This window comes from Chinchilla lanigera, unplaced genomic scaffold (assembly GCF_000276665.1).
Source record: "Chinchilla lanigera isolate Chin_1 unplaced genomic scaffold, ChiLan1.0 scaffold00088, whole genome shotgun sequence".
In the NCBI taxonomy this organism is placed as follows: domain Eukaryota; kingdom Metazoa; phylum Chordata; class Mammalia; order Rodentia; family Chinchillidae; genus Chinchilla; species Chinchilla lanigera.
In genome coordinates, this window is record NW_004955489.1 from 8,355,350 (window position 1) to 8,499,528 (window position 144,179).

At 40.5% G+C, this 144,179-nt stretch overlaps 2 protein-coding genes across 6 annotated transcripts; one reads left to right on the forward strand and one right to left on the reverse strand.

Annotated features, from left to right (window-relative positions):
- Positions 1–4,677: 4,677 nt before the first annotated feature.
- On the forward strand, positions 4,678–103,960 carry Arhgef6 (Rac/Cdc42 guanine nucleotide exchange factor (GEF) 6). 5 transcript variants are annotated; one of them, XM_013504491.1, is made up of 22 exons: positions 4,678–5,150; positions 6,342–6,425; positions 31,169–31,253; positions 33,412–33,536; positions 34,837–35,038; positions 43,668–43,738; positions 57,420–57,514; positions 61,112–61,207; positions 62,464–62,586; positions 80,778–80,916; positions 83,052–83,111; positions 85,137–85,283; positions 88,314–88,400; positions 89,187–89,265; positions 90,288–90,433; positions 91,503–91,628; positions 93,192–93,212; positions 94,386–94,479; positions 95,597–95,674; positions 98,138–98,237; positions 100,225–100,279; positions 101,592–103,960. In XM_013504491.1, the coding sequence occupies exons 1-22, from the start codon at positions 4,986–4,988 to the stop codon at positions 101,730–101,732; spliced, it is 2,319 nt and encodes a 772-aa protein (XP_013359945.1). In that variant the 5' UTR covers positions 4,678–4,985; the 3' UTR covers positions 101,733–103,960. The 5 variants fall into 5 exon arrangements, with proteins under 5 accessions (XP_013359945.1, XP_005404641.2, XP_005404640.2 ...); XM_005404583.2 differs by lacking the exons at positions 4,678–5,150; positions 6,342–6,425 and adding an exon at positions 12,410–12,564; XM_013504492.1 differs by lacking the exons at positions 4,678–5,150; positions 6,342–6,425 and adding an exon at positions 13,141–13,238.
- A 6,261-nt stretch (positions 103,961–110,221) lies between these two features.
- Positions 110,222–122,365, reverse strand: Cd40lg (CD40 ligand). Its single transcript, XM_005404587.2, has 5 exons — positions 122,137–122,365; positions 120,206–120,337; positions 116,190–116,244; positions 114,014–114,076; positions 110,222–111,195 (listed from the first exon to the last, which is right to left on the reverse strand). Exons 1-5 carry the CDS (start codon positions 122,290–122,292, stop codon positions 110,819–110,821), a joined length of 783 nt encoding a protein of 260 aa, XP_005404644.1. The 5' UTR covers positions 122,293–122,365; the 3' UTR covers positions 110,222–110,818.
- Positions 122,366–144,179: the final 21,814 nt, after the last annotated feature.

Here is a 144,179-nt window from a genome sequence, read left to right on the forward strand (position 1 = left end):
TTGTAGCCATCCTAATGGAATGAAGCAGAGTCCCACTGTGGTTCTGATTTGCATTTCCCTGATTGCTCATGATGTTGAGTATATTTTTTGTGTGCTTATTGGCCATTTTTGTATCTTTTTGGGAGAAATATCTGTTCTTATAATTTGCTTACTTTTAGTTATTTATCTTTTTATTATTGCGTTACGAGTCCTTTCTACATATCCAAATGCAAATCCCTTTTCATAAGGTATACAATTTGAAAATATGTTTCTCATTCTCTGGGTTATATTTTCACTTTCTTGATGGTGCCCTTTAAATCACAAAAAGTTTAAGTTTTAATGAAGATCAATTTATCTATTTTTTCTTTTGTTCTTCGTGACATTAGTATGAAATCTAAAAAATCCTTGACTTACCCAGCTTCACATAAGCAGTCATTCTGACTTTGAGATGAAAAGCTACATGTGGCACCGTAGCAGGAGAGCAGAACTTGAGTCTCTGGCGACTATAAAGCTGCATGTTAGTTTTGCATGACTGAATTCTGGATGCATTATATGTAAGTGAGATAAAGTACCATATTTTTTAAAAATCAAGTTCTGTTTCTTACAATTCATCATAGAATGAAAAACAAGAGTATAAAAAGACATTTGCAAACATATATAACTGAGTTCAGTTCTGCATCCATAACATATAATAAACTTTCACAGATCTACAACAGAAAGACAACTCAGTAGAAAAGTGGGCAATAAAAATGAGTAAGTCTTTTATAGAAGAGAAAAGATAGTAAATGGGAAAGATGGTATGTTGTTTAGCTACTATAATGTTTGCACTCACGATTTAGGAGGCTGAGAAGTTTGTGTGATGACAAAGTCCAAGATGGAACCTTGCAAATGTCTTGCTAAGCTAGGGAGGATGTGTTATTTGAAGATAACAAGGTGTATCAGGACAGAGAAACGACGCAGTAGTTTGAACAGGAAACTTTAACGTAAAGAATTAATGATAAAAGAGGACTGGAGTGGTAGGAGATTGGCTAGCAATAAGTACAATGAATTGTAAAAGAATATAAGGGGAAAGTATATGTAGTACAGAGTAGCAGAAAATATCAAAACAATGTGTAACAGCCAATAGCCGTAGAGCGATGACAAGTTTCCTTTGTGCCCAGGGCTGAGATCCAGGCCTTACTGCAGAAGTTGCTGTGGTGCTGAGTCAGGCGAACTTGCTGGACATCTGCCCTCTGGAACTCACTGAAAATGTGCTAGAGTATCAGTTCAATGGGAGGTGTCTTACCAGAAATGTTGCTACAGAATCGTCCAGGGGTAGTGATAGGGGAAGCTGCTGCCCACTGTGTGTCAGGGTAGCTAATGTTGCAGAAAGTGGGCACCAGGAAAGGTGAGAACTCACCAAGAGCCCGTAGAACTCACCAAGAGCCCCCCAAGGGCATGCAGGAAACAGCAAGCAAAACACTTCTTCCCGCAATGTCTTTCCACTATTGCTTACTGATAAAATCTAATACTGTGGCAGCTGGCAAAGTAAAAGAATATTTCAGTCTCAGGTCCATTTTCACCAAAGTTGCACAAAGGCAGACTGAGAGGTAATGTGTCAGCTGCAGGTAGAGGAGCTCAGAGACGTGCGTGGCCATGATATTGGACTGTGGTTCCTGTGAACTAGGTGTGGGCAGAAACTGGAGTGGAGTAGAAGGTTAGAAACCAATTTGTTTCTTCAAGTGTGAGGGGATTTAATAACACAGACTCCCTTGCCCCATTGTTGATCTTCTAAACTAGGATATCTGGAAAGAGGGCCCCCAAATCTTCTTTGTAAGAAGTTCTCCAATAACTTTGAAATTTAAAACGAAATCACTTGTGAATATTTCAAACACATAAAAGAAAATAGTGTAAGAGGTCCCAGTGTTCCCAGCTTCCGGTTTTAATAAATATTCACACTTGCCTTATTTCCTGTAGGTCCTATTTGGAATAAAATGCTACCTATTCTAGCTCATGTTCCATTCTCTCATTTCTTTTTCCTCTTTTGCCCCCAGGACAAGAGTGTTATCAACATTCCTGTTTGTCAATCACTGCTTTAGGCAATAGGGAGACTCCGAGGTGTTTTTAAGCAGGGATATAAACATCAAGGATGTTTTTGGAAAACCAGCCATCAGTGCTCTCTGAGGGAGTTTATTAGCATGAGGGGAGGAGGTGCACAAGCCCTTGAGGAGCCACGTTCAGTAGCCTAGAAGGTGTGGGCCTAGACTTTTGCTCTCTTTACTCATGGTCTTGTGAGGAAGTCTTCTCTTTGTGTTCCTGTGACCTCAGGACCCATTCCCACCTCCCGGGCCCTTATTCCCCTAGTCATCAGCTCCTTTCTGTCTTCCCGGGCTTCTCTGGCCAGCTTGCTTTCTGTGATTGCTCATTTTACCTAGCTGCTTGCTGCTTGCTTTGGAGTTCCTAGCTTTCCTGACATTATACCATACTAATTGCACCTTCCAATCTTCATCTCAATAGGACTGTTTCTCTTGCCTTGAGGCAGTGGCCTTGCCTTTCCGGTTTTTCTTTATTGCTTATAGTAATTCACCATAGCCAGTGTCCAAAATGAGGCACATTGACATCCCAGTGAGTTCAGTGGGCTCAAGCCTATTTTAGACTAGGCTGGGTTCCTGAAATTACTCCAGCTTTGTTCTTCATCAGAAAGTACAAGTGATACCTCAATAATACTGCCAGATCTTGTTTGTCTGTAGAGGAAAATTTTGATGACCATTTGGGAAAAATGCCCAAATGACATAGAAAAATGTGCTTAAGTAGGTCAGATTTGGGAATTTATCAGCAAATGGACTCTGTTTTTGTTTCCATTACATAGATTTGGCATGGGGAAAAGTCAGTTAAAACTTTTGGTTAACTATATTTATTTTGCTTGTAAGTATACCAACCCAAACATATGGAGGTCAAACCCCTATTATAGAACTATGGATAGGCACAACAACATGGATAAATCTCAAAATGATAATGTCAAGAAAACACGTAAGTAAAGTACCATACTGTATACTTTTATTTATACGAGATTCTTAAAAATACAAACTAACTTAAAGACACTGAAAGGCGATTGTTGATTGCTTGAAATGGGTGGGGGCAGAGGGGAAGGAAGGGAGGAGGGGGTTGGAAGGGCACAGGGATACTTTTGAGAGTGATGGAAAAGTTTATCTAGATTGTGGGCATGATTGCATCAAATGGGTATACATATGTCAAAATTCATTAGATCATATACCCCAAGTATGTGCAATTTCTTATGTTGTCAGTTGTATCTTGATAAAGTTGTAAAAAGGAATTAGCAAGGAAAAGTATCTTACACCATTAAAACAAATACAAAGTTCTTGTTATAATCAGATAATGTCTATACCAGGGATACTCTCTGAATTCATTCATTCATTCCCTTGTTCATTCACTCTGCATGTTTGGACATCTATGGTGTGTACCAAGCACCGTGCTGCGGACAGAGTGTTAAACAAGACTCTAACCCTAGGAAGCTTACACTGTGGTGTAGGGGACAGGTCAACACAAAATAATAGTAAAGTGTGCTAAGTGTTACGATGGAGCAAGAAGAAAAAGTTTGAAAATGTTTATCAGGATTATCTAAGCTGATGATTTGGTAGTAGACGCCTGAAGCTGTGTTGAAAAGGATTCTGAGGCTTAGGAGGAAAGAGCTATGATTGACCAGATGTCTCTCCCATGCGGTGAGGGGGGTGGAAATGCCACACATTTGCCAACATAAGGCTATACTATTAAAGTTGGCTTTGCACTACATTTCTCAATCGTATGACTATTTTAACTGGTTCTGAAAATATTTGAGAATAATAGAGATCTCCTGGTACAGACTAACTTATTTTTTCAGAGCAGTATTTTAAATGCGGAGTGTTTCTTGTTGGGGAAACATGAACCTTCAAGTCTGTAGTGTAGACAGAGGACAAGTGCTCTTTTGTTCTCAGCATTCTGTTTTTAAGTGTATTTTACCCACTTATGGGACTGTGTCTGAGCCTTTGCTAAGGATACTGCAGCTGGACTGTGTAGTGGAACCAGGTCCAGAAAAAGAATTGCTAAAGAATGCAAGTAAACAGGATGTCAGATGTTATCCTTAGCTTATTTCCCTAAACATAGCTTTTTGGCTGCAAAGTAAAATGCCATTCTTCTAGCTTCTGCTTATACACAGAGATGGCTGACAGCAGGCACCGTCTTCATTCGCTTGGCACGTCGACACCATGAGACTCAACGCGTTTTGCCAAGAGTGATCGTGACACTGAGCATTTCTGTGAGATAGTATGAGGACACGGGGCTGTTTCGTAGAGGAATTTCTCAGCCTCCCTAACTCTTCGAGCTCTGTTGTGCCAGCACAGCTCCCCATAAGGCTTAGATCTGTCTGACCTAAGAGCCAGTTGGCACCTTCCTCCTAACAGAAGCTAGATTTCACTGGGACTAGACTATTTATTGACGGTGTTTTCCCAGACTGGCCCAGGAGCGTCTCATTTCCAAGGGCCCCTGAAGTGCTGGCTCACCTCTGTTCTCAAGCACTTGATTACTTTTTTCTCCTCCCTCCCTAGGGTCCTCCTCACTTCCTTTCCTTACAGCTTCTTGGACTGTTGGGTTTTGGGGGGAGGTTGTGTGTGTGTGTGTGTGTGTGTGTGTGTGTGTGTGCGCGCGCGCGCGCGCCGCGGCTGTGTACGTTTCTTCTTCCTTTTTTACCCTAATAAATTTGTTTTGCAGGTTTTACAAAAGAAAACCAGCGTCATCCAGGATTTCACATTAATCTTTATCTGTTTCCACATCTCTGTGTGATCTCTGTGGTTTTAAAATCCCACGTTTCCAGCGCATTCCACTATTGTCTAAGAAAAGTTGTTTTAAACCTTTGCTCTGCAAGCACCAGAGGAGAACTCATAAAAAGGAAGACAACAGCAGATGCAATCACGGATGTGGCTTAGTCCTTGCAGCGGCCCCAGAGAGCTGTTCAGAGTGTACCATCCGCAGTAATGAATCCAGAAGAGCGAATTGTGACATGGCTTATATCTCTTGGCGTTTTGGATTCTCCAAAAAAGACCATCTGCGATCCGGAGGAGTTCTTGAAGTCCTCGCTGAAAAATGGGGTAGTGCTATGCAAACTGATCAACAGACTTATGCCTGGCTCGGTGGAAAAGGTAGGGTCAATTTGCAGTATCTTCAGAGTTGCTTTACCACCAGAGAGCAGCAATAATATAACTCGAGCTTTCCTAGTGCCCAGTGCACGGGAATCTCCTACTCTAATATCTTGCTAAGAGTTAAGGCAGTCTTTCTGTTTTTGTAGGTTGAAAAAGTTGGAAAATGAAATGTTATGCTTTACTAACCCCCACCTCCAGTTAGCATGGTAAAAACCATCTGCACCACTGACAATAGGGGACAGGAAAACACCCATATCACAAGTTTGCTCTGTCCTGGAGATATTTGTTATACTTCGCAGTGTACCGGGGACATGTTTTGAACTTGGGGTACTTAGGAGTCTTTGGGAGAATGGAATGATTTATAACAGATCTTGATGATATTTGTTGAGAATCTGCCTAAAAATTGATATAAAATTCCTTTTCAGAACACACCTATTGGAGAAGGGACTATTTAGCAGCTAGGAAAACCAATCCGTACTGTCACATAAAGTTTGTAAAAATAAGAGAAACTGAATATATGTTTCGAAAGCAGCATGTCTTCAAAGTGAAACTAACTTGCCCTCTTAAAAAAACTGAAGGCGTCTTTTTATGCTGGAAGCCCACGATCATAATAATGAATAATTTCTAAAGCAGCCAGTTTAAATAAGCATAAAGGTAGGGTCCTAAAATTATTTTGTTAAAATCCTCAGGGAACATGGCTGTGAGTATAGCTGTTTTGCCTTCTTGAGCCAGTTTGTATTTTTATTGAGCAAGTAGAATAACTAACACTTTGTTAAACTTATGAAACTGACAAAATATACAGAAATGTGACCAAATTTGGAGAACAGCTAAGGGGAAATATACTTTCAATAAGTTTTCGTGGAGGGGAATGAGGGAGGCTTAAAGTATCAGTTTCTTGCTTGAAAGCGATAACTGAACTGCACTTCCCAATGTGTCTTGGTCTCTCTCATTCGATCTCACCACCCTTGGCTCAAAGACCTGAGAGAACATTTGTGAGTAGAAACGGCTTGGTGACATTTGAAACAAAAACCAACCGTTTAGTGATTTGCATCACTTCCTTCAGTGGTTATTTCTCTTCCTGGATTCACAGCACTGTTACCTCCTGCCTTCTCTAATCATCAGCAGAGATGCATATGGCTTGCTGGGCATGGGATGACCATTCCCAAGTGACATTTGACTATGTTTTTCTAGTACTGTCTGGAGCCCCAAACGGAAGCCAGCTGCATCAGCAACATCAATGAGTTCCTGAAAGGATGCGCACCCCTTCAAGTGGAGGTAAGGCTCCCCACCTGACCTGCCTCATTGTCGTTAATTTTTCCTCTGCTAAGGAAGGTTGGTAGTAAAAGCACTTGGTTGATTTTCGTTGCCAGTAGCCACAAAGCTAAGCAGAGGTGACCTTTTATAGAAACCAGAGTTGAGACTGGTGGATTGTTGGTGTCTGTCCTTTTCAGAAACCAGCTCCAAACCAAACAAACCCAAATCATGACCCAAAAAAGGATGCCTTTGGCATATAGCATCTAAGTCCTACAAACAGGCTTCCAGCGGCAGAGCTTGCTGAGACAGACCTTTTGTGGGTGTACATCCTTACCGAGGAACCAAAAGTGGACCACTGGCTGCTTCAGAGCTCACTTTAATCCCCTTGAGTTGGGCAGAGAGGAAAGGCCATTGTCAGTCTTTCCCATCAACATCTGGGAACAGAGCACATGAAGAGCTGAGAGAACCTAAGCCTGAGGTAGAAAGAGCATATTAAATTCTGTTGCCTCATTTGTATTGTGGTATATCAGGCATAGGTGGTGTTGCTGGAAAGGTGGCTATACTTCTACACATGTGTCGTTTTGACTTCTCTGTGCCTCAGTGGTTCTGCCTGTAAAATGGACACAATACTAGCTACTTCATGAGGTTGTTTAACAAAGAGCAAAAGAGAAACTGCATAATAATTTAGGGCAAAGACTGCGAATGTACCCTTAGCATAGGGCCAGGAACAGAAATGTCCTGCACTAGTGGAGAAGCACAAGCAGCATTATGTGTGGACAGTCATAGCAGTTTGAGCATGAACTCCAGGGCTAGCCTTCTTCGGTTTAAATAGCAATTTTCACCCGTGGCTTTGTGACCTCTGGCATGTTACTTAACTGTGCCTCTATACCCAGGTCTTCCCACCTGTAAAATGGGAGTAATAGTGCCACCTGTCTCATAAGATTGGTATGACATTTCCCTTAATTCATGGACATTGGCTCCCAGGAAAGTGGCTAAAACACAGTAATTTTCTTGAGTTGGGAATTATTATTATTACCATGATTATTGGTCATACTAGCTTTGCCCCAGATAAACTTTTCCTTCAGATTTTTCCTAAATCTAACCCTAGCATCAAGCTACATCATCTATCTCAGAATATCTTATTCCAGTTTTCCCTATTGCTGAATTTGATTCCTCTCTCTCTCTCTCTCTCTCTCTCTCTCTCTCTCTCTCTCTCTCTGTCTTTTGAGGTAGATATGGCTTCAGCACTTTATATCCCTTATGGAATGATGTCTACTATGGAACAGATCACAGCGTTTTCTTTTTTTAATTTTTCAAATAAAAACCTGGTGAAGTTGCCAATGATTTCTGCACTCTGAAGCTGCCAGAAGGTATACTGAGTGTCTTTGCAGTTCTAAGAATACTAGATGATACAGAAACACCTCCTGGGTTTGGCATTGTCAGGGATTTTTCTGATAACTAGTGCTTACTCTTTTAAGCACAAGTGCTTAAAATATTTTTATTCACTTTGGGTAGAAGTCTTTTTTAAAAATATATAGCAATTTTTTGTCTTCCCAAAAGGCATTGGGCATATTTTTGTCTCCTTTTGATAATTCAGGATGACTGAACATGCTATGAGCATGTGATAAGGCAGTATCTGGCGTTGTGCGTAAGCATATGCCTTCTCTAGATTGATAGATGTGAGTTAAAGTCTTGGCTCAGTTACTGAGTGTGTGACGCTGAGAAGGTTACCTGCCATCCTTCTGCTCCTGTTTCCTCATCTCTGTAATGGCGACCATTAACACTGTCTACTGAAGATGATTGTTTCAAGGAGTAAATGAGCTAATGCATCGAACTTAATATTTCACAGCACATAAACATGCACACTCGCTGCCTCCCATAACGTGACCAGGTGTTCCTTGTATTGTTGTGGGAAGAATTCTGCCTGGAAAGGATCCTTAGGAGCCATATGGAGGCACTCCTAGAACTCGAAGACGACTCATAAAATCTATACATAGGGAACGAAACTGAAAGGTGAGGTGGGGAGCCCAAGGAGACAGGTATATTGACCATCCTGTCTCCAGCTTCCAGGTAGCTGGCAAACAGACCTACATGCAAAGACTTGTAAATGTCCCTAGATAAAGTGTCCCTCAGGCCCACAATGCCTAGTGCAGTGCTTGGCATGCCTAATGGATTTTTGTTCATGGCGCAAAATTGTAAACGTATAGAAAGTAAGAAGGGCAGGCCTTGACTCTTCCCCGAAACACACTGGTATGTATCCAAAGAAGGAATGCCAGCTTGAAATGGTCCATTTGGAAATGTAGAAAAAGGAAGCCAGAGATGTAGCAGGACACTGCCAGACTGAATACGGGGCTCCGGGGCACGGGAACCACACTAAAGAGCTACTGCCTATTGTTTTCCTTGATAGCCTCTTGGTCCCTCCAAGCAACCTCCACCTTTGTGTTTTTGTGGTCACAATGTCTCCGCACAGCCGGTAACTGATGAGCCAGGTCTGCTGAGACGCTGGGAACAAAATGCTTCCCTGAAGCCCTCTTCAATTTTCATACTGTTCTTTGAGATACAAGAATTTTTTGTAGTTTCGATGAAGTCAAATTCATCTATGTTTTGTTTTCTGTCTGAACTTTTAATAACGTATAAGAAAATTCCTGTTTTATCAAAAGTCATGAAGATTTATTCCTATTTTTTCTTCTAAGAGTTTTTAGTTTTATATTAGCTCTTTTATTAGGGCTTTGATCATTTTTTATTTTGTTTTGTTTCGTTTTGCAACAGAGTCTCACTATATAGTGCGAGCTGGAATTGAACTCACTTATGTAGCCCAGGCTGGCTTCAAACTCACCTCAATCCTCCTGCCTCAGCCTCCCGAGTGCTGGGATTAAAGGCCTGTGCCACCATGCCCAGTTTTTGACCCATTTTGAGTTAATTTCAGTATATGGTAGGAGGTAAGGTTCCAAATGAATGTTTTTGCATAAGCATGTACAGTTTTTCTTAGCACCATTTATTGAAATTCCTTCTTCTATTGAATTGATTTGTATAGCTTTGTAGTAAGTTATCCAATCAGAAGGTGTGAGTCCTCCAACTCACACCATCATTTTCAAAATTTTTTTGGCTGTTTTCTGATCCCTTCTGTTAAACACTGTGCTAGAGGTTTCTAGCTAGGCAAATTAAGAATGAAAATAAAACACATCCAGATTAGAAAGGAAAAAGTAAAACTGTCTTTATTCACAGATGATATAATCTGGGTTCCTTGCAGCTCCCTGTGAATTTTAGTATCAGCTTGTCCATTTCTGCACATGCAGGGATTGTGTTCACTCTGCAGAAGGCCTTGGGAAAATACTGTCACCTTCATAACGTATTTTGGATCCATAAACACAGGATATCTTTCTGTTTATTTAGATCTTTATTAGTTTCACTCAACAATGTTTTGTAGTTTTCAGTGTACATTTCTTGTACCTCCTTGGTTCAATTCATTTCAAAGTACAGTATTTTATTCTCCTTGATGCTATTTCAAATGGAATTGTGTTCTTAATTTTGAAAATGGATTTTTCACTGAAAGTATGTAGAAATACAATTGATTTCTTTCTACTTATATCCTTCAACTTTGCAGAAATTATTCATTAGTTCCAATAGGTTTTCTCTGATCCCTTATAGTTTTCTTATACAAGATTATGTCATTTATGAAAAGGGACAGTTTTACTTCTTCATTTGTACTCTAGATGCCTTTTATTTTCATTCCTAAATTGTCCAGCTAGAACCTTTAGCACAGTGTTTAATAGAAGGAGTCAGAACAACAGCCTTGTCTCTAGTCTTAAGGAGGAAAGCTTTCTGTCTTTTGCCAGTAAGTATGTGTGTGTTTTTCAGATGTCTTTCAGCAAGCTGAGAAAGTTCCCTGGTAGTCCTACTTTGGTGTGTGTGTGTGTGTGTGTGTGTGTGTGTGTGTGTATGTATTTAATTCATGAAAGAGTGCTGGGTTTTGTCAAATGCTTTTTCAGTTTTGGGTAAGATGATCATTTTGGTAATTTATTATATTTGTATATTGTATTATATTGATGGATTTTCATACATTAAATCAATTTTCCATTTCTGGGATAAATCTCAGTGATATATATTGTACATACACACAGAAATTTGTGCACATTTATGATTATTCTTGAAACATCTTTCTGTCTAGAAATGGAGTTCTTATGACAAATTTTGATAGATAATGTCAAATGCTCCTACAAAAAACCTATACCAAGTTACACACCCACTAATAATGGAGAAAGTATCTTTTTTCTCATGTCTCTGACCATATTAGATATTACTTATCTTTAATGTTTGCTAAACTGATGGATGAAAGTGACATTTAATTTTTTGTTGCAATTTGTATTTGATGTTTCCTAGTGAGTTGGACATCATTTCCTTCATTTACAGCACATTCATACTTTTTGGACCAAATGTACCTAATTCTCCTACAGAATGGAGAAGGCAGGGAGAATATTCAGGCCTTAACTAAAAACTTCCAGAATATGTGAAAACATTCTCATTCTAGGTAAGGTCACTAAAGTGACCAGAAAGTCCCTCAGCAACACAGATTCTAGCAATGGTACGGCTTTTTGCTTGTTGGCTTGATTTTTGTCTTTTGGTATGCTGTCTTTGGCCTCAGTGGGAGTCAGAACCATGTACCATCATTCTAATCATTTGAGAATGGCCTGGCTGGTGGTTCTCTGGCTGCATTTGTTCTAGAAGGGCCGTAGACCCACTGATATGTGAAAGCTATAGCCTTGTGGCTTTGCCCTCACCCAAGCCATTCCCCTGTCTCATCCTTAGCAGGTACTGCTGCTTTGTCCTCTATCACCACTCCTACCTACCCTTTGGGAGGGACATCCTAGTATGCCCTATTCCGCTACTGGGTGCAACTTCTTTGCAAAAAGGTATTTTGTTATTGAAGGATTTCATTGAATGAATATGAGGTTCAGTTACTCTCTATCTCTGTCTCCTTTTTTTCTCTCTCAATCTCTCTCTCTCCTTCTCCCTCTCCTTTCTTCCAACAGCAGCTGAGAGCAGTATTTTTCCCTACCCCCACTCCTTCGCTCCCTCCTGTCTCCCTGAGTCACTCCATATGCCTTGTCAGGGGACAGCCTGGGGGCCCTCCCCAAAGGGAGGGGTGGCCGATTTGCCTTTTCCACGGGGCTGCTCTTCATGGAGGCAGTCCTGCAGGCATGGCAGCTCTACTAATGACCGGGAGTGAATTTGACACCTGCCATTGGCCAGTTCCAGCTGTAGGACAACAGCAGCACCCTGCAGGGTAGGCACAAGGACAGGCAACGAACCGGTGGCCTTCCTTCAAGTCCTGACTCTGCCACCTGTGTGAAGTCATGGACCTCCTCTCTAGGCCTCAGTTGACTCATCCGGAAAGTGACGACTGCAGTAGGGGTTGGGTAATGTCTAATGGTTTGGCTCTGCTTTGAACTGGCTGCTTTCCATCCGCTTCCGCTGGGCAAAGCTCTGCATTTTTAGATGCTCAATTTGACTAGTTCGAGGACTAAAGAGGATTTTGGTAAGCCCCGCTCCCCCCTGCTGAGCAAATCTGACACACTTAATGGAATTTCCAAGAGTTAATTACATACCATCCATGACTGTGGCTATAGTAGTCTTTTACCAACTGAGTTGTATTTCTGTAAAAATTGGACTTGAAGTAAGGTTACACATATTTGCCATCTATCAGGAACCCTTTAATTCTGCCTCCAGGAGACTGTTTGATGTAGGGCCTGTTCTCAGAGCCCAGGAAGGGCATCCAGGATTGTTAGGGAAGGAAGGTCTGTGTGAGGCTACTGAGCACTTCTCTGCTTGGGGGGTCTCAGCGGCCTGGGAGACAGCTTGGGGTTCTGAGTTGCAATCTGGGGGCAGGGAAGACAACGGTCTGCCACTGGAAATGGCTAGTCCGTTAGTCCCGAGGATCTGGCAGGGGTCCGCGGCCGGCCAGGCGCCAGGAGCCCTGAGCTCAGGACAGAGCTGGGCGGCAGCAGCATGCGCAGTTTGGCCGCCACCGCTCCACCGCGGCTTTTGTTGCTGCCGCGGCTACCCGAGCTGCTGTTGCTGCTGCTGCTGTTACTGCTGCTGCTGCTGCTGCTGCTGCTGCCCTGCGCGGCTGTCACTTCCAGTTCCTACTTCTGCGATCCAGGTCCGGGTCACTGCTTCCCCGCCTCTGGCCCAGTCCCTTCAGGCCGCTGTCCCTCCCCGGCTGGGGCTCCAGGCTGGAGCGGGTCAGCACAGGCAGCCAAGCGGGGTCGGGAGGAGCCGGGCAGCTCCGGGGTAGCCGCTCCCTCCCGCCGCCGCCACCCCGCGCGTCCTCGCCTCCTAGCCACCAGCGCACCCCGCGGGGCGCGCCATCCGCACCCCTCGTTCGGCCCCGCGGTCCCCTTCCAGACGAGCCGCACAGCTCCGGCAGCAAGAACTTAAGGGCAAGAATCTGACTTCCTTTTAGATTAAAAAAAAAAAAAAGCATTAAAAAAAAATCCCTGGACTGGAGAGGTTGCGGGCGCGGCAAGGAGTTTGGAGACGGGCGCCCCCTCCTCCCCCGCGTCCAGGAGCAAAGTTGCAGCCGCCCCTCCCCGCTCGGGCGAGCCGAGCCCAGCTCTCCAGTTTCGCCCTGGTGACGACGGTGCTCAGGGCAGGGTCCCAGCTCCGGCTGGGTAGAACGGTTCCCGCAGCCTTGGCACAGGCTCGCCCGCCCGCTCGCCGGCCCCGTGACTCGGGAGGGTGAGCCGCGTCCAGGAGGCGGCGGCGGCGGCGGCGGCGGCGGCGCGGCTAGAGGGAGCAAGCAGCCGAAGGACAGGCGGGCAGCGACTGAGCCAGGTGACCTGCCTGGGGGCAAGGGGTCAGGGGAAGGGTAGCACCGAGGGCCCGGGGCTGGGTGCCAAGAGATCCCAGTTGGAGAGGAGCCGCCCTTCCTCTCATTGCCGGGGTTCCCAGCCCCTGTCGCGGGTCGCTTCTCTGCCAGGGCCTCGCTTGTGCACTGAGATCTGGGCGCTGGGGGTGGGGGCGAGGGCACAGAGCTAGGACGCGCCAAACTTAGGGACGAGTTGTCCAGCTCTGGCCGCAGGGTTTGCATCAGACCTGATTCTTTCTTCCCCCCCGAACCAGAGCAAGAGTCAACAGTACTATTTTTGATACTAATCTGATGCCCTCCCAACACCAGGCATCCGCATGTTTGGGGATGTTTTACACAGGTCTGTCGCAGGAACGGTTTATGGATGGACAGGACCTTTTCTCTACAAGGTGTTCCAAAGTGCCCGTAGTTAATTTCGAGTTTCCATTTTCCAGTCATTTAGGAACCCAACAGGTATTCGAGTTATTTCATTTCTTAGCTCTAGAGTGGAGAGCTCTCAACTTTATCTCTGTCTCTTCAAATATTTTATATTGTTATTTTTGCTTTGTTATTGCTACTGGGCATAGGGATGACTCACATGATTTTTGTCCCCTTTCTTAAGGTGCAGTGGGAGTAAAAATACAGTCAAGGAATTTTTTATATGCAACTAATGTATATTTTTGTCAACAAAAGCTTCACATAAAGCAAACAACTTAACAGAGTGGGATAAATTTCAGTTGATGCTTGGTAAAGCATTAATAATTTTTGAGACAGGAGTCTAGGTCCAAATTGCTCTTTTAACTTACATTTGCCTACAAGACCCACAGTTTGTCCTTGAACTTCCAATCTTAATTTTGACATTGGCCATAGTAAGAGGATCTTCGATGACATCATTTGCTCCAGCCACAGCTCCCTATTCTGTGACTCAGAGCACCTCTGTCCAAAATGTGAGGCCTGGGCCTGCCCTTGGACTTCAGCAGAGGCATTTCCTAGGATTTCTCTTAAGCAAAGTATTATGCTACATGCCAGGCAATGCTGCAGTCCCTTCTTACATAAGCAAGCTTCGGGCCAGTGTAGGCTCCTGGTGTGCTCAGAGCAGTTAAAACAAGAGAGTGTCTGTCTCAGTCTGGGGCGCCAGGGCAAGATGATTAGAGTTTTGAACAAAGTAAATTTCCAGTTAGTATTCTCATCTTGCATTTCTTTGGTGCTTAATTTTTTGGGGAATGCTTTCTATTTATCTTATCTCAAGCTCGCAGGGCCTTTATAAAGGATGTAGGAGGGATGGCGTCACTTTCATCTGACGAAGAAACAGAAAAGTTTGGTTATCCACAGTCACATAGCTCACCACTGGGAGTCAAAACTCTAATCCAGCTCTTCTGCTTTTAGTCCAGGTTTTGTTTTGTTCATTTGTTTTTGCTAAAACGTGACATTTTGGGCAAAATGATTTCATTTGGCACATTTTGTGGCCAGGTTGTCTTTCAAGCTATTGTTTTTCTATCCCTTCTACCAGCTCACAGTTGGGCCTTGTCTTTGGTGGCACAGGGCTGGTGCTGTTGTTAGGGGTGAGGCCAGGAGCCAAGTTTTGCGCAGGAGGGTCTGTGGTTTGTGTCCACCTGGGATTGGCCTCCTCTCCCATAACCCTCAGGGATAGCAGATGCTGGAGAGCATGAGAGGGCAGGCCGAGAAATTTCCAGTGTTCATCTGACATCATTAGTCTGAAGTATAATATTACTTCAGTCTTTAGAAACTCATTCAGGAAGAGAAATTGGAGAGCCTGAGTGCTGTTCATTTACTGCAACATGTTTAGCACCGTGCTTAGGAACTTAGGTAGAAGGGAGGAAGAGGAGTAGCTACCATTTCTCCAGAAACTGTGTTTCAGCCACTGTGTTAGGGCTTTAAGTATATTATCTTACAGTAAGACTAGGAGGCAGGCGGCACTGCGACCATTATACAGAATTGGAAACTGATGCTTGGGGATGATCCAGACAAATGCCTCACACTGCCAGTGCGAAGCAGAGCCAGGATGTCATCGTCGATGTAGCTCACTTGGGAACTCATTCCCTTTGCTGTGTGTCAGACTGTTGGCTCCAAGGAGCTATTGGGAAACACAGGAATGCCCTCACTTTGCAGACATGCTGTACATTAGAGTCATCTGGCGGTGCTTTTTAAAATACAAGAGTTGGAGTTTCATCACCGGGAGTCAATTCTGAGTTAATTCATCTATAGTGAGGCCTAGACACTATTTCATTTTTAAAAAAATGTTTTAGTCAACTTTATAGTGAGATATAAATACATTCATAGAATGGCACAAATTCTATGTATATATGTGTTTACTTATTTATTATTTTAAAGAGAAAAAACAAAAACAATTATATAAAATTTCAAGACAAGGTAGGAGAGTAACAATGAGTAATACACTGAGTATTGTTATCTTCAAAGTAGTTACTCAGATTACAAGGTATAGGCATGAAAAGTTGATCAAACAATATAAACACAAACTTTTCTTTTCAATGAACTAGTAGGAATTAGTAGTACAGCTATCTTAACTATCTTGTGTCTAAGTATTTAGTTTGGTGACTCCTTCTGAACTCACCCATATAATCTGCATTCAGATGAAGAAATAGAACAGTATGGGTACCTGGAGCCACTCTTGTGCTGCTCTGAGTCACATTAGCACTCTGGCTTCTAAGACAATAGATTCCCTTTTTTCTGCTTTACATGAATAGAATCATACAGTACACAGTCATTTGTATAAGGTTTCCTCTATTTAGCATATTTGTACTAGCCATCCCTGTTATTGCAGGTACCAGAAGTTTATTCTTTCTTGTTGCTGAATAGTATTTCATTATATGGATATACCATAATTTTTTTCTATTGACTTGTTGATGGGGATCTAGGCTGTTTTCCAGTTTTTGGTTGCTATGAACAGTGCTGTTATAGATATCCTTATGTGTGCCTCCTAATCAGCATATATCCACATTTTGTTGAATTTATACACAGCAATGGAACAGATAGGTCATAAGGTATACGTTCAGCTTTAGTGGGTACTCCTGGAAATTTTTTGGATTATCAATCTTCCTTTAAATTTCCTTTTTTTTTATACCGGGAGTCAAACTTAGGACCTTGCACTTTCCAGGCAGGAACTTATGCCACTCAGCTATATCCCTGGCCCTTGGCAATTTTCTAAAGTGACCAAGCCTTGTGATTCAATTTTTGAAAGCTCTGGAAATGATTCTGATGTATATCCAGAGTTGAGAATCACTTCCTGCATTTATCCAGAGTCCAGTATTCTAGCCACCTCAAGCATCTACCCCCTGGCTGAGAAAGGTAAAGAAAGAGATACTAAGCCTTCTTCTCAGCCTCAGAACTAGTCTCTGCTGGATTAGACAGTTTGTGTCCACTTCTAAAAATCCCTTGTGCCATGCTACCTTTATACTGATCATCCATTCTCGATATGGTTATGGCCATCTGTCAGCAATCTGTCTGCTAGTCTTGGAACTTCTCAAAGGCAGGAACCAAAATTTCACTATCCTTATCCTTATTTCACTATCCTTATCACTCAGGATAGAATATGGCACAGAGCACGCTCAGTAAATGCTTACACTGGTGCCTCAGTTCACGAACTCAGTTCTCTCCATGATTCTTGTTACAAACTGAACTGGACAAGAACTGAGTCAAATGTCCCCATAAAGTCAACATGGAACCTAACCATTGAATTTGATTTGGTTTTTATCCAACTCAGTTTGTGACCAGAATTGTGGAAAGAATCAAGTTTGGGAACCAAGGTACCACTATGTATTAAATAAATGGTTGCTAGAACAAATAATCAGAAAGGATCAGGCTGAAAGTGAAATATCCCCTCTGTGCACCAACACTTGCAGTTTATTCCTGGAAGACTGCCTCATTGAGAGACTGATGGTTTTTCCTTATCTAAGTATGTGTTGGCATTATGGGTAACCTGGTGGTTGTCCCAAAGCTGATGAGACATAGAAAATTACATGAGATGAGGTATGTGGGAATACTTTGTAGACTGGAACTCAGCATCTAAATAGAAGATTATGATAAAGGGAAAAGGAGTACTGTAGACACAGTTGCCAAGGCACAAAGTAGGAATCTGTCTATCCATCTATCCATCCATCTGTCGTGGAAGACATGATATCAGAAATACGTCAGCAAAGGAGACAGAAAAACTTTGAAAAGCAGACTCCTTTCTTCTCTGTCTGAGGCTGTTGGTTCAGGCATGCACTGTGTGCATCTAGTACCTGGAGTTTATTCCTTTCCCTGTCTTGGTCTGGCTTTGATTCCTGGCAGGGCAACCTGAAAGGTAGTATGGTAATGCAATGGGTAGCAGCTTGATCTTTAGACTTGGCCTGACTTGGTAACGGGTAGCTGCGAACCTGCTATGTGGTAGTGGTAGGTCATACCACATGTATGCCACCCCTAGAGTTAAATGAGAGGAAACAAGTTAAACAACAGTTCCTGGCACCAACTTTCAATGAAAACTAGTTTCTAATAGGAATTTTTAATGCATTTTAGTGGGCTGGTAGTCACAAATGGTATTGCGTTACCAAAAAAGTTCACTGAGTTCAGTTATATTAAGGTAATTCTGTTTCATAAGTCATTGCTGTTTAGAATAATTTCCTCTTGTAATCTTAACATTTAAACACATTGGATGCGGGGAGGGATACACTGTGGGACGTCCAAGGGCCCTGAGGTTTCACGTTAGTTGCACTGTGAACTGAGGTGGGGTAAAACTTGAAGTGGGAAGTCTCGAATCCAGTCATCTCGCGCCTCAGGTCCATACTCTGTTTGGCATAGACTGTTTATGTCTGGAAAAATGCTCTAAAAGGTCCCACATATTTAAAAATACTTAACCCACCTTTTCAGAAAACAAAACAAAGTTGACAGTTTCTGGGGCAGTTAGCTGAATGGTGATGGCCGGCGTAGCCCCTGCCCTCCTGCGCACCCTCAGGAATGAATCCATTCAGTGTCTTTCCCTTGCTAATTCAAGTGCCTTTTTCTCCTCGGAACTTACAATTCTCCATGCCTCTCATCACAGAAAAGAATTTGAATGTAAGTGTGTTGAGACATGTTTCAAATCATTTCTATGTCATATTTAATTTGTATATTTTATTTGGGAAGCTATGTGAAGACAATTTAAATGCCAGGGATACTCCAGCCCAGTGAGATCTATGGAGCACAGATTGGGATTTGTAACTGCATTTATGGACACTATATGTGTAATCTTAAGAGTTTTAAGAACTGGTTGTAATAGTGCTTGCTGTTTTGCTGCTGTTTTCAGCGCTTAGCAAGGCCAATTTTTTAACTGATTCAGACAGTTTGTATATGGTTTCCTCTATAACAACACAGGACTGGAAATTTATTTGGTGATCCAGTTGTAAAGAGGAACTGGAGAAGAGAAAGCAACCAAATTCTTCAGAGACTATGAATTATTCAGTCGTTAACCACAGTAACTTCTTTAGCTACCATTTTGTGTTCTAATAATAGCAACAGTTTGGATGGATTCCTGTTGGAGTTGAAAAATCAGGAAAGCTTTTCATTCCTTTCTCGTCTACATATAAACTGGAGGAATGTGGGAAAAGCATATTTTCAGTTTCTCATGTTTAATTGAATGAAATAGTTGAATGTCTGTGTCTTTTCCAACAGGTGTATTTATTTTATAATTAAAATATATCAAAAATTTAAAATATACCCCAGAGAAAGATTCTTATTGTTTTAATTAAATTAAACATTTCAGTGAATGGGCTTTTATTTTTGGTGATGACTGATAAAAACATTCCCCTTTGCACTCAGGAAATAAGTAATAAACCTGTTGAATTGGGCATAGTTGAGAGGGGAAATCAGAATCAATGCCTCTATTTTTTTTAAAAGCACAGTACATAATATCTAAAAAGGAAACGCATTGTTTCTGAGTTGGGTTGAATGTACCAAATACATATGAAAAAGAATGCATTTTGTTAGGAAATTTGATCTGCGGAATCTTCCAGACTGGAGATGTAAATTATCTTATTTTAAATCAAACTTGCTCTAATTCTGTTTTAATGTTGACTCTAATCCAGGCTGTTTCTGGGGGCAGCAGAGCACAATATGCCTCTTTATTAAAGCCACACAATCTTGGCCAGCTGTCCCCTACTCCAGCTCCATTCTAATTTGGTCATATGTGTCACTGAGGCGACCCCCAAGCATCAGTCTAAGAGTTGATGCGCTTTGCCAGCAGAGCAATTGCTGATGACATTTGGGCTTGGTACAAAAAGGAAATGCAGGGTCTGCGTTTTGAATTGCAAATGAAAGAATTGTAAAGGCACTTGCGAGTTTCTTAGGGCCCTTGCTTACCAACTTTTAGAGGGGTGTAATAGATTCAGTCAGGAGCTGCTCTGTACCTTCATTTTGACATTGATATGGCCCATTCCTCTGCTGTCACCCTCTGCCTGATTAGCTCCAGGCTTTGTCAGACCACAGCAAACTGGACCCTAACACAGGGAGACCAACAGGTCAGTGATGTGTCTCATCCAACACAGTATATGCCACACATCCTTTTCATTTGACTTCTGGCAGAAGATTTACTTTCCCACTTAGGTTCTGCTTAGACAAATAGAGGAAAATCCCCGTTTTATACTTTTTTTGGGACTTGGATATTATTACAGATAGCAGATATGTCAGTTGAGGGATTGGATAGTACAATAGGGAAAAGAAGGAAATTAAATTAAGGTGAGACCAAACGCAGCCCTTTGCAAGCAGCAAGTTAAGCTGCTATTGAGGACTTATCTCACCCTAGACAATAACAAAGATATTTTCTGCTCTTTGGAAATTTGTGGACATTAAGAGGCAGCTGTAAGGTGTCAAGCTCCTCACATCTTTTATGAAGACAAAAGCAGGCCCTAGCAGGCCTGAACACTAAGAAACATTCTGTCTTATGGTTGTTCTTTCTGGCTAGGTCAATAGCAAAATAGGGACATTTACCAATAATTTCTGAAAAATCTATGCAAACGAAGAGAATGTAATATTTTACTTACAAAAGAAATTTAATAACTTTTTTGGGAAAATGAGTAATTGTGATAGTGCAGATAAGCATTTACACTGTAACTTAATTAGTTTGTTCTTTCTGAGACAGGCTAGTATTTGGGAATGTGTTATATATTGAAAAAGATCCTGATTTGGGATTTTTAAAAAAATCACCTTCAAGGAAAGACAACTGAATGGAAACCAATGGTTTAAGGATTGGTGTACCTATGTGTGACTTCTTCATTTGCCAGATTTTATATAGTGTAGGGTTTTTTTACTTTTTCTTGGGAGACGGGGTCTCATTACGTACTGCAGGTTGGCCTTGAACTCATGGTGATCCTCCTGCCTCAGCCTTTTGAGTGCTGGGATTACTTAATTTTAAAATAAATTTATGTATGAGTGCCTGACATATACCAGGTGTTCAGTAAATATTTATTGAACAGATAATAGATTTTTGAATAGAAATAATTTTTAAAAATTTCCTGTTAGGCTGGCCACAGTGGTGCATATCTTTAATCTTAGCACTTGGAAGGCTGAGGCAGGAGAGTCATGATTTTGACTTTCACTTGGGCAACTTAGTGAGACACTGTCTTAAAAAAGAAACAAAACAAATTTCGGATGTACCTCAGTGTAAAATCCTGGGTTCAATTTCCAGTACTACAGTTTATTCTCTTTTAAATAGTTTGTATATATCACAGTCTACATGTCCATTACTAAGAGTTGAGTTTTATTCATAGAAATGACTCTTCAGTGAGTGTAAACATAAAAAGTGTTTTGAAAACAACTAGGTCTCCACTAACACAGCACTCATTACTCAGGTTCTTTGTGCCGAGCTAAAGTATCTGCTTTAAATTTTTTAAAAATTCAAAAAAGATGTCGGGGTGCAGTGGTGCACACCTGTAACCCCAGCACTCAGGAGGCTGGGGCACAAGGATTGACTTGAGTGTGAGGCCAGGTTGGGCTACACAGTGAGATCCTGTTTCAAAAAACAAAACAAAACAAAAAAACCAAAATAAAACAAAACATAACAAAACAAGAAGAACGAAGCAGAGGTGCGGGCGATCAGGTCTCATGCCATTTGAATGCTCTCCTTGGCTTTTCCAGTCCTCAGGCCGCTTCTTGTTTCTAATGTCACCCGAAGTTTCTTGATTTTGTTGGGCTCTCCAGGTGTGAGGTTCGCGCATTATGATTCCCTGGGACGATTTTCAAAGTGATCAGGCAGCAGCCTCACTCCCTTTTGGTGAGGTAAGTGTTTTGTCAGTATTTCTAGCTTCTCTCAATCATATTCTTTCAAAAGGAGTATTTATTTTATCAAGAGATGGAAAATATATGAGCCCAGATTTATCAAATTCTACTAGAAAAACTCTTTCACTTGTTTTTCCAGGAAAGGCATGCCAAAAGGACAGCTATTTCTGGTGGAAGAGGCATCTATTTGCATTTTGGATTAGGAGGAAAGGGTGACATTCAGCAAGTTCTTGTTTGTTGTCTATACAGCTAGTACTGTGTGGGCTCCTGTCTGTGACTACATGAAAGGGTGGAATTTAACAGTGTATGATTGCATACGGCTAGGTCACCAGTTAGTGGTTCCATGCTTTAAGGATTGGTGTTCCTATGAGCTCAAAAGCAGAGAAGACTATTGTGTAGTTGTACACGGAGTAGCACTGGGAGAAAGCCCCGCAGGTGGGAATGATTTGGGCTGGGCCCTGATGGACAGCCAGCATTCAGGTGGTTGAGGGAACCTTTATAAGAAGCAGAAACGTCAGAGAGAAGCACAGTGAAGAGAGCAGTGAGCCATGAGTATGTACGAGGACAGGACGGTGAGAAGTAATGCGCTTGCCAGGGTGGAGCCAGCTGGGGAGGAAATGTGGATGCTGGCCTAAGGAGGGCAGACTTGACCTTCTAGGTAGCTCTAGGCTGGGTTACATTCCTTATTTTGCTGGATGGAATTGCTGTTCTTTGACAGCTATGGGTGCCAACCAAAAGTGCCATTCTTGATGTCTCTGATAGCTGAGCTCCTGAATGCCCATCTCACAGCGTTTGGCTTGTTTTCAGGGTGCAGATACTATTTGTAATAAGTCAGAGTAAAATTGACTAGTCAATTAATTAACTAATTAATTAAATGGTGTCTGCTAGGCCCTGGTGGGTGTCTCTGAAAATGACATACTTTTGACAAGTGGCTCACGCAGAGCTATAAGTGAGGAGTGCCAAAAGTCACTGCCAAATTAATTACTGAAGGTGATCTGTAAAGAAAGGAAACTATAGGAACTGTGGCACATCTTTCCCACTCAGATTAGCTGGGGTTAGAAGGATTTGGGGCATGTGAGTTGTAGTCTTTCAAATTGCATGTTACCCCTTCTTGCTTCTGTGAGTTATTCTGCCATGTCCTACCGTGCCCTGGCTGAAACTTGAAGCCAGTTTTAGAGCATGGGTATGAAAAGTGGATGCAGGCTGTGGTGTTTGTCATTTATTCTGTTTCACCACAAAACAGTTAAAGATATAGCCAATTTTGGCAAAGCAGCAATATCCCACAGTCCTTTCCTGCTTCCCTTCTTTGTAAAACATAGGTCACAGTGTCTACGGGGGATTTAAAGGAACCTCTGTTGCCTGGGACAAGCCAGAAATTGTAGATGTTGCCCATGCATGTGGCTCAGAAAATCCAGAGCCACGGAGCTTGAAGCACCTCTTGTCCCTTCCTTGTCCCAGGGCTTAATTTTGCAGATGAGTACATGTGTATCTCATTGTAGATAATGGAGGTTTCCTGGAAAGTTGCATGGAAATTGATTTGTTTTTCTTTCCTGAGTGTTATTTCTTTGAGTTTATTATACTTCCATCAATGGTTTTTCTTATGATTAATTGCCTATTGGTGAGAATGTCTAACCTTTAATTAATCAAATATATAGTGAGCTCATATTATGTGACAGGCACTCTCTTAGGCACTAAGGACACAGAAGTGGAAACAAATTTATACTCATATCATGCAGCTTATTTTTTAGGCATAATCTACATATTAATCTCTTTGACAAAGGATCCTGTCAGTCAACTAGTGAATGATTATTTTTCAAGTATTTCCTATATGTTGAATACTGGGCTAGGATGGTAGATGAATTTGGACTTCACTGAGTTCGTTTTCTAATCAGAGGTCCAGGAATAATTTTAATACCCACAGAAGAAATAAAGACTGCCATGCTGGTAGACCTTTGAAGGGTTTGCTGGGCAGCATCACATAAGGCTGGAGCTGTTCAGAAGAAAGCAACATGAAGGTAGCGCAGTGGAAGACCATTGGAAACTACCAAAGCAGTTGCTACCTGAAGCAACCTACAGCAATTCCTTTGTTCATGGTCCTCCCCTCTCTCTGATGGGAGTGCTGTGCTCATCTACCAGCTGTCTCTCCTGGACTTGGAATTCGCAGTACAGTGATTGCTTCTGCTAGGATCCAGGACTCCAACCGTAGGTCATCAGAGGCTCCCAAAAATTAGAGACCCCTCTTCATAGGGTGACCCTCTTCCCTAACTGCCTGGACAGTTAAACAGGCTGGAAGGAGCTGCCAGGTACTGCCATTTCTGAGAATACTCTCATAGAACTCTTGTGTTTAACTTCACTCTCTCATCGCAGAGTTCTAAAATAAACAGTACTCTGAGTGTGCCAGGAGGACTATTACTCCAACAAATTTGCCAGAAATTTGTTTGTGTTATTGTTAGGAACACAGGAAACGTTTTCCCATAGAAACAAGGTTTTACATGTGATTCTGTTTTCTGGCTGGCCGGTGACAGCCTGTTTAATACTTAATGTGGCTAAACTATAGAACTCCCAGAGACTAAGTGGCAGATGTGATGCTATGTCTCTGGGAAAAATATGCTCCGCATTCCAATTTGAAACACTGGGAAGCCAGTCCCTTTTGTGAAGGGTAGGGGTGTTGGGGAGGGCACCCCCAAGTTTAGCATACAGACACTCCTGAAGCTGAGGCTTCACCCATCCACTCTTTAAAACTGGCAGCCCATGGGGCTCCCGCAAAAGCTCTGGTGACAGGAGCACAGGAGGAGGGGCAGGTTGAGCCACAGAGGCTGGCTGACTGAGGCAGCTGGTTCTATGGCCCCTGCTTCCTGTCTTTGGCTTGGCAAGCACTACTGATAGGCGAGATGTCGCCTTTCCTTTTCCTTCATGCCTCCTTTTGGTGAGATTATCCGAAAACAGTTGTTCTCTTTTGTGCTCTCTTTTTAATCCTGTGACAGTTCCCACCAAGATGCCTATAGCATTCCTCATTCATTTCTTTCTTTCCTGATCATTTAATACTCAACTGAAGATAAGTGTCTGTTGTGGAGAAAGCAGATCTTCCTGTACATGAGTGCTGACTAGGAAGAACGGAAGTCCTGAGGTGTAATATGGCCATGCTGAGGTAGCTATCAGGAAGTAGATTTGGTGAATTTGAAAGTTGGAGTGAAGAATGAGTTATTAAGCTTGGATCTTGGCTCCTGTCATAGGAGCTCTGTGGGGCTGCGCTTTCTGGCACTGGGTCCTAGGAGGTTCAGTTCATCTACGAGGCCGTATTAGTTATATAAAGTGACTCTGTCAAGATCCGCAGAAACAAAAGAACACAGAGGGTTAAAAATATCCACAAGCACAATCCAAATGCCACTGTGCAGTGGTAAAAAGATAGAGCGAGAATTTATAAATAGGTCATTTTAAAATGACATTTTGAAAAATCAGCTTATAAAGAAGAAGTAATTATGTTAGTCTGTAATACCCAGATTCCTTTGCTCTTGTACTGTACAACCCAATCCATTTTTAACTGTGATTTGGTTATTGTGTAGATTTCTGTCTGGAAAGAGAGCACTCTGGGTGTAAAATGTGGGTATCCAGTCCTCTTAGTAGTTCGTTTTAGCAAAAATCAAGAAATTGGCATTTTGGCTTATGCATTGGGTTTTGGTGAGCTTGACTAGTTTGAGTTCATTCATTCTCAAGAACCTTGAGACTGGAGGGCCAGATTCTGGGCCTGGGGAGCCAGCTAAGATGCTCCCTTTGAGAGCACCTATCCAGATGATGGACCAGCCAACCTGTCCCTACCTCCTTCAGTCAAAGACACTCTTCACTTTCCAGATGCGAAAGCCATAGGAAAGGAGTGTTGCCTCCCTAAGGTGTTGGAGGAACTAAGTGTTGCCTCCGTCGCACTAAGTGTTGCCTCCCTTACAACTGCTCAGCAGTGACAAAGCTGGGATTGGAATCGAGGTTTTCTGACCTCCACACCAGTGCTCTTTTCATTACACCTCATGTTGTTTCAGCTACAAGCACAAGTCAGAACTTGCTCCCTAAACTGCTGAAACACAGAGAAATGGAGCAAATGGAGTGCAGGGTTTGTTCTCTGAAGTTCACTCTTACATCAATAGGAGCCGTTATTATTTAAAGCCAGGCAGGGTACAAATGCCATCCACTGTATTCTAGTAAGTGGAATACCAGTGGGTAATGAGTCCAATTTTTGAGCTAAGAACATTATCTGTTGCTGACTTTACTACTTTTAGTAGGAGCTATGTGGAAGCATCCCAGCTTGCGTTCACAGAGCCAGGAGCAGTGCCACCCAGTGAAATATGACTAAGCAGCTCAGATTTGCTTGCTCCGTCACACTACGTAATGACATTTCCTCCAAAGTTCAGGGGTTAACAGAGGCAGTGTGCTCAGCTGTGAGAATTAGAGAATGTGATTCAAGAGGAGCTAAGTTAATTAAGACTTTGTTCAATAGGAGCAAGAACTTTCTGGGAAAACTGAAATGTTCCTAAATATGTGGAATCTTTTTTTAAAAACAGGTTCTTGAAACATAAGTTATATGTCCTTATGGTCCCACTGAGTCACTTGCTTCTCAGTTGATTAGATTTGTTAAAGTTGAGCGATGGAGCCTATTGTGATCACTCCAAATCCTAAATTGATTGGGTGTTACTGAAGCCCCAGTGACATTCCAGGCATTACTAGTTCTGAAGCACAACAGGGTATGGCTTCCCTTCTTAACCGAGATGTGGCTGGAATGCTGTGACCGGTTAACTCAGGTGACTAGAGCATGACGCCAAGAAAATCAGGAGGCTGATTGTCATGGTATGTGGCCCAGATCGTTTAGTTTGATTTCATAACCACGAGGTGGACACCTCCCCCTCAACTCGCACCTCACAAAATACAAATGGGGTTGAGTACCTGCTGAATTGGAGCTGTCTCCTGATGTAGGAAAGACAACACAGGAATTGGGCAAGGCCCCTTTCAATATGTGAGATTTTCTCTCTGCACAATTAGTTGCATTAGTCATTTTAGAGGTTGTAACAAACTTACTCCAGATGGTATAGCTGCTACTCATATTGACAGAAGCAAGGGATTTCTTTTTCTGTACAAGCCCATGGATTGCTTCTTGGTGTTTTGCTGTGTTTCATAGAAATTTAGAGTGTGCATGCAGGGTTACAATATCCCTCAGAACACTTGTCTATTTTTTTTTTATTATTAGTTCCGTCACTTTCTTGCTCTGTGATTGAACTTCTCTGGATGCTAATTTTATTCATCTAAGAAATGAAGGAAATAATTGTAACCCACATAGCAGGCTTCCTGGGAGAATCAAATGCATTAAAAAAAAACCATACTTATGTCTTAGTCCATGTGGGCTGCTATAACAAAATATCATAAGCTGGGTGCCCTATAAACAACAGAAATATATTTCATGGTTCTAGAGGCTGGAAAGTCCAAGATCAAGGCACCAACAGAATCAGTGTCTGGGAAGGGCATATTTACTGCATCCTCACATAGTAGAATAGGAAAAGCAGCTCGTAGGGTCCCTTTCATAAGGTTACTAATCCCATTACCACGACATTCAGCCTCCTGATTTTCTTGGCGTCGTGCTCTAGTCACCTGAGTTAAACGGTCACAGCATTCCAGCCACATCTCAGTTAAGAAGGGAAGCCATACCCTGTTGTGCTTCAGAACTAGTAATGCCTGGAATGTCACTGTGGCTTCAGTAACACCCAATCCATCACCAGGGATTAGGTTTCAATATGCGAATTGGAGTGGGGCACGTTTAAACCATATCAGTATATATGGAACATTAAGTATGGCACTGGGCGTGTGGCAGGGGCCCAGTAAACCGTAGTGGTAACTATCAGATAACTGTTAGTTTAGGCAACGTGTCATGAAATGGCATGTATTTTGAAACTGAGAGCTACTTCATAAAAATATTAATTTCTGCATAATTTATACTGGCAGATCTGTAGCAGTTCAGAATTAACACCTGGTGTTTAGTGGACAAAAAAATAGGTTTTGCTGTCACTGTGGATATCAAGAATGGAAAAATGTGGGAAAACATTTAAAAATTAAGTGTCTTGTCTGATTTCATCTGCTGGCACGAAACTGGACCTTAGGCTAGTTATCTGTGAAAAAAAATCTTCATCAAAATCTTTTTGAAATTTAATTCTTGCTTTTCTGTTGCTTATGTAGAGCAAATGTTTTCATTGTTAAACTTGAACCTTTCCTCATCTGACTGCAGGAGTGGTGTCTTGAAACCATCTATCAGTAATCTAAGAAGCAGTCCTCTTTTTCTTACCTGCATTACAGTAGTGGTAAAATGAATGGGATGTGGGGATCCTGCTGTTCATCTGACCTTCACAGATCCAACTGGAATGAACTCACTTATTTCTGGACCAAAATAGGCATAAATAAAGTTCAGCTAATCTGGGACTCAGTCACATACCAGAGTAAGGCTTGCAGAGGGTCCTAGAAGATAAATATCATCGTGACTTTGTTATGGTTTGACTTTGATTTGGAAAATTTTCTTTTGAAAGGGACTTTGGAAAATTATATATAGCATAAATATGCAAATTTACTTGACTTTTTTTTTTGGTTTTGGTTTTTCTCCGGTACGGGGAACCGAACTCACGACCTTGTGCTTGCCAGGCAGGCGCTTTTGCCGCTGAGCTAAATCCCCAGCCCCTTACTTGACTTTTTAATAGGGTGCAGAGCTTTGTTGACAGAAAGAGGAATTGGTTTTCCATTTTGTATGTATAAATGAGTGGCATTAGTCCTGTGCAAGTGACCTGTACTGTAATCTAGTTTGCCTTGTTTTTCTCACAGCTCTCCGTGTTGGGGATCTTTCTCTTGCTTTCCAGTTAGGTGCCAGAGCCACTCATCTTTCTGCACCTCATCATCTTTGCACTTGGCCTCACAGTTCTCATTCCCACTAAAGTAAAATGAGTGGTAATGGTTGAAACTGTTGTTCTTCCTCTGAGGACTATTTTCATTTTGTGGGAGACCAGCCTCAGTTTCATGGAAGGAAGGGCTGGGGAAGAATTTGAAGTATCAGTTTGTGGCTAGAAAGGTGGTAGGATAGCTGAAGTTGTTAGTTATAGCTGATCTGCCAGCACTCTGAAATCATAGCCCTCAGCACTGCCTTCTCTACTAGTCCTTAGAGGTCTCTTGCAGCCCTTTCCTGAATAGTTCTGAGTGCTACAGAATAGCCTTGCAGTGAGAATAGTAGTGTCTGTGGATACACTTGAGTATATTGGAGTTTTTCCAAAGGGGAACTGTATATAGTCCAGGCAACCTTTCTCAAGCAGGTGCAATAACTCTTGATGGATATTTCATGTTCTGATCACTTTTTATTTATTCTTTAATTCAGCCGAGTACTGGTTCAAGTGATTAATTCCAGCGTTAGTATGTAGGTAGACAGTTAACCTGGAAAAGGGATAATTAAAAGCGAGAGGCTTCTTATCATAGTTTTTGCTCTCAAGCCTTATTCTGCTAATATTTGCTCGTGAGAATTTATTTTAGACTCCACTGTCCTCCTCCACATTCACTTAATGCACATAGCCATCATACACACATATTTACATTTCCATTGGGAATCATGGACTAAAAACTAGTGAACCTTTTTGCTGACTATTTGGGCATAGATGTCATTAACACTTTCCCACTTGGCCAGTTCTCAGGGGGGTTTAAGAAGTCTGGAATCCTCTGGGATTCTGGATTCTCTCCTGAATTTACTGGATCTTGTTAACCTAGGATATGGCAAATTAAAATAGAACTCTTACCTGTTCTGGGAAAACTTTGCATTTTTTTATTGAAGCATTCAGAAATATATTTGGATCATAGTGTCATTCAACTATTTAGTAATATTAATATTACCCCTTTTACTAAAAGTATATTTGTGTCTCATTTTTCTATTTATGTATATAGCAGTGCTAGGGATCAAATCTAGGGCCTTCAACATGCTGTGCCACTGAGCTATACTCCTAGCCCCTTGTCTCATTTTCAGATACAACTGGATTCTTCAGTCATTTTAGCTTGGAATGCAAACCATTCATGGACTAGATGCCTAGGGGCTTGTGAGTCCTAGAACAGGTATACTTGTATGGGTCAATGTTTGCATGTGTCTGTATTGAGCTGCAAACCTGGAAGAAATGGATATTATATTTTTTCATTCTAGAGACAAATTTTGAGTCTTTGAGAATAAGTACAAAAAGGGTCTGGGGATGTAGCTCAGTGCTAGTGTTTGCTTAGCATGTGCGAGGCCCTGGGTCCAATCCCCAGCTCGGCAAAAACAAAATTTAAAAAAATCCTCTTACTTTAAGTACAAAGGGAAAATAAAAATTTGTCTTGATGTGGTTCCCAGAAAATATGCAGATTGAAAGTGGAACAAATGGCTCTACCTAATGGGAAGACAGACCCTTCCTTCCAATCAGTATTAATCATGTCCTAATTGCAAAGGTACATTTTACTCCTACTACCACACTTGGAGAAAAATGATGCAATCTGTTTTCTTCAAGAGGGTTCTAAAAATCTTGGGATGAAATGTTTTCAGAAGGAGCATTTTCACCCAGAAGGTGGGCATCTGGTTCTCCATAGGCAGGTTAGGTTACTGGTACTGTTGACTAGCAAATTAATAAATTGTTCCTGTACTTGAGAATACTTCTGGTTTCAAACATACATGTTCGAGACTGCAAGAAGTCTCGTTACATTTCAATATAATGCTTACATTTTAAAATTAACAGTCTTACTTTAAACAATTACCATATATTAATAATTACATTAGCAATTTTATATTAAAACACCAACAGCTGATCAGTATCTTCACTAGGGACAGTAGCATATGAGAATGGTGCTTGAGGTTTTCAAATTAAAATTTTTATATTTAAAGTTTTGTCGCTGCGAGATGAGTAGTAGCAGGAAGGCCAGAGGGCGTATCTGGAGAAGCCACCTAAGGCAAGGAAGAACCAGCAGGCTCAGGCCAGCAAGGGTTCACATGCTCTGAGTTCAAAGGTGAGCCGAGAAGGGTAAGGCCAAACAGCAAAAACCAGGAACTGAGGCTGAGGGCAAAAGGCAGACTGGGGCAGAAACCGCGGCAACCAACGAGGAGTTGGGGCTGCAGGCAGTTGGGGTCCAGTGGACGGCAGCAGGGAAGAGGACAGCAGATGGAAAGGCACTTGCGACAGCGCTTCTAGTAAGTACAGAAAATAAACAGTGAAGGTGAAAGCATGTCAGAAAGGCCCGCCTCGGTCTCGTGGACCGTAGGCGACTTTCTGTAGGTGGTGGGCCTCAATTGTAACCATGCGTGTGAGCTTCCTGTGACTGGCCTGTGAGTATTGATGTATTCAGATTAAAGAGTGGGTCTGAGCGTGCACCATGCATTTCCTGGTGGGCGCTGCCCTCTCAGCTTGACTCTCATTTCCCATTACTGCTTCGCTCTGACTCACTGATGGCCCGCCACATGTCATTAGGCGCTCGGCAGCTGCTTTCATTTCTCCCAAAGGTATACAGAGATTTGTGTCTTGGCTCTTACAGTTTTTTCTCCTGAGAGCTGGAGGAAGTGGCCTTCTCACAGTTTTGTTTGTTGAGTTGAATAGTTACAGTGTCTTACAGTTTCAATTTTCCTTTTCCACAGGTCTTTGATCCCGATGATCTTTACTCAGGGGTCAATTTCTCCAAAGTTCTCACTACTCTTTTAGCTGTCAACAAAGCAACAGAAGGTAAGCAGGGTTTGGGAATTATGAGTTCTGGGTGACATTTTTGAATCCATGAATTTCTGATTACCCTAGAAGCCAGCGATGGCCAGGGCTATTCAACTGGTGCAAATTTCACTCCTCCCTCCAAATAAACTCTAATGCGTGTCAGACACTTTCATCTTTCATGACTTAAGCATACCCATCACAGGATTTAAACATACCCATCACAGAGTTGTTCTAATGCCTTGAATATAAAAATAAGAACCAGAAAACTATTTTGTTCCAAACTCTTGAATAGCCAGCTAAATATAGCAAGACAGAAAATTAAAAGAAAAAAACTAGTTCCTTCTTTTTTATCCAGTTTACAAAATAAAACCATCACTTCCCTTTCCCCAGCAGAGACCTATTTTTCTCATTGTTTTTCGGATATCTTTGTCTCTATGAAGGAGCCCCTCAGGAGAGTTGCACTCACTATGAAACCTCTCGTTCATAGTGAGTGAAAAAAGAGTATGTTTTACTTAAATGTGTAACACCCACCACAGTGGATGTTATTAAATATAGATCCCAGTAATTAAGAAGCAAACAATGATAAACTTCTCATGGAGCTTCATGCCTTCTGCCTCTTCCCTACATGGGTAGGAATAATCAGTGTTCGAATGCTTTGAACCTTTTCCCTGGGTCAAGGCTGGCCTAAGAGTCCTAGGTGGTCTCATTCAGTATTTGAAACACATCTGGGTGTAGGTCTTCTTAGTAGTAGTTTTAGTTCCATAGTATAGATAAGGAAAGTGTACAGTTACCAAACTAGAAAGTAAATGGCCGAGCTGGGATTCAAATCCACGCCTCACTCCAGAGCCCTTATGGCCACACATGAGTCTTGTTGCTGCAAATGTAGGAGAGCCAAGCGGCTGTGCACCCAACACTGCCGGGTGCTACAAAGAAGTGGAAGACATGGTTCCCTCCCTTGAGCAAATTGCCGTCTATTTAGGCAGACTCAACTTACCCATGTGGAACAATTAGAGAACAAGAGCAGGCAATACAATCAAGTGCCAAATAAGATAGAGCATCTAGGAAGCTATCAAGTAATTATAGTTTTCATCAAAAGAGCTGTATATAATAGCAAGACATGTAAAAATACTTCGAAGTTGTTCTTTTGCTGTTTGAAAAAAAATGCTTTTGAGCTATTGTAAGGCTGTAGCAGAAAGTAAAGCTAATTCAAGTAACTATATATAACACACATGACAACTATCCAGCTCTGGGTAGGGAGGATCGGATAATTCTAACATTATGCCACGCAAATTACATGTTCTTTTGCCAAACTCTTCTAGCAAGTTTTACAGTCTCTTCCCTTGCCACAGATATTTATAAAAATACAAGGAGGTGAAAGTTAAAACCCACGGCATCAAGGAAATTACTTGGATACTGAGCTTGTCGCCTAGGGAATGTTTGGGCTTTAGACTTTTGCAGTTTATATCTTTTTAAAAATAAATGGAGAGGAAAAGAACCCTCATTTGAATTTGTCAAGAAGCCAGCTTCTCTCTTTAGTACACTCTCAGCATACTGAAAACATCCAGCTCAGCTCTGGCCTGATCAAATTTCACGAGGTTTCAAGGAAGCAAAGATTCCTGAGTTTGATTTTCAAAAACAAATTATTTTAGTATCGTGATAGCATCTTCCCAGACACACGTGTTCTCTCCCATGCTCGCCCTCCACCCCCAGCCCCCACCCAGGGAGATTTTTACATTATATATGCTTCACATACCTTTCTATGCAAGAAAAGGGTCATTGAGCTGTGGGCCAAAAACAAAGAGAGAAATTTGAAATATTTCAAAGTAATAAGAGCCACACACAGCTGTTTGATACCCGATATAGTTCTGCCTTGGATAACAGGGCATTCTGCTGCAACTGGTTCAGGAGGGAAGAGCTGGAGGGAAATGGATTGAAAGAAAATGTGGTTCTGTCACTGTTTTTCAGTCTACTGGAGATCAGGGGCCAGTAAGGTTAAGAACGCAGTGCCTACCCAAAAAAGAGGAAGGAAAAACTGAAATACACTTGGCATGTTCCTAACGATAATAGAATTACAGCTAAGATGCCTTTGATAGTAGCCCATGAGAGATAAGGGTATGTTGTAGATGGCATTTTGACATGAGCGGTTCCTTTATCATGCCTTTTCCTCCTTTTACAGATCAGCTATCAGAAAGACCATGTGGACATTCCTCTTCTCTTAGTGCTCCTAATAGTTCTCAGACAAGCCCACAGGGAGCAGTTTCTAGCGCAGCTCCAGGGCCGCAAAAGCAGGCAAAGCCAGTGGTAAGTATAGTCTCCAACCCCCCCGGCCTGTTTCAAAATCCACAGGATTGGATCAGTATCCCAGTTGCACTTCCACAAGTGGTGAGAGAGCCGTTCTATTTGTTTTGGGTATAACCAAATAAATTGGGTACCAGTTCAGGCTGGCCTGATGGAACAAATGAGGCATGTGGGACCCAGAGTCAGACAATCAGAGTGGAAGCCCCAGATCTGTTGCTTGCTCATTTGCATGCTGAGAATGCTATGTAATGTAAGTCACTGTGACTTCTCCTAATGACACTTTGCTGTTATTTTCCCTATTCCTAGACTTCTTAGAACTAAATAGTACTTGGTGCTTAATAGGCAGTGGGTAGTCATTGCTGTTCCATCATAATCGTCATCTTTATTTTTCTCTTTGAATTCCTGTTGAGAAAGACCCAATTTTAAATATTAGCCTATGATGAACTTCTATATTAGGAGCTCTCATTTGTCTTTGCATTTGGTTTTATTGGGAGCTTTTATTTGGGAGGAAATGCCGCATCTTCTGCTCTTTGGGTGAACCTTATTTTTCCAGTCAAAAGCCACACACTTACTATAAGACATCATAACCTATTACTTAAACATTCAAATGGTGGTCTTTAACCTTTCAGAGATTCTAGATTCCTTTGGGAAGTTGATGAGCTCTATGGCACCATACACCTGGACCCTTTTCAATTGTATATAAAAAAAAGCCCATGTGTTGGAGCTCATTTGGGCAAAGACCTTGTAGTTAGCAGATTCTCAAAAGGTCTGTGACCCTCGAAAAAGTTAAACCTAATCCACATGAGGCAGGGTAAGAACTTCAAATTTAGGTAACTATGGAATAATTGATCTTTGCTTATGGCCAAGTCTTAGCCAAATTAAGATATTCTTAGTGACTGGGAGGTGGGGACAGATCCTTATGAAAGAAAGTTAGTACCTAATATGAGGACTAAGTTTAAGTGTTGAGCAGAGGCAGTGTGGAATCATTTATTACTCCATTTTGTCACCTGGCAATGTGAAATAGGTACCTTTAGATCACTGGTGACAAGAAAAGGAAATGAAAGCTATGACCTATTTAAAAGAAAACAACAAGAAAACTCTGACAAATACAAAAGTTCCCATGTACTTTCAAGTGGTTTACTGATTCCTCCTGAAGCTCATTTACAGATTCCTAAGTTAAAAACTCAGGTGGACCGGGGGTTTTATCCTTGGTGTCCCCATTTTATTTGCATAAATCCCTATAATTTCCATCCCTGCCTCATTCAGATGGGTATTTAATCTGGTGTGATTTTTGTTTCTCTAGGAGATGACGGAAAATGGAAGTCATCAGTTGATAGTGAAGGCAAGATTCAACTTCAAGCAGACTAATGAAGACGAACTGTCAGTCTGCAAAGGGGACATCATTTATGTTACTCGCATTGAGGAAGGAGGCTGGTGGGAAGGCACACTCAATGGGAGAACAGGCTGGTTCCCTAGTAATTATGTCCGAGAAATCAAATCCAGTGGTAAGTGAAGCTCTTAAAAGCCTTTTTTGAATGTGACTTTCCTGGTGTTCCTACTGAAAATCTTGTAATTTTAATTGGTTAATAGAAACTGTTTATATTTATATGTATATGTCAAACATAAGATTAGAACACAACTGGGAAATTGTGGTTAGATGTTTTGAAACAAAGTTGTATTTAGATTACATCAAAGCAATAGAAATCTAAAAAAGTGAAGGAATCCAAAGCTCAACAACTGCTCCACCTTAACTATGTCCCTTTCTGTCTAGTAATTCTAGCCATGTAATACAGTACATAATACTCAAAAGATTACCATGGCAGAATACAATAATAAGAGAGGCCAAGTGCTAACTTCCTTTTTTTAGTTCCAAGTTCTTTAAGCAGACCTAAAATTAAGTGCCTGAGATGTGTGAGAGATAATCAGAGGGCTGCAGGAAGCCTTATGAACAAGATTGCTCTTAAGGCATTGCATGTCTCTAGCTGCTTACCCCTTTTCCTCATCATATCCAGAGAATGACTTCTATTTTTTTTTTTTTTTTGGGACCAGTTCTCGCTATGTAGTTCAGCCTGGCCTTGAACTCTCAGCAATCCTCTTGCCTCATCCCCTCAAGTGCTAGGATTATAGGCATGTTCCACTGTGCCTACTCAGAGAATGATTTCTGATTATTCTGCAGGAGTCTTTCTTAGAGTGTTTTTTGCTCACTCACTCTTCATTTTCAAATAAGAAAGAAACCTCTGCTTGTATTATTACAAAACCAAAACGACAGCAGCCCCCACCCCTGCTGCAACAAACTCTAAAACCCTGGTGTCATAAAAGCATGTTCCAGACAGCTCAAACATTATTCAGTAATTATTCTCTCTCTTCACTTCCTAATAATACTTACTCAAGGACTCCTCTATGTTAATAGCTCCTCAGTGCTTCTTTTGTACGTGCCATTGCCTTTGTGAATGCCTGAAAAGTGACACTATTAAGGAATAAAAGTATAGACTCACTGTAAAGAAAATGTTACAGAAATATAGATAAGTTTCTCCCTTTACTCTTTCACCCAGATACCCACCCAATGTTAGAAGCTATTCCCCTAAAACATTTAAGATAGTTTGCATACTTTCTGTCATCTGGGTTGGGTTACAAGGGGCATCTCCTTTAATGGAATGTGTTTATGAGCAGATTTATAATATTTATGTATGTTTAGACTTCTCAGCATTTTTATTTATTACAGTGCTAAGGATTTAACCCAGGGCTTTGTGCATGCTAAGCAAGCACTATACCACTCAGCTACAGCCCCAGCCCTCAATATTTTTAATTACCAGGAACAGAGATACTTCTGTCAAACCCTGAAGTATTTTCTCAGGTCTTGCCTGGAATTTCCTTGGTTTTGATGATTTTCACAGCTGATTTTTACCCCTTGCTGCATATTTCCATGGATACCATCTGGTTGCCAGGTCCTGTAGCCCATGTCCAGACTTCCTGTGATGTTTTTCCCTGACTCGGTGTCTTTCTCTGGTCATTGCCTTGTCCGGGACTGCCAAGCACTGCAGAGGGGAAGAGGGAGGGGGACAGCTCTCCTCACTTTGATGGCCCTCATTCCATTGTACCTCACTGTGATGCCTTGCCGCAGTCTGGCTACTCCTTTGTGGGTGGCCGCACACTGTTTGTTCTGATCTCCAAGGCCTTCCCTTCAAGTTCTTCCTTTTCTTTTTGGTTTAAGACTCAGGTAGGGCTCAAATGGCAAACTCTGCCTCTGAGTAAAGCACTTCAGTAATCTCCAGAAACATGTAACCCAGCCATCAAGGATTTGGGCTAAGGGGGCCGGGAAGCTTGGTATTCAGGGAGTTGGAGTGCAAATATATAGAATGACGTCTCTCATCTAGCTCCTGTTCTTGTCTTCTAATCTAGACTCGGTAGCTGGGGTGATTCTTTTAAAGTGTAACTTGGAACTGCTATGTGGAGCGCACCTGAAATCCAAGCACTCTGGGAAGCTGAGATAGAAGGATCACAAATTGAAGCCCAGTCTGCACAAATTAACAACTTAGGGAGACCTGCCTCAAAATAAAGTATAAAAAAGGTAGCTGGGGGTGTAGCTCAGTGCAGAGGTCCTGAGTTCAATCCCCAGTACCACACCACACACACTCACTCACACACACACATACACTCACATACATACACACACACACACACACACACACACACACACACACATCTTGGATCATGGCTCCTTATCTGAAAAAGGGTGAAGGCCAAGGTTATCACAGTAGCCTCCAAGGCCCTGCAGGATCGGGCCCCCATGGCCTCTGGCCTCCTCTCTGACCTCTATTCCCCTTACTCCTTCCACTCAGCCACACGGGCATCTAGGCTGCCCATGCTAGCCGGCTCCTCCCAGACTGGGGAGAATAAGCTTGAGGGATAGTGAAAAGGATTAGCACAGTGGAAGAAAAACACCTTTTGGGGAAGGTCACATGACCCGTAAATCTTTGTTAACCTGAATTCTTTTCCACCCCAACTCTTGTCATCTCCACAAAATAGTGAGTAAATCCAGACCTGTCTAGGGTGCTACTGTGGTTCATTTTAGATTTATTTTTCATGTTTGGTGTAGAATGTGCTGTCAGTTTTTCTTTCTTTCCATGAACTGAGTACTGATGGGTAAACTTAGAAAAGATTTCAAGGAGATTGAAAAAAATGACTCATAGATAAAATGCTTACTTCATAGAAACAAATCTTTCAGAGTTTTAAATCCCATTGCCATATTACCTCTTGGGCCATCGATGAAGTTGAATTAGCAATGGGACTGAAGAACTGCAGCAGCCTCTGTCCTCTTCCTACTTGGTCAAACGTCATCACTCAGATAGCAATTTTGACAAATTCGTGCATTCAACCCAGGGACACCCTTCAGCCTGATACTTCACATCCTTTTGCACTTTCCTAAAAGTAAAACAAAGCAAGCCCAGGGTGATATAACCTTCACCCTGCAGAGTGCCATGCCTGGGAGGGCTGTGCATTGTTTTCTTCCATTGAATTTGTTACTGACAAGAGCATTTTGTACTCTGGCAAAGTTGCCTTTGGGGAGTAGCATTTTAAGTTTTGGATTCCACTGCAGCTCTTGTCTAGAGATAACTGTGGCCACAGTCCTGGGGACAGCTTCTGCCCACTTTTTGACAGCAGGCTGATTTCAGAGGACATATAGGACAAAGAGCCATCCACTTCATACTATGGGTGGTTAAGAAATAGGATACTTGAGTATAAAATACACACACACACACACACACACACACACACACACACACACACACACATCCTTTCAGCAGAGCCTCAGGCTGATGGTAAAATTGGTCTTTGCGATCATAAGGGTAAGAACCCCTCACTAAGAATGGGATGTGGACAGGGGTGATATCAAGTCACCTTATTAACAGTTTTCCTTGACTAAGTCTTGATTATTTATTTTTTTTTGGGGGGGGTACCGGGAATCGAACTCATGACCTCAGGCTTGCCAGGCAAGCGCTTATTCCACTGAGTTACATCCCTGGCCCTTGATTATTTATTATATGAGGAAAAATAAGCCCTATTTTGAACAAAAATATATTTTTTCCAAGATCTCATGTCATAAAAAATATATGTATTTACAAGTATAAGCCACAGAAGATATATTAAGGGGTCTTGGCTCATTTAGTTTATTTAAGTCAGATACATAATAAGTAAGAAAGTCATTATATAATTTTCAGTTCTTTTTAAAATCATTGGTAACCTATAAACTAGTATGGTGCTTATCCATCAAAGTAATTTCTGCCAATGGATCAGTAACATAGCAAATTATGTATCATTTCTTTTTTGTCTTTGTTACCTAGAAAGGCTAAGGATTTAGTTAAGATTTTGCGTTGACTTTCCTGGCAAAATTTCCATGCCAAGAAACTATTGAGACAAGTGTGATTGGAAAAGATATTTTAAACAAATTCTATTTTCTCCAGAAGATGCTGTAAAGGGGTTACTAAATCCTTTTAAGTTTGTCTTATTAGCAAGCAAATATAGATGTCAATTGAGAGGATTATTAGGTACATGATTAATTAAATTTGTATTAAGATAGATTAAAGAATCACTCTTCCTCCTCATTATAAACCAAAGCTGGAACTGGGCATTATATTTAGACTTCCTGTTTTAATCCCCCAGGGGTATCACATACATGCTTTATATTCAGAGAAACTTTGTTGCTAGATTTCTTTTTGTCCCATCATCATCAGCAGGCAATAGGAATCTGGACATGGGCAAAAAAAGGAAAAGAAACAAAAGTGAATTGGGAAGGGATCTTTACATCAGGATTAGAAGGGTTTCTTCACCTCTGCCTGTGTAACACTATTGTTGTTCGCTACGTTATGTCAAACAAGCTCTTGGGATTTTTCTTTATACTGACTGATTCTTTTCACTGATTGAATTGCATTGATCAATCTTTTCATTTCCTTGGATATACTTCTGAAAATTATGTTTTTGTGTTAATTCTGAGCTTGTCTCCTCTGAACCTCCAGATATTTACTCCTCCTCTGGGTGTTACACAGCATGGGTTTCAGAGACCTTTGTGCACTGAGAGTTGTGGCAGGAGTTGGGGAGGGGAGCAAAGGAGGAACAAAAGGCTGGAAACTGTCATTGAGATGCTCTTCTATTTTGCATCCCCACCTTGATTTTTTTCATGAAGCCAGTTGTTTGCAAGGGCTACATTATCTTGACTCTCCAGGCTTGTCCTCCCAAATCAGTCTGCCTTCTGTTCCTCACGCTGATCCCCCCATTCTAGACTGAGCCTGCAGGGAGGGCAAGATCTTCAGCTCAGTGCTGTGTCAGGGGTGGCGAATGTGTGCGTTGTTCTTCCTGATTGCAGAGGGAAAGCCCGCAGCAGTCAGTCTCTCCCCATTATGTAAAATGCTAGCAGAAGGGCTTTGCAGATGCGCTTTCCTGAGTTCAAGAACTTTCTCTGGCCTAGTGTGTATAAGGTACTGGATTCACTCCTCAGCATACACATGGACACACACATGCATGTGTGCATGCATGCACATGTGCATACTTACATTTTATTTATTATTTTTCTTTTGAGATTTCTTGAATGGCTGTTGAATTTTGTCAAATGTCTTTTCTGCACTGATTAATATTAACATGTGATTTTTCCCTTTAGACTATTAATACCCTAGGTTACATTGATTGATTCTTTTGAATATTTAATCAACCTTGTGTTCTTAGGATGTGTCTCATGTCATACATTTCTTTTAAAATATTGCTGAATTCTCTTTGCCATTTTGTTTTGTTTTAAAGATAGGTTCTTGCTATGTAGTTCAGGCTGGCCTTGAACTCACGATGTAGTCCAGCCTGGCCTCAAATTCTCGATGATCTTCCTGCCTCAGCTTCCTGAGTGCTGAACTTACAGGCATATGCTACCATGCCTGGATGTTTTGCCAATATTTTGTTAATGTTTCCCTGCATCTATATTCATGAGGGGTATTTGTCTGCAGTTTTCTTTTTTGTGCTGTATTCTTATGGTTTTGGTGTCAGTGTACTAGTGATCGCATACAGTGAGTTGGGAAGTGGTCTCTTATTTTCCATAAGAGACTTATAGAATTGATTTTAATTCTTCCTTAAATATTTAATGGGCTTTCCCAGTGAAACTGTATGGACCTAGAGATTTCCTTTTCTAAAGTTCTGAATTTATGAATTCAATCCATGTAATAGTTGCACTACTACTAAATGATCTATTTCATTTTGGGCTAGTTGTTTTTGTTTTCTGAGGAACTAGTTTGTTTCACATCAAATCGACAAATTTATGTGTGTAGTGGTGTTCATAGTATTCTTGTATTTTTCTTTTGATATCTGCAGGGCCTGGTGTAATATCCAATTTCATCCGTAAAATTGGTAATGTGTGTCTTCCATCTTTTTTTCTCTGTGTCTTGCTAGAGGTTTGATAATTTTGTAGATCTTTTCAAAGCAGCAACTCTTTCTGCATCATAGCAGCCATACCAGAATCTCCAAGGCAGCCTCTTCTTTGTTTTCAATTTGTTTCTCCTCCATCCTACTTAACATACTGAACATTTTATTTCAATTGCAATTAGCCATTCCTGTGGCCTTTCCTTTCCTCTTTAGTGTCTTGGCAGTCATACCATTACTGTTTACCTTTCCTTTTGACTTTGATTCTGAAATGTGACCACCCCTTGCTGTTATCTCTAGAAAGTCTCATTTTTATCAGGGATGGTTTAAATAATAACTGTACAAAACAACTAAATTCTAATTAAGACCATTATATTATAGCTGCATTTAGGAAACTTGCCTAATAAAATACAAAGAATTTGATAATTGCCAATTTTGAACAAGACAGAGCCCAACACCATGGTGTATCGGGAAAACATCAGGTTCAACAATGGGACACACTGGTTCAGGTCCTGGCTCTGCCACTTACAGTGTGAAGCAATAGGCAGGTGACTGTGTTGTTCAGGTTTACCCCAGGGACACCTGGTGAAGCCACTAACAGATTGAGATGGATCCTGAAGCAGCCTAAGTTTTTCAGAAACTGGCCATATCTACTGTTACCCTTGGGGAGTGACAGAGTTGGCATTCTTTGCTGCTTTTTGGCCTTAGTACCACTCTGCCCAGCCTGGCCCAGCTGGAAGATTTACTGTCACAGTTCGGACATGCCTTGAGCATTGCTATTTCTGAAGCGGTGTTTCTGCAGTCCCTCCCACCTCAAAATCTCTTTGCTTTCTTCTCACCTGTCTATGTTCTAGCCACTTTTCAGTGCCAGGTGAAGTACCTCATGCCCAAAAAGGTCTTCTCTGGCCACCCCAGGTCAAACTAATGGCTGCTCTGAACCCCAGGCACAACCTCTGCTCCTGCCATCAACCAATCTTTTCAGTAGTTTGTCTCTGGGAATCATATTGATCAGGAGTACAAGCTGTTGTCAAGACATACCTGGGCTTTAATTCTGGCTTTGCTGTTACCTAGCTGTGTCACCTTAGGTAAGTGGCTTTACCTTCCTGAGCTTTAGTGGCCTCCTGTGTAAAATAAGGAGATGAGCACTGCTTGTTAGGGTAGATATGAAGATCAGATAACATATGTTAAAGCTATCTAGCACCAAATAAATGCCAGAGATATTTTAATACAACAATGGTTAAAATCAAGAATAAATGGGAAAATATTCATAAGATAATATTGTAATAGGAGAATTACAAGATTAAAGGTAAAGTGAAAAAGATCCATGTGTGCACATGTGCATTTGCACATGTGTGTGTTCACAAATGCATACATAAAAGGAATGGGAGGGCACACTTTAAGATGTTACTCTGGATGATCATTGGTTCTGGGTGATGGGCTCATCATTGCTTTTTATTTTCTTCTAGATATTTTGAATTTTTAGGCTAAGACTAAAAATTTAGGGTAAATAGATTTATAACTTAAAAATGCCATTTGTAAAAGAAGAATTAAGATCTGATGATATTGGCCATTTATACTCCATGAAACTTCAGAAAGGGTTTAAAGCAGCACACAACACAGCAAGATAAGATTGAAATATAAAACAAAAAAGTATAGGAGAAAATATAGGCAGGAAAGATGCTATGCAGTGACACTCTTAAGCATTTATGACTAGTTTGTGTTTTTTAAAAGAATGTCCTCTGCCATGAGTTTCATAGGAGAGACTAACTTTGTAAAAGGAAGGTAGCATTTTACATTATGATGATATTAGAATTACATAAAAGAGAAAAAATTTTTCTAATTCTTTTTACTGAGCTAGGCATTTTGAGTATTTATTGTTGGCATAGCTGAAGATGGTCCCAAGAAAGGTAGATGCTGAGGTCAGATGAAAGACTATGGTGGATATTTACATTTTAAAAATGTCTTTAATTGTGCTGTTGTGGCTGCCTCAATGTCCTCAATCAATTTAAAACATTTAGTCTTTATGGTCCCTCTGACTGTGGGGAAGAGCCAGAAGTCACATGGTGCCAAATCTGGTGAATAAGGTGGGTGAGGACACGCTGTCACGTTTTTTATGAGCCTGCCTTTTTGTGACATGGTGCTCAGCAACTGTTATTGACCAAATTTTTGATTGTACCTTGTAAAAATAGAACTTCCAGAACTGCCTCAGAAATTGGCAAGAATGATAGAATAAGTGTGTTCAAAGGAAGGGGCAGTATTTTGCAGGTGGTTAATGGAAATGTGTCTTTTATTATAATAATTTTTTAAAGAAAATGTAAGCAAGTATCATAGTTTCTTAACCCTTGAAGTTGCTCTTAGTTATATTATGTTTGTGTAGTATTTGCAAGTTACAGATATACATTTGCTTAGCATTCATTTTGCTTATCTATTTTGAATAAGTTGAATGGACAGGCAGACTAAAGAAACCCAAACCAGGACTGAAGTCCTTGCCCTGGCCCTGCCGGTGGTTAGCTATGTCTTTCTCCTTATTTCTCCCTAAGAAATTGAGGGGCCTGGAGAAGAAGAGCTAACTTTGGCCATTTCTAGTTTAGTAACATTGTATTTTTATTTGTTTAGGAATATATAATTCCCTTGGTCCTTCTACTTGGAATCATTATTAGTATGTTAATTGACCTGTGTTATAAAACTTTCATCAAGCAGTTATATGTTATTAACATAACTTGGATGTGTTTTTTACAGAGAGACCCCTCTCCCCCAAGGCTGTCAAAGGATTTGAAACTGCTCCACTTACCAAGAATTATTATACTGTGGTGAGTGTTCAGATCATGAACAAAACTTTTCTTGACTTTATGTGGAAACTTTTCACTTGTCAAACTACTGACACGTTGAGGTCACACAAAGGAAAGACTGGATAAAGTTGCACTGCTAGGTTCCAATGCCATTTGAGTTATAATGGAACGCTTTTCCCTGGAAGATTTTTACTGGTGCCTGTACATTTTCCATACACTGAAGTGAAAAATTCAAGGGTAGCGCAAAGATTCAGAACAAGGCCTATTAAACAGCAGTGAAAGAAAAATTGGTTAATATATAAACAATCTGATGAAATTCAGCTGTTAAATGTAGTTTTACCAGTATTTAGAAGAAGAATCCCCAAGTTCCTCTAATGCAATAAGTTTTAAGTGATTGTATTCTGTGATTTTACTTTAGAATAATTAATCCATTATATTCTCTGGAATATTTTCAACGTTATTCTTGAGGTGAACCCAAAAAGGAAGACGGCCCTTTGGCACAGAAGGAAGAATGAAATGGCCCTGGCTTGAACACAGATATGTCAAATTATATTAGCTATAAATAGAGCATGGGCAACACTCAAAATAATTTCCTGCTTGAAAGAGAAATCGCATCATTCTCCTTAATCTACTCTCTGCCTTCCTTCATGTCTCCTTTCCAGACTTGGCCCAGTCACTAATGAAAAGGTCACGTCATCATTACCTCTAAGCTGTCCTGTCTGGTAGCCTTGTGAGCTTGCCCCAGCTTTGCTGAAATACAGCTTGTTTTTCCCTAATGTTCTATGTGCGTTTGTACCGCGTGATCATTTCATTTTGTGCACGGCTAAGGAGTTTTTAATCAGTTCCATACAGCTATGTGAATGTCATTTGGCTTCCAAAAATTGAATTTCACTCTTCAGTGAATTTGTTCTATAATGTGACATAAGCAGTAGGTGATATGAAACATCAAGAAGGAACTTCATAGGTAACATGGACAATACTCAGAAGAGAACTATTTTGTTAATATTTTTCCTTTTGAATTCCTGAGGTTAAAATATATGACCCAGCAGAGTTAGGGCTCCTCCTCCCTCGTCTCCTTTCCTTTCTGTCCACTTTTAACTTCCCTGTGACATCTAATGATTTAGTGTTGAAAGAAATGGCATAGTTGAGTGACTGATTAAAATGCTACCATGATTTCTTCTTCCTGTGGATTAGGAACCTACTGTTTGCTCTGCTTTGGATATCACTCTCGGTCTGCTAATCTACCGATTAAAAATATGGTTGGGAGCTGTGTGTGTGTGTGTCTCAGTGGAAATAAACTTGCCTAGTATGTATGAAGTCCCGAGTTTGATCCCTATCATCTCACACACACACACACACACACACACACACACACAGAATGTTGTCGGGGTTATCGAAGGCACAGTAACGTTTATGATTCTTGTAGGCTTTGTATAAATCCCCCATATATTATATGTAAACTGTGGATATACTGCTGTCTGTATAACCCATCTTCCATTGGAAAACACGTGTGTTGTTTCTGTTTCCTTGCTATTTTAAACAATTCTGCAGTGAACACCAGTTAGAGATATTTTAACTAGATATAGATGGGAAGAGATCTTGGTTGGTTGGTTGAGTGTTGTTTTTCTTAATCCCTATTTCTTGAGCTTTGAGTAGTTAGACAAAATTTTAGTGTCAATCCAGAATTTGTTCAGAGTGTTCTTTTTCCCCCGTTTTGTGAGACAGGATCTCGCTATATAGTTCAAGCTGGCTTTAAATTCACTATGTAGTCCAGCTTGGCTTCAAACTTGTGGCAATATTCCTGCCTCAGCCTCCCAAGTACTGGAATTACAGGCATGTGCCACCACACCCACCTATGTTAAGAGTGTTCTGACTGTCCTCCTAATCTGTGTTGAATGCTTGAAGCAAGTAAAAAAATACTGTCCTACCCATAGGATGTGGAGAACTGGAAAATCAAATTCACTCACATGAAAAGAGTCTCCATCAGATTTTATACTAACTCTTCTCTGTAAGGATCATTAATTATATACATTTTCTGTTGCTAGATCTATATGAATACTAGTGACTGATTTTTTACTCAGTTTTAAAAAGAAATGTAAACATTTTCTGACTATATAATCATATAAATATTATTAAAATAAGACAAAAGAGAAAAGTATAGAGAAGAAAATATCACCTTTAATCTCACCACTTAGAAATTATCACTATTAACATGTGGGTGAACTTATGTGAAACTTTCTTTGAGAAAGTATATCTATGGACATATACATGCATGTATATATGATGGAACCCAACGTCTTAAACAAGCACTCTATCACTGAGGCCTAATTTTTAAATTTTTAAAAATAAAAATAGGAGCTATGTGTTCTTAATTATTTATCCTTCATGGAGATTTTTCTATTTCTATAGTCCAACCATACTTGTCTCTGACCAGTCCTATTCTTACGCTCTTTCATTTGGTGAATCCTTGCTAGTCCAACACTCCATTTTGGTCCTATGTATTAGTCTAGTTTCTAGATGTTAGAGAAGAGAGAGAGAGAGAGAGAGAGAGAGAGAGAGAGAGAGAGAGGGAGTTATGAAAAGAGAAGAAAAGAGAGACAGAGACAGAGACAGAGACAGAGACAGAGACAGACTGACTCTGGAGGCTGAGACATCTGCATCCTGAGGTCTGAAAGCTGGAGACCTCAGAAAGTCAGTTGTACAATTTTGTCTGAGTCCACCTTGTTTATAGGGCTTCAATGTATTTTTTTAGTACAATATACCTTGTTACACATTACTGTGTTTTTCTAATTGTACTGTACAGTACAGTACTATGAGTTTATGTTCAGTTATATATTACAGTATTGATGTAAAGGTTATGAAAAGCAAAGTAAAGCCATCAAGTTGGAGTTTCCATTGGTCATCTCTTTGTTCTGAATATGGTAATGTGCATACTGTATACGATTTCTCCTTTAGCAACCAGTACACTGAACATCCTAATCACAGGACTGGAAGTCGGTTGTTAAATGGGGAAGGTCTGTACTTAGATCCTGGCACCCATTGTCTCACCAGGAAGGCAGCACAGACATGAGCGCATCAGCCACATGGCCGAGAAAGTGAAAGTACAAAGTGTTATAAGGTGGGCGACTCGCAGAGTGCCTGGGGATCTTTCGAATTAGAAGCACCTGGGGAGCTGGTTAGAATTCCCAACATCTGGTACCCACAGCTACTTGCTGATTAGACTTTCCTGCTATAGATCCCAGGAAACAGCATTTTTTAAAAAAACCTTCCCTGCCCCTTCCTCGACCGCGTTCCCTCAACACACAGGTGCATGCGGTGCTCACTTAAACTGAAACCTGGGAACAAATAAGGGAATGTTGAATGGAGGAGGTAGAATGCAAGGCATGTTTTAGAAAAACGTCAGAACTCAGGCAAGCAGAGAAGAGCTGAAAGGGAATTATATGAGCAAATTTCTCCACACAACCATGGGCATGCCTTTAATTATGAGGTGGGATCAAAATATATAGTAAATGCTTAAATTTAAAATGCACAATAAAAGATACAGTGCCATTAATCTTCCTCAAAATACTCCCCCTTGCTTTGAATTCACTTATCCCATTGCTTTCGTCATTTTCTGAAACAGTGCTGGAAGTCCTTTTTCTTGAGTGTCTTTATGAGATATGATAAAAGAATACCAAGAATGCCACTGCTGAGTGCCATCCAACAGAAAGGCAGGCTCATAAAATTATTACACTGTGTCCTCATCTACCTTATTTACTGGATCTGGCACCATGAGACATTTCCAAGCTAAAATGACCATGAAAGTTAAATGTTTTGAATTGATTCAGAACATTAAGGCATCCAGGAGAGCACAACTGAAGACACTCATGAAAGAGGACTTCCAGAACTGCTTCCAAAAGTAGTAAGATTGATGGGATAAGTGTGTTCCAAGTGAGGGAGGTATTTTGAGGGGGATTGATAACTGCATCTTTTATTGTAATGATTTTTAAAATTTAAGCATTCCTTATATTCTTCTATCATACTTCATAGTCCTGTAGGTCATAAAATGGACTGTATTCTCTTTTGCTCCCATGAAAATGTGCCTTAGGAGATGGAATTCTTTGTTATCTGAAGCTATTATAGCAAACTATAAGAAAGCTGTCCTTTGTGCTGTCACAAATAGGCCCACCTCACACTAATCCTAATATCCAGCTTTGGGGATGAGCATCTGTCTGTAGAGTAGGACATGCTATTTCCCTATAGCTAAGTAAGAAGCTATATCACTAGTATCCAATATTATTTGGTGTGTTCTACCTTCTCCTGTATGTGACTTACAGTAGATGCCTAACGGGCATGTCTTACAGAATCCATATGCAGTAGAAAAGATGGGAGGAAAGTTTTAGCACGTTAAATCAGAAATCCCAGAAAGCCTTCTATAACCCTAGCTGTAGCCTTCTACCCCTTATCCTCATCGTCTCTCCTTCATCCCTCTGCCCACTTGCTCCCACCCTGAATTTCCCCTACCTTTCTAGTACTAACCCACACTTTTTAGCCCACCTGTGTAAATGGCCTTACACAACTCTCCATTGATTCTCTTCACCGTGTCTCCTATACTTTTTTTTAACCAAACCTCTTCCTGTCTCACCCCTCCATATTTCTTCCATAAGAGATGGAAGGAAGTACTTTCCATCAGTGTCGAGGTAGAAGAAATGAGAGGATTTTGTGGGGTTAGTGAGTCTATGTGTTGATATAGGGGGATAATGCTACTTGTTTTGTGACAACTGGGGGCCTTTGTGTGTGAAATAAATTGCTACCTTTGAAGGTAGACAGGTGGATTTCCTGGCATATGTATCAAATATGACAAACTGTAATAATATACTGCCTTTTTCCAGTTTCAAAGGACTTCACCAACATTAAATCATTTTTATAGGCATAATAATTATCTCAGAATTCCTACAATATAGTTTTACTTTGATTTAAGGTTTCCTGAGGCCATTATAGTCTTTTATCATTGGACATATTGTAAAACACGTCTATTTTCAAACATTGTTTATGCATTTTAATATCTTAAACCATTTTATTCATACTTATCAGACTCCTTCCCTTTAGAAAATGCAGTTATAGAGATGAACTCACTCTAAAGCCCTTTTAGGAAACGTAGGAAATTTATTTTACTGAAAGATCAATAGTGCAGAATGGAGGTTCAAAAAGCTTTTACCTCTTTTTCTGTGACTTCTCACCATCTGGTTTTCTTCTGAATTCAGGCAAAGGCTAGTTGAGCAAAGGGATGCTCAGATCTCCTTGTGAAGACAGAGTCAGGGGCAGTGAAGGCAGTGTCTGGACACAGCCTATTTTAGTAAGTTTGAATGGATTTCCTCTCGATCAAATTGTACTGTTTTGAAGTTGGTTGGCCTGCCAAACTCCTTGCCTTCTGACTCACCACTGAGGCCTTCTGTTTGGGAACACACAGCCTTCTCTGTCTGCTTCCCTCTTATCATTTTCTATTAAATGCCCTGTGGCCTGAAAAATAAAGAGCAAGTCTCAGAAGTTCATCAGTTAGTCTTTTGAGATTAAGGAAAGCAATAAAAGTCCAAGCGAATTTGGGAAAGAATGTCAAGCATCCACCCTGATAAAGAGTTCCCCTAATCAAACCACAGCAAGGGCAGTTCTTTGGAATATATTACCACTCAGATGTGGTTTGGGGGCATAATTTGATGAGAAAAACTTACTATCTGCCTTTATCACTTAAGCTTTGTGAAGTCAGCTTTCTGTCACCCTCAAAACTTGCGATAATATGAGTTTAATGTGCATTTCCATTTAGCCTTCCAGACCTCAGAGGCAAAGGGAATGTTGGTCTGTCCCCCTCCCCTTTGCCTTTGTCTGTCATATGCCAGTGGTCCCAGCAGAAATGGACCTCCTAGAAACTGTGCTGGCCAAAAAACCCATTGGCGCAGGAGAGTTCTTTCTTGCAAAATCTTAGTGATGTCATCTAAAAATCTCCCAGATTATAGCATTTTAAAAACAAAAATAATAAAGATATTTCAATGGCCAGAGGGAGGTTAAATCATATCAAACATGGGATTAAAGTAATATTTAAATTGTTTTTAAATCAGGCTTTGTGATACAAATAATATCTGCAATTTTTTTTCCAATTTAAAAATTGCCTTCAGGCAGTGATTCTTCTGTTTTTCTTTATTTCAGTGGGTATAATTTGAGGGGTGTGAAAGACACAGACAACAGCACTTGAAGGGCGAATGAGGATGTGTGGATTCTCACTACTATTGGTAGACCTGGCATTTTTAGAAAAATATGAATGTAAACATGATTATAATCTTTCATTCCCTCTGGAATATGAGGGAATTCATTATTATGCCATAGTATCTTTAGATTATCTCTCATTTAACTAGTTCTTTGATTTCTTTTAGGAGTATTTTTTTTTTTAGTAATACATAGTGGTTACACTCCTGGTGTGGAGTTGGTGTATGTGCATAACACATCTTCATTCATTTTTTTCAACCTCTTTTCTTCCTTCCTTCCCTCTCCATCTCTTGCTCTCCTTCCCAGTTGAGAAAGCTCTGTCTCCCTGCTTCTTATTATCTGTCTTTTATTTTGCTCTTTATTTACATTTTGGGCTTCTCACATAAGAGAAACCATGCGACATTTAAGCTTGTGTGTCTGACCTATTTCCCTTAACATTACAGTCTCAAGGTGCATCCATTTTCCTACAAATGACTCAAGTTTATCTTTCTTTCCATACGCCATCATTGTTGGCTCTCAATATAAATACTATAGACAAGTACCATGCTTAATAAATTAATCTGCATATTGGTCTTGTCTCTTCCTTGACTCTTAGTAAAATATGGTGCTGTTGAATTCTGCGGCAGTTCTCTCCATTTCTATGAATAAAAACCTGAGCATTATGGCTGAGGATGAGTTGAAGGGCTTACTTGAAGAACTAGAGTGAAAAAACAGCAGCTCCGCTGGGCAGAGCGCTCTGATGGTGAATGAGCTTGAGCCCCAGACATTCTACAATACTGAAGAAGGACTTGGAAGCGAGGAAGAACCAGAAAGATTTTGGGCGAATGAGAAATCTGTGCTTTGACTGATTTTTTTTTTTTTAAATAACAGCTACATTGATTTTAATTCACATATCATAAAGGTCACCATTTTAAAGTATGCAATTCACTGTTTTTAGTATGTTCACAGCTGTGCAATGTACACTATCTCCTTTAATATTATAACAGTGTCATCACCCAATAAGAAATGCTACAAACATTAGCAGTCTCCATTCCTTCCCATTCTCCGATAAACACTTATCTGCTTTCTATCTGCTTGGATTTCCATATTCTGGAAGTTTCATATAAATGGAATTATATATTATTACCACACATATTACATATGTGGTATTCTCTTTCTGGCTTCCTCTACTTAATACATAATATTTTCAAAGTTCATTCATGGTATAGTATATATCAGTATTTCTTTCTATGGCTGAACAATATTCCATTATATAGTATACCAAGTTTTGTTTATCTGTTGATGGACCTTTGGGTTGTTTCCACTTTGTGGTGATTATTAATAATTTTGCTGTGAACATTATGACAAAATTTTGTGGGAACATATGTTTTCATTTCTCTAGGAGTAGAATTGCTGGGTCATATAGTAACTTTTTGTTTTACTTTTTGGTAAGTGAGTGACTTATTTTACACAGTAGTTGCACCATTTGAGAGTCCTACCCACAATGTGTGGGAGTTCATTTCTCCATATCCTAATGGCATGGTGGAGACCAGAGCTCCTCTGAAGAAGGGAAAACTTCCTTCTTCTTTCCCTTTTTATTCTGTCCAGGCTACAAGTCTATTGGTTGGTGCCAATGCACCTGGGGTGATTCTTCCCTCCCCAGTTTGCAGCCTACATGTCAGTCATCCACAGACATGCCCAGAGCTTTACTGATTGCTACGCAGTTCTTCCTCAAGTAAAGCTGACACATCATATTAGTAATGATATCCTGTGCATCATTCCTATTTTTAGCAAGTTGAATATTCTCTCTTTTCTTGGTCAGTGTAGATAAGGTTTGTCAGTTTTGTTGATCTTTTCTAAGAACTAACTTTGGTTTCTTTGCTTTTCTCTTTTATTTTCCTGATGTCTATCTCATCAATTTCTGCTGTAATTTTAATTTTTCTTTTCTTCTATTCATCTTGGGTGTAGCCTGCTTTTCTCTTTCTAGTTTATTAAGGTAGAAGGTAAGGGTATTAATCTGAAATCTTCCTTCATTCATTAAAACAAGACTTTACTTTTTAGGGCCACAGCAAAAGTGAGTGGAAAGTACAGGGAATTCCCATGAAACTCGCTGCTTGTACACAAGTACGTCCTCCCCCACAATCAATATCCTGCACATCTGTGCTACATTTACTATAATTAGCGAACCTGCAATTACCTATCATCATCACCTAAATTTCACAGTTTATATATTAGGGTTCACTTTTGGTTTGTATAATCTGTGGGTTTTGACAAACCCAACACACACCTATCATTATAGTACCATACAGCATAGTTTTATTTTACTACCCTAGAATTCCTCTGTGTTTTGCTTATTCGTTCCTCCCTCCAACCTTTATCCCTGGACCTGTTGACCTTTTTTAGTCTTCATAATTTTGCCTTTCTTAGATTTGGTATAGCTGGAGTTATACAGCTTTTTCAGATTAGCTTTTTTCACTTTGTTAGTATGGTTTTCTTTTATTAGTATTATCATATCCCTTTCTCCATCCCTTAACTTTTAATCTATATGTGTATTTATGGTTAAAATGGGTTTCATCTAAACAGCATCTGTTTGGGCCATGTTTTTTGATCCACTCCAAAAATGCCTGTCATTTAATTGGTATACTTAATCTATGGACATTTAAAGTGGTTATCACTGTCTTCTACTTGTTGAAGAAAATATGTGATACTTATGTTATTCTTTGTTTTATTTTTTCTTCTACATTTTTCTTGTTTCTCTTGTTTTTATTGTTTTGGCTACGCAGTGGATGTGGTTCTCCTTTTCCTCCTTTCTCACCCTATCAATTATAATTTAAAATTTTCTTAGCGCTTGCCCTAGACTTTGCAATATACATTTACAACCAATCCAAGTTAATTTTCAAATAACACTATACAAAGGTATACACTTGTACTGACAGTTACACAAGTACTGTATAATAAAAAAATAGTCCAAATTACTTTTGGCCATCGCTTGTATCACTGATGTCATTTACTTCACTTAAACATAAGCACACCTATGTGCACACATACAGTAAAATGCACTGCTGCTATTATTATTTTGGATGAACTATTATCTGTGAGGTCAATTAAGAATAAGAAAACAATAAAAGATTTTTATTTTATTTGCTCTTGTCTCTTCACTCATATCCTCTGCTTTATGTAGATCCAATTTTTATTGGATTTATTTTCCTTGTCTCTGAAGAACTTTTATCATTTTGTGCAAAGTAGGCCTACTGGTGACAATTTTCCTCAGTTTTCTTTCTAAGAAATTTTTACTTCTCCTCTGATTTTTTTTGTTCTACATACCAAATAGGAGAGAAGATATGTGATACTTATCATTCTGAGTCTGGCTAATTTTCTTTAACATGATGTTCTTCAATTCCATCCATTTTCCTGAAAATTATATGGTTTCATTCTTATTTATGGCCAAATTTTATTATACATGGATATCTAGGCTGATTCCATAACTTGGCTATTGCGTATAGTTTCACAATAAACGTGGGCGTACAGGTATCTCTACTGGAGGCTGACTTTGATTCCTTTGAGTATATACCCAGGACTAGCCTGCATGATCATATGATAGTTTAGTTCTTTTGAGGAATCTCCATACTTATTTCCAAAATGGCTGTACCACGTTATGTCTCCACAAACAGTGGGGAAATGTTCTTTCTCCCCTCATGCTTCCTAGCATTTTTTTGTTGTTGTTGATAATAACCATCCTGACAGGGATGAGGTAGAAGCTCAATGTAGTTTTGATATGCATTTCATCAGTGGCTAAAGATGTTGAGCATTTTTTTTTTCATATAATTACTGGTCACTCATACTCCTTTTAAGAAGTGTCAAGTCAGCTCATTTGCCCATTTATTAATTCATTTACTTGTTGTTTTGATGTTCAAATTTTTGATACTTTTATATCTCCTTCACTTTGCAATAATCATTGGACAGGATACAGCATTCAAGGCTTGTGGAGTTTTTCCTCAGCAGTGTAAATATGCCATTACACTCTGTCCTTACTTGTGTGTTTTCTGAGAAGTCAGATGTAATTTTTATCTGATCTGCTACTTGTTTCCTCTATGTTCACTCAAGTTTTTAATCTTTGATTTTCTTGAGTTGGATATGATATTCACATTTTTTTGGTACTTTTCTCCTGTTGTTTTCTGAGATTCCTGGATGTGTGGTTTGGCATCCGACACGAATTTCGGAGCAACTCTTAGCCGTTATTGTGTTAGATATTTCTTCTGCTCATTTCTTACTTTCCTTTTCCTCTGTTTTTCCCATTACATTGATGGTATACCACTTGTAGTTGTCCACTGTTCTTGGACATTCTGTTCTGGGTATTTTCCTAGTCTTTCTTCTGTTTACTTTTGTTGTTTTGGCAGTTTTTCTTCAGATATCCTCAAGCTCAGAGATTTTTCCTCAGCTGTGTCAGAGTGTCACTGAGTCCTTCACAGGTATTCTTTATTTCCATTCAGCATTTTTGATACCTAGCATTTATTTGTGATTATTTCTTAGAATTTGTCTCTCTGTGCATCCAATTGGTCTGTTCTTATATATTGTCTATTTTTTTTTCCTGTTACAATCCTTAGCATCTTAATCATTGTTATTTTAAAATCCTGGTCTGATAATTCCAAATTCCTGTGATGTCTGACTATGGTTTTGGTGATTTCCCTCTCTCTTCAAACTGGTTTTGGCCTTTTTAGTATTCCTTTTCTTGAAAACCTGACATGAGGCACCAGACAGAAGGAACTATGGTGGACAGGCATTTAGTAATGCGGTGGGAACATGTGAAGGGAGGGGCACCTTCTGGACAACTGGAAGTCTGTCTTTTGCTGAACCTGTGCTCCTGAACTGTGAACTTCATGGTGCTTTTCAGTCCCCACTCTTGAGTGAGTGGGAATATCTAGAGGGGCCTGAGTTTGGTTATTTCCCTTCCTCCACACGAAGAGCTAGAAGTTGATCAGAGGTGAGTACTTCCCTTCCCCAGGTCATTAAGCTCTTATAAAACTCCTTATAGGGTATGTGCTGAGACTGCATTCTCTTCCTGGGGGAAGGCCTTACAAAAAGCAGATTGTTTCCAGCATGGTAATGGATGAACACCTGTAATCTCAGCACTCTTGGAGGATGAGGCAGAAGGACTGCAAGTTGAAGACCAGCCTGGACAACTTAATGACTTAGTGAAACTGTCTCAAAAGAACATAAAGGGCTGGGGATATAGCTCAGAGTGAAAGCCCTGGACTCAATACCCAGTACCACAAAAAAATGACAGTAATGAAAGAAAAAGAAAAGAAAGAAGAGTAAGAACAGAATGTTCTGATGTAATTCTAAATGGCTCCTTCCTCTCCCTGTCACCTGAAACACGAAACTTTTTTTTCTCTATTCTTCATTGGGACAACTAGTAGAGCTCCTAGAGGTAAAAATCACAAAAGTGTGAGTGAGCTCCCAGAATACTGGGCTGCCTGGAATTCCAGCTTTAAAACTTATCCATGAAAAACCCCCAGAAATTTGTCAGTTTCAGCTTAGGTTTTCCTACCCTAGTCTTGGTTCCTTTAGAGGCTTCTACGTGCCGGTCTCTGGCCTGGTGAGTTGTCATTCTCTGTATGAGCCTGCCTCTCACCTTTTGGGGTAGAAGTTATTCCTGTGACCTCACTTCACAAGTGTAAGAAAAGTTGTTACTGTTGTAGGAATAGTTTCTGAGAAGTAGAGGAACTGAAAGAAAATGGGGATGGATGAAAATAGGGGATACAATTTAACCTCTAAGATTTTGGAGTCATTCTGTGGCCTGTGTCCTTCTAAACCAGTGATTCTCAGTGTACCAGGCACCCCTTATAATACGGAATAATCTGATCTAAAGTGTCAATAGTGCTGCTGTTGAAAACCACTTTTTGAACCTCTTAAACTGGTCAGTGTTTCGCACTCACCCAGTGCCTACCTGCACAGTATCCCACCGCTGCTTCATAATGGCCTGTGAGATAGCTGAAATGTCACAGTGTGAACTGAGGTAGTTAAGAGCTGAAACTGAAGCAACCTGGAAGTCAGCGGCAGAGCCAGTACTACCATCTTCCAGTCCTGTTGTTTCCCAGAAAGCCCACAGTTACCTGGGCCTCCCCTTGCTTTGACCTCTTCATCCTTCCAAAGAAGACCATCATGCACTGTCTTGTGAGTATAGTTGCATTTTAGAATCATAAGGGATCAGTTCCAGGACCCCCTGCAGATAGCAAAGTCTGTGGATACTCAAAGCCCTTAGAGAAAATGGCATAGTATTTATATATAACCATACACATTCTATTTTACTTTAAATAGCCTTTAGGCTACCTATAATACCGAGTACAATGGGAATCGTTGTCAACCTGTATAATATAGAGAGTATTCACAAGAAAAAAGTTTGAACGTACTAAGAACAGATGTAGTTTTTCATAAACACTTTCAATTTGTAGTTGATTGAATTCCATGGCTGTGGAACCCCATGGATCCAGAACCCTGCACATATAGAACCCGCAGATGCAGGGAGCCACCTATATACGTGTGGCATTTTGCTAGATTTCTCTGCTTCTCCTAGCTAAGCATAGTTCATTCTGTTGTGTAATAATCTTCCCTACTGAATATGTCCTGCTTCAAAGAGAATGGAAACTTTCCCCAGGCGGCCCAGCAATTGGCATAAAGTAGGCCCTAAGTACAATTTTTGTTGAATTGTTAGAAGATAAGAAAGAATATGTACTAATAGATTGAGGTGGTCATCTATCTGAGTTTGTAATGAAGGTACTACCTGTCTCCAGAACAGGCTGGGACATGGGGTGTGACTCTCAGACTGGTGGAAAAAGAGAAATTGCAGGCCCACAATGGTTGTTTTGCTGACAGGATTTTGTGTTATCAATAATACTTAAAAGCACTGTGTTATTCCTTTTGTTAAATTTGACACAGTTCAACTTCTTTTCCCTTTAGATTGTGCATGCGTGTACCTTTTGAAAGATGTGATAGAACCTTGCTTAAAAATTCACTGTATCCTCAGATTTTATTCCCTGAAGATCTTATCCGATGCAACATGAACAAACTCTCTTGTAATGTTTGATATCACAGTTATCCTTAATTTATTCTGACATCAAATCTTTATGTCTTAAACTAGTCTCAATTTCTCATCTATAAAATGGAAATAACGAGCCTTTGCTAACTGAGGCTGTTCCTGAAGATGACATTATCTAAAGCACATGAAAACCTTTTGAACAATACTGTGTAAATGTTAAGGTTCCTCCAGTTAGGGGCAACTCTGAAAAATTATGTTTGTATGATTTATACAATATAGTCAGTTGTCATGCTGTTATTAAAGTTCGTAGCTATATTGAAAGAATGTGTTACTTAAGGTACTGGCCTGAATATATAAAATCATTTTGTTTTACTAGTAACTTGATTAAAACTATATTTGACATTGAGCTGTCTTGAAAATTACAATACCTCGACCTTTGTTTCTCTGTAGGTGTTACAGAGCATCTTGGATACTGAAAAAGAGTATGCTAAAGAACTTCAGTCTCTTCTTGTAACTTACTTAAGGCCACTGCAATCCAATAACAAGTAAGATTTAAATTTTATTGAAATATGTAATTGTTTATTTACTGTTTTTTTTGTTTTTTTTTTTTTTTTTTTTTTTTTTTACAAAGTCTTGCTGTGTAGTTCAGCCTGGCCTTGAACTCACTACATAGCTCAGACTAGCCTTGAACTTGTGGCAGTCCCCCTGCCTCAGCCTCCTAAGCGCTGGGATTATAAGCATGTGCTACGACGCTCGGCTAAGGTTTTTGTTTTTTTAAAAAATTTTAAACCCTTTACTAAATAAAGCAGGATAATGTCAGCATATGGAGTCATTACTCTTATGTCACTGAATAATTGATTTTGCCCTTTAGAAGAAATTCCACAGATTGTAAGTTGCCAAGAACATGGTCAGGGCAACAGAAATTATACAAGATGTTGCTTTTGGAGAGCTGGGCTTGCTTTCTGTGCAAGGAATGAACATATCTGCATTTCTATCTGTTACAGTTTTTATCTTGTATGTTTTTGCCTCTTTTTCATTTAAATTTTTTAGTTAAAAGTGTAACTGCCATGTAATCACCATACATATTTGTGGAGTAGAATGTGATCTGTCAGTGTATGTCTACACTACGTACTGATCATATCAGATGAAGTGGCATATCTATCACCTCAAAGGTTTCTCACTACTTTACATTGGGAACATTCAAAGCCTCCCTGCCCGCTATTCTGAAATATACAATTAATTGGCATCAAACACAGTTACCCTGCTGTGCTGCAGAATGTTCGAAGTCGTCCCTTCTATCCAGCTGCATCTGTTAACCATCCCCTCGCTCGCTGCCCCCCCGCTCACTTCTCAGGCTCTGGAAGCCATTGCTCTCCTCTCTCTACGTCTCGGAGATCCGCTTTGTTAGCTTCCACATTTCTCGCACAGTTTTATAGTCACGTGTCTACTTTTCCTTACAGAAAAGGGACTCCCTGGTGCTTTCATTCAGAAAGCACAGAAAATGGAAATTCTCATGCTCACTGTGACCTTTGCTTGCCAGGGCAGAGCTCTTCTTTCCCAGGCTCTGAGAGTGGAAGGAGTGTGGAATTTTGTGAATGTTCCTAAGAGGAATTCATGCCAGTATTTCACTCAGGCAAATGTGAATGATAATGAGATACTGAAGTGTTTTCTCATCTTTGTGTGTGTGCTGCATCCCCAGTCCTTTAAAAAAATGTTATTTTGCTATGAGATCTTCCTAAATTGTCCTGGCTAGCTTTGAAAATTGCAGTCCTCAGGCTTTAGCCTCCTGAGAAGCTGGGATTATGGGCGTGTGCAACTGCGCCTAGCTAAAGTGTACCTATTTTTGAATTTTCTGCTTTTACTTCCCCTTTTCCTTAAAGCGTTTTTAAAACAAAGCGTTCCAACCTTATTTTAGTTTTAGTAATCTGAAGTGATTGTCTAAGGCCTGAATTGAAAACTTAGTTTTCACACACACAAAAAAATTGACCATTTTTTAATGCTGGTAGGCACAGCACACTAAAAAATGTGACTATTTTTGAATATTTTTCCAATAAAAATGTGACTAACTGCATATATATGTGTTATTTTAAGTGAGTATATTTCTGTAGATATCATGAGCTCTAAGTCAAATAAAAAGTGAATCAGTCAGCCCACTTAATGGAGGACAAAACCTCCTCTTCTATGTCAGTGAGAGCTGACTGCTCCTCGACAGTTGCCTACTCATCAACTTCAGGCTTAAATGAGTTTCACATTCATGGATTCCTCCCCTTTTTCCAAATCGTGTTTGTTGAGCATAATACCTTGATGAATTTCTAACTTAGTCATTCTCATGGCACTATGGGAATCTTTCTTCATTGTGGAAGGATTTCACGCCTCCGAGTTATAAGAATTTACAAGTAATCGACAGCCAAGAGTTTATCGTTATTGCTATTGAGCTATTAAGTGTGCTGTGAATCACGGTTCTTAGAGCTGGATGGAACCTCAGTGCATGGTCAGGCCTAAGGCTCTAGACGAAGACATTGTCCCTGTTGCACAGACAGGAAACAGAGATAGGAAACAGGTCTACTGTCTTGCCAGTCACACAGCAGCAAGTGGCCATCATTATGCCTCTCACTATGGGGTGAAATGTCCCTCTGCGATCTGGGGATGCCAGAGGGCAGCTGAAGTGGTCACCCCGGGAGGGGAGATGGGAAGGTATCCAATGAGGACGAGACTGACTGGAAGTGGAGAAAGTGTGAAAGAAAAAGAAAGGAAGACAGCCAGGGCTGAGGAGGGAAGAGAACTGAGTCCGACCTGTGCTGTTCCTGAATGCATCCAGAATGCAGTTACAGAAGGTGCCCAGTTCTTCCCACTGGTCGTGTTGGCCTCAGATGATTTGAGCAAAGCACGTCGCTTACACTGTCTGATTCTGAATGGGCCTGATAGAGCCCCAGCTAGGCTTCGTGAGCTCCTGGGTGTTGGTGCCGCAAGGAGAAAGCCGGCTGGGAGGCTGCTGGCTGCTGGTTTCACTTTCCACACTTGCGGAGGGGCTTTCCAGCTCATGGCTCAGGAGGGCATTGTCGCAGAGGAACCAAGAGCTTTCTATACTCTTAGCAGTTACTGGTAATGTGTGTTTGGGTCTTCCCTTTTTGTTTTACTCAGCAAAAATTATTCTCTTGAAAATACTCTCCAAAGATTATTCTTAAGGGCATGGGGCGCACATTAGCCTTTAAAAAAGTGGGTTTTTTGGTTTGGTTGTTTTTTAGAAAAGATGTTCCAGAAAAAGAGATAAAGAGCATGCACCCTGGAGCTAGAATGTGGTTTGCTTCATTCCTTCTGTGACTTTCAATGACCCTTCTGGGTTTTGTCACTTATAAATTTAGACAGCAATAGTCCCTACCTCACAGTGTTATTACAAGGTTAAAGGGAGTTCTCATTTGCACAGGGCCCGCACATGTGCTCAATGCTGTATGAGGTGTGGCTGTTCTTATCACTTACTGTTTGGTAAAGGAAGAACGGACAAGAATCTTCTTCATGCAGAGCCCCCAGATAAAATTGTTTAGTTTGGCTTTATTTGACTCTAGTCCTGCCAAAATCAAACAAACAAACCACACAACATTAGCACTGGTTTTTTTTCCCCACCTACTGCCTTTTATAAAGATCTCTTTTAGTTGCTTTATGAGCACTTTAGCTCAGGAGTAAGCTCATTTTGTATTTGCTGTGCATTCTTTGAGCACGTATACCTTCCAGTTACTTTTCCAGTTCCTCTAGAGGAAGATGCATGAAAGTTTTTTTATTTATTTTCAGCCAATATTTATTTTTCATTTATTTTCATGCATTTTGTCTGTTTAAATACTAAGACATAATAAGTATGAAGCACTTAGTAATTTTTCTCATGAATTTGCAAAGTACTTAAATACTCCTTACGGCCACTCATTTTCCTTAAGATCAATACTCTTATTATAGAAACCAAAAAAAGAAGCTTAAGAAACTTGCCTGAGACCATAGAGTTCTTGTAAATTGAAAAGCAAAAGTTGAAATCGGGATTGCTCCCCTCATATTTGCAAGATGCTGTATTAACAATCTACCCGCTAACTGTACTGCAGGTGGGTTTCTACAGTGATCCTTAAGTTCTACCAACTGAATTACTTGTATTTTTCCAGTCTGAGTACTGTGGAGTTTACATCTCTCCTGGGAAACTTCGAGGAAATATGTACATTTCAACAGACACTCTGCCAAGCTTTGGAAGAATGTTCAAAGTAAGTGTGACATATTTGTTAGGACGACCAGCAACCCCCTTGTTGGGCATTTGTTTTCCTTTTAGCTGTTGTCTTAGATAAGGACAACTAGCAAATTATTTCTAATTTTAATTAAAAATCATCACTTTACTGCATGTCATCACTATAAGATATCCATAAAGTCCTAATTTACCATGGATGAGAGTTTTGATATTATTTTCTTTTGTACATTGCAAATTACTTGGAGAAGTCTTTAGATTATTTGGTTTCACAAGTCTATCCCCCACTCTCTGCCAAGATACTTGTGCATGCCAAGCAGGCTCTGTACCACTGAGCCACACGCCCAGCTCCAGTTTGTTTACTTTTAATCACTTCTGGTATTGTGTCTATTAAATTAAGAGTTGAAACACACAGAAACTGAGGAAGGAAGAGTATATGTGAATCGCAACACATTTTAGATGGCTAGCTGATTGCTAAGATGTGCAGCTTTTTGATTTCTGTAGAGAAATTGGGGGTGGCTCCATGTCTCCTGGGGCTTATGGTACATAGGTGGTTGTAGAGGGAGGAAGATAGAGAGATTCCACACTACAGACACCTGAGGACCTGCTTCAAATACCAGTAGGGATCTGGATAATTCATATGCACAGATGTTCACTGAAAAGAGTACTTTACAAGCTAAGCTTATAAATAATGTTATGGTTTCCATTTTATAGAAGAACATGTAGAAAGAGGCTCTTGGAATATGTCAAAAGTTACAGTAGATATCACCGAATGATGTGATTCTGAGTAATTTTTTTATGTTTTTCTAATTGTTCTAGAAATGAAAACAGGTAATATATAATTTAAAATAATTTTTTAAAAATTGAAGTCACCTGCCTAGTATCCACTGGGCCAAGAAGACTACACAATATTTTCTTTTTGTGAGGTGTTGCTTTTGGATTACATTGGGTTATTTTGCCTGTACTTAAAATTTCCTCACTAAGAATACTCTTAGCATGTCAAGCTAAATTTGAATATAAATTTTAAAAACAAACAGCTCTACTTACTAATTCTGGGTAAGTATCTGACTCTACAATATTAGGGCTGTTTGGTGTCTAGAGTTTAAAGCAGTGGTCAAAAACGTCATTTCGTGGACAAAATGGACTCTTACATACTTTCCTTTTTAACTGTGATGCAACGTTCAAAATGTTTACATGCTGCCAGCTTTAACTGGAATCATTTTCCTTTACCTTCTGTTTCCTGTTTTACAATCTGTGTTTCACCTGTATTGCTTACAGGTTTCCAGAAAATCAACACAAAGTGGGAGGTTGTCTACTGAATCTCATGCCTCACTTTAAATCGATGTATCTGGCTTACTGTGCAAATCATCCTTCAGCTGTAAATGTGCTCACCCAGCACAGGTAAATCATTAACATTTCTTCAACTGGGAGGTTTTGCAATGAGATACTTTGTTAAAACCACATCACTGGAAATTGAAGGTCTCTGGTTGAATTTTATTATCCCTGGTTTTGATGCCAAGAATTTATTCATTGTTACATGGATCGATCACCCATTAATCTAACAAATAATTTATTGACCTCCTACTATGTGCAAGTTCCTGTACTAGCTGATGAGGATATAAGAGTGAACAAGGAAGAGAAGGCCCCTTCCCTCACGGAACACAGAATCTTGAGCTTAATACAGATATTAAGTTAAACATTGTGAACATGTTGTATTACAAAAGCATAATTAAAAGGATGCCAGAGGACTTTACAATGTAGTATCAACTTAGTAGGGTGAGGGGATGGAGAAGTATCAGGAAAGGCCTTACAGAACCAAAATTCTGTCTAGATCCAAAGCTTTAGACTTCCATGTGCCAGTGAATATTTTACCTGAGCTGTTTAATGGGTAGAAGATATCTTCAGAAACGACATGGCTGAAAGACAGGTGTTGGTAAGGAAGGGCAGAAGGAAACCAGTACTTGCCATGAGTGATGACAGGACCTTCACACAAACAGTTCTGATAACTTCTGTGGATGTACTAAATCGTTTCAGGTTCATGGAGAACAAAATAATAGCTTCTCGTTTAAGAATGAGAGTCTTTTCAAGGGATCCAGATGAGTGCCACATTTCTCCTGTCTGCCCTTAACCTCTTGCTGCTCATTCCTTACATGTTCATCTGGGCCATGCTCGAAAGCACACTTTGAAGTCATATGTCGGATATCTAGGTGGGAAAATGGCAAGGCCAACAGAGGTGGCTTAACCTTTAACTCAGAGATTAAATGCAGACCACACTGGACTGTGGATACCGCACAAGACTGAAAACAGTACTCTGCTCTTACCTGGCCTACATTTGAAATCTCAGAGTCAAACTAGAAAATTCATTGACTCCAGCCTTCAGAGGTGACATAAATTTTGTTCTTTTTTTTTCCTTGTTGGGAGCTTTATTGGCATTATAAAGCTATCATGTAAGGACATTTTGCAAGTTTGAGTCAATAGGTCCCACTCGAAAGTCAATTTTATCCCCCGATCTAAGTTTTGAACTCCTACAGAATAACAAATATGGAGGTTACAGTTTAAAACAAGAGAGGCCATGACTTTGAATTTTTCAGACGAGTGGTTTAACCACTTACAGCTAACATTAGCTAATAACAGACGGACAGTGTGCCAGGCACATGATATAAAATCCTATGAAGGAGTTACTTTCCTCTGCTTTACAGATAAGACCCTGGAACGTGTAGGTTAAGTAATCTGCCTGAGAGTTCGTAGCTGAGAAGAGGTTGAGCCAGAATCCAGGTCTATTAGACTTCTAAAAAGTATCTTCATTAAGATATGTATTTTACCCACAAGGAATAACCTAAATGCTAATTTAACTATTATAATAAAATGAGCATCCAGGTGCCCACTGCCCAGCTTGAATAATAGAACATTATCTTTCCTTTTTTATACAAGAGCTTTATTGAGATATAGTTCACAAAGCGCACAATTCAACTATTAAAGTGTACAGAGCATTGATTTTCAGAATGTTTGCAACTGTCACGATAATCAATTTGAGAACATTTCCATCACTCCCAAACAAACGTATGTCTACTTGCAGCCACTCTATATTTCCCCTTAATCCTGCCAGCCTAAGATAACTACACTAGCTACACTTAATATCACTATGGATTTGATTACACTGGACATTTTCTTTATGTACAATTATATAACATGCGGCCTCTTGTGACGGGCTTTTTCACTTAGCATAAAGTTTTTAAGGTCCACCCACATTGCAGCATATATCAGCACATCATTTTTAAAATTGCTAAATAATATTCTACTTTATGGATGCCACATATTGCTTTTCCATTTCCCAGTTGATGGATTATAAATAATGCTGCGTTTAAAATTCATACACATGAGGCCAAGGATATAGCTCAGCAGCTCAGCGCCTGCCTGGCAAGTGCAAGGACCTGAGTTCGATTCCAAGTACCAAAAAAATCCCCAAACAAAACAAAACAAAACAAAAATTCATATACAAGTATTTGAGTAGGCATTTGTTTTCATTTCTCTTAGGCAGGTAACCAGGAGTAAAACTGCTGGATCCCATGGTGATGGTGTGTTTCACTGTTTTCCAAAGTAAATGCAGGAGTTTATTTCCCACCAGCAGCGAATGATAGTTCCATTTCCTCTATACCCTCACCAGCATTTGCTGTTGTCAGCCTGTCTTGTTTTATTTTATTTTATTTTTTTTGGTTTTTCTCCGGTACCGGGAACCGAACTCACGACCTTGCGCTTGCCAAGCAGGCGCTTTTGCCGCTGAGCTAAATCCCCAGCCCCGTCAGCCTGTCTTGTATGACAGCCCTATGAGTGGATGAGAAATAGCTTCTTACTGTGATTTGACTTGCAGTTTCTTAGTAAATACTATGCTGAGCACCATTCATGTGCTTATTGGCAATTTGTACACATTTGTTTGGAAAAATGTCTGTTGAGATCTTTGCTTATTGTATCTTTTCTTAATTTGTCTTTGATACGTGTGTACATTATCTCATTTTAACCAGTTTTACATTATCTATCCTCTCAAACACTTATCATGCTTTTATTGTGAAAACTTTCAAATTCTTCTAGCTATTTGGAATGCAGCCTGCGTTACTGTTGTGCGTAGTCACTCCATGGTCCAGTAGCACACCGGAGCATCATACTTCTTTCTACCTCACTGAGCCCCACTGATCAAGTTTCCCTATCCCTCCCCACCGCATTCCTTCCAACCCTGAGTAACCACCATTCCACCCAGAACTTCCTATAACATCAGCAAGTATAGATTCCACACATGAGTGAGGTCATATAATATGTTTCTTTCTGTACCTTGATTACTTCATTTAACATAATAGTCTCCATTTCTATCCATGTTAACAATGAGACGATTGCATCCTTTAAAAAAAAAATTTTACTTTATTCATACACAGGTACAGTGCATACTGCTTACATCCTGTGTGGAGCTGGTGCAAGCACATAACACATCTTCAGTCCCTTTTTCATCCCCTTTCCTTCCCTCCCTCCTCTGCCTCCCGTCTCTTGATCTCCAGGCCTGTTTAGGGTACATGTTTTCATACATTATGTTCATACTCCTTGTGCGGTTTTGGTATATGTGTGCAATCCATCCCGATTCTCTTTTCATCTCCTATTCTTCCTCTGCCTTCCTTCCCTCCATCTCTTGATCCGTTTCCTCTTTAAGAAAAATCTTTCTCCTTACTTCCTACCATCTATCTTTTCTTTTGCTCTTTACTTTTCACTCTGGGTTTCTCATGTAAGAGAAACCATGTGATAATTAAGCATCCTCCACATGGCTGGCCATTAGAAAATGCAAATTCAAACCATCCTGAGACTTCATTTTACCCCAGAAGGAATGAGTATCATCAAGAAATCAAATAATAACAAAAGCTGGAGAGGTCACAGGGGACAAAGGAGCCCCTCTGCACTGTTGTTGGGAGTGTAAACTAGTACAACCACTATGGAAAGCAGATGGTCGTTCCTCAAAAAACAAAAACTACAAATTCCATTTGATCCAGCTATTCTCCTTCTGGGTATCTTTTTTTGGGGGGGCGGGTACCGGAAACTGAACTCAGGACCTTGCACTTGCCAGGCAGGTGTTGTGTCACTGAGCTATACCCCTGGCCCCTCCTTCTGGAAATCTTCACAAAAGAGTTAAAGACATCATATTACAGTGCTGTATGCATACATGTGCTTATAGCAGCAAAATTCATAATAGCTAAGTCTTAGAAGCCACCCTTATGCCTATCAACAGGTGAATAGGTAAAGAAAATATGGTATGGTATTTACACACAGCAGAATATTACTCTGCTTATTTGTAGGAAAATGGATGCAACTTGACACCATAATGTGGAGTGAAATAAACCATACTTTTTAGTGGCTTAATACTGTTCCATTCTGCATTATGCCACATTTTCATTGTCCATTCACTGGTTGACAGACACATTGTTCCAACATCTTGGCAACTGTGAATAGTGTTGTGATAAATGTGAGCATGCAGATGTCTCCTTGATATATTGAGTTCATTTCCTTTGTATATACATCCAGTAGTGAGATTGCTGTATCATATAGTAACTCTATTTTTAAGTTTTTGAGTAACCTCCATACTATTTTTATTGTTTTTATTGTAAAGAGAATTTAAAAAAAGAATAATAGCAAAATGCCACTAACATAGACAAAAACAAAACAAAACAAAAACAATAAGAATGAGACAGGGATATAGGGATTAACAGCGGTTGTTATATTACATATTTTTATCTTCATCAAAGTTGGTCAGATTACCAGATGTAAGAATGCAAGATTAATCAAACCATTAAAGAGAATAAAAAATAAACAAAAGAAGGATAGCTGGGATAACTGTACTGCTGATGTCTGACGGTGTATTGAAAGGGACAGTTAGTGCTTAAAATTTTTTATGTTCTGACCTATTTTGCATGCATATATCTGTTAATCTGAACAACTAATTTAAAGACAACAATATGCAATATAACAACCATTGCTGAATTCCTATCCTACTATTTTTGTAGTGGCTCTCCTAATTTCCTTTCCCATGATAAGTGTTGCAAGGGTTCCCTTTTCTGCACATCCTCACCAGCATTCATTCTTTCATTCTTTTGGTAAGAGCAATTCTTAGCAGAGTGAAGTGGTATTTCATCACAGTTTTAATCTGCATTTCCATGATTAGTGACATGAAGCATCTTTTTCTTTTTTTTTTTTTTTTTTTTTTTTGGTTTTTTCTCCGGTACCGGGAACCGAACTCACGACCTTGCGCTTGCCAGGCAGGCGCTTTTGCCGCTGAGCTAAATCCCCAGCCCCTGAAGCATCTTTTTCATATACCTGTTGACCATTCATACGTCTTCTTTTGAGAAATGTGTATTTAGGTCTGTTGCTCATGTTTTTAACAGGAAATTTTTTTCTATTCAGTTTTTTGAGTTTCTTTTATATTCTGGCTTTTAATCCCTTGCGAATTGCATAGCCTGAAAATATTTTCCGCTATTCTATAGGCTATTTCTTGACTCTTTGTTTTCTTTGCTATATATAAACTTTATAGTTTGAGATAATACCACTTGTGTAGTTTTGCTTTTGTTTTTTGTAATCTTGGGGTCTTACCCCTAAAATTGTTGCTCCTTCTAATATCCTAAAGCATTTACTCTGTGTTTTCTTCTTGTAGGCTCATAGCTGTAATTGTGACATTTAAGTCTGGAGTCCACTTTATGTTGATTTTTGTAAGTGTTGAGAGGTAGGGATCTAGCTTCATTTTTATGTTGGTGAATATCCAAATTTTTCAGTGGGATTTGCTGAAAAGACTGTCCTTTCTCCAGTCCTTTTTGACTACCTTTGTTGAGAATCAGCTGGCTGAAGATGTACGTATTTACTTCCAGGCTCTCCATGCTATTGGTTTGTATATCTGTATTCATGCACAGACCAAGCTGTTTCAGTTACTACAAGTTTGTAGTATATTTTGAAATCAGGTCATGTAATACATCCTGCTTTGTTCCTTTTGCCCAAGATTGATTTGACGACTTGGGCCTTTTTGAGGTGCTATATAGATTTTAGGATTGTTTTTTCTAGTTCTGTGAAGAATGTCATTGGGATCTTGATAAAGATTGTATTGAGTCTGTAGATCCTTTGGGGTAGTATAGACATTGTAAAAATATTAATTCTTTTAAACCATAAACATGAGATGCCTTTCCATTTTTTGTGTTTTGTTCACTTTCTTTGGGCAGTGTTCCATAATTGTCACGGTCCAATTCTTTTACCTATTTGGTTAAATTTATTCTTGGGTATTTTATTTTCTGTAGCTATAGATAATTCACTCTTGATGTATAGCAATGTTACTGATTTCTGTATGTTGATTTTGTATCTATAGCTTTGCTCAATTTGTCTATTAGTTCTAATAATTTCTTGGTGGCATCTTTAGGGTCTTCTATATAATATCATGTCATCTGCAGGCCATAGCAGTTTATCTTTCTCTTTTCCAGTTTGAGTAGAAACTGGATCTTTACCTATTCTTTCTTTCTTTTGCATGATTCCTCTGGCTAAGATTTCACATACCAGGTTGAATAAATATGATAAAATTGGGCTTCCTTGTTTTCTTCCAGATTTTGGCTGTCAGCTTATTATATAATGCTTATTATGACAAGGTACATTTCTTCCTGATTTGTGCAGTGTTTTTACCATGAAAGATGTTGAATTTTATCAAATGCCTTCTCTGCATCTATTAAAACGGTCATATGATTTTTGTCCTTCACTGTATTGATGTGGTAAATCATGTTTTTTGGTTTGCACATGGTGAACCAACCTTGCGCACCCAGTCACTTGGTCATAGTGAATAATCTTTTTTATGTGCTGATAATTCAGTTTGCTAATATTTTTTGAGGATTTTTACATTGGTGTTAATCATATGTATTCCTTGTAGTTTTCTTTTTTGTTGTGTTTTGTCTGGCTTAGGTATTAGAGTAATGTTGGTCTGGTAAAAATTCCTTCCTCTTCAACTTTTTGGCATAATTTAAGAAGAAATGGTAGTTGTTCTTCTGTAAATATTTTGTAGAATTGAGCAAGAAAGTCTTCTGCTCCTGGGCATTTTTTTAAATAGAAGGGTTTTTTTAAATTAATGTTTCAATCTCATTACTTGTTATTGGTTTGTCGAGGTTTTCTATTTCTTAACATGGTAAGGTGGATATATGCAGGAATTTGTCAATTTGTTCTATACTATCACATTTGTTGGCATTGTTCATAACAATTGTTAATGATTTTTGTATTTCTGTGGTATCAGTAGTATTATCTCCTTTTTCATCTTTGATTTTTTTTTTTTTTTGGAAATGACATCTCTCTGTGTAGTTCAGACTGGCCTTGAACTCAGTATGTAGCCCAGGTTGGCTTCAAGCTTACAGTGATCCTTCTGCTTCAGCCTCCTCAATGTTGGGGTTATAGGCATGCCCTACCACACCCAGTGACTGAATTAGAAATATTTTTATGCTTTTTATTAGTACATGTTTGTAGTACATGATGTTTATGTATCTTGTGGGGAATTGGTATATGTACATAAAACATTTTAATTGTTTGTGTCATCTTCCTTTCTTCCTCACCATCCATCCCTTCACGCCCTTTCCTTTTTTTGCACATGTTTTCAATACATGTGTTATGGTTTGGGTCTAGATATCCCCCCAAAGCCTCATACAGTCATGGGGTGGGCTTCTAGAGTTTGTGTTGATTCATGGTCCACAGGTGGGATTAAGGGTGTGAGTGCTACACCTGCCCTGGTGTGGGTAGCAGGCATATAAGGCCAAAAAGAAGCTTTCTCTCTCTCTTTGTCTCTCTCTGTCTCTGTGTCTCTGTTTCTCTGTCTCTGTCTGTCTCTGTCTCTCTCTCTCTGTCTTCCTTTGCTTGCTTTTGCTGTGTTCCATAAACAATTGCCCATTCCATGTAATTCATGAACATTGCCCCTCTGCCATGTGCCACCCTGCCTTGGAGCCAGCCAACTATAGACTGAATCCTCTGCAAACTGTGAGCTAAATAAACCTTTCCCCCTTTAATTTTGGGTGTTGGGTATTTTTGTCTTGGCAGTGAGAAAAGTAATAAGACAGCATGTTTGCATTCATTGTGGAGCTGGTACATGTAACATGTCCAAATTCCATTTTTGCCCCTTTTCCTTGCCCTCTCCCCTCCTCACGCCATCTCTTGATCCCCTTGCCTTGGAGAAAGATCTATATCCCTACTTGCCGTTATCTATCTTATTTTGCTCTTTCTTTATACTTTGGGTTTTTCATATAAGAGAAACCATGTGCTATTTAAGCTTTGTGTCTGATTGATTTCACTTAACATTATGGTCTCAAAGTGCATCCATTTTCCTACAAATGACTCAAATTTATCTTTCTTTATGGCTGAGTAGTACACCAAATGCCACATTGTCTTTATCCATTCATCTATTGATGGGCATTCAGGTTGCTTCCAAGATTTAGCTATTGTGAGCTGTGCTGCTATAAACATGGGTATGCATGTATCACTGTAATGTAGTGTCTTTAACTCTCACTCAAAACGAACTTCTGGTTTCATCTCTGGTTTTATTTATATGAATCTACTCTGTTTTTATTACTCAACGTAACTAAGGATTTGTCAATTTTGTTTATCTTTTGAAGAAACATCTCTTCATTTCATTGATTTTTAAATTTTTTTTTCTGTATTTTGCTTATTTCTGCTCTGGTCTTTATTGTTTCTTTCATTCTACTAATTTTGAATTTGATTTTTTTCTTGTTTGTCTAGTTCCTTGTGCCACAGCCATAAGTTGAGATCTTTCTACTTTTTTGATGCAGACATTGATTACTATAAATTTCCCTCTTACTATTGCTTTTCTTGTATCTTCTAGATTTTGTTGTTGTATATTCATTTTCATTTCTTTCATTAAACTTTTCAGTTTCCTTCTTGAATTCTTCATCAATTCATTAGTTGTTCAGGTGCAAGTTGCTTACTTTCCGTGTATTTCTATAGTTTCCAAAGTTTTTCCTCTTTCTGATTTCTAGTTTTGTTGTATCAGGATAAGAAAAGATATTCAGTATGATTATAGTTCTTTCAGATTTCTTGAGACTTGTTTTGTGCCTGTCATATGATTTATCCTACAGAATGTTCTGTGTGCTAGTGAGAAGAATGTGTGTTTTACATCTGTTGCATGGAGTGTTATATAGATGCATGTTAAGTCCATTTAGAGTGGAGTGCAGTTTAGCTCTGCTGTTTTTTTGTTAATTTTCTGTCTTGATGATCTGTACGTTGCTGAAAGTAGACTGTTAAGAGTCCTGATTCTTGTTGTATTAGAATCTGTTTCTCCCATTAGATCTATTAATACTTGCTTTGTATATTTGAGTGCTCTGATACTAGGTACATATATATTTAGAATTGTTATTTTTTTCTTGCTGAATTAACTTCTTTTCTTTATATAATGACTTTCTTGTCTATTTACTGCTTTTGATTTAAAAGCTTCTTTATCTAAAATAAGTATGGCTGCTCTGCTTTCTTTCAGATTCCATTTGGATGGAGTATCTTATTTTTACTGTAGCCATTTTCTAACTTGTTTTCTAGTTTTATTGCAGTTCATCACTTTTTTTGTTTGTTTGTCTCTCATAGTCTTCTTTTGTGGCCAAATGATTTGTCCTAGTAGTGTGTTTTGATTCCTTACTTATTATTTTTTGCTTGTCTAGTATAGGTTTTTGCTTTGCGGTTGCCTTGAAAGTTACAAAAATATCTTTGGACAATAGCAGGCTATTTTGCAATGGTAGTAACTATCTTTCTACTTTCCCATGCTTTCTTCTTACTCATTAATATCTTTTTCAGTTGAAAAAGTTACTTTAGCGTTTCTAGTAGATCAGGTGGAGATAAATTCTTTACATAATTTTGCTATGTACATTTGCTTTTATACCAATTAAGAGAAGAAGCAAGCATGTATATGTTTCATGACTGCCTAATTACCTTCGTTGGTGCTTTTTGTTTTTATGGGTAAACTTAAATGTATATCTGGATTTATTTGTTTTCAGCCTGAAGGACTTCCTTCAGTATTTATTGTAAGGTAAGTTTTCTAGCAAAAGATGTCTCAGTTTTTGTTTGTCTGGGAATGTTTTCATTCCACCATCAATTTTTAAAGATAGTTTGGGTAGATATAGCACTGCTGGTTGGAAGTTTTCTTTCAATAATTTGGGTATGATATCCCACTGTCTTCTGGCACCCACAGTTCAGAAGAAAAGTCAGCTGTTAATATTATCTAGGCTCCCTAGCCCATTACGGTTTCCTTATTTCTTGCTACTTCCAAGATTTTGTTTGTCTTCTGGTATCTTTTAATTTATCTGAATGTGCATTTCTTTGCATTTATCCTATTTGGAATTTATTAAACTTCTTGGTTGTATAGGTTAATATTTTCCTCAAGTCAGAATTTTTTAGTTCTTTGTTTCTTTGAGTATTTCTTCTGCTCCATTTTCTCTCTTCTTTTGCTATGCCCTTTATACATATGTTGTTGTGCTTAAAGATGTCCCATATTTCGCTAAGGTTCTGTTTACTTATTCTCTGTTTTTCAGGTTGTGCAATTTCTATCACTATATCTTTGGGTTCACTGTTTTTCTCTTTTTCCAGTTCAGATCTACTGCAGGGATTCTCTACTTATAATTTAAATGTAAATTTCAGTTACTATACTTTGAATTCCAAATTTTTCATTTGTTTCTTCTTCATAATTTCTCTTTATTGATATTCTTTATTAAAGAGACATTGTTACCATAGTTGCCTTTACATCTTTAGGCTTCCTTTGATTCTTTGAACATATTTAATGGATACTTTGAAGTCTGTTAAATATGGTCTTTGGTTCCTCTCATAGACAATTTCTGTTGTCTTTTGTTTTTTACCTAGTGTATTGATTATACATTTTTGTATCTTTGTATGCCACTCATTTTTAATTGAAAAAGAGATATTTTAGGCTATTTTAGGTTTTGTAGCTCTGGATATTGACTCTATTACTCCTTTTTGGGGGCTTTTTATTGTTGTTTGCTCAGCTTTTGGTTTAGTAATGTAATTGGCCTATTTTAATGAAGTCTGCTTCCCCACACTACCCAGCTTCTGGAAAGACAGTCATTTTAGCAGGACTCTTTTTGTCCCTCTCTCTTCCTAATCTCTCTGTTGACTCCAATTTAACCCCCCCCCAGATGTTGGGATCCACTAATTTCCAGCTGATTGGCTTTAATATTTTGACATTTCTCTGAGAGCATAAATTGTTCTGCCGTCTGATCTAATTAAGTTTCTAATTAAGTTTCAGGTAGTTTTAGAAACCAGACTTCAAGATTTGGTCTGACTCTTCCTAGCTGTCTCTTTCCCCGGGTCTCGTTAGTGACTCAGCTGGCCCACAGTACAGGTTATTGCTATTAAGTAAGAGGAGCTATCGCTCTCCTTTTATTTGCTTACTAGGAAAGTCTCCACTGGTTTTGCAAGATCCCTTAGGCTAGAATTTCTCCCACTCTCCTTCTCTAAATAAAACCAGTTTCTTGGCAGAACTCAATTTCCCTACCTGTTGCCCCTTGGCAAAAATCTCTGAGTCACTACTCTAGGCAGTAAGCAGAGTGGCGGCTTCTGGTCCTCTTAACTTCTCTCACCCAGCACAGAACCTCTGTCCTTCAAGTTTGCTTGAGTGAAGGAGGTTGGGCCCTGGTATTTTCTGTCCTGGTTAGAGCCTTAACACTGTGTGCTGTGCTCCATGAAGGGAATGTCCTTCATACCTCTCAGCCACTCTCTGTGAATTTAGTTTTTTTTCTCAGAGTCGAAGCAGACAGGATGTGCCAGTGGCAGTGTCCTTTTGGTGAGAAATACCTATTGATTTGGAGCTGAGTGATAAAGAGACCTATTTTCTTGACCGTACTAGCCTGCAGTGGAGCATCTGTCAAGCTGGTGTGGGAGGAAGGGAGAGAATAATAGAGCAGGTTGTGGCTCAAATGCCAAACATTCTCCTTGTTCTTTATGAGCTTTAGTACATTTTCTTGAATAAATATTTATCATATGCCTCTACAGCAATTTCTAGAAATTTTAAGTGTTGCTTTTATTGTTCCCATCAGTCACACTGCTGTGGAGCGGGTCCCATGAGCACCTCATGCCACCATCCCCAAAATGGCGCTCTTCATTTCTTTTGAAGTCCTTATATGCCCTTATGTGATCTGAGCCTAAGGTTTTACCACTTTCACATTGTCTCAATTTTAAATCCTGCCTCTTAGAAGCTGTATTACCCAAGGTAATTCACTTAGCTTCTAAGCTTTAGTTTTCTTAATTGCAAAATGAAGATAAAGTCATCTACCCTGCAACGTTGATATGAGGATTAATTGAAGTAATAAGTACAAAGTACCCAGATGGCTGGCATAGTGCCTTATATCAACTTTATTCAGCTTCTACCTGCCAGGCACCAGGTACTTCTCAGGGAAAAAGTGTGAAATAATTCAGGTATACAAAGAACAGAAAACATAGTGTATGTACCCACCATGCAGCTTTAGAAAGCAAGCAGAGATGCAATTCAAGTCCTGTGTATACTGTACAATATTCCTCATTCCTCTCTCCCTCTCAATAGGCAATCAGGGCTGGGGGTGTAGCACAGTAGTAGAGCACTTGCCTGGAATGCACAAGATGCTGGGGCCCAACTTTAGCGATGGAAAAAAAAAAGAGTTTAAGAGAGAACAGAGTCCTAAGCTTGTGTGCTTTATAAAATGTTTGTCAGGAATGTATGAATACTTTGCTACAAATCTACAATACAGAAAAACTCATTCAGAGGCGTTTCCCTCAATGAATACGTAAATGTTCTGTTTGTATAAGGACATATCCCTTCATGCTAGTAAAGTGAATTTCCTTTTGTATTAGACAATTATATGAGTGTATCTTTTTTTCCCTCTGATATGAGAATAAGTCTGGATGAATACTGGAAAGAGATGGTACCTCAAATGGTGGACATTCTGTGTTGTTTATACAGGTTTCTATCTTAACTCTATGAGCAAAAACATTACTATGTTTAACTATATTAGGAATTTGACTTTATACATAATAGTACAGAGGCATTCAACTATTATGATTCAAAATTTGTTACACAACTGAGTTGAAAATTCTCAACTATTTGGGGAATTATAATACCCTATTGACTTGATTTTAGTTAATGTTGTCTCTTTATTTTATTTTATTTTTAGATTTTTTTATTTTATGGGAAAGATAAAAGAAAATTTCAAAATGAAATAACATGAGAATAACAAGTTAGTACATTATGTATTATTATTTTCAAAGAAGTTACTCAGAGTACAAAATATAGGGATAAAAATTCTCCAAATGGCATCAGCACAAATCTTTCTTTTCAATCAATTAAGAGAAACTAGTACTATAAGTATTTTGTATTTTTTTTCTTTTCCCTTCATTCCTTTCCCATTTCTCCCACCCTAGTTCCTCTTTCCTTTGAACAGTTTCTTCCCATTTCACAATATCCCCATGGTTTTTTTTTTTTTTTTTTTTCGGTACCAGGAATCAGACTCAGGACTTTGCACTTGCCAGGCAGGTACTTGTGCTGCTGAGCTGTATCCCCGGCCCCCATTTCACAATATCTATTGAACATTTTGGGCCTTATTCACTCCTTCAGTTTCTCACACTAGGGAGACAATATGATGTTTACACATGTGAGTCTGATTTATTTTTCTTTTGAATATGGTCTCAAGTTGTATCCATGTACCTATCTCAAGTCCATCCTTCTTTATGCCTGAGTAGTACTCCATTGTATAAAAATACCATATCTTTTTTATCCATTCCTCGGTTGATGGGCATTTGGGTTGTTTCCAAGATTTAGCTATTACAAATTGTTCTGCTGTAAACGTGGGCGCACATGTATCACTGTTATATGATGTTTTTAATTCTTCTGGAAAGATACCCAGAAGGGGAATAGCTGGGTTGAATATGACCTCTAATTCTAGTTTTTTAAGGAATCTCCATACTGATTTCCAATGGTCACACCAGTCTACACTCGCACCAACAGTGGAGAAAGGATCCTTTTTCCCCACAGCCCCTCCAACATCTTTTATTCGTTGCTTTCTTGATGATAGCCATTCTTTCGGGGGTGAGATGGAATCTCAGTGTTTTAATTTGCATCTCTCAAATGACCAATGATGTTGAACATTTTTTTTCATGTATTTATTTGCCATTTGTGTTGCTTTATCTGAGAAGTGCATATTCATCTCATATGTTCATTTTTCGATTGGGCCTTTGAATTTGGGGGGGCTGATGTTTTTCAATTCTTTATATGTTCTAGATAGAAGTCCTTTGCCTGAGGGACAACTGGCTAAACTTTTTTCCCCACATTGCGGGTTGTCTTTTTAATCTGTTGGTGATTTCTTTTGTTGTGCAAAAGCTTTTTAATAAGATGAGATCCCAGTTGTTGATTCTTTGTAGTATTTCTTATGTGATCTGGGTTTTGTTCATGAAGTCTCTGCCTATATCTATGTCGTCAAGACTCTATTTATTTTCTCTTCCAGTAAATTTAGTGTTTCTGTTTTAATATTTATATCTTTGACCCATTTTGACTTTAGTTTAGTGCATGGTAATAGACATGGTTCTAGTTTTAGCCTTTGACATGTGGAAAGCCAGTTTTTCTAGCACCATTTATTAGAGAGACTGTGTTTCTTCCAGTGAATATGTTTAGCCCCTTTGTCAAAGATAAGGTGGCTGAGTGTGTCCATATCTTCTAATCTGTTCCCTTGAAATGATGATAAACTCCTAGGAGTCTTCATCCCATAGTACTCAATTTCTAGCTTCTGAATTATTTACTTGTAAAGAATAAAACTTAAATGACAAACCTTAGAGTTTTTCTCATGTGTGTGCTTCTAGTATAATCTCTGCTAATTTGCATGCATTTCTTAGTAATTTAGGCAAGCAATAGTTGAATGAGATTCACAGAAAATTCAGTTTACAATCTTTTTTTCATGAAGGTTCTGCTGAAATGGAGACAGTAGTAGATTTCTGTTCTGCTCACTCTGTAACGCTCAGGTGAACATCTTCGTTTCGTCTGTAGGTGGCAATATCAAACAAGAAATGCTTGCCACAGTTGGCCATGAGAAGGCCCCCAGCCTTAAAAATGTATGAATGCGTACAGGTGCCTTTTTAAAACTGCAGAACCGTATTCATGTTGCCTATACTTGAGGATATAATCAGAAACCACCCTTGGCGTATCACCATATTTACATACATTCGAGTGGCTGCTCTAGTCTATTTGCTATCTCCTGGGTGAGCTCTTTTGGGATTTCCCCTTTCTCTCCCCTGCTGACTTGCTAAGTAAGGTAGCTTCTGTCTCTTCCTGGGAATAACTTCTAACTTACAGAAATACCCACTTCTTCCCCATGCTTTGGTGTATTGTCCTTCCTTTGCACAAGGGAAAAGGGTTGAGAGCTGGGAGAAGAGGAAAGAGTTGGCACTAAGACAGATCTGGAACTCACTTCAGTCTTTTGCAGTGACTGCCACAAACACCCTGTGTACTTTTCTTCTTTTTAGCTTTAGTTACCCTCTGTATTGCTTTTATTGCACTTGGGTTGTTTTATAAATGTCTGTGTGTTTGTTAATATGGTTTCATTCTTTTATCTTTAAAATTAAAAAATAATAAAGAAAAAAAAGAAAAGTCCAGAAAGCTGTGTATTTGCTTCAGGGCAAAGAGGCGTAAGAAAAATTCTGAGCCTTGATTCTGGATTTTTTCCCCCTGTCTTAGAGGAACTAGCAAAAAGAGTGAGATCAATCACAAATAAAAAGAGCTGACCGCTTAAACTTGGGAACTGGATAAATCATAAAGGGAAAATAGGGACCCACCCAATCCAGTATATGGGGTGCTCCTGAGATTTTTCCACTGGCTGGAGGCTGAGGCCTCCCAGCTCCTTTTGCATCATCTCCTCTTCCCAGGCGCAGCAGCTCCCAAGAAAGTCTTGGGTGAGGAAGATATAAGGTAGATAGGAGGAACCTTTGACTCTCTGGCAGATTCTTCATTATTCCAATTAGGAGTCTATCAAAAGATTTAACAGGAACACTTACATGAGATGATTAAACTCTGTAGTGTTACTGTGATATGCAATGATTTTCTCTAGATTTCTAGCCCAACTGAGAACATACCAGAGCCTTATCCACCAGGTATTCTGCAAGATAAATAAATATATGTTGAGTTTCAAATAAGCCTGCTCCTGTTGTATCACATGACATATACAGAACACATTAAATTGGAACAGTAAGTCTTAACCCACTGCTTTTCAAACAGGCTGTTTAAAATTAAAAATGAACTTTTAAGAAAGATTGGTATGCAATTTGGCACTAAACTTGTGTGTAACGATATTAGTTTGTGTGTTAAACTTGTTTGGCTAAGTACCAAGTTAGCCTTTAGGAAAAAACTCAAAATATTTAATAAGCCTTAAGGTTTGAGTGCTGCATGAAAAACAGTAACAAAGTACCCAAAGCATTAACTCTTAATTGCTGTAACTCAGGCATTAATTAGAATAGCATGTTAAAAATGCAGTCAGCATTTAGTCGTGGAAATAAAATGTAAGATTTGTTTACCAAATTGAAAAGAAATTAGGAAAGTGATTTTTCTGCCAGTAATATTTCTACACAAATACACACTCCAAATCCAAGTTATTTTCCTAATTATATTTTATATGTGATGGATTTTTCAAACAATTTATGCATTTTATGCTCACAGTGGGAAATTAAACATCAATCAAATTTCCATTAAGTTGGAAATCACGCGTGCTGGTAGTTTTTAAAAGATGAGATTCTAGCAAGGTATTTGTCTTATCTCAGAATAATAATAATATGATGGTGATGTATTTATTGACTGCTTTAAAGTTTACAAATTCCTTTCCTGTAGAGAGCAAGGGGGATGTCTCATTGAAAATCCTGAGGCTTTGGCTTCAAACCTGGTATGAACCCCACCTGAGCTGCTTTCTACTTGTCCCTCCTGAGCCTCACATTTCTCATCTGTAAAATGGATCCTAGCACAAAATAATAACCTTACAAATTCTGCTAATTTAATCCGCATGGTTTTATTAGAGAGTAGGTTTTATGTCTTTTACATTTAAGGTTCAGGCAACTCATCCAGGGTCACCGAATCTGTTTTATGACTCCAAAGTCCAGGGCATTTCCTTCCCCTCAGCTGCTTCTGGAACAGAACTGTGAAAACTGATAAATACACAGCAGCAATGGTTCCAGTAAGAGAGTTATTCCCAGCCCCTTTCTTCCTGTGACGTAGGTGTGTGGCCACATGACTGAAGGCTGCTGGGATGTTAATTGAAACCCCATCCTTTCCTCCTGCTGCTCACAGAAGCCCAAGGACAGAGAGTGTTTATTACTAAAAGAGATCACCTGCACCCCACGCTCTTCCCCATCCCCAGTACTTGATTACTAATAGTGAGTTCCTTTGAACACACTCCACAACCTATGGCAACACACCACAGCTTGGAACCACTGCACAAAATGCACTCTTGGAAGAATAAGGAGGCCACTTTTTAGTAGGGTTCTCCTGTTGGGAGTGGGGAGGAAGGGTGGTGAGGTCCATAGGAGTCTAAAAAGTTAAGATTTCAGAGGCATTCAAAAGTTTTAGTAAGAAAGCAATTGAACTGGAGTGATGGTCTGCAGGCCCGTCTACAGGCAAGAGAGTCTGGAAGCCTGGAAAGCAGTTGGCCTATTGAGGTGAGCCCGATGGGATGCACTGAAGGCCTGGACTTAGGGGGCAGCAGAATAAACAGATCAGAGGAGGCTTGGAACCGGCTGGATGTGCATGAGCAACCAAGAAGGTCAAGGGGCCAAGGAAGCAAACAAAAGTTTCAAAATATGTTGTCTGTTAGAGATTAGGCTTCTTAGGTTTCTTTCTCAAATTATATTTCCCTTAAATGATTGTTATAATGACCTTGAGGTCTTAACACCCCTTGGTCGAGAAAAGACAATCTCCAGGAGTATTAAAGGGCAGAAAAAACAGCAGCTGAGGATTAGACATTACAGGACATAGTTGACAAACTATTAGACTCTTTCCCAAGTTGTTGCCTTCTGGAAATATTTATGTAGCCTGCAGCACTGAATTCAGATCTTAGGCCAAGTGACTTTGTGGTTAGGCTTGCAAACCTGTTACTACGTGAAGGAATGACTTTATTGAAGATAATTACAAGTGAGTGCTCAGTGACAGCATTAAGAAAATAGATTTTTTAAACCATAACTTATATTAGCTGGTAGACTGTACATACCATCCTCCTGGGTGCAGGATCCTTAAAGGTAGATTTTTTTCTTTTGTTCACTGCTATACCTCCATCAGAGAAAAGAACATGTCATTTAGTAGGTGCTTAATGAGTAAGTGTCGAATGAGTAAATGATCACAGGGATCACGAATGCTGGGTACAGGGCTGATGCTCAAGGAGTGCTGCGTACAGGCTGGTTGCATTGAGTTGGAATAAATTCAACAGCATTTGGAACAGTTAATGCGCTTTTTGTTTTTGTATTGTAAATGGTACGATAAAATGTTAGATGGATAATTCTGTACATGGGGCATTCAGCACTAACAAAACCACTCACTTTTTTGCTAGTGATGAGCTGGAACAGTTTATGGAAAGCCAAGGTGCATCCAGCCCAGGTATCCTCATTTTAACCACAAGTCTCAGCAAACCATTCATGCGACTAGAGAAGTACGTTACTCTCTTGCAAGAGCTGGAACGGCATATGGAGGTAAGAGCAGGCAAATTTTCCAACCTCCCCTACTGAGTCTGGGACTCTGCTCTAGGGGCAGAAGCCAATCTGCCTCCGAGCAAGCCTTGCTAAGGATTCAGAAACTGTCTTGGCTTCGAAGTGTGCTTGACCTGACCCTCCCTCTTCCCAGGCTTCTAGTTTCCCTCTGTGTGCTACAAAACAAGATTTCCCTTCTTGCCTATCAAATATTCACCATCCTTCATCGTTTCCCCTCTTCTGTTTCAAGCCTCGGTCACGCTGCTTCCCTCACGTCAGTGTTTACTTGTTGACTTAGGTTTGCTTTTACATTCGCATCTAGATGAAATGAGCTGGTGGTTTAGTCCAAATCAGACCTTTAGAAACCTCTGTCTTTCTGATATACTAGCCAGTGTTATTGTGAGAGGGAAAGCAAACCGACATGAACAAATACGAAGAGCCTGTTCACTCTGCACGTGAATATTTACCTCTAGACCACGGTGATTGGTTGGCTTTCTGATGCTGGATCACAATGGAAGGTTTTGGTATTCCTTAAAGATTAACAAACGGATCCAATGTCATTGTATCTCTCTACATATCATTGTCCCCCGTTTATGAACTTACAGCTTATTTGTAACAGTTGCAGTGGGACTATAATCTTTCCTAAATATTAGGATTTGCAAAGAGGCCTGATAATTGCATTTTTTCATTAAGAACCCAAATCCTCTTGTGATTAAAAACCAGTCAGCAGGGAAGGCGCCTTGAGCCGTCTTTTTGCGATTTGTGCGTGGGCTCTGCAAGTGTGGGTGCAAGAGGAGGGCCCGCTGAGGGAGGCGGCATTCACCCCAGTTGCTCTTCCTGTGTCTGGGGAAAGGTTTTGAGGTTTGAAAAGGGTTGATTATCTTTAAAGAAAAAGGTTGCACACTGCCAGGCTTGTCAGCGTTTGTAAGGATCGAAAAGCATGCACTCCGAGCAAAACCACATTCTCAGGGTATTCGCCCTACCTGAGAGCTGGAGGCAGTGAGGAGCGGGTGAGCACAGCCTGTCGGAATGAAATTTCAGTTAGGGCTCTGGAAGGTGTCGACCCGTGGATGCCTTTCCATAAGCTCAACCAGTTTGCCCAACCGTTTGAGGTTTGCCCCTCCTTGCTTATCACGAAAATCCAGAAACTAGTGGCCTCGGTTTCTGTTACTCCTCAGTGCCGAAGTACAAGTATGCATTCAATCTGAAGAAGTAAAAAAAAAAAAAAAACCAGAAAACACAGGCAGTAGATGTTCTGCCAGCCACGGTCCTCTGTCTCAGCCTTCGTCGTGGTGGAGCTTTGCCTCCAGCCCTGCCTCCGCTTGGTCACACTGTCTTTGGGTGCCTTCCATTGCCATCACCAATAGTCCACCGTCTTCATGCTGGTTCACCACTGGCCAAGAGGATCTCTCCAGGTTTCTGGTTATGCGGCGTGATTGCAGATAGTGGTAGATTGGAAGCTGGAACTCTCAGCTGTCAGCTGATTGGGGTAGGGATAAATTTGACTGTGAAGGAATGCTTGCTTGCTTTGCATTGCCAATACCATTCTTGGCTTGGAACAGACTGCTATTCTGCTCAGTTGTGTGTTTGCTCCCCCGCCTGGTTGAGCAAATTTGGTTTTCTCATTTCTCCAGCTGAGTTCCAGATACCCCCAAAGTCATGCCCTTATACACCCCATGTACCTCTGTGCTACATGACCTAAGGATCTCCCCCCGAACAATTATTTAATCACTGTGTTTGCTATTAAGTAGTTATTATCAAACTACAACAGAAATCCGGAAATGAGAACTCTTCTCTCAACAACCACACCTACAGTGTTGCTACTATGGTGTATCACCAACTGTCTGAAAGGTCAATTGCATGACAATTTAAGGATTAAAAAACAGACCCACATTTGGAATACAGTACCTCTAATTATTAGGTGATTAAGAAATTTTCTTTCGGTTTACAGTTCTATGAAATTTAACAGAGGTATAATTTCATGTTGTCACCACAATTGAGATACAAAACAATTCCATCATACCCCCAAATTCTCTCTTGCTAGCCTTTTGTGACCACACAGTTCTCCCACCCCTATCCCCTGGCAACTGATGATCCTCTCTCCTCTAATATTGTTTTCAAATGTATTCCTTTGACAGGATACTCATCCAGATCATCAGGATGTTCTGAAAGCAATCGTAGCTTTCAAAACTCTCATGGTACGTGATGTTAAAAAACTATCATTCTCCAATTTGTGTAGTACTTTGTTCATGAAAGAGTGATTCGTGTGTAGTGTATCTTTCCTTATACAAAGGTCTTTAGAATGGAAACAGTAAGCTTTCCTGACAGCATGGCTGTGATTGCTTCATTTAATTTTGTCCTCCAAAAATCATGCTTGCCTGTGAAAGGTTGCCAGGCTGAGGGTATAAAGCAATCACATTTGAAGTCTTGGCCACATTAAGCATTGGTGTGTAGGTGGGGGGTTTCCTTTCGTCTCTTTATCTTTACCCCTGTTGCTTACCCTCTGTCTGTGTAATTCGTCATTCACTGATTGGCATCAATACTGGATTCAACTATTTATGTCAAAAGACCTAAGTTTATTCTTTGCATATGAAAAAAATCCTTTACAAAAGGAAAAAAATGACATAATCAAAATACAATTGCTTTATATAGATTGCTACCAAAGGTATCTGAAATCTTAAATCTTGAGTATCATGGTTAATATGTCTTCTTGAACCCACTGGTGTAAAACCACTTGCTGCTGTTTTAGAAGGTGGTAAAACTTTATTTTGGGGTGATGGATTAAGCTTAGCTCCATTTTTTGACATTTCTGTAGCATCCTCAGTGACTTGGAACAATGCTTAGTTATTGATCACTGCTGTAAGCTTGTGATGGAGAATTCACCATCTCCTCATTTTTAGTTCTGTTGAAAGATCAGCAACTGATGTGTCTATCGGTAAAAAGCAAGTTGAAGACCAGGGTAAGGTGTTAGATTAAAATGACTACTGTTGTGAGCCAAAACAGTCAAATACTGGTAGATTTAGATGGCTTGACCTAACAGAACAGTTCACCAAAACCCTTGGCATTTATTATGGTTTGTGTCTGTTCTATTTTTCCTATGTAAATGGAATTTAAAATCCCTCTTTAAAAAACTATATTTCTGATCATGTTGTAAAACTTGCTTTGATGACTGAAGTAAATTTATTCCCACTTATTGGTGCTTAAAATATCTATATAATGAATTTATGTCTCCAAGCTTCCATTTAGCTGAATGAAGCAGCAGAGTTTTTATAGAAAAAGCACTTCCAAAATACTATGACAGTACATTCATTTGGAAACAGTAACATAACTAACCATATGCTTATTTCTGTATTTAATTTGGAATGAATGTTAAATGACTCTAAGAGAACTTCACACGTTCTGAAGCAGAGAGTTAAATTATATATAGTGTTCCCACTCCACATAGTATTGGCAAACTAAATTATTTCTTGGTTTGAATTTTCAGTTTAGCATCATCAATTCAGCTTTATCTCTTTGCTCCAGTCATTTTAGGAATAAGAATTAATTTAGTATTTTTATAGCACTCTATTGTTACTCCTGAAACAGAGTAAAGGGTAGTGCATATGTCTCATTATAAGCTCACTTTGATTCACTGGGGCATAAAGAAAGAATTTATATTCTTTTTGCCAGTTTCTTTTTTTTTATAACTCTTGAAGTCTTTTTTCTCCCCCTTTGGGTTTTGTAGTTGGTATGGTGCTTGCCTTATTGGAAAATGGGCATGTGTTGGAAAAATGAAATTATTTTGCAAGTAAACCTATATTTACCCAAAGATAGACAAGGTGGAGAGGAGCTAGGGCCGAGATACCAGCTAGCAAATCCAAATGTACCAATTATGCTCCTGGCCCTGCATGATGTGATGATTCAACTGCTTATCTTCCAAGATTTCTTACAGACAGGGAAAAACAAACCGTTTCTATCATTTCATCTTGATGCTCTGGTACAATGAAAAAGAGCCCTTTCTTATACAACTTTTAAGGGTGCAGAGCTAGAAATGGGGAGTAGTAGATCTTTTTGTCTGTCAGGATAGGGCCTGGTCATGAGATTCAGGATGAGCAGTAGGGAAACTCAGTGGGAATCTGAGAGTTAAAAGCATATCTTACTTTGATCTTGTTTTCGGTCTCCTAACCATCACAGGTCTGTTTCATAAGCATTCCTGTTTCGTTATGTTCCCTTGGGTCCTGTAGGGGCAGTGCCAAGATCTGAGAAAGAGAAAACAGCTGGAGTTGCAGATACTTTCCGATCCTATTCAGGCATGGGAAGGGGAGGATATTAAAACCTTGGGAAACGTGATCTTTATGTCACAAGTAATGGTGCAGTATGGAACATCTGAGGTAAGGTATTTCAGATCAACACTGTTTCTTCTATCTTTCATAGTTTTTTTCCTTTACTTGTCTGTTTATCAAGGTCAAGTGCTTGAGCATTCAACTCAGAAACTGAACACCTTTTCTTTGGCCAACATGGTGGTAGGTGCTATGGGAGAAGGGAAAGAATAAGCCACAATCCCCACTCTCAGAGAACTCATTAAAAACAAATTAAACACAAGCCCCCTGTGGAAAACAACCAGAAAGTCAGTGTTAGATTGTACAGCCTCAATAGTGTATGCGTAGAAACACAGAGAAGGGAGAGACCAAGAAGGCTTTACGGTGACAGAATTGAGGAGCAGGGGGGCCACAGAAAGTAAAGGGGAGGATAAGGAAGGTAGACAACATTTCTGTCTCAGGAGAACAAGAATGTGGCTTTTTTCCCCATAAGACACTAAAGAACCTAGACGGTTGGGATCAGAGGAAGCATTTTTGGCATAGTGAAAGAAAAGGTTGAAATAGGTTAGGAGAATCCTTAGCCATACATCGGGCTAGAGGAGTTCAGATTGACACAGCAGATGATGGAGAACAGTGAAAGAGCCATAAGCGGCAGAGAATCATGACACGTAACCTGACAACCGTATGTGTCAGAATGAGACCAGAAGCAGGAAGGAAAGCTGGCGTGGGAAGTGAGGAGTACCCCAGGCATCGGGGAGACAGAGGGAACAGAGCAGAGAGGGCGTCTCTGGGGCATATTTAGTTGGGAAAGTAGCAGGAAGGGATGGCCCATGGGTTCCAGGAGATGACACATGCCATTTTCTGCCTGCTTTCATGGAACTGTAGATAACCAGGTGGAGGTATCCTGTAGGTCACTGTGAAAGTGGTATGGAAATGTAAGGGAGACGCAGACATTTCGATGTCCATGACAGATGTGCCTCCCTGTGAAGGAAATACCCAAAGAAAAGCAAAGGGCTGAAGATGGATTATTTCTCTTAGGAAAGGGCCAGGGCAAGTGAGAAAGGTTGATTATGTCACCTAGTATGATTTATCAGGTGTTAGAATTGTCCCCCTCTCCCAAACAATCTTCCTATAGTCCATGGCATGCCTCTGGCAGAGATTCATTACTTTGGGTTAACAAGCAATCTCATTAGAAATCCGCATATCCTGGGGAATGTTAATGCACTGAGTCTACTAGTCATTCACATGCTTGAGTTAAACCCCTTGGGTGAAAGGAGAGGAATCAGGGCCAGAAAAAAAAGACAAAAGGGCAGTAGAAGAGAATCAAGGGATTGTGGTGTCCTGGAAATTCCTGGAGGAGCACTTGAAAGTGGTCAGCGAGCTGAGTGCTGCAGGAGGTTCATAGGTCAAGGAGCATGAGGGCCAAGAAGAAGCCATTGACTTTTGCTAGAAGGCTGTTATTGATGGTTTTGGGAGAGTGGTGGGGAGTGCGGTTAGGGAAGGATCAATGGGGAGACGATGAAGGCAGTGAGCAATCTGACAATAAAATGTCAAGAAACATGATATTACCTATAAGGAACCATATGGGGTGAGCAAGGCCTTTTAGGACAGAAGATGTGCATATGTTAAAGGCAAAAGAGGAAAAGCTGGTAAGATAGGAGAAGCTGCTGATGGAAGGAGGAGGGGAGATGTCGGTAGAAGAAAACTAGACAAGAGAAAGATTCCGGAGTGCCGAGCACTTGTTAGAACAGTTATTCCTCTCAAATGGGAGGAAGGAGCTGGGACAGGAATGAGGATCTGAGCATGGATGCCAAACGGAGTTTTTCATCTACTAATTGCATGTCTATTTAAGGGCTCCGGAGCAGCCCTCGTGTGTTAAAGTTCCTTCTGTAAGATATAGTTAGCACTAATGCACCGTGTATCTCAAAAGAGCTAGAAGATTTTGCATGTACTCACCATACACAAATGATCAGTGCTTAAGATGGTGGACATGCTCATTATGCAGACTGGATCATTACACAGTACATACACGGATTGAAATGTCATCTTTTGCCCTATAGATGGGTATAATTATTATGTGTCCATCAAAAAAACCCCATGAAATTAGGCTAGGGATATAGCTTGAGTGAAGAGTGTGTGCTTAGTATGCTCAGGGCCCTTCGTCTGACCCCCAGTGCCACACACATGTGCACACAAACACACACACAATCACACAAAGTTTTAAATTAGTGTGTATTTGTGTTACATAATAGTTACATTCATACTGAGGAATTGCTACATAGATGATCTTGATCATTTTGGTTCCCTTATCCTGCTCTGTGTCCTCCTTCCTCCCCCTCCTCCTGATCCCTTCTCCTCACCAAAAAGTCTGCCTTTTTGTTTACTATAATCTCTCCTTTATTTTACTCTTTTTTTTACTTACCTTTTAGGTTTCTCATGAAATATTTAACTTTTTGTATCTGACTTCTTCCACTTAACATTATGGTCTCAAGTTCCATTCATTTTATTGCAAATGACATGATGTCATCCTTTATGACTGAATAATATCCCATTGTTGCAGAAAATATTAAAATGCATTTCACTTCTTTGTTTGACATGAATATAACAATTATCTTATTCTTAATTATTAAAAATAATTTTATGAATGAAAATGTAACATAGAGCACAATAATAATTAAATGGAGTATTAGTATGAATATTAGTAACTTAGAGCATAATCAATGTTCTACCACTTGAAAACTGCTTCATTTTGCTACTTTTCAAGTAAAATTATATTTCTGTTTTGTGAACCTAGAGATTTATTTTGTGCCCGTGACTAGCACAGCACACTGGTGCATAAACTGTGTGACTGTTTGGCTTACATACTTTGCAAACAAGCCTGGCTGTTTGTGTTTAACTGTTATGTGTAGGAAAGAGAAAAGTATTGCAGATATATGTTTATGTCAAAGTGAAATTTAACTAGTTTTCGGCTCTAAGTTGGATAACTTAAAAAAATCACCATTAATATCTCAGTTGGTTCTGTAAGACCTGTATTGGAAAGTAGTGATTCCAGAAACTCTTAGCAAAAATAGTCTCTGTTTAATATTTTTTATTCTACTTCAGGACAAAGAGGAACGGTACCTTATGTTGTTTTCAAATGTCCTGATAATGTTATCTGCAAGTCCTCGGATGAGTGGCTTCATCTATCAGGTGAGCTGATTTCATATAAAACAAGTAACAGGGCTCAAAAGCAGGCTTCTGTGCAGATATCATATCTTTACTACAGCACTAAAAGCTCAAGCCAGCAAAGGCGAATGTTTTGACCCTTCCTTATAATTAAACAGCTTATAAGAACAGATGTTCCTTAGATCAAAGACCTTTGTGCTACAATAATGAGTTTGTCCTGAATATCCACTGCTCTGGTTACAAGCTAGGTTTTGAATACATAAATAGAAATTTAAGTCTATGACTTGATAAATCAGCAGTAACATCGTACGGGCCCATATCATTATAACTGAGAAAATACAAAGCTGGCACCTGCCTCCATGCTTGTCTTATTGCAATCACATCACATGCTTCAGGTTTCTAAGATACAAGTCATTAAATTCCTTTGAAAATTAACCTTCCTTCAGTCTGTTCCCAAGATACAGAGTATAAGTTATTGCTGCCTGGTGTACCCTGGCCTGGCTATCAGATTTTCATAAAATTTGACCCTTTATTTCATTTATTGATTCATGTGAAAATATACTAGAAAAATAAACTCTTTTATAAATCCTGACCTTATGATTTAGGATGTGTTAGGCAAAGACAACCCGCTTGCCTGCTGTTTTCTTGCCTGATTAAAATTTAGAACAGGGAAACATTATCTATTGGCAGACTGGAGAGATATGTCTAGCCATCATTTAACAATGATTCCTGAGGGGAGCAGAAATTCTAAGAGAAATGCATAGGTATAACTACAGAATTGATGAGAATGTTCTCTTTTTTTTCTGGTAGGGAAAAATACCAATAGCAGGAATGGTGGTGACTAGATTAGATGAAATTGAAGGGAATGACTGCACATTTGAAATCACAGGTGGGCAATTTTTTCCTTTTCACATAGCTGCTTCAAATCTTTCTTAGAATGAAATGGACTTTAAATAAATAAATGACATTATTTCTACTATATAATCCATGAGAAAGTTCTAAATGCTATGGCACAGTGCGTTCCACTTCCTGTGATAACTAAGGAATGGTGCCAGAGCAGAGAAGTTTCCCAGTTGTTCCAAAACCTCCACTTTGCCTTTAGTTTCAGTCTTCTCTTATAGAAGAGCTACTTGTGAGAGCGAAGGAATAACAAAATAGGTTGATGTAAACTTAATTTTCTTTGTCTCATCTATTCTCTGATGCCAGAGGAGCCAAAGATGTACACTTTTATCAGAGATTTTTACATCAGCCTGTGAAATTAGCATGACTTGGTTCTGTTCCTAAAAAGTGCTGAGAAACCGTGGAACTTGCTTCACAGATTGAATAAAATGTCAGGTCTTGATAATGCTCCTTGATATTTTGGTCTATTATCCCTTTTTAAAGCTGGTGTAATTTACAGGTAATGGCTGCACTTTTTGCATTCACTCAGCACTGCAGCTAAGACTGGGTTCGTGGGCCCTGGCATTACGGGCACCCTTCTTTCACAGTAAAAAGCCTGAGGTTTGGTATATTCCCAAAGATTGTAACCAGTCTTAGTTGGACCTTTTTTTGACTTTGATATTAGGGAAATTAGTACAGTATCCTCATTTTAGTCTATGAAATAGATACACTATGTGCTTAAATTTTCAGGTTGTATGTGTATTTATGAGGTGAGATTTTAAATTACTTCTGAGATTCTGTAAACAGTAGAAATCACGGATGTTTATTTTTATAAGCCAGACATGAGTATTTATTTACTTTATTATCACTGCATATATATTCCCAATATAGAAGTTTGAAAGGGTTATCCCATAGGTATGAAGATCCCTGAAAATAGGCGCTCAACTCCTGATTACATGAAGTAGATTTATGAATGATACAATCTCAAGGTTCTTCTTGTGTTCTCTCAAATATTCATAATTGGTGGCACAGGTAGCATAGTAGAGAGGATTGTGGTCCACTGCAATAACAACCAGGACTTCCAGGAGTGGTTGGAGCAGCTGAGCAGGCTGACCAGAGGGCCTGCATCTTGCAGTTCATTATCCAAAACATCGTCATCATCATGCAGTGCTCATTCCGTAAGTAGACCTTTTTGTTCTGACCAGGGATTCTTGAGGATTTTGTCTGATTTTGCCTGCTAAATACTTACAGGAAGCAGCAAACACACCCTTTGTGTCTGGGGTGTGTATCTGTAGATTTTGAAGTACAGTTAAACCTCACTAATTCTAATTTCTCATTGTGAGGCTCATCCAGATTAATAAAGTATCACTTAGAAATATCTGATTTTGTTTGACAATATTCAGATACTCCAGCTAACTGCTAGCGAAGTGTCTCTAACCAGAAGTTCTGCTAAATATTATAATGATAAACAAGACTTTTTTAGCAGCTGTTATTCTCATGTTAATAACATGCTATCCAAACAAGCAGCTTACTTCCCTAAGTACCTAAACATCTCCATGTAACCTCACTCATGCCATTACATTTGCTCAGTAACTTCTTCCAATTATAAATGTGTAGTACTGTCTGCTTCTGAGTTATCACCGACTTAGAAGTCATGGAATCCGAATTGATGAGATTTTACTGTACTTGTTGGGTGAAATGGAAGGTGTGCTGTGTTGTCTGTTAACACTCAAACCTGTGATGCCAAAATCCCTGTTTGAGTGCGTTGCGTGTTGTGGTAGAATATGGACTTTGGCATCAGTCTGGGTTCATATCTTGTCTTTGTCCGTTACTAGCGAGTTACTTCACTTTGCTGAGTCTATGTTGTAGGCTGCTCTGATGGAATACCCTATTTAAGCACCTATTGGAGTTCCACGCACATCACTGAACTCGTGTTACCTATTACTCCACTCTCCTCCCCTACAGAGGAGAAAAAAGTCTGACTTTAATAAAATTGCAGGACAGAGAGGGAGGGAGAGAAACAGGGGGAAAGCATAACAACAGTATCAAGGGATGGTGAGTCAATTTTGGTGCTTTTCCTTAAAGACACCCTCATCTTGAGTGGGAAGTGCTGGCTCTCAAACTAGAGACTTGTTTTTCCATCTTTGCCTTTCTGTGGCTGGCTTTGCTATTGTTGTTCTCTCACGGTGTGGCACAAGGTCGGGGTCAGGTGGCAGATTGCCGACATCTCATCAGACATTTTCCCAGTCTTTTAGCTCTACTGGACTGCCCCGAGGACCCTTGGAGCCTCCTCAAATTATAAAACCGTGGAGTTTAAGTTGTCTACGACCTGCACCTCCACTTAGACCATCAGCAGCACTAGGTTATAAAGAGGTAATTTTGCTACATATGGTATAACATGCTTCTGACAAAGCCGATTGTGTAGCTTATTGCAAATCATTCTGTCACAATGTGCTAGAATTTATGAGAGGTGGTAGTTGTCGGTCAGTCCTGAGTTGTTAGACTCGGTGATATTTTATTTCCTAGATTTCCATTCCTCCTAGTCCCTCTACGAATATTTGTCAAATATCCACAGGATTTATGTGCATTCCCTGATTTTCCCTTGTCTCCTCTTGAAGCACCTCTGCTTTACCTTTACATAATTCTGATAATTCTTAAATTAATTAACTACACACATCTTAAACCAGAACCACTTCATTTGGAATGAATTTCCAGCTAAACCGACCCAGCTGTGCATTTTGTAGCACTGTGATCTATTAAACCAAATCAGGAAAGTGCTATGGGACGAAGCGCTGAGTCCAAACTGTGAAAGTGATATTTGCTATAGTAGGAAAGGGAAAAGAAGTTTAAAAAAGGAATATCTTCTTAAAGAGAGGCTTCTCAGCAACAACTGTAGAGGACAGCTAATATTCGGGCAGTGTGGGGATTTCAAAGCTGTTGTTTCTCCTCTCAAAGTTGAAGTCAGGAAATGTCAGTCACTATCTTCCATAACCGGGTAGAATGTTACCTTTTTCATCCAGTGAACTTTCCCCCTCTCACCTGCTCCTAATTGTTTCAGATTTCAGAAAAGATGCTCATTTGTGAATTAACAGTTCTTTAAATAGGTTTCATTGAGTGAAGAATGAGTCTGTGACAGTTGTAAGATGAACCTCAGAATTATGATGCAAAGGCAGCGTATAGTTTCCTATCAAATGTGTGTTTTTTGATGAATGGTGCAGACTTAGCTCAGTTTTGAGTGCGTTTCAATTTAAAGCACCATGCTTCTGCTTCCACTCATTGTTGCCTACAGGTCTTAGTGCAGAAAAAAATAGAACACTATCTGGACACTGGGGGATTTTTTGACCTTTTCAATTTGGCATGGTAGGAGACGTAGCGCTGAGCTGAATCTTTATTGTGTACCCGTATTCAGAATTCGACCAGGAAACTGTCCTAAGACTTGCTTTGGAAATTGATCTGCAGTTCCTTCAATCATCCAGTTTCTTCTTTGACTACCTAAACTGGGAGTGCCAGTTCATAGTTACCTAGGTTTCATTTTTGATAATGGTTATTTTGTAACTGCCAGTCATTAAATTCAAATTATGGTGAGCTTTGAAGGGTAAAGTTGACTTCATCCTTCACATAACTAATCTATTAAAACTAAGGCATGATCACTTTGTTTCTGCTGGGGGAAGAGAGTTATTAATATATTCTTACTGTAGTGTATATTTCAGTTATTTTCAGCATTTGTTGTTCTGCACAGAACTATATTCTTTGGACTTTTGCATGATGATATTGCACCTGAAACTAATGTGGGAAATGTGATGATGTTCTCTCTGTGTAATTTATGATAACACTAACATTTCAAATGTTGTTTTAGAATTATTGATAAATGGATTTGATCATTATAACCATCGACCTCTCACGCTTATCTTCTCTTTCTTTACATATTCATTTTAGAGGATGTCTTATATCTTAAAGGTAAGGGTAGAACAATATCTTTGGCTTACAGTGACATCATAATGTTGTGCTGTAACCTTTGATGATTGAAACTTTCTCTCATGCTTGTTTCGTCCTTTGTTATAATTGGTGGCTAAAATATGAAGATGCAATTCTGACATGTAAGTACTTTTTCAAAAAGTAGGCTTATGTAAGATATATATAAAAATGTCATCTTATATGTAATGCCTTCAAAGTGCCCACTTTCCTTTTTTTAAAGCAGTTTTTGTCCTGTTATTTTGCCACATGTGAGTTTCTCATATCTCTTTTCAAGTCTAAGTAAATCACTGTGGCTAAGTAAAAGAAATTCTTGTTTCATATATTTTAAGGTAGTAATTATTATCCATGCATCATGGAAGATTATGGTAAGGTAATCATGAGGGTTTTCCCCCTAAGTGTAAGATTACAATCTGTTCATTGGATATTGGCAAGAAACATTTTTTTCAACTTGTTGGTTATTCATATGATTAAAAGATCAACAATTCCATTGTCTACTAATTAAATATGACTTTATATAGATATACATATATATAGTTAAACTTGGCTATAGATATATTACTCTTAACCCAAAAATATTCATCAGGAAATTCTTCATTTGGCTTTGCTCTCTGACTTTAAGACAATTACTTAGTTTCTCTTCCTTAATTTTTCCATTTTCATTTCCATAAATGAAAATTATATTCTCCTACGTGGGACTGTTGCCAAGGAAAACTCACTGAAATAGTTTTGAAACTCTTAGAGAACTGATAAATATTAGTGGTTACAGTTGTTCCTTCATTCCCTTAGAACCCTGTTCGTAAGAAGCGTCAACCCAGTAAGGAATACTATTATTTTTTCTAGGGTTAACATGCATTACTATCCCTGCAGATGGTACCCTAAAGGCATTGGGCCTTCTAGAGAATCTGCCTAGTCTTCAGTAGACACTCTATTCTTATTCACATCCGTATGGCACTTACGGGGAAGCTGTCATTGCCTCTGTTTTATTTAACCTTGTAGAGTTTGTTGCAGCCATTTTTTATATGTATTCTGTTAAATTTGGTGCATTCCCGAGACTGTCAGACTAAGAGAGAAGCATTCTATTTGATTTCATTTGCTCTATTTTAATTTGAACTTGAGGGAGAATTTTAATTTATTAAGAAATCTTTATCTTTATAGGAGTCCAGTAAAAGCCCCAAAACAATGAAGAAGTTTCTTCATAAAAGAAAGACTGAGAGAAAACCATCAGAAGAGGAATATGTGATTAGGAAAAGTATGTGTTTTGTCCTTTCTGGAAGTTATTTATGGATGAACTAAAATGAGAATATTTTGAAAGCAGATGATTAGAGCAATTTGTTCTCAGCATCATCTGTCATAAAAATGCACGGAAAGGTTTGGTCACCTCTAAGACTCTTAAGTAAACTGCCTCCTGCTGTACTTCCTGTCATCTTAGGCAGACATCATCTGTGTCATTTCCATGATACAGAACATTTCACCCCACTAGAATGGCCCATTTGCTGTGAATGCATTTTTTTCTTAATGTCTGATGCTTGAGATATTTTCCTGTACAGAGATAAACTAAATAAACTTGAAGGCTGAAATCCTATAGAAGTCTCATACTTAGTGACATTCTTAGTTAGCCAAGGGAATTAACCTCTTGGTATCTAGACATGGGGCTTTATTTTGAGATAAACTGCAGTCAGTCAGCCAATCAGTATGTACCTAGTTGCCTCCAAGGCTATGAACAACGTGCTTGGCACACAAGCGAAGGACGAAGTGATGTCTCACAAAAAGGTGGTAGGACTACATCAGTTTAAAATATAATTTAGATCAGTCTTTGCTAGACTACAGCTTCTGCACAGACCTTTCCCACCCCATATTTGAATGGGAACATCAGACTTTTGACAGGATGCTGCCATCCGGGCATTTCACGAGTGAACTGGGGAGAGGAGGCAGGATGAGAGAGATTCAGTGTCTGTGCTGGTTGGTTGAAAAGATGGGTGGTATTAATGGAGAAAGCTTCCTAGAGAAAGAGAACATTGAAATTTAAAGGAGAGGAAAGCAGTGATATACTAAGTGAGAGTTGAGGTCAGTGACAAGCTCGGGGATAGGATTTTGGCCTCTAAAAGATGACTGAGAGGAGCCCCCACACATATTTAGAGCTCTGAGCTTTAGGGGCAGGTTCTTCAGTACTGAGCTCACCAAGGTTGACCCTAGAGCTCTGTGGGGTTGCTGCTACTCTTCTCCATGAGGGCTGGATAGCTCTTTCTCCTGCCATTCAGGACCGCTACTGGTCAGACAAGTCAGCCCTTGCAGTGCAGCGTGCTGCATCATTGTGAGGGGGCAGAGGCATCTCTCTCAGAGAAGTCATTATGAATTGAACTCCACAGGTACAGCTGCTCTGGAGGAGGATGCCCAGATTCTTAAGGTGATTGAAGCCTACTGCACCAGTGCCAATATTCAACAAGGTAATGGCTCAAGGAGGTTCCTGCAAAGTACCTGCTTTCATTTTAAAAAAATTTCTTGGTACATGTTTTCAGCAAATAATGGTTATATTCATTGTAGAGAGTTGGCACATGTATATACCACATCTTACTGTTTTTGCTTTTCCTTCCCCTTCTCTCCTTCCCTCTCGCACCATCTCTTGGTCCCCTTCCCATTTGCAAAGATCTAGCTCCCTGAGTACTTTCTCAAATGCATGATGTTTCTTCTTTGCTGCTCACTACCTCTTAGAAAAACAAAAAAGTGGTGCAGTTTGGGTTGCAGGGTGTGGAGAACAGTGACTTGGTGCAGAGGAGCGGTGCAGGACTGCATCTTTCAGATAAGGTGGTTTTAGCTACCGCACGGTTTGTTTACCCACTGTTGCTTTTCAGAGAGAGACAGAGAGGGAGGGAGGGAGAGAAAGAGAGAGAGAGAGAGAGAGAGAGAGAGAGAGAGAGAGAGACAGAGACAGAGACAGAGAGAGACAGACAGAGAGAGAAGAAAGAAGAGGAGAAGAGAGGAGAGAGAAAAGAGAGGAGAGAGAGAGGGAGAGAAATGCAAGAAGGGAAAAGTTAAAGGTGACGCAAACGAAAAAAAAAATTTTCCTTTGACATACACAGATACCTTTGCCAGCACTAGTTAGGAATTAAAGAGCCCAGAGAGTTCCTGTGTCTGTGAACTGATGCTAATCTCATCTTATAGGCAGGTTTGGAAAGGAAGTCAAAATTACTATCTTTAATCAGCTGCATATTTAAGCAAACAATGCTTCACCAGACTCAAGTTTCAAAGTTGCACCAAAAATCTGGAAATGTAGCTGCACAGCAGGGCTGTTCAAAATGTAAAAAGTCTATCAGGAGCCATCTGGAGATGGTATTAGACTGAACAACTTTCAGGTTATAAACTGAAAGCCAGATAATGTTTTCTAGTGTACTCTGTACTTTTCAAAAGTTAAGTCATATGAATTATGCCTTTTGTCGTTCATTATCATATATATTCAGGATACTTCATGTGAGATCTTCACATGTATGTAAAAATGAATGCCCCGTAATGCTACACTTTGGACAGCCCCTGCCCAGTCATGTGCTAAGAGAGAGGACTTCGCAGGTGGCTTGCTTTGACATATTCTTTTAAAGGAGCACATCTCTAAGGCTCTCATGAGGAATGCGTTCACTGAAAGTACATTTGTCCATGCAGAAGGGATACTTTCCACTTCACAGATAAAACCTGGCTGTGCTTTCAGACACACCCAGCTCAGGGAACAAGTTTCAGGGAGTTAGGAAAGGAAAGTGAGGGTGATTTTCATTATGAAAACTAGGACAGGGATGAGGACAAAGGGACCCTAGAAAGAACATCCCACATGCAAATCTGACCTCATCCCTCCACATTATTTCTTTTTCCCATCAATTGACTCCATGCAGAGGCAAAGGCCCAGGCTGGCGTTTTAGCCCAAAGAGGCATATTTTGCCCCTCTTCTCCCTTTCCTATGTGGGAAAGGTCTAGCGCCATCCTCAGCACGTGGCAGGCCTTTTGGAGCCAGTCCGTCCCCAACCAGAAGTCCTGCTTCCCCAGAGCTGACTGCTGTTGGCTTTTGCTGCATTCATTCAGTCTATCAGTCTTCAGTGCACTATTAAGCACATAAGCTGCGCTATTTCTTGGGGACGGCGGAGACACAGCTCACCTCAGGAAAGCAGGGAGCAGTCAGTCAAGGCAGTCAGTATGCACACCACTGAAAGAGCTCGGCCTGGAAGAGATGAAGCCAGTGACTCAGGGAGACGCAGCCTGCAACATCCGCGCTCTGAGAGGAAGGCTACAGAGTGGGTGGGAAGTGGGAAGTTCAGGAGAACGGTTTTGTCAGGCCCGACGTCCGTTCTGCCACTTCCTCTGTCCCACAGCCTGGAGTCAGTCTGAGCAGAGAGCAGTAGGGACACTGGCTCTTGAGCCAAAGTCCCAAGTGACCCCCCGTAGGACTGTGAAAAGACAGGACCAGAATGTTCCTGTTGAAGCCCTTTGAGCATATCGTGTCCCCAGCAGTTCTGGGCTCAACCTGGTCTTTACTAAAATCACAGAGCACCATAGTGAAGAATGTGGTGTGCTGTGCCTTGGAGATTTTCAGGGATAGAGTGATCACTGGTCAGCCTTTTGCTCTGGAGGAGGCATAATAGGAAAGTCCAAGGTTGTTGGCTGAGGACAAATATTGCAGTGGCCTTTTCACTGATTTCTCTGAACGCAAAACGCACCTTCCCCAGGGGTTAGATAATGTGTTTGGCCACTTAGATTTTCCCGTGTCAGGAAGATCCAGTCAGCACGTGCTGGGCATCTGCCCTCTGTGTGCAGCATGGCAGCATGCTATGAACGGGGACTCTATCACGCTGGCGGGAAGGAGCGAACACCTATCAATGATCTTCTGTGGTGACTCTCCATGGCCCTCTTCTTGCCACTCTCATTTGTAGGTGCTCGGAAAGATTCGGTTCCACAAGTCTTACTCCCCGAGGAAGAGAAACTCATCATCGAAGAAACTAGAAGCAACGGCCAGACCATCATCGAGGAAAAGTGAGTGGAGCAGGCGACACTTTTCCTGCCTTGTCAGGGGCTACAAAAAAGTGCTGCTGGCAGGGCCTCCATTGAAGGATTGTTCCTTGGCGTCCAGAGACACAGTCCTCTTGGCCAAGCATTCAGTCGGGAGCCTAGGGAGTGCTGCTTCCCTCACAAAGGGGAGGAGGAAGGGAAGGAGAGGCACAGGGCCAGAACCTCCTAAAGAGCTCCATGCCTCGGCTGTGACTTTGCCAGCCAGCTTTCCCATGGCTGCTTCAGAGCCCCTGTGAACCCAGTGCGCTGAAGGGTTCAGGAGATGTGGAGGGGCTGGAAAGACTGGGGAAACTGAGTCAGGGATTGGACTCTTACGTGGTTGCCTCATTTAAAATCTTACAGCAATCCAGTAAGGCAGGAAGGACTCCCACCCCTTTTCCAGAGGAGGGAACTGAAGTTCAGGGAAAGCACTGTACAGCTCTGACCTACCATTCGCAGTAGTAAGTGCAGCCTAAAGGGGGAAAGTCAGGTTAATACCTTACAGCTCGTGAAATCAACACAAAGTAGCCAAATAATTCATTTGTTTAAACATGAGTCATTTCTGAAGTCAGGCCTGAATTTGCATAGGGCAGCACATTTCAAAGTTCTTGGCTTCACCAGTGTGCTTTTACATCTGGCGTGTGAAATGATGTGCTGAAATGGTAAAGAACTTGGGCCTGAGAGAGCAGGAAGGGGTCCACTCCCAATTCTGCTGCTCATTAGCTATGTGACCAGGGCAAGTCCCTGCACCCCTCTGTTTCCCTCATTGATAAAATGGGGATAATAGTAATTCTTTCAGAGTTGCTGTGTAATCAGATATAATAAGTATAAAGGCTAATAGTCAATGAATAATGATAGCTATACGTACTATTACTGTGCTAATCTCCACAACCTTGAGAGGGTATCAAGGAAGGTGCTATTATCCCTATTTTGTATGTGAAGAAACTAAGGCCAAGAGAGGATGAGAAAAGAACCTAGTTAGTGGCAGGATCAGAACTGGAACCAGGATCTGTAAACTGCTTGTTCAGGGAAAGAGCCAGAGGAGAAAGACTGTTCCACGACCTTGTCAGAACACTTCACCCTCCTTCTTGGGGGGAAATCAGGTATAGTCTGTGGCATTTTCCAGCAGTAATGCCTTGACTTTGAGTCATGTAAGGTCATGGGGAATCAGATTAGCAAAAAGGGCTGTGCCATAGTGCAGATTCTCTAGTACGGTCAAGGCCTTGAGATGCCCTTCATTACACATTAATGATATTCATTCCTGTCCTAAAGCTACAGAAACCAAAACCATAGGATGGTAATCCAAAAAAGTTCAACCTTGTAAAGGCAGAAAGTAGAATCATGGTTTTCAGGTGCTAGGAAGGGCTGGAGGAAATGGTGAGATGTTGGTCAAAGGGTGCAAATTTTCAGTCATGCAAGTTGGACTAAGTTTTGGTAGACCTAACATACACCACGGTGACTACAGTTATAATACTCTCTTGCATACACGAAAATTCTTAAGAGAATACCTCTTAAGTGTCCTCACTGGGGACACAAAAAGTAGTGACTGTCAGGTGATGGGTGGGTTAGTTAGTTAGATTGTGGTCATCATTTCACAAAAAAACATATATCAAAGTATCATGTTATATACCTTAAATATTTACAATTTTTGTTTGCCAATTATACCTCAAGTCAAACAAGAAAACTCTTTTTATGGCCCTGGTCTCATGTTTCCTGGTCACATAAACTAGAAACGATTAGGAAAGGAAGAAGGCTATATAGGAGAGACGCCATACCGCTGCATTGGAACAAGCAGGTGTGCCGGTAGGTTGTTCTACTGTGAAAAGAAAGAACATGAGGGCATTCAGAGCAGGACCATTCCCCATCTGCTAGGAAGCCCACTGCTTCCAGGATCTGTATTTTTATAGAGCTAAGTATTGCTTAATACTTTAGTGCCAGCCATTCATCTCTGAACTTTCTTTTTGTGTTCTAGGAGCCTTGTCGATACTGTTTACGCCTTGAAGGATGAGGTCAAAGAACTGAAGCAGGTAATAAAACATAAAAGTCATTTTCTCAGATAACAGAAACATTCTGTCTTCCTTGCCACCCGCTGGTAGATGCTGTCAGGAAATGTCCAAGAGCAAGGTGGGGGGGTTATTTTCCTTGTATCATCAAAGTGAGTTTTATTGAGTTTACCATATGACCTTAGGTTTAAATTTCTGAGGCTGCTTTTGTTCCTACTTGGTAGTTTAAATAAGTCCTAAACTTAGTTATGACTTTCCTGTTCCCTGATGTCCAAAAACAGAACCTGAGAAAAGGCAAGTCGATCATGGGTGTGTAAGTGTACATATAAGTCTAAATCACAGTTTGTAGATGCCTCTGGAGATGCGACGGGGTGCTCCCCGTTACACACTCTACCTGTGCACAAAGATTACAATCACTGACAAGGAGGATCATGGGCAAGAAAGGAGAAAGCAACTGGAAAACCACTCAAGAGGTTGTTATAAAGCTAGGATGAGACACACTGAGGTCCTGCAGTGAGGGAGGCCAATGAGGCCATGAAGGCACAAAGTGACTGTGAGGAAGGCATGGTGCAAAGTTTGGACTTATGAGATATGATGACATGATGTTGGGATCAAGAAAGAATAAGGATTAAGAATGAGGTTTTCCCCCCTAGAGTATCAGGTTTGATATGGTGGTGCCCCTCATGGAGATCAGACAGCACAGGAAGAGTTTGAGGGTGATAGGGAAAGATGCGGTGTGCACTTTCAGACCTAATGGGCATGAAGTACTTGTAACCTATCAGGATGAAATACAAAATTGGAATTTGGGATTACGGGCCCAATGCTTAGGAGACGAGGTCAGTACTAGAGGTATTTAAGAGGTCCCTTAATAGACACTTAGGTTGAAAGAGAAGAGACACTAACTGAAGGAAAAAGGAAGGAAGAAAGGAAGGGAGTGGGGAAGAGAAAGAAGAAAGAAAGAAAGAAAAAGAAAGAAAGAAAAAGAAAAAGAAAGAAAGAAAGAAAGAAGAAAGAAAGAAAGAAAAAGAAAGAAAGAAAGAAAAAGAAAGAAAGAAAGAAAGAAAAGAAAAGAAAAGAAAAGAAAAGAAAGTAAAGGAAAGCAAAAGGATTCAGGCAGCCAACCTCAGAGGTTGCTTGGGTTGTAGGGAAGAAGAGTGTAAGTGGTTGGGCAGAGACAGCTGGGAAACACCAGGCGGCTCCCTCGTCTTAGAAGCTGAGGACATGGAACCCAAGCAAGGAAAGTGTAGTCAGAGGTGAAGGATGCCATGAGAATAGCAGCGGGAGCCCTGGGATAGGTACACTCTACTTGGGAATTAATGACTCTTTCCTTCCACAGGAGAATAAAAGAATGAAGCAATGCCTGGAAGAAGAACTGAAGTCAAGAAGGGACCTGGAAAAGCTGGTCCGAAGGCTGTTGAAGCAAACAGATGAGTGCATTCGAGCTGAATCCAGTAGCAAGACCTCAGTTCTCCCATAACCACCACTGTGCAGCTGGGCAGAGCGTGCCTTCAGCGTGTCTTGAAATGTCTGGCTCAATGACTTGATTCAGTTCTCACTTCTTTGGCTTTTGCTTTGTGTTTGAGTCTCTATCTCTTTCTGTGTGTGAGTGTGTGTGTGTGTGTGTATGTGTGTGTGTACACAGTGTGTGTGTGTTTACTTGGCTATTTGTTATTTTTTGGTTATGAGTTAGTTGGTTATTTTTGCAACAGGAAAAAGCAGAGAGTGGTGATAATCATGGCCCCAGAGTCTTCTCCATTCAATAAGAAAAGGAAAGCTAGTACAGGCGGATGACTTCACTGTTCTTCAGACAGCCTTCATTTCACAGTGCCTCTGCAATAGCCCTGCCACTGACTCACACTTATTGATCTGGCAGCTATCTCAGAGCAGCTAACCATGGCGTATTAGATACGGACCTGACTTTCCTGTGAATACTTTGCTGTACAGCTACCCTCAGTACTTAATTTACTGAAGGTAAATCTTCCTGAGTTTTGACCAGAGAAGGTGAAAGACTAGCACATTGCCCAATGATCTAGCTTCCCTTCCCTAGTCTGAGACATGCCACCCTTCAATCACATTTTTGTTCTTACTGCCCTATATTGCCTGTAAGATCAAGAAAACTGTAGTAGTTGTATTCCTTCTATGCTGGTGTACATTTTAACTCAGTGGCACAGAAGCTGTGATCACTCACACCAACAGCAAACCCATTGGCAAATTGCATTGGGCAATCCTCCTTTCAGCGGCAGAGTTGACCAGCTCTTCCCAGTGCATGATAGGTCTTCTTCCCTACCTTTCTGCCTCATGTGTAAGTTTTCTATTCCCCAGTGCTTTTAGCCTGGCATACCAAGTGGTGTGTAAAATGGTATGTATGTGTTTGTGCTTACTTTTTTAAAAATGTAGTTAGACTGTGAGTAGTTAACTTTGCATATTCAAACTGTGACTTTTCACCCTACAAAAGAGTCTGTATTGAGAAGATATTGTGCACCATGAGAAGCTGTAATAATCATTGCCCCCTTTTGAACAGGACGCCAAGCATTATTTGCTGACACATGCTGTTGGTCCAGTTTGTATAACCAGAATGAAGGGGCTCCACTAGTAGCTGCGCTGGTTACTAATCTGATTACGTGGAAATGCTTTATGCAAGTTGCTTATTGAAGCAAACCACAGGTGTAAATATCCCAGAAGTTAGAACTGAGAAAGCAGGTTTCGAAGAGAGTCACAGAACAGTGCAGATCCAAATTCAGCACAACTCAAAGTTGACCCAAGGCTCTGGGACACTCCACTTCCCCTGAAGACAGAGGGCATTTAGCTAGATTGGGAAGATCATTGAAAAGAGGCAAAAGGCCAAGAGGCTGATGGAAGTTGTCCTGCAAATACGTTTGATAGGTGCCTGTAAATGTTGGTTTTGCCCATGTTGTTAAGAAACCAAACTTGAAACTTAAGACCTCCAGCTTGCTGAGAGCCCTTTTTCTTTCTGGTACTGAAGGTCTCAGGGTTCCCTAGATTCATGGTACAGAGCTGTTGCCTGCGTGGTGAGCAGTAGAAGCAGCAGCTTGCTTAGACAACAGTGGACTCTTCCTGCAGTACAACTTCAGCCAATCACACTCAGCCATTCTTGGAAGCTCAAGAGTGACGATTTCTAGGAACGGCTGTTGTTCTGTTTTGAAGTACTGAAATTTAGCTATGACATCTTGTATCTAAAAATTAAAAACACCAACAGTAATTACCTAGATGTTCACATCTGCCCTGTCTGTGGTTAGTCAATGGCTTACAATAAATGTGCGTACTATAGCTATAGGAAACACTTTTGTGATTACAAAATACTTTAGTTGATTGCTTACAATATTGAAAGATCTTTATTTTAAAGTAATGTGTACATATGCATGTTCTTGGGACTTGGCCTTCCTGCTGAGAGGCCCTGGGTACTCTGGGTAATGAGGCTTGTGCGCTTATACACTAAACAATAATATAAAGGAAATGAAGCCATGTTAATCCGAGAGCAGTGTCTCATAGTTGTGTTGTTTACAATACTCTACAAATGGATTCCTGTTACTCTGTAATTAAGTTGCCGCCCTTAGAGGCCTTTCAGTTTCTTCTCTGTCATACCCCTTCTTACACAAACCCAAATTTTCTAACTTGTTTTTATTTTCAAAACTTTTAAAATTGACATTTTCAATAAATAAGAATAAACAGTGCTTTATAAAATAAGTCTTTTGTTTCCTTTTTGCTAGCTGGTGTGAAGAAAGATTTTTTTTCATTTTTTGAAAGCTGCATTTTTTATTCAGTTGATCCATAAGTACAGTATGTACTTACAGGGTATGGTGTGATGCTGCAGGACTTTTCCACATTGTGGTGTGATTGTGTCAGGCTAATTATAGTATCCATCACCTCAAATATTCACCATATCTTTGTGGTAAAAACATTTGAAATCTGTTTCAAAACGTACGATAAATTATTATCAGCTACAGTTTCCATGTCGTGACATAGATCTGCCTCACAAATTTAGTCCTCCTGCCTAACTGAAACTTTGGACATCTTGATCAGTAATCCCTATTCCCCCACCCCACCACAGCCTCAGGGAAGCACCATTCTTCTACTTCTGTAAGTCGGGCTTTTTTAGATCACACATAGAAGAGAGTCCATGAAGTATTCGTCTTTCTACTCCTGGCTTGTTTTGCATGGCGTCATGTCCCCAAGGCTCATCCATGCTGTTGCGAATGACAGAATTTCCTTCTTTTTAAAGGCTGAATAGGAGTCCATTGTGTACATGTACCACATTTTCTTTACCTGTTCATCCCTGATGGATGCGTAGGTTAGCTCCATATCTTAACTATTGTGAACAGTTCTGCAGTGAACATGGGAGGGGGATAGCACTTTGACATACAGTTCTTTTGGGAGTATAGACAGGTTATTGGGGCCAGAATTATTAGCTAGCCATCCCCATCAGGTCCCCTAGCTCTATCTTTCCCCCTCAAAGAAACTTCTGTTTCATGGTCTGTATTGCATCTGTAAAGTAGGGCGTGAATTTCATCTGCCCATGAAATAGAGCCTTCTTTGGAAGCAGGTAGTATTTTGAGGGGGATTCATGTCAATGTGCCTTTTGCGCAATTTTTTAAATATTCACCGTATATTTTGATCGTATTCTGGTCTGCCTGTTGGACTGGTGCTCTTTCTACCTCATATTACTCCTCTGCACTTGGAACCTGAAAACTAAGACTTCTACCCAAGCTGTCTCCCCTGGTAAGGTCACCAATGAGCTCTTGATTGACATATCCTGGAACTTGCTTTTCAGTGCCCATCCTGACCTGTCTACAGCATCTGACCTGGCCTTCTGGCAGACATCTTCTTCCCTGGTTTCATCATCCAATATTTAACCTTTCTGACCACCCCCTCAGTCTGAATTGCTGGCGCTGCCTCCTTTGCCTGTCCTTGACACTCTTTCTCTTCCATTCTATAGCACCCTTCTAGCAAACCTTGTCTATGCTTACAACTTCATTTATGAAAATGCAGATGACTACCATGTCAGTATTTTTCCATTATGACCTTTCTCCCAAGCTCTGGACCCATGGATGCAGCTACTTTCTGCACATCTCAGCTTAGATGTCTTCTATCACTTCTCATCCAATGTGTCCAAAAGCTAGATTCCTCATCTGTATTTCCAAATCTGTTTCACCAGGGTTTCCCATGCCAGTAAAAATACCCCAGCCATTTAGTTACCCCAGTCAGAAACATGGGCATTGCTCTTCATCTCATCCTCTTCCTCAAGCCTTTATAAACTTATACATCAGCACTTTGTAAGCTTAGCCAGTGTGTCTTGTCACTTTAACTACTGTACTCCCTTAATTGCTGCTCTTCATACTCATGAGCATTGCCTACTTTGGACATGATCATCTCTCTCTCTTGAACTGATACATTCCCTTGTCTCTGTTCTATTCCCTGTAATACTGGTGTTTGTCCTGCTACAGCATTTACACCATTCCCAAAATGTTTGCACGGTGCTTTTGTAAAAGACTATAAGCTACTCAATGGTAGGGACTGGATCATAGTAATCTCTGTGTACCCCAGATGCATAACACAGAACGTTTACCCTTCAATCAGCGTTAATGAGTGGATGGATGGGTGGGAAAAACTCTTAACTCCCCACTACAAGAAAAGTGAGTCAAGTCTAAGATGTGTTAAAGGTTGCGTATTAGACTCCCAAAAAGGATTACAATCAGAGAGGTACAGAAGGTAGGGGTAGAGATTATAAGCAAAAATTATTGGACTGTAAGTTGGATTACATTAGCAAGAAAAATATTATAAACTGACAAAGACTCAGGAGAACTCCAGGAATGAAGAACAGGGGGGGGAAACTATATATTAAACTGGTTTTCTTAAGAACTGCTCAGTTGCTTACAGGGTTGCTCAGAAGAGTGTGATGTAGAGGTTATGTTTGTGTGCCGGCATCCATGAGAGAGAGAATCAATGATCATAGTCATCTGAAGAAACCATTTTAAATACAAAACTGTTCGGGCTTGCTGAAAATTCTGGCAGCTCCAAGCTGCCAATGATTGTTTTTGACAATGAAATTATATAAAAAAAGACTTTTCTATAGACAGATCTACTCTAAGATTTTATATACATGTGTTTCCATAATTTAACCTGTTCCTTTTGCTTTTCCCTCTCTACCCCTCCCTCCCCTCCCTTCCCCTCCTCTCCCCTCCTCTCCCCTCCTCCACTCTCCATTCCTTTCCCTCCCCTCCCCTCCCCTCCTCTCTTTTTTTGCTTTCACTTTGCTTCGCCCTGGGTGTGGCCCTTCCTTGCTCTACTATTGCATGGGCAAGGCTGCTTGTATACCTGGGCTGCCAGCTATTTTTGGTCTCAGAAATTTTAACCGTTTAAGCTGCTATCCTGGCCCCTTGCACAGAATGCAGACTGCATGCAGGGGGCACGCAGAGACCCACCTTGTTGCTGTCTATATGATGATCTGTATGAGAGAGCAGACTCTACTGAGACTTCTGCGCATCTCATCAAATCATCATCTACCCTGAAGAATATTCTTATCACACTCATTCTACAGATGAGGACTCTGTGGCCCAGAGGAAGTGAAATGACTTACCTACAGTTAAAGCAGTTAGTAACAAGCAGAGCCTAAGTTAAGTCCGTATCTGCCTGGCTCCAGTCTTAGTCACCATATTACAATGAGAATTTGGTGGTTGTTTTTTTTTTAATAGGGATGCAGTTTACAAAGAAAAAAATAACAAAAATTATACTTAGTTCCATGCTTCTGTGCCTCGAGTGCTTCAGACTTTTCAAAGCTTTTGCAGCACAGCTCCCAACACAAAGGTATCAGACCCTGTAAAAATAGTTGACTACGGCACAAAACGTCTTGTGTTTACCCTGTGTTGTTTCCCTTTAAATCAGATGCCCCTGTATGGACAGCTTGCTAAAGTAGACCATTTGTATTTCATAGTCACTGGCTTCCTATCAAGTAACAAAGGCAATAATATTTTATACTTTGTTCACTTTGTGTTTATCTAGAAATAAAAATTATGGGTATTTCCAACATTCTTGCCCCAGCTTTAGAGGGAATGCAGAAATAACCTGTTTATAAAAACAGAGCTAAGTTAGATAGTTTATGATCACAGTATTACAGGTAGATCAAAAATGTGCCCAAGTCCTTATTGGAACAATTTAGAAAGTGTTCAACTGAAATTTGGAGCAAATATCACATGCTATTTTGCAAACTATCATGAAAATTATTATAAAAATGTATTATTTATTTTTATCTACAGTATAATTCTCAGTTGTTCTGTACTCCATGGAGACATGTTTATAATTTAGATATTTTTTTGACCTAATGAAGGTCTTTATACTATTTCAAAAATTTATTTCAACTAGTACCCAAATTTCATGGATTGTTGAGTTACACAAAGCTGCGTCCATTCATTTATTCCTTCGCGCAACAAACAAAGGCCCAGTTCTCTGCCAGTCCCCGTGGTAGACACAGAAGTTACCATGGTGATCAGGTCTTGGTCCTCACGAAGCTCAGAGCACAGGAGGGAAAAGCTCAACCACAATAAGTGCCATGAAACACTTGCTAAGTGCAGTGTGCTGTGGGGGAGGGGAATGGAGCTCACAAGCAAACAGCATGGCAGGGTCCTAAGGCAGCAAAGGTTTTGTAACCTTAGAAGTTACAGCTCATGTGACAGGCACGGGCAGGGAAAGCATACGTTCATCATTTTGGTCTTTATTCTAAGGTCAGTAAGAAGCAGGGTGTGGTGAAATCAGAACAGTGCTTAACAATTCACAGTGGCTGTGCCTAGAGAATGCATGGGTGTAAACAAGAGTGGAGGCAGGGAGGCTGGAGGCTGCACTTCTGTTCCAGAAGGGACAGGATAGAAGCCTGGGCTAGGACAGCGGCAGTAGAGATAGGAAGAAGAGGATTCAGAGCTGTGTAAGAAGTAGGATTGGTGAGTACAGGCAGGTGGCATTGGGTATGGAGGGGCTGGTGAAGACAGTGGGTCTGTGGGCCTGAGTTCACCATTTAGAAACACAGGGCAATTCTAAGGAACAGGTAAAAGTTAGAAGTGTTATATCAGTCGCATAAAAGCAGTAATTAAAACCACAAGCCCAGGGGTGACTGTCTGCAGGAAGCGTGCAGAACAGAAAGAGAAGAGGGTGAAGGATGAGACCTTGAGACCCTGCGAAGGGCAAGGTTGCTAGGCAGCGGTCTGAGAGGCTAAAACCAGTTAGCTATGTGAGGCTGATGCTTCACGCAAAGGGCTGGGCTGGAGCTACAGGAGGTGGCATGTAGAGAGCGTCAGAAAGTACTGGAGAAGAAGAGGTAGCCCAGAAAAGGTAGAGGGTTTCTGTATCAATAGCATTACTTCTGATAACAGATATTATTGGCAGTGTGGTTACTAGAGGTAGAAAGAATCTGCAAAAAAAATGATTCCCAAGGAAGGAGAGGGCAAGGTGAAATGCAGAGGCAATTTTTGAATCGAAAGAGGACATGAATATATGAAGAGTATTTTCACAATCAGCCAAGTAGTCATGGATTCATTTCCGAGGAATCCTACCAAAGGGATGATGCCGCTCACTGCCTCGCTGTCTCATGCGGACATATTGCAGCAGTGTAGCACTCAGCTAGTGTAAAGGGGGAAAGTCACTGGCTGCAAGTCATCTTTCTCTCTGTCAGTTTGGCCAAGTCCACTCCTCAGCTAGGTGCAGGACCCTGGCCTTCCTAAGGAGGGCCTTTGCCTGGACAAACATCATGGCCAGTGTCTCCTCAGCTGCCACAGCTGCTACCCCCATGTCCCTCAAGCCTCCTCTACAGAGGTTGACAGGGCGAACCCGAAAAGCAATGTGGAGAAGTCTCTAGTGAGTCCCCAAATCAACAAGTGTCACTCCTGCTCATACCAAAATTCTCTCGCCGGAGAAAGTGCACAGCATGCAAATTTGTCTGGCACGCTTTCAGCCGCATGGCAGGTGTTTGCTGCAAGGTCTTCAGAGTCCAGAAGGGGCTGCAGGAGCCACAGGACTGAGGAGCAGGGCTGGTGGCCCCAAGTGGATGCCGCCCCCGCTATTTCTCTTTCTTATTTCTATAGTCATTTTGTTTGGATGACCACGTGGTGTTGTCTTAAGCAGAGCACTATGCCAGTAAAAATGAAGACTCCACACTGAGTTTCTTACATAAATAATTCCTCAATTGGCGGTGACAGGAAATGACTCAGTTGGCTTCAGTGGGCAACGAAGGCCAATACTTACCCTCAGGGTATCCTAGCTCCATTTCCTCTCTCCAAAATGCAGCCACCTAGATAGCTGTTCAAAAGACACGTTACCGCTTATTTAAGGCCTTCCTTCAGCCTCATTTGGCTGTGATTAATTTTAAAAAGTCAACCTCTTGCAACCTTTTTAGAGCAAGTTGGCAATGAAGACTCAGATTGCTTTTCACTGAACAGGCTCCCGTGTCATCCATCAAAGGCCGTAACTGACTAACAGAGAGTGCTGTCACCGAGATACTCTGTTATGTACCAAGCTTGAGAATTCAGCTTATGAAAAGAGCACAAAAGTTGGCCAACTCCCCCCAACTACTTCCTCTTTCCCCAAACAGGCTGAGGACTGTAGGTTCCAAACAACAACAGCAATGTTAAAGGATCTTTATTACTCAAAAATAAATAACGAGAAGAACACAGGTTCACTCTGGAAACAATGGAGGCCACAGGAAGATACAGTAGATTTCCTTTAAATACAGTCGTTTGATGAGGAGGAGGGGCAAGTTCGGAGCTGCTCTCCCCTCATCTACAGTGCTCAGAAGTAAGGGACTGAGGAGAAATAAGGTAACTGAGTCACAACAGCCTGACTGGTGTGTGTGCGTGTGTGTGTGTGCGTGTGTGCACGTGTGTGTGTGTGTGTGTGTGTGTGTGTGAGAGAGAGAGAGAGAGAGAGAGAGAAAGAGAGAGAGAGAAATTAGGAGAGTAAGACTGAGAAGGTAGGGGAGAGACAGAGACAGACAGAAAGATACAGAGAGACAGACAGACAGACAGACAGAGACAGAGAGAATAAGTGTTAGGCGATGGTGGGCACAGGGTGCTCAGTTCTCCACACCGACAGACTTTCTAGCACCTGGCCTCTTCCATCAGAGCTACAGGGTCAGCCAGAATTGACTGTGAGCTGAGGCTCCCCATTCTTGCTTTTGCATCTTCACTGGTAAATCAAATACATTATCCACTGAGAGACACTGCACATAAAGAAACAAAACTGAACTTGACTAATTATCTGCTGTTTACTCAGGATTCTGTCTGTGCATACTGGCCTTGTCTTCTTATAGGACTCTCCAGATGTCTGCATCAGTGGGGTTACTGCTTCAGAATACAAGCTCCTATGGAGCAGGATCTGTTAGGGTCCGCCCACCCTGCAATTCACTTATTACAGCCCTACATGCCTTGGGGTGTATAATAAATAGTTCTCCACAAGGAGGATCCTAGGGTTATAAATAGGCAGTTCCAGGGGTGGTCTCAACTGCTTTGCTGTGTTGGGAAGACTGCCAGCGCCAGCTCAGCCGCAGCCTGGGAGCGTGCACGTTCAGAGTTTGAGCAAGCCGAAAGACGTGAAGCCAGTCCCATGGATCACTTGGCTTGGATCAGTCACATTGACAAACACCGAAGCACCTGGTTGCAATTCAAATACTCCTCCCAAATGAATGGACTGTTGCCCGCAAGCTTTGGAGGAACTGTGGGCATTTGCCGCCCTCAATAAGATTCTCTCAGAGCCACTTGTGGACTTCAGACAGAGGCTGGTTATAAATGGAGATCGGCTCAGAGGTTCCCGATTAGTACAGAAGGTGACTTGGGTGTAGATGTAATAGAATCCTTGTCTTTTAATGGTCAGCTGCTTCCCATTTTCGAGGGTTACCAAGTTGCTGCTCATGGTATAATATCCTTTTTCAGCCCACTGTAGAACTGCAAAAAGAGGGGGATATTCATGGTGAGAGGGAAGCAGAGCTTGGTTCACATTCCAACAAGAAATAGATTTTAAGTTTGGATGCTGGCATTGTGTAGGAACGGACTCTCAAGGCTCTTCCCAGCCTTCAGAGACATGGGTTACAAGTTCGCCTGGGCTTTCGAGTCAGATAAAGCCAGGTTCCAGTCTCGGTTTCCCTCAGCTCCTCATTGGCAATGTGGGCTAATACTAGCAAGGATGTAGCCTGAATAATTTGGTATGCATAATTTATGATGTGGAATTTTGAAATCATTTGCACCTTCTCAAATTCAGAGGTAAATTGGCTAGATCCTCCCTAATAGTAACATGAATACCTTGCTTGGTTGAAGTTTTCTTTTGAGACAGGGCCTGACTGTGTAGTCCAGGCTGACCTTGAACTCACTGTGTAGCACAGGCTGGCCTCAAACTCACTGTGATCCTCTTGCCTCAGTCTCCTGAGTGCTGGAATTACAGTTGTGTGCCACCATGCCCAGCTCACTTGCCTTGAGTTTTATAAAGCCAAACTTTTTGGTCTACCCAGCTCAGCCTCAGCTCAGAGAGAAGATCCCACTTCTTCCTACATGATCATGCTGTGGAGATCTCAGTAGCCTCCCACAGCAAGGACTAAAATTAGGCAAGAACACATGAAAATAAATTGTGTGTGCATTTCACTGTGTTTTCATCTCCCATTGTAGTGGGCGCCACCAACTTGAAAGTACCTGTATTCTTGTGGCTAAGCCAGAGTACTCATCAATGGTGTGCCATTTTTCTCGGCTGAGACGTTGAGTGGGTTCAAAGTAGTGTGTGCATGCGATTTCAAATCTCAGCTCCCACAGAGTGCTAGATTGGCTGACAAGGTTGGGGGTTGGGGAGAAGGGAAAGTACTGATGCATTTGGCTCTTTCACCTTTAAAATTTCCTATGTAGTGGTCTTAGGTCTGCCAGGGCATTAGATCCTACCTGTTTGTAGCAGTGTAATCAGATAGGAAGGAGAGATTTGGGCTTGAGTGGAGGAGGAATGTTACTGTCTCCCCATCTGTTCTCCTGCAGACCTCCTGTGATACAGATTATATGATGCTGTAGGACCACTGCCGATCATAAGCCTTCCGGGAGAGTCTGAACTCTGCAAATTATATCTAAGAGCAATGATTTAGGTAGGGGTAGTCAAAGACCAGTGGTGAGGTGATTCTAGGTTTCTCTGCCACTGTCATCAAATTCAAAAGAGAAGGTGTCTAGATGGTCATGGTGGTGCACACCTGTAATCGCAACACTCTGAAAGGCTGAGATAAGAGGACCCCAAGTTTAAGACCAGCTTGGGTAATTTACTGACTTACTGAGACCCTATCTGAAAGTAAAGAATAATAGAAGGACTGGAGATATGGAACAATATGAAGGTCCTGGGTTTAATCCCAATAGGGAGAGAGAGAGATTCCCGGGCATGATACTGTAGTTATGATGTTCTCCTCTAGGTGCATCTTCTGAGAAAGGTGTGTATGGCAGAATTCTTAGATGTTGTAGGAATAACTGGCCTTCATGAGGGGCTTGATGTCACTCTTTTGGCATCTAAACCACAGTAAAGTATGCTAAGTAGTGCCCCTTCACATTGGTACAGCATAACTTGGCAGAATAACATTTGCTGATTTGATACTGAAAGCATAACTGGGATAGCATATACCATATATTTGTATAACATAACTTGGCAGAATAACTTTCTTCCATATTCGCTGATTTGATACTGAAAGTAGACGAGGCACGAAACTGCTGCATAGTTACAGCGACTTGCCTAACATCACTAAGTAGTTGATCGTCACGGCTCTTGAATCCCAGTGTTCTACAACTCCCCACTTGGCACTCTTCACACCAAGCTCCATGACATAGCCATGAATTTTATACCCACTGAGAAACCCATACCACCTCAGAGATGAAGCCATGTCTTCTCTTCTTTGTTTCTGCCTCTCTCTGTTGCATAGATGTCACACACACACGCACACACTCACACACACACACACACACACACACACACACACACGCAGCGTTTAGAGGCTCCATTCTGGAGCACATCGCTGAATTTTTCAAAGACTGCTCTGTTGCTCTTGCCTTTATATAGATGGGGGATTTTATGCTAGTGTACATGTTTCCATCCATTTATCAGATGCGACACATTCTCCAGCACCAACTACCACAAGGTACAGATTTGGGAAAAAAAACTCTAAGAGCTACAATGATAGCAGAATGTATATGGAAATAAAATCATTCAGAGTTGAAAAGATCACACACTATGTCGTATGTTGTTACTTCACTGGAAAATCTAACGTCTTGGCATCTATTGATCTTTACAGAATGATTTTACCTTTAATTTCCCTGAGGTTGGCCCCAGCGAGACTGGGGTTAATCATACAGGGTTGATAGGTGACAGAAAAGACCCCCTGAGGCCCATTTACACACAGTGAAGGGGGGGGCTAAAAGGAAGGGTGCCCCCAGCCAGGGGGTCACTACCTGCCATTTCTCCTATGCTGTCAGAATAATGGTCTCTCCACCTAGGAATTCATCATTTAGAATCAGCCATTGAGCAAGAATGTAATGAGAACACTGGGATTTCTTCCCACCTCCCTCTAACCCTCAAAGTCCCATCTGCGCATTGGAGCTCACTTTGAAGACAAAGGACAGCATTTGAAGGGTATATGGGCAGCTTTGGAAATTGGGCCCCTGAGGAAGACAGAAGCCTAATCATTATGCTGTGCTGTTTCCATGTCTCAGCCTTCCCCCTCCGTGGTTGATCCTCCGATGTTATGGGACTTACCAGATGCTGTTTTATCACCGGTTTGACTTATGACATGTGCTGCAATTTGAGGATCTTGATCACCTTAAATGAAACCAAAAGCAAACTGTCAGGCGAAGGCAATACAAAGCTACTCACAGAACAATTTGGTCCAGGTCTACAGCTGTGTAATAGACTCTCTTAAGATAGGTTATGTGAAAGAAAGGATGAAATGATCTGAAATCCTTTGCACTGAAGGAAAAGCTGGTTTCTTAATATCTGAAATCACTGAATTGGATGTTTCTTATTGATCACCCCTTCTCCTAATAGTTTTTCAATACTTCACATAGATTGACATAGGCTAAAAATACCTGTCTTCATTAGACCTACCTTGAATCTTGCTTTTAGGAATAACTCTCACCTATTGGGAAACTTAGTGAGTCCTAGCATTTATCTGTACATTTAGTAAGGTGCTTATCGTGCCTGATTAGGTCAAGCAACTGGCCAAACTGTTGTGTCTATTTCTCATGTAAAAACTTACTGCTTGGGGCTGGGGATTTAGCTCAGCGACAAAGCGCCTGCCTGGCAAGTGCAAGGTCGTGAGTTCGGTTCCTGGTACCGGAGAAAAACCAAAAAACTTACTGCTTAACTGAAGTGATGATCTCCTAAGTGTAGAGATTGTGTGGAAGCTATCTTTCTTTCTCTCTTTTTTCTTTCTTTTCTTTCTTTCTTTTCTTTCTTTTCTTTCTTTCTTTCTTTCTTTCTTTCTTTCTTTCTTTCTTTCTTTCTTTCTTTCTTTCTTTCTTTCTTCCTTTCTGTTATGAGACCAGTGCTGGGCCCTTGGTAGGTGCAGTATAAGTGAATCCAACTGCATGACTTGATCACCAGTTTGACTGAGTTTGTGATTTTCCTGAAGATTGCTAGGCAGCATCCACAGGATATGTTTCCTCAAATTTTACTGTCCTTAACAGACAACATGGTACCTCTCACATGTTTTGCAGTCATTCTGAGGATGAAAATTTCATGGGAATCAGATGACCATTTAGCATCTGAAGCAATGTTTACAGTGAGTTCTGAGCCTCTCTTTGTCTCAGAAAATAGTATCTATGTATTTGTTTGGATTCATTTTATTGTGTGCATCAGATTTGCACAAGCCATGGCATTACATTTACCATCTTTGTGATATAATAGTCTCTTTGACACTCTTCCTTTCCTTCCTTGATTGTTCAAGTTATTTCCAGTATTACCGCACTGGTTTCGGGTGTTATATTACAAAGGGAACAGGGAAAAGTTGTTGTGTCTGGAAAATGAGGTAACTGGGAAGAGAAAAGGCCTGGAAATGGACATGAGAGGAATGGTGGAAGGCCCTGGGCATGTTTATCCTGGAGAAGAAAAGCCTCAATCAAAGCTCAGTGGTCATGATTGCTGCTTTTAGTGTCTGCATAGCTGCTGCATAAGAGAGGAACTGTAATTTGATTAGTATGACCTCAAAAGCAGATATGTGTCCAGGGAACAGAGATTACAGGAACAAAATTTGACTCAAGAGAAGGACAGATGTAATCTTGAATAATATATTAATCTGACTATAATTATTAGAGCTATTCAGAGACATGCAAGGCTGTCTGATGAGGTAGAAGGTACCTTACCCCTAAACATACTTGACAGGAGGCCAGATGGTCAGTGCTGTTTTAAAGGAGGTTTATGTTCTGAGGGTTGTGCTGGATTTGAGAACCACCAAAGTCCCTCTTTAACCCTAAGATGTTTGGGATGCTCTGATTTAAGAATAAAGCAAGGACTAGAATGTTGTCACACTGTCACTCCTTCATCCCAGAGGCTTTCCTGGTCACTGTCTCCCATGAAACTCTATTATCATTGAGCAGTGAATGTCATTTTGACAAAATGATGACTTTCCTGCCATCTCATCCTCTGAAGATGGTACCAGATGGTATGGGTGTTTGGATTAAGGTATCCCGAATATAGTGGAATTTCTTTGTACTTAGTATCCTCAGCATTAATGGAACATAGCCTTACCTGTAAATACTAACAACCAAAGTCTTTCCAAATCACAGGGACCAGAGCAGGTATCAAGTTAACACTTTTTTTTCTGTTTTATTTCCAGGGTTAAAAGTTCCCTAATTGAACACTGGTTCAATGTGATCAGGCTAAAGCTTCCTTTTAGTATATAAACATTCATAGAAATTGATGAATAGCAACCTACCTTTTTGCCTTTCATAGCTGATTTCTTTCTTCTCTTCTTTGTTTAACATTATATCCTAAAAGAAGAATTGTTGTAAGAGGTCATTTTGACAGGAGCTCTGTGATGGGGTCTTAGCAGTATCACTCATTTGGTATTGGTCATTACTGTTGTCTCTTCCTGGTGAGGATTATCATATAGATTAAGATGCTGTCATTAATTCTATCATACCAATTGGGAATTGATGGCTCTGATAGATGAGCTGACAGCCCAGAAAGCCCAGGGGAGAATCTGGAACAAAATCCAAGCCTTATTATCTCCATTCCAATGCTCTCTCCAGACCAGAGGCAGTGATACTGACCCTTCCTATGACACCAACCCCCCTGGTTTTGACAGATATTGACAAATAATGCTCAATGAAGATATGATTTTACCCTGAGAACTGGTATATTGAATATTATTAAACATAAAGCATGATGCGTATCTATTATAATAAAATTGGTCTGAAATCTCATAGGAAAAGGTCATAGTATGTTTGACCTTTGAAAAGAAATCCAAGAATATAAAATGGCCCTCACATATTTTTGTGATCCTTTCAATGGGCTTGAGAGATTCTTTTGCTGATGATTATCCTATATGGCTTGTATTTATTTAAAATAAGTAGCATTTAGGAAACACAGGTCATCTCACAATGCTGTTGATGTTCAAAGGCAAATGCAACACAACTAGAAAGATTTCTTTTCCCTTAAAAACTGCAAGAATGCTGGAGGTACTTGAAGAAGCTAACAGAGACTTGCATCAGCATCGGTTGGATGATGAGAAAGACTATCACTGCCATTTTAGAGAGACTGAACAAAAGACCTGGAGGGCTTAATTGGCCAGTATTAGGTCACCCAAAGGGTCTGAAACTTAAACCAAGAGATCCTGTGACCTGGCTCAACTTGTTTCACACGCTATATCCTGAACACAAGGGGGAAGACAGTAGTATTTTCACATCTTCTGAAAATCAAAAGTCTTGTCTTCTTATCTGTTCTTGGAATTAATTGTCTACAAGGCCCTTCCTTTGTTTTCCTCTTCTAAAAGGAATTTTCTGTTGTTACTGTTGACTCTTTAGCTGCAGGCTCAGCTCAGTTGCCAGCTGTGGGGGTGTAAGTCACAGAGCCCCAAGGGGAACCTGAGCCTTGAAACGCTCATGGGCCCCAGAGCCTCAACTTTCCATTCGAGCTGAAGTGGGGCACTATGAAAACGCGGCGACAGGAAAATGTTTGTGAGATAACAAGTAAACAAATGACTGTTTAGTGTCTTTTCAAAAACTAGAGTGTGATGATTGAGGCTGAGATACTTTTAGACTACGTGGTTGCATTGGTGTCAGGGCCTGGCCGAGATGAAAATGTGAAGTCAGCAAAGTTTGTCTTTTATACCCCCAGCTTTGCCATTTGTGAACTCTTCCTCAGCGACACTCCCTGGAACCTTTTTTTTTTTTTCTTGCTTAATTCTTTACTGCAATCGAAAGATTTTTCAGAATTGAATCTCCGTAAATCTTTAATTAGTTATTGCTTTCTTAGTGAGAACTCTATGTGGCAAGTATGGACAGATGGCCCTTTTACTTTTACCCTATCAAAGGCATCTCAGGCAATTGTGGGAAGATGATCACAGTGCTGACTGTTCTATCAGGGAGTGAGGTGGGTTGTAAGTTTTGATGTGAAATCGTGCTACTTTAAATGATGCCTCCACTTACCCTAACATGAGCTCTGAAGCTTCCATGAGCTTCCATCCTCCCCCTACTTCCAAGTTACAGTGCGGTGCTTCTTGCCTTGGGAGATAATACATTCCCTGTCACTAGAACTCTTCAGATAAAGACTGGGTGACCACTCGGTGGGGATGATGGAGTGAAGACTCAAGCTCTGAAAGCTGAGAATTGGCTCTGATGATTTCTGAGACCTTGTCAAGCCCTGTGACTTGTGGGTCTGAAATGTAAACTTGAGGTTACTCTGGACTAGCCAGATTGCGGCCCTGAAAGAAAGTCTTTTAACATTCGCTAAGAAAATACAAATCCAATCTGGGATTGTACAACATTGGCCTGCTGAATTAAAAAAAAGTTGAAAATATTGTTTCAGAGTAAAAATTTGGGGGAATGGGCACTGAAAAGTCTTGGGGGGCAGAGAATTGGGTAGCGAGAGGACTTTGAGTAACCATTAAGTAAGCATTGCGCACACCCTCGGGACAGATTGCATTGACAGGGTTCCAGCCTGCTGCTGCAGAGACAAGGAACGTCATCGGGCAAAGGGCAGGAGGGGATCGCTGAAGCCCTGGTTGACATGCCTTGAAAGGCCTGCTTTATTAGAACATTAAACTCGGACCTATCCCTTTTAAATATAAGTGTAAGCAGGGAGGCCAAATCAAATATTTTCTTTTCTCCTAACCTGGGTAGATGATTTTGGGAGCTTTACACTTCTCACCTGAAATAAGCACACGAGGAATTGTCAGGTCAACTGTAAAATTCTCTATGAGAATGCGAGGAAAGGAGAAAACCAACAAGCCACTCACTGCCATTTGAGGGAACTGAAGGCTGATCAGATAACTGCAGGATGTCAGAACTGGCAGTGTCCATACAGATAATTTCACCCCTCTCGTGTTACACCCCAGAGAACTGAGTCCTTTGCCTAAAGTCAAGCAACCAAGCATATCCAATATGCTACTTGGATCACTAACTTTTGTTTTGAACCTGGCTTTATTCACGTTCAAATTTGAAACACCTCCAAATACTTTATATTAGTGACCGGAATCCTCCTGAACAGGAAAAACCCAAATTATTTCTAAAATGGGCCAGTTTTACAGGTAAAGGACTAGAAATTTCAACTAAAACCTAGATGAGCATAAAGAACCTGAAAGCCAGTGGCAGATTTGAGCCATATTCTAGTCCCCAAAGGTAACTCAGGAATAAGCTGTCAGAGTCTTTAGTACTAGATTACGTTACATATTAGTTACAGTACAGAAAGAAGGAATAAGTTCAAACAAAGACCTTAAGCCAGTTACTCTCTTATTCAGTTTACCCATAACTGCATATGTGAATGAATTCCTGTTGGTTTTATTCAGATACCCACCCACCTGACATAGAGCTGCCTTCAACGTGGAGTTCTTAGACATGAACTCTAAGTGAGCTGAGGGTCAAAGGGATTTGAATCAGCGCACTAGGAGGGAAATGGGAAATGAGACTACTTGGTGTTCTCTCTCTCTACTTGATGTTCTCAAAAAATTCTTGCTTTAGGGACCCATCATAGGCCTCATAATTGATTACCGGCTGGCTCAGCTGATTGGTTAGAAGATTTCAAACTTCTGTCTCTGGTCATTACTGACTCCAGAGTGGACTGGCTGCACGCGCAGGCGCTGTTAAGTGTGGTGTGCTTTGGGCAGCACTGAGAATGCTCATTGATCATTCCCTGTACATCTTTCCCACAACAAAAGGGAAAGATCTCAGTTTCTCAGCACCTGAATTTCCATCATCGGCTGAGCACTAGAGACTGTATCTGACTTCAGAAGTTCCTACCACTCCCCGGACAGGCAATACCTTTGCTTGGGGTCTGCCAACATGACAATGGCCAGGGGTTATTGCTTCCCTGGGAAATGGGGGTTAGACCTTGGCTCCGCACTGGGAAAACATCAAGGTTTGGGTGAGGAAATAGAGAAGTGGAAAAAACCAAACTTTATAATTCTGCTCAATGGCGGCTACATATGTGAGCTCATGAGTGTATAAGCATATGCTCATGAAAATGTGATTTTCCACCAGAGACAGCCTTTTGATCCTATCAAGCAGGAATACATACATTTCTAACTTTCCTTTCCCACAGGACTTTAGCTTTATGTTTTTTTGATACACACATATCCATACCAGGTGTGTATATATGTGTATATATATGTATACATATCTACATGTGTGTATAGTAAATTTTGAAGCTTTTACATTGTTGGATTTCAGTTTCCTAACCTAACAAATGTGGTAAAACTTTTCAGTGACTTCTACCAATAACTGAGTGCCTTACCTTGACAAAGCCTTCAAACTGGCTTCTAATTTTCTCACAGTTCAGCAAGGATAAAGACTCTTCGCCTTTGTTGCATCTCTGTATTGTTTTCATGAATACAAAATCATCGTGAAGATTCCTTTCATCTTCTATCTGTTTTGAAATAACAAGGATATGAGAAATGCCATTGTGAAGAAGAATGCGGCTAATGATGTCTGCCTCCACATTCACTTCCATGGCACCAATAAGAAAAGGACTTAGAGAACATAAATGGAAAATATAATGTTATTATACTGCATTATTGCTACTTAGTATTTGCCATTTTAAAAAGCTACAAAAGCTAGCAATGGAGACATCATATTATCTGAAACTCTAGGTAGAAATCACAGCTATTCTAATGAACCTCCATCAAACAGCGTATATATTTTTAATGTATCATAGTGGCAATATTCTATAATTGCCACATTTCTCATCAGTCTATAAAACAGTGTTCTGCTGAACTAATTTGCACACTTCATTTTAGTGTACATGATGCAGTGCTTTAGAAAGAAGTTCATTTGCAATGTGCGTTCATTAACTCAAATTCTCTCTCTGTCCCTTCTTAACTTTCATATTTGTGGAAGACATTTGTGTTTTTAAAGAAGTAATCTTTCACGCCCAAAGTTAATGAGGTATTTTATTTTCCAATGTCTTCATAATTAAATGTATAGAATTCACTTGTTTCATCCCCTGATCCTATGCCATTTTCTTATGAGTAGATTTTTAAGATTCAAAACAAAATCACATTTGCTGATGACTTTTGCTGTCATCAAGGACACACCTCAGCGCTATGGTATAATTGAGTCTGCCAGGCCATATTCCCCCTTTGGAGGTGAGGCATATATCCAGACATTTAATTAGCAGAGTCCACCACAGCAAAGAAACAAGCATCCAGACCTAGAACCCGCCTCTTTTTCTTAGGAGTGTCCTAGTGGGTCACCTCCACACACGCTACCTTGCCTTATATTGACAGAAAGTTTCGTGACCATAATTCAAGGTCTGCATGCCAAGAGAGGACCACTAAAGATTCCTGAGAAAACACAGTCATCCATATGCTGCTGAGCTATAGATCCTGTGTCCAGACTTTTAGGAACAGCCAGACAATTGATCAGTTTTCCCTTATTTATCTATGATTTGCGTTTTGCCAACATATCCAATAATGCCCTTCGGTGGAAGAGGTCAAATACATAGAAAAAACATAAATCCTGGCATTATTTTCTCCTAAGAAGGCAAAAACAACCCACTAAGTTACTCTTCTCTTTTATTCTTGTAAGTCCAACCATTTAACAATGTAAAAGTACCTTAGGTGGGCATTGAGTATCTTCTAACTATGATGGGCACATGAAGAATTGTGCAGAGAGCACTGTTTTTACTAAAAATTCTGCAAATTTTGGAGACTTATCTATGCGTTAATCTGAAGTGCTATGAAATTTCAGGCCAAATTGGTGCACTCTTTCCTGAAAATTTAAAAGAAAACATTGTCTCCACCTGAAAAAAATTGTTGAACTTTTAAAGTAAAACTTTAGGGAATAATGCCGCTTACTTTGTGCGAGGCACTATCCTAAGCTCTGTACACTAGGCTAGAATCACTTAATCTCTGAGATGAGTGCTGTTACTGTTCTCTTTTCTTAGGCATGGAAACTAAGGCATTAAAAAATGTGAAATAACTTGCCTGAGATCACAGAGCTGGTAGGGTCAGAGCCAAGATTTGAAGCTAAGCCATGTGACGCTACATCCCAAGATCTTAACCAGGGCAAGAATATGAGAATTAACTGACCAGACAGCAAATATGCCACAACACCATTAATGCGCTTGAGTTTCTATCATCCTCCATCATTTGAGCGGAATTAAAATCAATGGACCCACAAATTAGACTCTCAATTTAGTTAACAAATGGTTGTAGTTCATCTTACCTTGTCTAACCTTCTATGAAGATATACAGCAAAAAATGCCGATCCAATCATTTGGGTGATTAGAAAAACAGTAAGTAAATACATAAAAATTTTCATGCTGGCAGGCAGTCCAGTGGCCACAGATCGGGGAGAAGGTTGGCTGTATGTTTCAATCATGCTGGGTTAAAGCTGAAATGGTATCTTCTGACCAAGAAGGTGGCAGAGGCAGCGTGAGAAGACTGTCAAATTGGCCACCTTACTCAGGATTAGTTAAGAGCGCACAATCGTCGCAGCCCACACTTCCTGGAAAATGTGCTTCGTAGTCTTCTCTCCCAGCAAAAAAGTTACGTAAAGGTTTTTTTTTTTTATACCCATATCATTCACTTCCAGGCTTTCCCTTTTGTTAGTAAAGAAGAAACAAGTTTCTTCTTCCATACATTCATTCTTGCCTTGAAATGTCATAGACTTCTTAACAGACAATGGCAGTATTTTCCTATCACTGTCTAACGTCCTGGGTTCACCAGTTTCAAGGAAAGTGACAAATTAATCCACCAGCAATAGACTTATTTCGATTTCAGTCTTACTAATATAAAGCAGGAACCTGGCATAAAGGGAAAGAAACAAATGGCAAACAAAAGTCTGGATTGATTTTATGACTGGTTTGCACTAGCTAATTACTTCTCAAGAGTTTACTTATTTAATCGTGGAGTTCAACAAAATCCTGGTAGCTTTGCAACTCAACACCACGTGGCATAAAGCAAAAAAGAGTGCTAACAATTATTAAGTATAATTAAGCTGGAAATATAATGCAAGAAAAGTCTTTACTCAAAGGCAGAGCTAAGTAGATTCTTCAGGGGAATCAGCCAAAACTGTGGGGTTGAAGTTAAATTAAAAGTATTACCTCAGTGCTGCCATGTTGCCCGTCTACTCTGTCCCAATCTATGAATTAACACTACTGCTGATGTAATAGTTTGGGATAAGGAAAATAGGCTGCAACTGTGGGCTTTGTATTCTATTCTTTGCCCTGCTAATAAATTGCTATGGATCGTGGGCAATATCCTTTACCTCTTAGACCTCAGTTTCCTCATACTCAAAGTGGTACCTGCCTTGTCTCTTCCATAGTTTATTACGAAGATAGAATAAAGATGTGCATGACACAGATTTGCAGGTTAAGCAACAGACAATTCTCATACCTAGTTTTTCAGAATTTGTTTAGCCTGAGACGTGAACTTTCCAAATAATTGCCAACTCTCTATATACTAGTAAAAATCAAATGGATAATGACAATATCAAAAGCACCTTGACTTGTGACAATGAATTGAATCACTGAGGTGTACAGGATGACATATTGCTGAATGGCTATTGTGTCATCTTATCAGATTATCACCTGGCTTTAAACCAAACACCCTTGTGGAAATCCCTACCCCACATTCCAGTCTCATCTAGAACAGTGAAAAGATTGCTTTGGTGATCCCTATAAAATTATTTTGAGAGACAAATAGGAAATGTAAACGCTGCTCTGACAGGCATGCTGTCTGTGTAGTTAGCACCTGCTTTCTTCTCCTCCCACGCCCTAGCATCCTGTCCTGGGCTCAGATCTGTGTAGCTCTTCACTACATCTGCCAAGTAGGTGGCTTCAGTGCACGTGATGAGCTTTGATCAGTCAAGTCAGAGGCCTCAGTTCTTAGACAAGTGACCTTAGTTCTGTTGAAGGAAAATTTTCATGACAACCAAAATGGGCTCAAGGCCTTCTCTGAGGTCAGTTTTATATAGATACAGAGCGCAAGAGCTGCAAAGGCCCCGAGAAGAAGAGCCTTGCCCAGCCTCAAGGGAGAAGATGCTGAAGGGACCACAGAGATGCAGACAACAGCAAGATTTGTTCATGTGACCAACCTCAAGAAAACGCTTGTCCAACCTCAATGGCTTCCCTATGTGATCTCTAGGTTCTTGCAATCTGACTTCTCTCCACAATATACTCTTAACACTGCTCCTACCATTATTAGCTCAGTAATAGTTTTTTTTGAAAGGGGAATTGGACTCAGGACCTTGCATTTGCCAGTCAGATACTTTGCCTCTGAGCCATGTCCTCAGCCTTCAGTAACACTTTTGGCAGATACTTTTTAGAATTCATTTTTAGTGACCTCTCTACCATTCTATTGATTTGTTCTGTTGTGATGACAGAACAGATATTCTCACCACCCTTGAATTCTGTGTCACCACAATCCTTTTCCTGTTTTGTTTCCCAGCTTTATTGACATATGATTGACAAACACAAATTGTGTCTATTTAAGCTGTACAATGAGATGATATAGGCACAGATTGCAAAATAATTAGACTTAATTTTACCAGTATTTTAAGGCTCTCCATTACACATCAGGCTAAGACAATCCTTCTAATTTAAGGTTCTCCCCCTATGTATACTCAGGTATAAATTTATTTATTACTCCAATATTGGGGATTTATATGACTCAGTTAACACTGCATGCTGTCGTTGCTCAAGTCATAGGTTTCTGAGGGATCTTAAGGGTTTCTGACCCTCAGAGAGAATTTGTCTTCATTTCAGAGAATCTGACTCCATTTTTGGTACCCCTTAAAATTTTAGTATTCCCTATCTTCACTTTTTTTTATCTTCTCCTCTCCTTTCTCTCCTCCCCTCTTTCTTCTTACTTTTTCTCTTCTCCCTCCTCCCTCCTCCCTCTTTCCCCCTCTCCTCTTCTCTCTCCTAGTTCTCTGTGTTTGTTTTGGGAAGTCCTCATCCACATTCATGATTTTCACTATCATCTTCAATATGATAGGCCCTAAATCTCTAACTTTGACCCTGAACTTCAGATTTGCAAGTACCTGTGACTCTCTCTGCCTGGATATTCCATAGCCACCTTACTCTTGGAAGACCCCAAACTCAACTCATTCCCAACTCCATTTCCAACTCAGACTCTTTCTCACTTAAGGTTCTTCCTATCTCAGTGAATGGTCTTTCCATGCTCCTAACTGCCCAGGCCAGAGACCTATGAGTCACCCATCGTTCTCTCCTCTCCCTCCCCACATTTCTGCCCAATCCCAGCAATCTCTTTCTCCCTAAAGCATCCTGATTGCCACCACTTCTCTCCATGCTCTCTGCCAATATCTTTGTCCAACTGCACATAGCCTCTCTTTTGTAGTTTTCTGAACTGTACCATTCAAGTTTATCTCTTTGTCCCGTTTCCTGTCCCAATCCATCTATCTTCCACACTGCCAGTAGAATGTTAATTTCAAATCTTTTAAATAGCCATATTATCAAATATGATTTGACCTCCTGAAACTCTGTCACAGATAGAAGGAAATACATTGACATAGTGCCCTGGCAGGTTCACCATAAAAAGCAACAGCTCCAAAAAGGACCACTTGTCCTCCCATCCTTGCAGCCTCCTCTTTCTTCCATCCTCCTGCTGCCTGGCCTCCAGCTTCATGCAACAAGTGGTTACTTTTCCAACTTCCAAGACCATGCTCCATTTTCTGATATCTGACTCTGTATTAGAAATTCTTTGTGTCAGAAGCCACCATTTCTTTTTTTAAATTTTATTTTAAAGAGAAAAAATAAAAATATCAATAAAAAGAGTTTCAAAACAGGTTATTAGGAGAGTTACAATAATTAATACATTGCATATTGTTGTCTTAGTAGTAATTATTCAGAGTACAAGACATAGGCCTGATATCTTGTCCAAACAATAGTAGCACAAACCTTTTTCTTCAATCAACTAAGGGAAACTAGCTGTATAACTATCTTAATTATCTTGTGTATACAAATATTTTTTTTCTTTTTCTCTTCCGTCCTTTTCCCTTTTCTCCATTACAGTTTGTCTTTCTTTTTAAAGAGTTTCTTCCCAATTCACAATATCTATTGTACATTTTAGACTTTATTTACTCTTGCAAATTCTCACACTAGTGGGACAATATGCTGTTTACACATATGGATCTGATTTACTTCACTTATGAGTATGGCCTCAAGTTGCATCCATTTACCTATAAAAGTTTCCAGTTTATCCTTCTTTATGGCTGATTAGTACTACATTGTATAAAAATACCATCTCTTTTTTATCCATTCCTCAGTTGACGGGCATTTGATTTGTTTCCAAGATTTAGCTATTACAACTTGTGCTGCTGTAAACATGGCTGTGGTACAATGTTTTAAAATTCTTCTGGGAAGATACCCAGAAGTGGAATAGCTGGATGGAGTGGGACTTCTAATCCTAGTATTTTGAGGAACCTCCACACTGATTTCCATAGTGGTTGCACCAGTCTTCACTCCCACCAACAATTGAGAAGGGCTCCTTTTCCACACAGCCCCACTAGCATTTGTTGTTGGTTGATTACTTGATGAAAGCCATTCTTTCTGGGGTGAGATGGAATCTCAGTGTTGTTTTAATTTGCATCTGTCAAATGACCACTGCCACTGAACATTTTTTCATGTATTTATTTGCCATCTGTATTTCTTCATCTGAGAAGTGTGTATTCATCTCAGATGGCCATTTTTAGATTGTGTCTTTGAATCTGGAGGGGTTTCATTTCTTTCAGTTCTTTATGTGTTCTAGAAATAAGATCTTTGTCTGAGGGACAACTGGCTATAATCTTTTTCCCACTCTGTGGATTGTCTTTTCTCTCTAATTTCCTTTGTTGTGCAGAAGCTTTTTAATAAGATGAGATCCAAGTTGTTGATTCTTTGAAGTATTTCCCATGCAGTCTGGGTTTTATTCATGAAGTCTCTGCCTACACCTATATCATCAAGATTTCTACCTATTTTCTTTTCCAGTAAACTAAGTGTTTCTATTTTAATATTTAGATCTTTGATCCATTTGGACTTTAGTGCATGGTGATAGACATGTGTCTAGTTTTAAGTCTTTGGCATGTAGAGAACGAGTTTTACCAGCACCATTTATTAAAGAAGCTATCTTTCTTCCAGTGAACACATTTGGGCCCTTTGTTAAAGATAAAGTGGCTGAGCATGTTTGCAGTTCCATCTGCATCTTCTGTTCTGTTCCACTAATCCTCAGGCCTATTTTTTTGGCAATACCATGCTGATTTTATCAGAGTAGCTTTGTAGCATAATTTTAAGTCAGGGATTGCAGTGCCTCCTACCTTGCCTTTGTGGCCCAGAACTGCCTTTGCTATTCTATGTCTCTTCTGGTTCCAAACCAATTTTGGGAGTGTTTTCTCTAGATCTGTGAGGCACGCAGATGGTATTTTTGTTGGGTTTGCATTAAATCTGTAGAGCAGTTTTGGGAGTAGGGCCATTTTCACTATGTTGAAGACCTATCATCTGTATCACTCTCCAATAAGGAGTTGGCTGGCCATCAGGCTGAACCCCATTTAAAATCTTCTGTTGTTTTACAAATCCAGAAATTGACTTGATTTTCAAAATTCTTGAAGAAATTTGAAGACCTATGGAAATGCATGAAATTTCCTGTACCCAAATCAAATACTGACCATCCTTTTCTTAGTTTGCAGAAAGAATTAAATTGATGCTGTGAACTGTTTCAATTTTTGGGTGTTCCTACACAGAATTTTCTTAAATTCCTGTTATCCTTTTCTGCTCATGCTTTTCTGCTAGCTAGTAAATGATTTGTAGCAAACAAGTATCAAGGGAAACATTTTTTAAATGCATAATACTTCAACAACTTGTTTTTGGTATGAATATGCTTGTGGTTGTGATTTTATATAGATAACCTAGAACACAGTCATAGTTTCTGCAAGGAAAATTATTTCCAGTATATATGAAAGAGTTAAATATATCAGTATTTTGTTTGTTCTACAAAGGGCTTCACAAAGACTATTTTCCCTGAATAGATCTGGAAGACTCCTGTCTAGAGGATAACATCTTGATTCTTAGCACCACGGATAAGCTGACCCCTGCTTACTTTTCTCTCCTCATCTTGCACTATTCAGTTCATGCTTATCTCTTCACATCAGGCCAATTGAGTTAGTTGTATTTCCTTAAATGTGCTGTGCTTCTTCATGCAGTTTCCTGTGTACAGGCTGATTCCCTCCCCTCTTATCCTTAGGGCTCAAGGGAAAGATCCCCTCCCAGCTAAGAAGGTGCCCTCTTCTGTGGTTACACTGCCGTAGTACTTGTCACATCACATCATAATTGACTTCTCTGACACGTCTACCGTCAGCTTTGAGAACGTCTTTTAAATCTGTGAATCCTTGGCCCCTGAAATAACATAAATAATTAGTAACTCTTTGCCAACTTACTAATTTTTCTTTTAAGGTGATAGAAGGGGAAGCTGTAAAACATTTTAAACTGGAAGGATAGCACTGGCCAGCCTCTCTGGTGTTATAAATCAGAATGTATTTGTTTTAACTGTTTCCCCTCTTTAATTATCTCTGATTTCTGGAGTCAGTTCCATTTATTTATTGTGGTCATTCTCTTTATGTCAGCCTTTTCCCTGAAAAGCCTGGTGATCCTTAGCTGTCTGGCCATATGTATGAATGAAAGATCATGTTGCTTGTTCTGCATAGATGGCACAGGTTTCCTCTGCAGTTGTGTTCATTCATTTCCCATACAAACCGCTTTCCAGAACGGGAGGGCTAACTGTGGCTTCCGTGGCCATGTAAACAAGCAGGCTTCCCTTTATGTTATGTGGGCGGAGAGGCAGGAAGACCAGGGACCCCCACAACTGATAAGGAAGGAGGGCTTTTCTCTGGGGGTGGAGTCCCTTAGAGGTTTTCACTCTTGACTGATGCTGGTTTTCCTTTTTGGTTTTTCCTCCCATCTGTTGTGGAGGTCTCAACACCCTCCCTAGAGGGTGTCCACAGACCGCCTTAGCCTGAGGGCAAAGGCCAAATGCTGCTGCTAACAAAGGGCTGTAAGGGAAGGGGAGAGAGGGAGGAAAGGGCCAGCTGTTTCAACTGCAGCTCTTTAATGACAGCCCTAACAACTGCCTCCCGGCCTGCACCTGCTCTTCACATTTATTGACTCTTGAGATTGGTGCTTCTTTGGGACAACATACTTACCTCGGGTTTTTCTTTTCTTTTTTTAGTCCATGTTTGCAGTACATAGTGTCTACATTCAGCTTGGGCTAATATACGTATTGTATCTTGATTGTTTTTACTCCCTCCCATCCCCCCTTTCCCTCCTTCCCCTAATCCCCTTCTCATTTCTGCAGAGTCTACCTCACTGTTTCTGACTATGGCTCTTTACTTTGCACTTTAAATTGTTTATATTGGGCCTTATATTGGAGAGACTATGCATATTTAGCCTTTTGTTACAGACTTATTTCACTTAGTACTATGGTCTCCATAGCCATATATTTTCCTACAAATGACTCAGTGTTAGCCTTGTTTATGCCTGAGTAGTACTCCATTCTGTATAATTACCACATTTTCTTTATCCATTCATCTGTTGATGGTTACATAGGTTACTTCTATAATTTAATGATTGTAGATTGTGCTTCTATGAATATGTGAATGCTAACATAGGATGACTTTAGCTCTATTAAGAAGATACCTAGGAGAGGTATACTTGGGTCAAACAAAATATCTAGTTGTAGTTTTTTGAGAAATCTCCCTGCTGATTTCCATAGTGATGATACTAGTTTACAGTCTCATCAACAAAATGGTTCCTTTTTCCATGAAACTTTGTCAGCATTTTTTGTACTCCTGAATTGCAATGTTTTCTGCTCTGATTTCTCTATTAGTCCAAATTCATTGCCTTTCTTTCTTCCAGGTATCCCTCAAATTTGTAAAAAAGTTTTAATTTTTTAATTTTATGGAAAAAAGAACAAAATTTCACAACAAAGTGATAGAATAGTAATAGTTACCACATTACATTTTGTTATCTTTAAAGGAGTTGCTCAGGGTACAAGATATGGGCATAAAAAATTCTCCAGTTGATATTAGCACAAACCTTCCTTTTTAATTATCTAAAAGATGTTAACAGTATAACTGACCCGCATTTTTCCCTTTTCTCTACTGTCCTTTCCCCTTTCATCCATCCTACCTCCCTTTTCCTTTTGAACAATTTCTTACCATTTTACAATATCTATTGTACATTTTAGACCTTATTTACTCTTTCAAATTCTCACACCAGGGAGACAATATGATGTTTACACATGTGAGTCTGATTTATTTCACTTATGACTATGGTCTCAAGTTGCATCCATTTACCTATAAAAGTCTCCAGTTTATCCTTCTTTATGGCTGAGCAGTACTCCATTGTATATATATAAAAAAAACACATCTTTTTTATCCATTCAGTGGTTGATGGGGATTTGGGTTGTTTTCAAGATTTAGCTATTACAAATGGTGCTGCTGCAAATATGAGTGCATATATATCACTGTGGTGTGCTGTTTTTAATTCTGCTGGGAGGATACACAGAAGGGGAATAGCTGGGTTGAATGGGACCTCTAGTCTTAGTTTTTTAAGGAATCTCCATGCTGATTTCCAGTGGTCACACCAGTCTACACTCCCACCAACACTGGAGAAGGGATCCTTTTTCCCCATAGCACCGCCAGCATTTGTTGTTGGCTGACTTCTTGATGATAACCATTCTTTTTGGGGTGAGATGGAATCTTGGTGTTGTTTTAATTTGCATTTCTCAAATGACCAGTGATGTTGAGCATTTTTTCATACATTTACTTGTCATTTGTATTTCTTTATCTGAGAAGTATTATTGATCTGAGATGCCCAGGTACTCTGACTTTCCAAAGGCTCAGGAGGAGTAAGGTAGGAAGGAATAAGAGGGTGTTGGGGATTGTCACTTACAGCACAGATGTGTGCAATTGGGAGTGGGGGTGTGTTATGGCTTGTGTTTAGATGTCCTGCCAAAGCCTCATGTGGTTATAAGTGGGGTTTTTTTCACAGGTGGCTGGATCTAGAATGTGTGATGCTGGAAGAGATTCATGGTGCAAGGCTAAGATCAAGGGTGCTAGGATTAAGGATATGAGTGCTACCAATCCTAAGCAGGCTGGATAATATATAAGGGATAGAAACAACTGTGTTCATCCCTGTTGCTTTGCTACCTTCTGCCCACCATGAACTGTTTCTCCTCTGTGGCACCTGTCTGCCATACCACCCTGCCTTGGAGCCAGCCGATTATGGACTGGAATCTCTACAATCTATGAGCTAAATGAACTTTTCCTCCTTTAACTTTGAGTGTCAGGTATTATGTCTCAGCAATGAGAAAAGTGTAACTAAGAGAGGGTGTTTGGAGTGCTAGTCGGGTTTCAGCATTAGTTTCAGTAATGTGATCCAAATCCTCAGTCTCCATTTCCATCAGCTGCCTGCCCACATCCCAAGTCTCCAAGGTAAACTGTCTTGACAAATGCCCACACTTTGTTTCTGGTTTGTAGGTGCTTTGACTTTGATTGCAACTTGTGTAAAAAGAAAAAAAAAGGCTGTGTTTCTAGATGTGCTTAGATAGCCCAGAAATGCAGGCAGCAAAGGCTACTACTGGGAAGTAGAACTGTGGCATGGGGACTAAAGTTTTACTTTCTGTTCTATGCCCTGTGTGATCTTTCCATCAATGTTACAATGAGTACATTTTATCTTTACAATAAGTTATTTCTGACAAACTTCTTGAAGTAAACCTTTACGTACAGAAAATGCACAAGTCAAAACCTTAGTGAATTTTCATCAAGTAGAAACACTTATTGCCCAGGTTTGGGCATTCGTTCCCTGGGTCTACATCAGCCAGATTGTAGACTTTTGCCAGTGTCTCAGAAGTGCCTCTTCTTGCCCCCTTCCAATTGTTCCCACTTCTCACAAAAATAATCACTATTCTGCTTCCTATCACTAAACATTAGTTTCTGCTGAGAGTTCCAGTTGCTCCTTATCCTACAACTACTTGGTATCATCTTTATTATTTCTCTTAGTCATTCTAATAATATTATCTGTAGCATTATCTCATTGTGGTTTTGGTTTGCATTTCCTAGTTGGCTAAAGATGTGGGCATCTTTGTATGTGCTCATTTGCCATCCATGTGCCCTTGTTGCTAGCAAGATCTGCTACAATCTTTCACTTAATAATTGATTGAAATAATTGCACCACTAACCTGTATAGGGACTTAGAGTTATACAGTCCTTCTGAGAGGCAGAATAGGGTGGTAAAAATAGCCAGAATTTGTTAGCAGGCATTCCGGACTCTTCTATGTGGTGTGAGATCTTAGACAAATTATTTCACCTATTTGTGCCCCCAATGGTTGGTCTATAAAGCAGGGACAGTAACAGTTTGTGCTTCATGGGGTGGTCCTGAGTATTAGATGCAAAAATTACATAGAGGCTCTCTGCTCCGTGCCTGACACCGTACATGCTCATCAGTGTGTTCTTGATGCCATTCAGGAAAGTCTGGGAAGAGGGTGAAGGACAGTGTCTTTGAAATTGCCAGTGGCCTAGTATCTGCGGGAGCATACATCTCCTGTTTCTCCCAGAATTGAGTCTTACAGGCAAGATTCTGTTCCTCTATCCCCAGCTACTGCCCTAGACAGAGCAGGAGGATCTTGCCTCAAGAAATTTCTAGATATAACCAGGCTCTTGGATGCTGTCTTGGCCTTTGTATGGCTTTAGCATCTGCTGCTGCTGTGTGTAGCAGAAAGAAGTGTCCCCATGGCATCTTTCTATATAGTTGCCACATGTTCTCCCACTGATGTTTCCTATGGCAAAACTGCCTGTGGAACCTTGTGACTTTGTGGCTTACACCCAGCACCTTTCCAACAAATATATTTCCAGCACTTAGCAAGTACCAGGCTCTCTGATAAATCTGGGGATCCAGAGTGGAAAAGAAAGGACTACTAGGTAGGGAGATACAGAAGCAAGGAGTTGGTCCCAGTGCACTAGGTAAGCCCCACAATAGAGAAGCACAGTGGTTTGGGGAATACGGAGGATGAAGAGGGAAGAAGAGCTGAGAAGGTCAGAGAAGGCTTCCCAAAAGAAGTAACGCCCCAGCTCCAAGAAGCCATTTCGGCTGCAGGGAATAGCATGTGTAAAGACCCAGAGGCTGAAGATCAGAGCCTCTTTCTCCTCTTGAACCTATACATTTGGTACCAAAGCCTTGCTCTGGGCTTTGTATAGCAGCCCAGGCTCTCCCAATGGGACCTTAATGTGAAACATAGAGTATTAGGACGAAGTACAAAAATATCATTTTATCTCATGGTTAAGGGTCTTAAGGATCAAGTGCCCTATAGGTAGGTACATTATTGGCATTCATTTTCCTTTAGAACTCAGCCTGCCATGATTGATCATTTAAGAATTGTCTGTGTGACTGGAAGAAACAGCCACAACCAAAAACACACTCAGCCACCTAATCTTTGAGAGGGGCCAAACAAACTCACTGAAAGAATGATAGCATCTTTAATAAATGGTGCTGGAAAAACTGGCTTGCCACCTGCCAAAGACTGAAAATAGACCCAAGCCTATCACCATGCACCAAACTCAAGTCAAAATGGATCACAGATCTCAATATTAAAACAGAAACACTAGATCTATTGGAAGAGAAAGTAGGTAAAAACCTTGAAGACATAGAGGTAGGCAGACAGTTCACGAACAAAAACCAAATTGCACGTGAAACACTTGAAAGAATCAACAACTAGGATCTCTTCCTACTGAAAGATTTCTGCACATCTAAAGAAATCACCAGCTGAATAAAAAGAAAACCTACAAACTTGGAAAAAATTTTAGCTGACTATCCCTCAGGCAAAGGGCTGCTATCTAGAACATATAAAGAATTAAAAAACATCAGCCCCTCCAAATTCAAAGACCCAATCCAAAAATGGGCAGCTGAGATGAATACACACTTCTCAGATAAGGAAATACAAATAGCAAATAAATACATGAGAAAATGTTCAACATCATTAGTCATTCAAGAAATGCAAATTAAAACAACATTGAGATTCCACCTTACCTCAGTAAGAACGGCTAGCTTTAAGAAATCAACCAATAACAAATGCTGGCGAGGCTGTGGAGAAATAGGAACCCTTCTTCACTGCTGGTGGGAATGCAGACTGGTGAAACCAATGTGGAAATCAGTTTGGCGATTCCTCAGCAAACTAGGTCTAGAGGTCCCATTCAACCCAGCTATTCCCCTTCTGGGTACTTTCCCAGAAGATCTAAAAACATCATATCAAGCGATATATGTGCACCTATGTTCATAGCAGCACAATTTGTAATTGCTAAATTGTGGAAGCAACCCAAATGTCCATCCATCGAGGAATGGATAACAAAATTGTGGTACTTTTATATAATAGAATATTACTCAGCTATAAAGAAAGATAAACTCGAGGCTTTTACAGGTAAATGGTCCCAACTAGAGACCATACTCATAAGTGAAATAAATCAGACCTCCATGAGCAAGCACTGCATTGTCTCACTAGTGTAAAACCTGAAAGAGTTAATTTAAACTAGGAGGTATGATAGACATTGTGAAATGATAGGAGAACGCTCAAGGGTAAAGAGCAACTGGGATATAGGGAAAGAAAAGGGAAAGAAGGAGAAATTTTGTATGTATGTATATACAGGATAGTTAACATGGCTGTTCTACTGTCTTCTATTTCTTTGCTGAAAGAAACTGTCAATGAGTCCTTGATTGATCAATATTGCATGTCTCTATGTGTTTTCATGAGAAACTACTTTGAAGATATCAGTACGTAATACAATAAGCATTGTTAATTTCCTACCAGTTTGTTTGTAACTCTGTATTGTCTGTACTGTTCTTTTGCTATTTTGTAAAATGTTGTGTGTCTGTTAATGTTTTCCTCCTTTTATTTTTAAAATAAAAACAAAGAATTGTCCGTGTGGTTCGAGCCCATTTTTATATCTTCCTTGCTCTGGTTTTAGCCTGATTTCTGCACCCACCTGAGGTCTCCCGATCTCTATTAGGGTAGCTTATAGCTCCAGTGCCCAGAAACCCTTCGTCCTTATCCTAGTCCTTCTTGACTTTGTTTCAGTCTCTCTCTCTCTCTCTCTCTCTCTCTCTCTCTCTCTCTCTCTCCCTCCCTCCCTCCTGCTATCCCTCCCCCTCTCCAAATTCTGCCCTGTTCAATTCTGATCCCAGATCCCAGCAGTCCCCTTTGTACTCCTTTCCTGACAACCGCAGGCAGTGGGCAGGGGTGCAGACCTGTTTGGGGAAGGAACCCTCTGCTCCTAATTTGGCGCAGTAGACTTTCTTAGTGTGAACCCAACTCCAGAGATGTCTAGCCCTCCCTCGTCTCTCCTGGGCCCATCCCTAGTATTATATAAATGAAAAAGTTGAGGCTCAGAGACATTGTATGACTTGCCAAGGTCACACTGCAAATGAGTGGCAGAGCTGAGACTCACCCAGGTCTTCTGCCTTTCAGCCCAGTGCTCTTTTCAGGAAGCAGCTGCCTCTTTCAAGGCTAGGGACTTCTAGGTGACATCAGCTCCCACCCACTGAGTGCACTGTGTACAAGTCTCTCTTAGCACTTCTTTCTTGAGGCACTTCATTAAAACTGAAGCTGGCCTGTCCAGGCTTCTGAATCAGCAGCCTAACAAAGAGCATCCAGCCATATCTGCATGTGATTAAGGAAACATCAGGGGCAGGAAATGCTTTTTTTATGGTTGGGTGGGAGGTGGTGGCACGCAAGGAGGTGGAGAGATTCAATTAAATGGTAAGATTTGAATAGAGGATCATCTTTTAGCATAAGATGTACCACAGGGACCATGGGGGTGCAGTGGGGAGTGAAAAGGCTACATTCAAAAGTTTAGGATTACCAGTTAGACACATTTTGGCACAGAGATATATTTACTGGGTTCCAAGGACCTCTGTCATACCCCGTTAATGCAAACATCCTGGTAAAGAAGGATGTTCTCATAGTTCCACTTCTGTGACTATAAGTTGAGTGTGTCCCCAAATGCCTACGAGTGGCAGGCAGAAATCATGTGCATGTGTCCTTCCATTTCAGGCAGCTGTGTTAATGTTTGCTCACAGGCTGATAGGTAGATAATGATTCCTATGATCTTGCACAGCTGTTGTGGCACAGGTGTTTCCCTGTGAACACACAGAGTTGAGAACTTGTTTCCTGCAGTCTCCCACAATGCACTGGGCCATGTCTGATTGGAACAGCTCCCGCTAAGAGCACATCCGAGAACCCTGGATTTGACATCAAGATATTATGTGACTGGGAAAAATCAGAAAGTCCTGGTGCCCCTTAGGTTACAGGGTAGCTGATGCCCAGAGAGCTCTTTCCTATCATGGGGAAACATCAGGGGCATGATGAGCAAACAGTAGCTGATACCACATGTGAAGCAAATTCCAACAGTCAGTGGGAATAGTGCTTTCACAGGGTTGAAGAGTGTCTGCCCCAATTCAAGTCTATGTGGAACTGATGAATGTGAACTTATTTGGAAATAGAGCCTCTGCAAGTGTAATTAATTCAATTTACAGGGTAGGCCCTAATTTGATGACTGCTATCCTTACAAGAAGCAAATTTGAATATGGATACATATAGAATGGCCATGTGAAGAGATGGGGGCAGAGATTAGTGAGATGCTGTCACAAGCCAAGGAACACTGGGACTGCTGGCAACCTCCAGAAGTCAGGAAAAGAGAAGGCAGGATTTTCCAGTAGAAACTTCAGAAACAGGGTGGCTCCAACACTTAAACGTCAGACTTCTGGTGCAGCGAGTGGGAGAACACATTTCTGTCATTTTACCCCTTCCGGTTTGTGGCAACTTGTTATGTGTGTCCCTGGAAACAAAAGCACACATCTATAGATGAAACGGGGATCATCCCCTGCAGTGTGCTCCAGTGTTGACAGGAGGAGGGTGAGAATCATCAACAGAGGACACACTGTCAAGGAGAAGGGTCGGTGTGTCTCCTCTGCTTGTGCTCTGCACTCATCCATACGCCATTTGGGAAGGTATCATAAGTCTTGGGAATACGCCCTTGGATGTTTCTATCCTTTTGCTGTAACATCTATATCTTCAAATTTTCCCACAATGAATATGCATTTCTTGTGTAAAAATACATATCTATAGCCCCATCTACCCTTCCTCTACTTACATTCAATTATACATAATCCTATGCACTTGTAGAACCTTTCCAAGTGAAATGGTCCCAGGAAACCTTCATCTCACGCAGCTCCAAGGCTAGGAACTACTCCCTAAAAGCTGCAGCAGGGACACAAATGGATAATAATAGAAGCATACACTTACTTATCATTTGGTACTCTTTAAAGTGCACACGTCTATACGCATTGACCTCTTTCTCCTGATACCTCTCTGACAGATAAGAAAGTTGAGGCTCAGACAGCTGCAGCTCTCCCAGAGTCTCATATGTAAGTCATGACCTTTCTTTGCTCAAGAAAAACAGCAGGGCTGCCAAGGGGTTCCGGCTAGCTCTCTTCCCAGTCTCTGTCTTTCCACGGCCTGGCCTTCGGTCTTGAGCAAACAGTAGCTGATACCTAGGGCTGGCCTCTCCCATCACCTATGAGGAGGCTTCTATGTGGCATGGGTCAAGGTGGGGCTGGAAAGGGCTCCTTGCCCCTGAATATTGGCATCCAGCAAAAAGATCCATGGGCAATGGGAGGGCAGGCACTGTGAATACGTGGGCTTGTCATTCACAGAAAGATTTAGTCCTGGGACAAGGAACAGGGCACATCAAGAAATACTCAGAGAGACCCTTGGAGAGACAACGTGGTTGGGAAAGTGGATGGAGCAGCTTAGGAACAGCAGAAGAGGATTGCAAAAATGTTCAGAAAGCAACTCAGGCAGGAAGACCTTTGGGAAAAAATAGGGCTCTTAAATCTGAAAGAAGTGGGAAAAGAAGATGGGGGTGTGGCACACAGCAGAGTCCTGAGCCCTCCTCTTCCCCTTGCTGCTACTCTAGCTCAATCCCCAGCTCCTACACCTTAAGGACAACCCCCTGCTGCCCCCATGCAGGCGATACCCTCCCACAGGGTGTGTCCACATCTTCCAGAGGACAGGTTTTTGTGCACAAGGATCAGCTCCTTCCCTAGGTCTCTTATTTCAAGTCCAAATCTTCCTGGGAAAGCTGCCTGGGAAATGCATTGCCAGGAAGCATTAAAGCCACTCCTCCCCCTGCTTAAAAGGGTTCAGGCTGGCTGCTCTCTGCTGACAAGAACTGGTGGAGGAGAGGCAGCTGGGGAATTCCACAAGGGCAAAGAGGGCAGGAGACCTCAGAGGACTGGGATCAGGGAGCAGAGCTCTGGGGACCCCTTAGAGTTTCACAGTCCTCCGCAGCCATGGCCTCTTCCATCCCTGGACACAAAGAGGAAGTATAAGGAGGATTAAGAGCCAACTAATTATGAGTAGGAAAGTTGCTTTTAAAAAACACCACTGTCTTAATAGGGAGCATTTCTGGTTAATTTTGCTAGATAAGGGGAGGGGTACAGTTCGGATAGCACAATATTTCAAGAGATCGTGCATTTCCGCATGCAGGCAGGGCCATGTGTATTCTGGTAAGGTAAGTCTTCCAGAAACTTTTACATTACATGGCAGGGAGCCACGAGGGTGTTGTTCCTTTTGAACATGCTTGTGCTCCCAGCCTTTAGCTTTACAGTACACGTGGCTACTAGGCACAAAATGCTGGTCTAAGATCTCAGCATGGAGCCGAAGCAGAAAATTAATGCTTTTTACCAATTACAGTGCTCCTCTTTTCAGCTTCTTAACAAAAACCTACCTCAAAATCCACTAGCACTGGGAACAGAATGTCCGTTTGCAGCTTAGGATACATAAGAATTTGCCAGTAATGGGGTGGGATTTGGGAGCCTCCTCCACAGAGTTTGCGAACAGTGAAAATGACTGCGTTTTCAGAGTTAGCTTCTCTAAAACCGGAAATGTGAACAGAGCTGACTTAGTGCTAATACTTTCTCTTACTGCTATAAGAAAGAGGAAAGACTGTGCTCAAGTTAGCGGTGATGTGTGAAAACCACAGTAGAGGTTTTGTGAAGAAGAGCAATTGTGGCTTTTGCACAAGTTATTCCTAAACCGAGGCTGGGGACGGTGTATGACACTTTTCAAAGTAGCTTCTGGATTGGTATTTCACTGAAATGAAGACCTTTGAGCAAGACCGGAAAGCCAAAATCTACATTTCATGACCTCTGCAGGAAAGAAATAGTTGCACTGTGGAACATTCTAGAATGGCACACTCAAACCATGGCCCGGAAGAACAGTGGGCCTTTTTGGGTGGGAGGGGGCCAGACAGGGAAAATTTAATTCCCAATAAAGTTTTCTGATAGTTTTCTGCTCTCTCTCTCTCCACCCCCTCACCCAGTTCTGTGGCCTCAGCTACCTTCTCTAGCACAAGGGACCTGATTCAATAGCTGGAAAAGAGGAAATAGAGGAAACAGAAGAAAAATGAATGTCCGTTTCAGGAAGTCAAAAACATTTTAACTCAAGATTTCAATGAATCTGTACCAGGTACCCATGTCATGCACATACACATGGCCCCAGAAAGTCATGGTATTTTAGAAATAATCCAGACTTGGGTAAGAAATTGGGAGAGAAGTTTTAGGAGGTAAACATACAGATATGTTGGGGTTCAGAAAATACTTCAAAGCACAGCTCTTTGCCATGCTGACCATTTCCAATGAAAGAAAAATAGGAGGCCTTAGAAGCTGCCACAGAACTAAAGTCCTTCTGACTTTCCTTTTCTTTCTTCCTGCCCCAGTCCCCTTCATTCTTTCCAGCCCTCACAAGGGCAGGCAGAGGCTGTTCTCTGAATTTTCCTTACTTTCTTCTTTGGAGGGATAGTAAAGGAAGGAAGGAGGGAGGGAGGGAAGGAGGGAAGGAAGAAAGAAAAGAAGGAAGGAAAGAAAGAAGGAAAGAAAGAAAATATGCCATGTGAAACATCATTTAACACTTTTCTAGGTGGTCCTATTAGGTAGCTAGGATTGCAAATTGACATAAGAGTCATTTTGCTACAAGTTGCAAAAATTTTTTCCAGCTGCTATGGATTGAGTGGCTCCACCAAAACTCTTATTAAAATTTAAACACATTGTGACGTGTGGTATGGGAGGTGGGACCTTCGAGTGATAATTTAGGTTAAATAAAGCTCTCAGGATGGGGTCCCAATCCAGTGGGACAGTGGGTTTGTAAGAAGGGAAGGAGAGACCTGGGCTAGATGCTCTGTTTCACCACATAATGTCCTGCACTGCCTCAAGATCCTGTAGAGTCCTCACTAGCAAGAAGGCTGTTGCAAGATGCAGTTCCTAGATCATGGACTTCCCAGTCCTCAGAATCATGTGCTGAACAAACTCCTATTGTTTATAAATTACCCAGTCTGTGGTATCCAGTATAGCAACAGAAAATGGGCTTAGACATTGGCTGTACACAAATTGATGTGCATGCCATTTCATTCTGAAATCAGCTTTGACTCATGATTGAAAAGTAATTGAATGGCTCCATAATGTTCTAAGACTATTCATTAGACTAAATGCATTCGTGGAGAGAAAGACAGATTAAAAGAAAGAACATAGAGCAAATATCCAACCATGGGGGAAATCTCAAAATTAGGTAAGGGTAAAAGTGAGAATCAAGGAGGGGGTCAAAAGAATCAGGATTGGGATGTAGCATAGAAACCAAACAGGGAAAAGATGGAAGAAGGACCAAGCTCAACTTCCTAGTTTCCCCTCAAGTGTCACCCCCACGAAGGAAGCTTTTTCAGGGCTGGTTGATGTGACCTGATCCCCAGAAGCACAACTATGCTGTTTGCCTTCAAATCCCAACTTGAGTATTCTTCAAGAACACATTAGGCAAGTCCCCACGCCCACCATGCTTTCATCTCATCAGCTATGACAATGAGATGCCCTGGCAAGGCAGCAAGCACGGCACCAGGAAACAGTCTATATTACTATAAGTGTTAGCTAACGCTACTTCCAATTCCCCCACCGTGGACCCACATGGAACCAAGCATTTCCTTTCTGTCCCATTTGTCCCAGTTGCCATCTTACAGTTGCTTTTAGTAATCACATTGGAAGGTCCAACCCAGAATAGTCTCCCTTTCAAATAATTTAAGCCAAATGATTTGGAACCATAAAGATATTTGCACAATTCTTTCCTCTTCCCCATGTAATGAAACCTAGTCACAGGAGTAATATCCATCATTCCCAGATCCTGTCCACGGGTAAAGGGGAACGACTTATACAAGGTATATTCACTAGGCAGTAGGAATCTTGGGGACCATCTTAGAATTCTGCCTATCGCGGTAATGATGTAACTAATCTTTCTCTCACTCACTAGTGTGTAAACAAGGACAGAGGCCATGGGTGTTTGTAGAATGAACGAAGAGGTGAATGAATAAAAAAATGAAAGAACTAAGAAAAAGTAGCTGTGGACATTTTTGGTGGTTTTAAGAGATTGTCTCACTATGTAGTCCAAGCTGCCCAAGCTGTCCTCAAACTTACAATCCTCTTGCCTCAAACCCCTGAATGCTGGGATTATAGGCGTGTGCCGCAATGGCCACCTGATGTATCTGTTTTGATTCGCCAAAAATTTCCCATTATATTAAGAAAAGCTGAGGGAACCCTTGTGACTTCACAAAAAGTTGTGCGAAGCTGTAAACCTTACCCTCAGGGGGGCATCCAGACATCCTCTTTGGTGTCCAGAGGCGGTAAGGCTGCTACCTTAAACCTCTCCTGACTACCGCAGGTCCCCACCACAGGGTCTCCCACACCCACCTGTAGCTCTTTGCCAGCAGGCGGAACCTACACCTGGCACTCCAAACACAAGGGTACCATGTGACCTCAACTGTTTATGAAGAGATCAAGGGCATCCTGAGTGAGGGAAGGAGAGGTAGAAGTGGTATGTAAGGCAGAATTTAACAATTTCAGAGGATGAATTCAGTATCTTGCCTCAAAGGTGCCCGGACCTTTTATTCTTGGGCTGTATGAAGTGTACCAGACGCCCTACAGTCTGAACCACTCTATTGTTTTGCCAGTCACCAGCCCCATTCTTTTCCCAGTGACTGATTCTCTGTTCTGAACCAGAACCCCAAATGATTCTACTCAGTATTTTTCATAATGGTTTTATTGAGATATAATTTCTACACTGTACTATTCATCCATTTAAAATGCGGACTTCAATCATTTTTAGTGCATTTGGTCTTGCAACCATCATCACTATTAAATTCCAAAACACCTGTCCTCTTTATCAGTCATGCCCAATCCCCTCCTTATCTTGCCTTAGTCTTGACTAACGCGGGATTTTCTGTCCTCAAGTCTCTCCCAGGTTAATGCCACACTTCTGGTCCCAGAGGGAATCAGAAGACCGAGACTGTACTCCTAGCCAGTTGTGTGACGGTGTGGTCTTCCCTTCCTGTGTCTCAATTTTCTTAGATGTAAACCGGGAGAGGTCGTTGCAATATAAAGAGAGGATTTGCAGTTCTTATATTCTATACACAAACAACCACTGTAACAGCTATTACTTTAGTCCAGCAGCCCAGCATTCTTACCGCTTTCATTATACTTTATCTTTTGTTCACCTCATTCGCATTGCCTTCTACTCTGTCAGAGCCAACCCCAGCTGTGCCTCCTCCAGGAAGTCCCAGATGGCTCCTTTTGCCTAAACTTCTAAGGCAACTCAGCCATTTACCACACAAATGGGACCTTCCTTATATGTAGGACACCTGTGTTTCTTGCGGATGGCTACAGAATGGTACCTCACAAGGCTATCTTTTTCCTACCCAATGCTTTGTATTACTATTTTTTGTGATTCCCCCGTTTTACACCTTCCAAACATGGGTTAGGGTGGGAAGGAAACAAGATGAGTCTAATGTGGTTTAGGTACTTGCATGCCTCCTCCAGGTTAAGGATTTGAGATGTTTCATCTCTTTGGCAGCTCCCAGCAGGAACTTACGAGATGGAACTGAGAAGAGTCAAGTTACTTGGCCAAGCCAGTAAGCAATGTAAAGAAGATAAAAATACAGATGCATCTGATTCCCGTGTTTGCGATTTTAACCTCCGTGCTATGATGGCTCTCACTGTGGTAGGAGATATTGAGGGAATGTGGTTAAAGTTCAGACTTCTCCGTTGGGCCCCAAACAGAGACCCACAGCAGCCTCCGCAGCCATATCCCACCCAGTGATGTGCGGGACATCCAGTTAGGTCCTCAGCGCCTGATCACTCAGGCTTTGGGTGATCTGTCGAGACCCTGAGATGGGAGAGCAAGTGTGTGGGAGAGTATGGCTGCCTCTTGAGTCTCAATGGAAAAAAAAATATCTGCCTCAAACAGGACAAACTTCTGTTAAGAATTCATCTGCAATTAGCTAGAGATTTCTTGCAAACTGTTCTTAAACCCATCTTATTATTTTCACAGAAAGCTGCACGTTTGAGAATGCTTCACCAACCCATGCCTGTTGGAGCTCTGGTTTTTTGATGAGAAAAGTGATAAGCATTCATTGTGGGAGATGTTAAAATGCAGAAAAATATAAAGGAGGAAACAAAAAGCACCGCAACCCAGAGATAACCACTGATAATATTTTGGAGTATTTCCTTCGAGACTCACAGCTTGCATCCTCTCTCTCTCTCTCTCTCTCTCTCTCTCTCTCTCTCTCTCTGTCACTCAATAAAGACACAAATATGTGCATTATGTATCACAGGAATCACACTATGTAAGTACATTTTACCCTCTTTATCCCTGAACATATTGCTTTATCTCTGAGCATTTTTAATTTGTTTCCAAAACTGTCACCTTTAGGGACTGATTTTGTAAATGAATAATTTGATTTTAACTGTAGCTCTCAGAAGCACTTTTCAAAACCATCAACCATCAAAAGCGAGTAAGTGAATGAAAAGGGCTCCAAAACCCAGAGGGTGCCAGAGGGTTTTGCAGAGGTTGTTCCGGTAGCCTAGGAATTCTCTTCCCTTCATGCGACACTGACTCCCATTCTACAGCACCAGGCACTAGCTGCCTCTTGTCTCCACAGCTAGTTAATGAGCTGCAGAATAAACATGAAGCGTTACCCTTCTTTGCTGCCCTATACTTTCACTCCCCGTTTTTCAATGAAAAATTGCATAATTGTTTCAAATGCGCATCTGTCAGTAATACTTCAGGGAGTCTGGTGATTCACTTGACCTGTGGAGACAAGGGAAGACTTAAAGTGGCAAACTTTGGCCACAA

Coding starts and splice junctions, on each gene's coding strand:
- Arhgef6 (XM_013504491.1), top strand. CDS start 4,986: ATGAATCCAGAAGAGCGAATTGTGACATGGCTTATATCTCTTGGCGTT. Junction 90,434..91,502: donor CATCATGCAGTGCTCATTCC/GTAAGTAGACCT, acceptor ACATTTTCCCAG/TCTTTTAGCTCTACTGGACT. Junction 100,280..101,591: donor AGGTCAAAGAACTGAAGCAG/GTAATAAAACAT, acceptor TTCCTTCCACAG/GAGAATAAAAGAATGAAGCA.
- Cd40lg (XM_005404587.2), bottom strand. CDS start 122,292: ATGATTGAAACATACAGCCAACCTTCTCCCCGATCTGTGGCCACTGGA. Junction 120,338..122,136: donor TTCATAGAAGGTTAGACAAG/GTAAGATGAACT, acceptor ATTTCAAAACAG/ATAGAAGATGAAAGGAATCT. Junction 114,077..116,189: donor CAGCTATGAAAGGCAAAAAG/GTAGGTTGCTAT, acceptor GTTTCATTTAAG/GTGATCAAGATCCTCAAATT.